The 144179-nt window shown below is 36.6% G+C and overlaps 2 protein-coding genes and 1 non-coding gene across 5 annotated transcripts; 1 reads left to right on the forward strand and 2 right to left on the reverse strand.

Annotated features, from left to right (window-relative positions):
* Positions 1-7451: 7451 nt before the first annotated feature.
* On the forward strand, positions 7452-45303 carry Sdcbp (syndecan binding protein). 2 transcript variants are annotated; one of them, XM_026390796.2, is made up of 9 exons: positions 7452-7577; positions 30099-30164; positions 34618-34696; positions 36532-36641; positions 38914-39072; positions 40006-40181; positions 41658-41829; positions 42585-42676; positions 44106-45303. In XM_026390796.2, the coding sequence occupies exons 2-9, from the start codon at positions 30114-30116 to the stop codon at positions 44158-44160; spliced, it is 894 nt and encodes a 297-aa protein (XP_026246581.1). In that variant the 5' UTR covers positions 7452-7577; positions 30099-30113; the 3' UTR covers positions 44161-45303. The 2 variants fall into 2 exon arrangements, with proteins under 2 accessions (XP_026246581.1, XP_026246580.1); XM_026390795.2 differs by having other exon boundaries at positions 7453-7577; positions 38911-39072; positions 44106-45301.
* A 604-nt stretch (positions 45304-45907) lies between these two features.
* Nsmaf (neutral sphingomyelinase activation associated factor) lies at positions 45908-99168 on the reverse strand. Of its 2 annotated transcripts, none has more exons than XM_026390798.2 (31): positions 98845-99168; positions 81758-81847; positions 77562-77640; positions 77400-77467; positions 77283-77319; positions 75022-75072; positions 72612-72683; positions 72258-72305; positions 72106-72158; positions 69088-69217; positions 67516-67587; positions 65448-65556; positions 63230-63406; positions 62103-62182; positions 61511-61601; positions 61355-61418; positions 59845-59896; positions 59631-59751; positions 59111-59242; positions 58047-58089; positions 57580-57743; positions 55732-55831; positions 54137-54195; positions 51839-51906; positions 51021-51088; positions 50532-50655; positions 49539-49622; positions 48460-48610; positions 47936-48038; positions 47702-47811; positions 45908-46571 (listed from the first exon to the last, which is right to left on the reverse strand). In XM_026390798.2, the coding sequence occupies exons 1-31, from the start codon at positions 98901-98903 to the stop codon at positions 46477-46479; spliced, it is 2754 nt and encodes a 917-aa protein (XP_026246583.1). In that variant the 5' UTR covers positions 98904-99168; the 3' UTR covers positions 45908-46476. The 2 variants fall into 2 exon arrangements, with proteins under 2 accessions (XP_026246583.1, XP_026246582.1); XM_026390797.2 differs by having other exon boundaries at positions 55732-55840; positions 98845-99167.
* Positions 99169-112371: 13203 nt separating this feature from the next.
* Positions 112372-112478, reverse strand: LOC113184200 (U6 spliceosomal RNA). Its single transcript, XR_013344069.1, has one exon. It is a non-coding gene; the product is annotated as a U6 spliceosomal RNA (small nuclear RNA).
* Between the last annotated feature and the right edge of the window lie 31701 nt (positions 112479-144179).

The raw sequence follows: 144179 nt of genomic DNA on the forward strand, positions 1-144179 counted from the left end.
AGGGGAGGGGCTCAGAAGTTCACAGTCTGCAGAAGTTCACATAAAAGCAGCTTTTTCTTTCACTATTCTGGGCAAGTTAACTCTTCAAGGACAACACCTGAGAAGGGGAGAGCTTCTTCTCCCCTTTCTTTCCTCCCCCTGCCAGCTGTTACCATGGAGCCCAATTGTAACTTATCTTAAAAATGTAGACATCTCTGTGAAGCCCAGCTCAAGGCCAGAGGCCTTGTTTGCATACTTTTTCAAAGTACTATACTTGATATGTTTGTGAAAACTAGTAAGGGGGTGTCCAGCAACTGGAGTGCTGGTATTTTCTCGGCCAGTGGCCAAGTAAACAGGGTGACACGAAAATAGGAAGTTTATCTACATTGGTCTCTTTTGCAGAGACTCCTTTGCTGACAGCCCCAAAATCAGCCATGGTGAAGAGGGCTTTTCTGTGGAGAAAGGGGGTGCCCACTTCAGGACGACTGACACTTTCTCCAGACATTGGTTTTTCACCATAACATTTTTTTTTTTTTTAAGAGAGGAGAGGGGGGAGAGAGAGAGAGAGAGAGAGAGAGAGAGAGAGAGAGAGAGAGAGAGAGAGAGAATTTATTTATTTATTTAAGTTCTCGGTGGACACAACATCTTTGTTTGTATGTGGTGCTGAGGGTCGAACCCGGGCCGCACGCATGCCAGGCAATTTTATTTCACAACCAGTCTGGTTTTGCCATCACGATAACACTCCTACTCCCCCAGCTTCAATTTAAGCCACATCTTCTCCTCACAGGTCTTCCAGCCACAATGGCCTTTCAGCTCTTGGAATGAACCAAGGGTCAATTCAACACCCTTGCTTAGGCCTTTGCTGTTTTCTTTGCCTGGAGCACTTTTCCACCAACACTTGGCTAATTCTACTCTTCAACTTAAAAGCTACATCTTCCGGGAAGCATTCTTTGATCTGCTAGAATAATTTTGATTCCATTATAATGTCTTTTCATAGTTCCCTAATGTAGCTTTTAAGCTGAAGAGTAGAATTAGCCAAGGGATGGATGGAGGAAAAATGCCCCAGGCAAAGAGAACAGCAAAAGTAAAAGCACTGGAGTTGAATTGACCCTTGGTGCATTCCACGAGCTGAAAGGCCATTGTAGCTAGAAGACCTGGGAGGAGAAGGAGTGGCTTAAATTGAAGCTGGGAAAGTAGGGGGAGGGGACTGTATTGAAGCTACTGAAAAAAAGAGTAACATGATTAGATTTGCATTTAGAATTATTACTCTGGTTACTACCTAGAGGATGGATTGGATATGAAGACAAGTCTATGTCATGGTTTGGATGCCTTGATCCTTAAGTGTGTTGATATTAAGAGGTGGTAGAACCTTTAAAAGGAGACGGCTGGGTGAAGGTGGTTAGGTCATTGATGGCACTTCCATCAGAAGATACTCATATTGTTTTTATAGAATTCATGAGTTCTCGCAAGAGCAAGGTGATATAAAAGAGCAAGCCTCTCATTCTCTGGCTTTATGTCTCACCTGTGATCTCCCCACTTCAATCGTGGTTCCTTTTCTATTTTTACACCATTCTTACAGCCCAGGCAAAGGAAGTCTCCCCAGAGGCTTAGCAAGTGCAGCCTTCTGCTTTGGACTTTAACCTTTAATTCAAATATCCACTACTTTGTTTAATTGCCTCATCTTCTTTTAGTCATTTCTCCCCCTACCCCCCACCCCCTCGCGCTTTTTATTTCTTTTTTCTTATAGTACTGGGAACTGGACCCAGAGGTGCTTTGCCACTGAGCTACATCCCCAACTCTTTTCATTTTTTATTTTGAGACAGGGTCTCAGTAAGTTGCCTTCAGTCTTGCTAAATTGCTGAGGCTATCCTGGAACTTGGGATCTGCTTGCTTCAGCCTCTGGAGCCACAGGGATTATAGGCATTTTCTACGAGGACCCCTTAATTATTTCTTCTTTTTTTTAGTTGTCAATGGGTCTTTATTTTATTTATTTATTTGCAGTGCTGAGAATTGAACCCAGTGCCTCACACATGCCAGATAAGCACTCTGCCACTGAGCCACAACCCGAGCCCTAATTACTTCTTTTAAATGTTTATTATCTTTATTTTTAAAAATAGCTTTAGGTTGAACTTGAAGGAGGGTTTTAAGAACCTTCAAATTTATAGTCAAGTAGAACCACGGTGTGGACAGCATGAGGATGCCACTTGCAGCTGGAAGTGAGGACAATTTTATTAGGGACTTAGATTTAGATTTACAGAAAAGTTGATCATATAGTACGATGAATTTCCATACACTCCCTGTACTCAACACGATTTCTCCTATTATAAGTATATATTAATGAGGTACATTTGTTATAATTGATGAACTAATATTTATATAATACTTAATAAAGCTCGTAGTTTACATCATAATTCAGTCTGTTTTTTTTTTAATTTTTTTTATTCTTTTTTTTTAAGAGAGAGTGAGAAAGGAGAGAGAGAGAGAGAGAGAGAGAGAGAGAGAGAGAGAGAGAGAATTTTTTAATATTTATTTTTCAGTTTTCTGCGGACACAACATCTTTGTTAGTATGTGGTGCTAAGGATCAAACCCAGGCCGCATGCATGCCAGGAGAGCGCGCTACCGCTTGAGCCACATCCCCAGCCCCGTCAGTCTGTGTTTTGTACAGTGTGTTCTATTCTGTGAACAACTCTCTGACACCAACTGAGTGTCCTAGAATTCAATTTAATCCTGACACTGACTACCAAGAGTTCACATCAGATCCCACAAGATAGAAGAAGGTCTCCCACAAAACTGCCCTCTCTTCTAGCTACAAGGGGGCGGTCCTCGTGCTGCCCACACTGCAATCCAATTTGGCTACAAATTTGAAGGTTCCCACAACCCCCATTTTCAAGTTCAACAGTTAGCTTAAATGACTCACTGATTCTACTGAAAGCATATACATATGATTACAGTTTTATTGTAAAGGAAACAAATAGATGAAAAGGTACCTAGGCAATGGTTTGAAAAGTTCTATCACTCTCTTTAAAATATACTGTTACATCCACCAACCAGAAAGTTCCCTCGAGCTTTGGCATCCAGATTTTTTTTTTTTTTTTGGTGAGGTTTCCTTAGAGGGGCATGATTGATTGAATCATTTTCCAAGTATATAAACTCAAAGATAAAAAACTCAGAGATATATAAAACTCAAAGTATATAAACTCAGAGATCTCCCCTTCCAGAAATCAGCAATGGTGCTAAGAGTTTTAGCCCTAATCACATACTGGAGACTGGCTTCCACCTTGATGCTTTCTAGAGCTCCTCTACCTTAATTGCCTGCCATGAAAAAGCTCATTCATATAGCATTCTTATCACTCAGGAAACTGCAATAGTTTTTGAAGGTCTGTGCTAGAAATTGGGGACAAAGACCAAATAAACACACACACACACACACACACACACACACACGTATGTATTCCCAACACTCTCTTTGGTTTTGACAAATGTACAATGTCATAAAACCACCATTTATAGTATCATACAGAATAGCCAAGAGTCCGCGATGTGTCACCTACTTATTCCTTTCTACTTCCCACAAGCTCCTGGCAACTACTGATCATAACTTCATCATAATTTCGTCCTTTCTGAAATTCATAATGTTGGAATCATACAGCATGTAGCCAGACTGCCTTCTTTCACTTGGTAAAATGCATTTAGAATTCTCTTACACATTTTTGTGTCTTTTAAAGACATTTTTATTGCTGAATCCATTGTATGGATGTACCACAGTTTGTTATTCCATTTACCTATCGAAAGACATCTTAGTTGTTTCCAATTTTTTGGCAATTATGTTTACTCATATAGCAGCGTTATTGCTGCTGTAAATATTCATGCACAGTCTTTGTGAGGATATAACTTATCAACTAATTTGAATAAATGCCCTGGAACATGATTAATGATTCAAATGACAAAATTATGTTTAGCTTTTAAGAAACTTCCAAATTGTCTTCCAAAGTGGCCAGACCATTTTGCATCCCAACCAGCAATGAATGGGTTTCTGCTGCTCCACACCATAGTTGGCACTTGGTATTGTCATTGTTTTGGATTTTAACCATTCTGATAGGTATGTAGTATGCTTTCATTATTTTAATTTGCAATTACCTAATGTTGTACAATATTGAATTTCTTCTTTTATCCAAACAAAAGTTATTTTAATACAGATTCAACATATTTCATACTTTTAAACTATATCAATTTTAAAAATAGAAATTTTATGTGATAAATGTATCTGGAGGGTACCTTCCCAAAAGTAAATCTCTTAATATTCTTCAGGAATTCTCAACATTGCTGACAATTCAAGAGGTTTATAGTATGTTTGCAATTATCCACATAGTTCTTTTTATTTTTACCTTTTTGGGATAACACATTCTTTTATTTATAAAAGACTGATTACCTTGCAACTTGAAGCAGAGATGCTTACATTTATGCCTGTTTAGAGTTCTGAATTTCTTTTCATGTATTTTTTTGCCATCCACATCTTCTTTGGTGAGCTATTTGTTCAAGTCTTTTGTACAATTTTTAATTGTCTTGTTTTCTTATTGAGTTTAACTGTGATATGTGTATTTTGAATATAAATCCTTTATCGGATATTTTTTTGCAAATATTTTCTTTTGGTCTGTAGCTTATCTTCTCTTAACAATGTCTTTCACAGAGCAAGTTTTTCATTTTAATGATGTCCAACTTGATATTTTCTTCCATAGATTACTTTTGCTGTATCTAAAACCTCTTGACCAAACCCAAAGTCAACTAAATTTTCTCCTTTGTTATCTTCTAGATAGTTTTACATTTTAAATCTAGGTGTATGATCCATTTCAAAGTAACTTTTATAAAGGATTTTGGTCTGTGTCTAGATTTATTTATTTATTTTTAAAGGCAGAAATCTAGTTGTTTAAGCACCATTTGTTGAGGAAATTTTTCCTTTTCTTTCCCTTTGGGCCTTCCTGGGGTGCTGGGGGTCAAATACAGGGTCCCATGCCTGCTAAGCATGTTCTTTCTCTTTGAGCTACATCCCCAGCAAGACTTTTCTTTTTCCTTTGAATGCTTTTGCTCCTTTGTCCAAGACCCACTGAATGTATTTGTTGGGTCTGTTTCTGGGCTTTGTATTGTGCTCCATTGATGTATTTGTATTTTCTTTTGCCAAAATTACTTTCTCTTGATTATTACAGCTTTATAGTGAGTTTTGAAGTTGAGTACTACCATGGACAGAATGTTTATGTCCCTCTCCCTAAATTCATATGTTGAAGACTATTACAAAGTGGGATGGTATTTGGAGCTGGGTCCTTTGGGAGATAATTAGGTCAAGAGGTGGAGCACTAATGGCAACACTAGTGCCTTTATAAGAATAAACAGCAGAGAAGATACTTTCTCTTTTCCTGTTCTCAGCCACTGAGGATACAATGCAAGGTGGCTATCTTCAAACCAGGAAGTGGACCCTCACCAGACCCCAGATCCTCAGGCACAAGGATCTTGAACCTCCCAGCTTCCAGAACTGTAAGATATATACATCTATATATCTTTATTTTTTAAGCCATCTAGTCCTTGGTAATTTGTTATAGCAGCCAAACTAAAACAGTACTGTCAGGTTTCATACTTTCTTGTTTTTTGGTATTGTGTTAGCTCTTGGTTCTTTCATTTTTCCATAATTCACAAAATGATTTGTTGGCATTTTGCCTGAAATTGAGTCAGATATATAGATCAAGTTGGGAGGAACTGAAATCTTAACAATATTCAGTCTTCCTATCCATGAACATGGAATATCTTTCCATTTATTTAAATTTATTTTTCAGTAGAACTTTGTACTTTTCCTTGTACAGACCTTCTGTACATTTCATTAAATTTATAGCTAAGTATTTAATGTTATTTTGGTGCTAAGGTAATTGGCATTGTGTTTTAATTCCAATTTCCAATTGTCCATCTCCAGTACATAAGAAAACAATTGCCAGGTGTGGTGGTTCATGCCTGTAATCTCTGTGACTCAGGAGGCTGAGGGAGGAAGATGGCAAGTTCAAGGCCAACCTTAGTAACCTAGTGAGGACCCAAAAGAGAAAGGGCTGGGGATGTAGCTCAGTGGAAAAGCGCCCCAGGAGTTTCAACCCCCAGTACAAAACCAAAACAAAAAACTAAACAATTGACTTTTGTTATCAACCTTGTATTCTACAATCTTGCTATAATTACTGATTAGTTTTATTACTTTGCCAATTCTCAAGAATTTTATACATAGACAATTATGTCATCTGAGAACAAAAGTTTTATTTCTTCCTTTTCAATTCATTTCATATATATATATATATATATATATATATATATATATATATATATTTTTTTTTTTTTTTTTTTGTGTGTTTGTTTGTTTGTTCTGGGGATTGAACCCAGGGACACTTTATAACCCCATCCCTTAATTTTTTTTTTTTAAATTTTGAGACAGGGCCTTGCTAAGTTCCTAAGGTTTTTGCTAAATTGCTGAGGTTGGCCTCCAACTGGCAATCCTCCTGCCTTAGTCTCTACAGTCATTAGGATTACAGGCATGCACCACCATGCCCTGCTACAGTGTTATTGTTTTTAAATGTTTATTTCATCAGCTAAGGCATGATTTCCCTGGGGGCAGAGTTTTTATTTTATCTGCCATGTCTTTTATGCTCAGATTTTTATTAGTTTTACCACAGATTAGGTTATTGTAACACTAAACAATTTAGCTATAAATAGACTGCTTGTATGTTAATGCTATTTTCTCAAGGACACTACAGTATTCCATGATAAGGTAATATTCAGTTTCTTTGTAATGGTGGGTTGTATCTATCTTACAGATTACCGTAAAGACTAGCTCTTACAATTTCTGGCACATCATTAACACTCATGAAATCATAGATTTTATGTCTTTATATTAGGATACAGCTATCATTTTTGCAAAACACCACACATAACCCTCAACAGGCAATGAACATTAGCTCAGGTGAACAAAGAGTAATAAAAGCCTTAAAAAAAAATTGTAGGAGAAAAATAGGATTGGAACTGAGAAAAAAATAGAAAAAAATGTTTCTGAGCTCCAGTTGGAGAAGTCAAGCAAGAGGACAGTCACAGGACAGCAGGGTGGAAGGGGAAGGCTGGGTGAAGAAACCTCTGAAGAGGAAGCGCGGGTGGTAGGGATCTCTTTGTGTTGAAGGTGACGGGAACTGTCATCGCACGCGGAAACAGCACCGGGAGCCAGAGACACGCGATCCTAAGGCACGAACCGTCGGGAGGCGGAGAAGGTCCTGAGCGTAACCGAGAAGCTGCGCGGCGTCGGATACAGCCAGCAGAGAGGAGAGCGCAGACCCAGACCCCCGGGCGGCCGCCAGGACCCCGCGCCCCTCCCCATCCTCGCCGCCCGTTACCAGGGCGACGGGAGCGCCCGGCGCCGCGCGCGTGCGCGGGCGGAAGGCGGGGGCGGCGCCGTGACGCTCCTGGAGGGCGGTCTCGGGCGCGCGCCGCTCTCCTTCCCCGGGTCTCGGAAGTCGGTGCCAGTGACCGGAGGCGGCGGCGAGCGGGTGTTGGTGTCCTAGGTGAGCTGCTGCGACGGAAAGCAGGTACGTCCCGGGCGCAGGAACAAAGCGTCGAGTCTTGGGGACCCCCGGGTCCCGAGCTACTTAACGGAGTCCATACCGGTCATCACGGTGTTCGGGTGGCCACGGCCGTGGGCGCGACGCCCCTCCTGGGGGGGGGGGTTCTGCGCCCCTCCTGGCGCCCAGCCGGACCTGGGGGGAAGTTTTCCCGAGCAGCAGCCCTGCCAGCCCCCGAGTCCCCAGCACAGGGTCCCGCTCGGGCTGCGGGTGGGGGGTGGGGTGGGCGGGGGGCCTGGAGGCCCGGCCTGGGGCGGAGCCAGCAGCCCCCGCCACCGCCCGGCGACTTCTCGGGGACGGGTCTCTCGGTCCTCCTGGTCCCTCCGGGTAAGGTCTCCAGAGGTGGGTAGAAAAACAGCTGCTGGCCTCGGTGCGCCCCTGGGATCCGTCCTCGATCACCTTCCTCGGCGGCGCAGGTGGCACGTCCGGGATCTGGACGGGGACGGGGTGTTTGTTTAGTGGGCGAAGCCTGGGTTCCTGAAGGCGGTGGGGGAGAGGTTGTTTGCTGGGCGCTTATTTGGGAAGAAGTTGGAGCCAAAGGAGAAACGTTGTTCCTGTAGGGTGTGTTCACAAGGAAATCTCTCTGGAGATGTGGTGACTCAGAGCTTTCACGTCAGGGTTTCCTTCTAATAATGGGAAAGTGGAGGCGTACGGATATGGAAAGTTTTCAGGTTTATCAAAGCACAATTATTGAATCATCGAATATTCTAATATGTCAGTTTTCGAAAGGCATTTTCTAGGGTTTTTGAGTCCATATAGAGTATCTGCACACACATGTACTGTTTGTACCCCCCCTTCTGTTCATGATTTAGAAAGTACACTTGCGTTACCAAATTCTTATCCACTTATTTAAGAGAACAATTGCTTAGAAACGAAAGTTACTTTGACAACAGCTGCAGGCCTTGTAAGTTATGAGTTTTAAATGAAAACATGATTGGTTAAATTACTCGAATTTATTCATTGTTTATATTTTCTTGTTTGAGGTGGAGGGCAACTGTAAAAAGTATTTTTTTTTTAATTTTTCTGTTACCAACCAAGGTCTATCAACTTTTGTGCCTTTAATGGTACCGAAATATTATAGATTAATTGGTCTCGGCCACAAAATTAAAATAAGTGGAATGATTTAAGAGTTTTGGTAAATAGTCACTCCATAATAAAGTAGTAAATTAAATGCCAAGAGATTTCAAAAAGACTCCCCTAAATAACTTTAAAATGTTAGTAATAGTTATATTGGCATTTATTAATTTCTTAGCAAGTGTTGCCAGTGCATTTTGGAAACGTAGTGTTTGAGGCATAAGCTCAAAATGTAAGCAATAGTAAATGCATACAGCATATAATCCTCCATCTGCTAGACACATTATAAAACCTTCCTTTGTGTGTTCTAGCCAACCATATTCCTTTTGGTAAGCAGCCAACTGTTTTAAGCTTCCTAGGTGCCCATTCAGGGATATTTTGTATCTATCCAGGCAGATGTATAAATATATTTCCATCCTTCCCTTTAACACAAATGTTATGCTTTATATGTTACTCTACAGTGCTTTTATTTAGTGACAATATTTTGGAGCTGTTTTAATATCAATATATATATAGAACTTTTAGATCTTTTGCTATTGTAATCAGTGGAGCAGTGAGTAAAATTTTCATGTTCTTTCCCCTGTGCAAAAGTATATTTGTAATGCTAATATTAAAAAATTATATTTGTAAACTTAAGATCTGAAGTAATGTTGCTGGGTCACAGAGTATTTTAATTTATAATTTTGGCAGATACTGTAAGCTCATTTTCTACCTGAATTGTGCTGGTTTACACTCCTACTAGTAATGTGTAGATGTTTCTTAAAGTCATGCTGTCAGAGTGTTGTTAGACTTTGTTTTTTTGTTGGTTCAGTAAGAAAGAAATATAATCCCATTGGCAAGAAAAAATTATGGAGTTGACTTCATATTGCTACATTTTTCAATGGCTGATCTTCAAATTCTCCCTGGATATTTATTAAAAAGAATAGTTTCAAAGACCTTTCATGAAATCTGTGTCAGCCTGGGGAACTATTTTTAACTGGTGCCCCAGGTAATTCTGATTTGATGATTAGTTGAGTTTGAGACAGTGCTCTGGAAAACTGTTTAAAGGACTTTATCAAAAGTGTGTTCCTTGACACTTATAGGAACAACCCATAATGCTTATTAGTCCTTACTTTATTAGAAATCTTGGTTGTCATTTTACCATGTGAGTTTAGTGGACACTTTTATTGTTTACATTTTATGAATAATTTACAAAATGAAAATTAAGAGAGAAACAATTTTACTAGAAATTTTAAGAACATTTTCAGCACAACCCACATTATTCCAAATTTTCCTGCTTTTGAAAATATATATTGCTGAAATGAGCAAATCTTTGAATTGAACTAATTGCACATAATGAATGAAAGTATCTTATAAAGATGATTTCAGATTTCAAATTCATCTCCAGTATGTCCTAGCATATCATTGCTTTTGGTTCTTCTTGCACTTGTGTGGTCAAAACATAATATGGATTCCAGATTTGAAATATATTTCTATAAGAGGCCATCATTATTATTTGGTAATTTTTGCACTTTTTCGATCATAAAATGCAGTACTTTTGAAAATATTAATGGACCATGATTTTGAAGAGAGGCTGACCACGTTTGCTCTTTACTTTTAAAGAATTTTCACATGTGTGTTTATAAATACCAGCGAGAATAATCTGTGCAATGAATTTTTTAAATTTTTACATTACTGTTTCCACCCAGTTCACCTTTGTTTATATACCTATCTTCATTTGACCTCTTAGAAATCATGCCAAGCAAATTTTGGTTTGCAGATGGAAAAGATGAAAGAAGATTATGCGATCCTTTTAGTAAAACAGGATGGTTCAGTGCTTACTTCAAAGTATTGCATGATAATGTCCTTCCTGCAGAATAACTGAATGAAAAGTATTTATTTTATTAATTAGAAATATATTGTTTGCTTATTGATTCTTAGGTTTGAGGAATTTCAATTAAAATATCATAATCTAAAAACTGATAATCTGAGATCTTGTTTATGGTCAGTTTTCTTATTAAGATTCTAAAATGTAGCTATTTGTCTTTTTGCATGCATTTTCTAATTTGTTCAGTAAATTTCTTCATCTTCCTCTCTTTAGCTTTTTTTCTGACATGTGGATGAAAATGAAAAAAAAAGCTTTAATTTTCTATTGGGTTCACTGAAGGCTTTAAAACATAAAGAGACTACAAAAGTGCTATTTCTAGACCTTATACTTTGTAAAGGTTGTTTTCTCTGGGCAATACAAACTGAAAGATGACTAATGTAATAATTTATTTCACTGTTCCACCATCATGCAACAATTCTATTTTTGTTGTCATTTTAGTATAGCATAGTTTGGAATAACCAATGAATAATGATAAATTTCTAGATTGATAAAATAGCAAAAAATGTTTCAAGATATAGGAAAAAATAAGTTCACTAAGATTTCATCTTGTATAGATTTTTAGACTTATAAAAATTTCTAGCAAACCTTGATGGTATTTGTAAGATAATGATTTTATTTTATTGAAAAAAAATTTCCTTTTTTCTTTGAAAAAATTGCTAAGGAAAAGTAAAAGTCATAGAATAATACTGCTCAAATAAGGAGGTCCATTAGACCCTGATTGTATACAAAGAATTCAAGTTCAAATTCCTGGACCCTACCTGTTTCCCAGTTTTGTGCCTACTGTTTCAGTTTCTGCTGCATGGAGTTAGAAATCTGTTATTAAGATTTCCAGATTATTCTTATGCACTGTAAAGTTGAAGAACCACTGTTTCAGGACCTTAAATTCTGTTTTACTTTGATACCATATGATAGTACTTTAGGCTACTGCTTTGTGTGTTGTAGTTTTCTGGGTCAATGTAAAAGATTTTGTATTATTTTTCATTTCACAATAATTGAAGCTAATTAAGCTACTTTTTTGTTTAAATAAGGAAATAGTTTGATATGTTGCATCCATCTGAAAATAATTTATGGGACTAGAATGTTCAAACCTTTTGTGGTTAAAGTTAAGGGGAATAGAGCTTGTAGGTAGTAGACAGTAGTAGAAAGTAGACTTTCTGCCTCAGATAAAATTTTATTTGTTGTTGATTAAATGTATTATACATTAAGACAAGACCCTGGAAAGCAGCTTAAGTTGATGGCCGACCTGGGATTAGAACTCAGATCTTTGGAGTCTTGACACTGTATTTTTTCTTTTTTTTATGGTTAGTGATTCTGCAGTCCTGAATTTGCATTGTCACAAATATTTTAAAATAGCCTCAGATTAAAACAAATAAGCATGACTGATGTGACTCTACAACATGTATAAACAGAAAAATGAGAAATTATACCCCTTTTATGTACGATATATCAAGGTGCATAAATGCATTCTACTGACATGTTTAATTAAAATAAATTTAAAAAATTGTTTAAAAAGTTCAGGATGAAGAGCCTATATACAAAATCAATATATTAACAATAAAATAATTGAAAAAAGAATCTTAACAAAACCAATACTTTTGAAAATAACAAGTACATATAAATTACTTAGGTAACAAAAATGCATGTAATACCTGTGCACTGAAAACTGTAAAACGACATTGACAAAAACCAAAGAGGATGTTTATAAATAAAGAAATATACCATGAAAAAGCAAAAAACAAAAACAAATATTATTTAACCCAGTCACTTAATTTTTACAGGAAACCAGTTGTAGTGGTTGGTTCAAGGAGTGAAGTCAGTCAGTATTGCCATTCCAGGTGGTATCATTTGGAAATTTACCAATGTGTTTGCAGATAGAAAGGAAATTAACTTGATGTACCAAAATACCATATACATTGTTTAAGTTATGGAGGCCTTTTCTCTGTGCACATGTTTAAAAATTCTACACTAACCTGGGTGGGGAGGTTGAGGGACAAATCAGAAACTTCATACTCTTAACAAAAAAGGTACTTTAGATGTCTTGAAAATACCTTGATACTACCCCAATCCCTGAGAAATCTCTGAATAGATACTAATTTGGGGATTATTTTCCAAGGCCCAGGGAAAGACTGGGTTTAGCAGTCTTTCATAAAGCATGAAGAGTGTCAAGAAGGTTGCATAGAGTATAAGAGTGGGCCAAACTTGGCTTAAGAATAGTATGAGAGCACCAGTTCTTTCCAGAGAATTAGGACAGAGAAAAATAGCTTTTATGATTGGGAGAGCTGTGATCAAACTTTGGTAGAGTAGATAGCCACTGTGACTCTTGCCTGCTGATTTCAGGCAAAGTAGAAGTTATATTGATTGGTCAGCTGAAACAAAGGCCTAGGAACAAAATTCTGTAGTTTAGGCCTTGCAGTAATGCTGCTTGATAGGAGGGTGAGGTAAAATGAGAATTCTTCCCTGATGTAATAGTTATTTTCAGAATCCTCTTAAATCTCAGTGGTCGTTTTGACATTCCAGTCATAATTGAAAGGATTTCCCAAGGGTAGCTTTGTGGTTCTTCAAAAAGGGCCACATATTTCTGATACTTTGACTTAGTGTCAGATTATATTTAATTATTTAAATATAATTTATAGGCTCTGTTTCAGCCTCTGTAATATACAAGTACTTGGGAGATCTGTAGGAAGCTGGGAAATGGCTTGACAGGATAACTCTGTTCTGTATCCTGTTTTAATCCTAATTCCCATGGGATGAGACGAGATTCACATGTGACCCGTTATTTAATAAATGATTTGTTATCATGGAAATATTAATTAAATGACATGTTTATTGTTGAAAGGGTTAGACACTTGCTTTGAGGTATGAGAGATAAATGCCTTACAGTTTTCTTCCTAGAACATACTTAATTTGAGTGGTTTTTCAAATATGAATTTCTCATTTAAACCTAAATGAATAACTTTGGGAGGCAGAAATACTGAGCCCTGTAACTCAAAATTTATCTTGAGCTTGCAAAAGGATGTTGTTGAAGGTTTGGTTATTTCTTCCTGGCTAGCCTCCCCTGCAAGCTAAGTATGCTAGCATGCTCACACTGGCCATGGAAGGAGTTTTTACAAGGAAAACACTGGAAAGGTAGGTATGCACCGGTAGATGTGGTTGGAATTGTAACGGAAGGAAAAAATGTTATCCTTTCTGAGAGGGTAATTGTTTTAGACTGTCAAAACAAATGCAGATTTAGGTAAGAAGTGGCTTTATTGTAAAGGAGTATTCCAAGAGGGGAGAGTACCAAGTCTAAAATCTGCAAGCATCTGGGCAGAAAAGGGGTGCCTTTCATAGGAAGGAGCAGATTAGAAAAGGAAGTTTTGGGGGAAGGGCAGGATGGAGAGTGGCAAGTCAGATCTCCGGTCAGATAATGTTTTACCATGAAGTCAGCCTGATCTTAGGAGGTATAATAGGGACTATATGTTGGCTTAGGCTGAGGGTAGATCAAAGTTAAGTGTCTTGAAGGAAAGAGAAGTACAAGCAAAGTTTAGGTTATGAATATTTTTTGAACACTGAGGTGAAAACTGTTCAGCTAACTATGGCAAGAAATGGGAATTGTGAATTCATTGTCTGGCTTTGTCATAAGTAAAAAAGGGAACATTATCTAAGTCATAATGGGAGAAGTTCTTCAGTCTAAACTAGAAAAACAAAAGGATGAGGGAGGGGAGAAGATTTCTTTAATTATAGCTGTTTATCAGGATTATTTATATATCCCATCACCTCCTGCTCCTTCCCTTGATTTATATATATGTGTTCCATTTGGCTGTTCCTGAGTTATATTCTTTTTATAAACTGGTAAGTGTAAGTAAAATTTTGTTGAATTCTGTGAGGAGTTCTGTTAAATTATTGATTTGAGGGGATTATTAATTGTATTTTTTTTTTGAATTTTTAATATTTATTTTTTAGTTTTTGGCGGACACAACATCTTTGTTTGTATGTGGTGCTGAGGATCGAACCCGGGCCGCACGCATGCCAGGCGAGTGCGCTACCGCTTGAGCCACATCCCCAGCCCTTGAGGGGATTATAGGATCCCTTAGTTTATAGGTGCTTATGACTGGCACCTGTGAAGTGGGGCCATTGTTATGGGACAGAGCCCTGAACTTGTGGAGTCTGTGCTAATTGTGTCTGGTATCAAAGTTGAATTGTTAAATACTAAGTTCTTGTTGGATAGTTGGTTGATGTTCAGCAGACTCCACACATTTGGTGTTAGAAATGGTTTCACAAAAAAGACATCATAGGTCAGGAATGGAATACTGACTCCAGGTGAATCTTTGATTGTTGATGAGAATTGAGAGCCTGAAGGTGAGAGCGTTTCCTCACTGTGAGGAGGCAGTAGAGGCTTATAGCTTCCAAAATTAAATTTCCCAGCTGCTTAGGTTTCTCTCACTGCCTTCCTGGGAGTAAGTCACCTTGGGCTACATCTCCTCAGTGAGAGTGATCCCCAAGCTTGGTGAATGTGTTTAACCTACTGAGTGGAGGATTCCTTGTGAACTCTGTGGGTGAACAGGCTGCCTACCTGAGCTCTTTCCCTTCTGTTTCCTTTTAAAGTCTTGCTGCCATATGATTCCAGCTTGCCCAAGTATTTAATAGTTGTATTACATGATTTAAGAATAAGATTTTTATTTGCTTAGTTGAAAATCTGAGTGGATTAGTGATACAGTGTGAAGAAGCAAAGATAATTTTTGAAATTGTTTTATGCTAAATTTAAATAACAAGAATCTAAATGCCTCTCCAAATGAATGAATAGGCACTGGGCAATTCTGATGTGTCTTCCTGACCTCATCTACCTGATGCACTCAGAAGTGACCATAGTCCTGATATTTATTCTTATAGATTACTGTCTATTTCTCACAAGCAGATTTTGCTTTTTTTAAAAAATTTTCAGTAACTTAATGTTACAATTAACATACCACAAATATTATGCTGGAAAGTTTGATTTTTGTGGTTTTATGCCTCTGTCTATTCCATACCGGCTTTGTTCTCGAGTGTGTGGTTTACCCAGCTTACTCAAATACCACTGCTTATGGGACTGAAGTTGTTTTAAATTTACTTTGTGATGTTGAAAATGTTCTTGTTTTTGTCCCTGAGTGCTGACCCTTCAGAAATTTTTACACATTGGGGAAAAAAAATTACAGGATTAGAGATTAAAATTTTCTATGAAATGCCAATGTAGTATATTAATTAATCGTCCGATCATTCATATGTATTTGTCTTTATTTTCATGTAATTATATATTGCTTTTTATTGGTTACCATTGTCATGAGCATGTTTTTTTATGTGATCATCTTATGTGAAATAGTTTTTAGTTGTTTCCTTATATTTAATTCTTATGAATGTTTAATTTTAAATCTCTTCCCCCTTTTCCCACCATACTCAGCCCACTAACTCCTTTCCACTTGTAAGAACTGAAAATAATTTCTCCCCTGTCGTGTTTTCTCTTTGTCACTCCATTCCTACAGTTTGATGAACACTACTCAATTTTAATATAAGTTGAATTTATCAATATTTTAAGACTATCTAAATACAGTATACCATATGAGTTAATAGAACCCTTTAGAAAAAATAATACAAACATTTATTATTCCCTTGCAAGGTTTTTTTGCAATTAGATTCAAAATTATAGACTTGCTTTTATAGTATTTTGATCTTTTCAATAAATATTTAAAGATATATTGTTTACTGATAATAGTAAACATTTGATGTCTTTGAGGATAAAGTATTTATGCTACATAAATAAGAAATTGTGGGTTCTACCCTTAAGTATTGGAGGTAAATGTGTACTAGCTGTAGCAAAAGGAAAGTAAAACTGCTGGGTTGAGAGGAACAAATAATGTTAGATTGAGGTCATCAAAGACTAAAAAAGTGGCACTTGAGCTAAGCCTCAAAGTTGACTAGGATTTTTAAAATTTGTTTTAATTAGTTATATTGACAGTAGAATGCATTTATGCACTTTGATATATTGTAGATAGATGGGATATATTTTCTCATTTTTTAAGTGTACATGTTGTAGAATCACATTGGTCATGCAATTACATATATACATAAAGTAATAATGTCTGTTTTGTTCTACTATCCTTCCTATCCCCACATCCCCTCCCCTCTCCATCCCTCCCTTCACCTCCCTCTACCTAATCTAAGGTAACTCTGTTCTTCTCTAGTGCCTTTATTGGGAAATAGTGTCTTCATATTAGATGAAATGTTCAGCCTTTGGTTTCTGGGGATTGGCTTATTTTGCTTGGCATGATATTCTCCAGCTCCATCCATTTATTGGCAGATGCCATAATTTCATTCTTTTTCGAAGCTGAGTAATAGTCCATTGAATAGATATACCACATTTTCTTTATCCATTCCCCTATTGAAGGACATCTAGGTTATTTCCATAGTTTAGCTGTTGTGAATTGAGCTGCTATTAACATTGACGAGGCTGCATTACTGTAGTATACTAAGTTCTTTGAGTATAAACTGAGGAGTGGGATACCTGGGTCAAATGGTGGTTCCATTCCAAGTTTTCTGAATAATCTCCATACTGCTTTCCATAGTGGTTGTACCAATTTGCAGTTCCACCAGCAATGTGTACCTTTTTCTCCACATTCTCACCAACATTTATTGTTGCCTGTATTCGTGATGATTGCCATTCTGACTGTAGTGAGGTAAATCTTAGTGTACTTTTGATTTGCATTTCTCTAATTGCCAGAGATGTTGAATACTTTTTCATATGTTTGTTGATGGATTGTATTTCTTGTTCTGTGAAGTGTTTGTTCAGTTCCTTAGCCCACTTATTGATTGGGTTATTTATTTATTTTTTGGTTGTTAATATATCCTAGAGATTAATGCTTTGTGGGAGGTGCATATGGTAGATTTTCTCCCAATCTGTAGTCTCTTTCCTCACATTATTGTTTTCTTTGCTGAGAAGAAGCTTTTTAATTTGAATTCATTCCATTTATTGATGCTTGATTTTACTTCTTGTGCTTTAGAGGTCTTGTTAAGGAAATCCGATCCTTAGCCTACATGGTGAAGATTTGGGCCTACTTTTTCTTCTATTAGGTGCAGGGTCTCTGTTCTAGTTTGATCCATTTTGAGTTGAGTTTTTGTGCAGGGTGAGACACAGAGGTTTAATTTCATTTTGCTACATAAGAATTTCCAGTTTTGCCAGCACCATTTGTTGAATGTTTTTGGTGCCTTGATTTTGATAGGTGGGAAGTCATGGAAGGATAATTAAAAGAAGATACCTTTTCGAAAAATATGAAGGCACAGAAACATATAACCTGGCTGGCAAATAACAAGTGGATTGTGGTTAGAACATTTTAATGCTTGGAAAGAAATTGGATGAAATGAGGCCAAGAAAGTAAAATCATGGAGGAATACTTTGTTTCTTAATATAATGGTGAAAGTTAAAATCAACACATTTAAAGAAAACCTGTATCTAAGTGTTTTTGTGTTTTTTTTTTTGTTTGTTTTGTTTTTCGGTGTGTGTGTGGCTGGGGAACCAGTGATTGAACTGAGGGGCACTAGGCCACTGAGCCACATCACCAGTTTTATTTTATATTTTATTTAGAGACGGCTCTGAAACTAAGTTTTTACAAAAGTAAAAAATTTGGTCATAGCTTAAAAAATTTTTGAAGCCCATTTCTTTTCTAGACTTGAGTTGTTCAGTATTAGTAACCATAGAGTTGTTCATAATACTTAAATTTGTTTGAAGAGATACTTTTATGGAGGAGAAAAGTTAGAAAACTACTCATTAAGTTGGTCCAATTTCTTTTTCTTTTTTTTTAAAAAATATTTATTTATTTTTTTAAGTTTTCGGTGGACACAACATCTTTGTTTGTATGTGGTGCTGAGGATCGAACTCCGGCCGCACGCATGCCAGGCGAGCGCGCTACGGCTTGAGCCACATCCCCAGCCCCTCAATTTATTTTTCATGAAGACAGTCAGATCTTATACTTAGCAGTGGTAGAACCAAAAATAGAAATAGTTCTAGACTCCCAAATTACATTCTTTTCAGTGTAGTTGTTGATACTACAGCTTGCTTTATATTTTATTTATATCATGTACTTTGTTTTATTGATAAAATGGCTGAAAGTTTAAAGTAAAAAAATTTGTTTATATGCTGGGTGCTGTGGCACATACCTGTAATCCCTAAGCAGCTCGGGAGGTTGAGGCAGGAGGATTGTGAGTTCAAAGTCAGCCTCAGCAAAGGTGAGGCACTAAGCAACTCTGTGAGACCCTGTCTCTAAATAAAACACAAAATAGGGCTGGGGATGTGGCTCAATGGTTGAGTGCCCCTGAGTTCAATCCTCAGTACCCCGATCCTGCCAAAAAAAAATTGTGTTCAGGAGAAAGTCTGCTAGGGGAACTCATGTTTGAACACAGAGAAAAGGTATTTGATTTCTTTCTTCTGGATTAATATGATTAAGTAGTATTTGTGCTCTCTCAAGAATTTGTATTTTATTCAAAAACCTAAATCTTACTTTTCCCTTAAGAATTGTGTCATATTATTTCTTTTCAGCATTTTATTGGGGGTTGTAGTCAGGGAATATAGCTAGGCAGAAAAATGAAGTTGGGTGCTAGGCACTTCCTTCTCATGGAGATACTGACTCAACAATTCATGCATAAATTCTCTTTGTGAGAATTGCAGAAAATAGTTGAGAGGCTCCTAGACCCTGAGCAATCATTAAAGTAGCTGCCTGGACAATGGAAGGAAAACTAATGGCATTTGCTCATTATAGACCATTCCCTAGCTTGGCATGGTGTGGAGAGGAAACCCTGCTCCTGGTTTCTTCCTGAGGAGGGAAAGAGAAAACTGAAATATATGCAACATTCAGGATTTGCAAGGGTCTGCCCAAGGATCTGGTATCTATTGTAACAGAATATAGGCACTTATAGAAGAGGTTACTAGGTTGAAACATTGACAGTTTAGACGTGTATGTGTCATAGTCCCTTCACCTGGCTCAGCATGGAATGAGTAGGAAAAAAACCATACCAATTTCCATCTTCCCCTTAGAGAAATCCAGGTTGGGAGTGTATCCAGTATTTTGATTTTTCACCTGGCTGCCCAAAGGTTTGGTTTCTGTCTTTCCCCTGTGTTGGAACATGTGACAGGAGTCAGCATACTGTCTAGTGTTTTAACCTCTCAGTGTACTGCCAAGGGACTAGTTTCTGTCATGCTGTTCTCAGACCTGTAATGGGAGCCAGCATACTCTAGATGTATGGGAACCACTGAGAGCAAAGAAGAGCTGAATGACATGCTTCTGTTCTAAAAGGCCTGTGGTTGATCAAACAGTAACTGATAAGTTTGTCTTCCTCTACCTAGTGTCAGAGGCAAAGGGGTAGACTAGAATGATTTCAGCTCTTTGGAGAGCTGCTCAAAGGATGTTCTGGCTAGTGCTTCTTGAGCTGGGTAGCTTGCAGCAGCTCCAGAGAACTTGAGGTACCACAGAGAGATACCAGAAAGAGCAAAAGATTATAAGATCTATAAAAATGGAAATCTACAAATTCTTCTAAGAATTTACACATAAAAGTCTAGAGAAGTTGCATCCACAGAAAAAGTTCAGTGAGTACCCAGAATCTAATCAGGATGATTAGTGGAGATTTTTCTCTATATAGCATCATTATAGAAAGCCTGGTAGACGTGGCTCTTTCTCTCTGAATGTCATGTTTTAATCCCCAAACAAAGTTATGAGGCACGTAAGGAATCAGGACAACATGGCAAAATCAAAGGAACAGACTATTCAGGAACCAGTCTTTAAAAAGTGGAGTTACACAAATTGCTTCACAAAGAATTCAGACCTACCATCATAAAGGTGCCTCAGGAAAAATGATAATATCAACAAAGAACCAAACACATTTTGGAGCTAAGAATGTGGTAACTGAATCAAGAGATATGCTAGGGATTTCAGCAGCAGAGCAAGGAGTCAGCAAAACTCAAAGTCAGGTGATTTTTTTAAAAAAATTACAATTCTTATTATACATATAGAGCACAATTTTTCATATCTCTGGTTGTATACAAAGTATATTCACACCAATTCGTGTCTTCATACATGTACTTTGGATAATAATGATCATCACATTCCACCATCATTTCTATCCCCATGCCCCATGTCATTTCTTTTTTTCTTTTTTTTTTTTTTAAAGAGAGAGAGAGAGAGAGAATTTTTAATATTTATTTTTTAGTTCTCCGCGGACACAACATCTTTGTTGGTATGTGGTGCTGGGGATCGAACCCGGGCCGCACGCATGCCAGGCGAGCGCGCTACCGCTTGAGCCACATCCCCAGCCCTGCCCCATGTCATTTCATCAGGAATAAAGAATAGTTACATATGCATCCAGTCTCAGATCACTGAAACATGAAGCAAATATTAACAGAACCAGTAGGATAAATAAGAGGATAATAGTAGGAGATTTCAATATCACATTTTCAATAATGGATAAGCTATCCAGACAGAATATTAGTAAGGAAAACAGCCATGTGTGGTGATGCGCACCTGTAATCCCAGCACTTTGAGAAGCTTGGGAGGCTGAGGCAGGAGGATTGCAAGTGCAAGGCCAGCTTCTGCTATTTAGCAAGGCCTTAAGCAATTTACAATAAAAATATAAAGGGCTGGGAATGTGACTTGGTGGTTAAACAACCCTGGGTGCAATCCCTGGTATACACACCAAAAAACAAAACAAAACAAAACAAAACATAGGACTTAAACAGTATTGTACTCCATATAAATGGACTACAGTACTGTTTAAAGACATTGAAAGAACATTTCTTCCAGCACAGCAGAATTATCAGATTTGAGTGTATTGAAATCATATGAAGCATCCTTTTTTTTTTAAAGAGAGAGAGAGAGAGGGAAAAATTTTTAAAAATATTTATTTATTTATTTTTTTAGTTTTCTGTGGACACAATATCTTTGTTTGTATGTGGTGCTGAGGATTGAACCCTGGCCGCACGCATGCCAGGCGAGCGCACTACCACTTGAGCCACATCCCCAGCCCAAAGCATCCTTTCTGATCACAATGAAATGAAACTAGAAGTCAGCAGAGGGAAATTGGAAAATTCACAAATGTGTGGAGATTAAGCACATTCCTGAACAAATTTTTTGGATTACAAAAAGGGGAACCAAAGATCTTGGGTTCAAACCCTAACACCACAGGTTGGGGACAAAGAGAAAATAACCAGAAAGAAAAGCAAATTATGTTTATTTGGTTTAAAGTTGACTTAAGGAATGAATTTTTAAAGTAAATCATCAATTTACTAGATTAGAGAAGAAACGAGTAAAATAGAAAATAGAAGAAAAATTTACAAAACTGAGGTTTTTTTTTCCCCTAAAAATCAACAAATAAATAAACTTTTAGCTAGACTAAGAAGAAAGAGAGGACGCAAAATCAGAAATGAAAAAAGACATTCCAAGTGATGCTACGGAATTAACAGCACTTAAAAGAGGCTGTTAGGTGTTGACTCATTGAATACCTAGTAGTAGATAAGTTGCTAAGAACACAGACCACTTGCCAAGACTGAATCATAAAGAAATATAAAATCCGAAGAACCTTGCAGTGGTTTGAATGGGGTCTGTCCTAAAAGATTTATGTGTTGGAGACTTGTTTCTCAGTCTGGTGGTGTTAAAGAGGTGGTGGGATCTTTCAGAGTTGGGGCTCAGTCATTATTAGCCCCTGTATGTTGCTGGCTTCCCATCTTGCCATAAGAGCTCTTTGCTGTCAAGTGCTTTCCTATCATGATACCATCAGGTGTGAGGTGAGCTCAACTAAGGTGAATCTGTGCCTGCCATCCCCCATCCTGGACTTTGAACATCTGAGACTGTGAGCTAAAATGGCTATTCTTTATTTAGCCTCAGATGTTTTCTTATAATAGGAAACAGACTAATGAAGAGCAATATGAATAAGAAAATTGAATCTGTAAAATCCTCTTGACAAATAAAAGTCCAGAACCAAATTCTTTTTTTTTAAAGAGAGAGAGAGAGAGAGAGAGAGAGAGAGAGAGAGAGAGAGAGAGAGGGAGGGAGGGAGGGAGGAGAGAGAGAGAGAGAGAATCTTTAATATTTATTTTAGTTTTTCGGCGGACACAACATCTTTGTTTTGTATGTGGTGCTGGGGATTGAACCCGGGCTGCACGCATGCCAGGCGAGCGCGTTACCGCTTGAGCCACATCCCCAGCCCCAGAACCAAATTCTTCAGTAGAGAAATCTAATGCCATTTAAAGAAGTGATATCAGTCCAGACACTCTTCAAAAAATGAAGAGGAGGCCAGCAATATTTCTATATTCGTTTTATAAGAGTGGCATTACCCTGATACCAAACTCAAATAACAACATCACAAGAAAAGAAAACTGCAGGTCATATAATTGTCAGTCATAGATGCAAAAATCTCCAACAAAATACTAGCTAACCAAGTTAGTATACCGAAAGGATTCTACACCATGATGAAATGGGATTTATTCAAAATAATTGAAAGCATAAGTCAGAGGTGGATAAACTCTGCATAATTCTGCTCACATGAATTTTTAAAGTAGTTAATAGAAACAGGAAGTAGAATGGTGATTGTTACAGATGGGGGAGGGGAAATAGGGATTTGTTCTGTATGTGTAGTTAGTCATGCAAGATGCACTCATTCTAGAAAACTACACATTATGAATATAATTGTCAATGCTAAACACTTAAAAACTGTTAAAAGAGTGGATATTTTGTTATGTATATTTTGCTTCTACTATAAAAGAACAAGAAAAAGGCCATCTGGATGGGATAGGAATAAGAGGAAAAGTGATCTCATTTCAAAACTACTTGATCTTATATATAGAACATCCTAATAAAATCCACCCCCATAAAGAGTACTAGAGCTAATATTACGTTCAGCACAGTTGTGTACAAGGTCAGTGTACAAAGGTAGATTTATTTCTTGCACTAGAAATGAACAGTCTAAAAATGAACTTAGGGCTGGAAGGATAGTTCAGTGGTGGAGTGCTTATCTGCATGTGTGAGGCCCTAGGTTCAATCTCTAGCACTACCAAAAAAAAAAAAAAAAAGATTAAGAAATCAAATTCATTAATAAGTATATATAGGAGGAAGCAGTTTTACCAAAGAGAGTATAAGCAAAAGCAAATTAAAAGAGTATAAAGAAGATGTAAATACATAGGAAAACTTATTCATGGACATAAAACTTCTACAAAGTTAAGGAAATCCATGTGAAAATTTCTTTTTCCTTGTGAAAGTGGACATAGAGATCCTCATTCATAATGAATTGAAAGGACCCAAAATAACCAGAACAATATTGAAAAAGAATAAAATAGTAGGAGTCATACTTCCTAATTTCAAAACTTAAATACAAATGTACAGTAATCGAGACTGTGTGATATTGTTAAAAGGATAGACATATAGCTCAATGGGACAGAATTTAGAGTCCAGAAATAATAATATATTTATAGGACTGGGGCTGTAGCTCAATGGCGGAGTGCTTACCTTGTATGTGTGAGGCATTGGGTTCTAACTTCAGCACCACAATAAATAAATAAATAAATAAATAAATAAATAAATAGAAGTAAAGACATTCTGTCCATCTTTTTTTTTTTTTTTAAAGGAGTAAAACTTATTCTTGGATAGTATCATTAATATTACAAGAGTCATTAACATATTTAGATTATCCTTTCAAAATATCTTCTATGCAGTTTTGCATATATTTACAAAAATAGACTATACTGATATAATAGACTATACTGAGAGCTAGAAGATCCTGGAATAACATATTTCAAACACTGAAAGAAAATGGGTTCCAACCAAGAATTGTGTATCCAGCGAAATTAAGCTTCAGGATGGAAGATGAAATTAAAACCTTCCACGATAAACAAAAGTTAAAAGAATTTGCAGCTAGAAAACCATCTCTTCAAAACATCCTTGGCAAAACATTTCAGGAAGAGGAAATGGAAAATAACAATGAAAACCAACAGTGGGAGGTAGGACAGTAAAGGGGGGAAAATAATCAAAGAGAAAAACAAACCATGTTTAGTAACATAAACAAATATGGCTGGAAGAACAAACCATATCTCAATAATAACCCTAAATGTTAATGGCTTAAACTCACCAATTAAGAGACACAGGCTAGTAGAATAGATCACAAAACAAGACCCAACAATATGCTGCCTACAGGAGACGCATTTGATAGGAAAAGATATACATAGACTGAAGGTGAAAGGTTGGGAAAAATCATATCACTCATATGGACTTCGGAAACAAGCAGGAGTGTCCATACTCATATCCAATAAAATAGATTTCAAGCCAAAGTTAATCAAAAGGGATACAGAGGGACACTACATACTGCTCAAGGGAACCATACACCAACAAGACATAACAATCATAAATATATATGCCCCAAACAACGGTGTAGCTATGTTCATCAAGCAAACTCTTCTCAAGTTCAAGAGTCTAATAGACCACCATACAATAATCATGGGAGACTTCAACACACCTCTCTCACCACTGGACAGATCTTCCAAACAAAAGTTGAATAAGGAAACTATAGAACTCAATAACACAATTAATAACCTAGACTTAATTGACATATATAGAATATACCACCCAACATCAAGCAGTTACACTTTTTTCTCAGCAGCACATGGATCCTTCTCAAAAATAGATCATATATTATGTCACAGGGCAACTCTTAGACAATATAAAGGAGTAGAGATAATACCATGCATCTTATCTGATCATAATGGAATGAAACTGAAAATCAACCATAAAAGAAGGAAGGAAAAATCATGCATCACTTGGAGAATGAACAATAGGTTACTGAATGATCAATGGGTTATAGAAGACATCAAGGAGGAAATTAAAAAATTCTTAGAGATAAATGAAAACACAGACACAACATATCGGAATCTATGGGACACATTGAAAGCAGTTCTAAGAGGAAAATTCATTGCTTGGAGTTCATTCTTTAAAAAAAGAAAAAACCAACAAATAAATGATCTCATACTTCATCTCAAAATCCTAGAAAAAGAAGAGCAAAACAACAGCAAAAGAAGTAGAAGGCAAGAAATAATTAAAATCAGAGCTGAAATTAATGAAATCGAAACAAAAGAAACAATTGAAAAAATTGACAAAACTAAAAGTTGGTTCTTTGAAAAAATAAATAAAATCGACAGACCCTTAGCCATGCTAACAAAGAGAAGAAGAGAGAGAACTCAAATTACTAGCATACGGGATGAAAAAGGCAACATCACAACAGACACTTCAGAAATACAGAAGATAATCAGAAATTATTTTGAATCCTTATACTCCAATAAAATAGAAGATAGTGAAGGCATTGATAAATTTCTTAAGTCATATGATCTACCCAGATTGAGTCAGGAGGATATAGACAACCTAAACAGACCAATATCAATTGTGGAAATAGAAGAAACCATCAAAAGACTACCAACTAAGAAAAGCCCAGGACCGGATGGGTATACAGCAGAGTTTTACAAAACCTTTAAAGAGGAACTAATACCAATACTTTTCAAGCTATTTCAGGAAATAGAAAAAGAGGGAGAACTTCCAAATTCATTCTACGAGGCCAACATCACCCTGATTCCGAAACCAGACAAAGACACTTCAAAGAAAGAAAACTACAGACCAATATCTCTAATGAACCTAGATGCAAAAATCCTCAATAAAATTCTGGCGAATCGGATTAAAAAACATATCAAAAAAATTGTGCACCATGATCAAGTAGGATTCATCCCTTGGATGCAAGGCTGGTTCAACATTCGGAAATCAATAAATGTTATTCACCACATCAATAGACTTAAAATTAAGAACCATATGATCATCTCGATAGATGCAGAAAAAGCATTTGACAAAGTACAGCATCCCTTTATGTTCAAAACTCTAGAAAAACTAGGGATAACAGGAACATACCTCAACATTGTAAAAGCAATCTATGCTAAGCCTCAGACTAGCATCATTCTGAATGGAGGAAAATTGAAGGCATTCCCTCTAAAATCTGGAACAAGACAGGGATGCCCTCTCTCACCACTTCTGTTCAACATAGTTCTCGAAACACTGGCCAGAGCAATTAGACGAAAGAAATTAAAGGCATAAAAATAGGAAAAGAAGAACTTAAATTATCACTATTTGCAGATGACATGATTCTATACCTAGCAGACCCAAAAGGGTCTACAAAGAAACTATTAGAGCTAATAAATGAATTTAGCAAAGTGGAAGGATATAAAATCAACACCCATAAATCAAAGGCATTCCTGTATATCAGCGACAAATCCTCTGAAATGGAAATGAGGAAAAACACTCCATTCACAATGTCCTCAAAGAAAATAAAATACTTGGGAATCAACCTAACAAAAGAGGTGAAAGACTTATACAATGAAAACTACAGAACCCTAAAGAGAGAAATAGAAGAAGATCTTAGAAGATGGAAAAATATACCCTGTTCATGGATAGGCAGAACTAACATCATCAAAATGGCGATATTACCAAAAGTTCTCTATAGGTTTAATGCAATGCCAATCAAAATCCCAATGGCATTTCTTGTAGAAATAGATAAAGCAATCATGAAATTCATATGGAAAAATAAAAGACCCAGAATAGCAAAAACAATGCTAAGCAGGAAGTGTGAATCAGGCGGTATACCAATACCAGACTTCAAACTATACTACAGAGCAATAGTAACAAAAACAGCATGGTACTGGTACCAAAACAGGCGGGTGGACCAATGGTACAGAATAGAGGACACAGAAACCAATCCACAGACTACAACTATCTAATATTTGATAAAGGGGCTAAAAGCATGCAATGGAGGAAGGATAGCATCTTCAACAAATGGTGCTGGGAAAACTGGAAATCCATATGCATCAAAATGAAACTGAATCCCTTTCTGTCGCCGTGCACAAAAGTTAACTCAAAATGGATCAAGGAGCTTGATATCAAATCAGAGACACAGCGTCTGATAGAAGAAAAAGTTGGTTACGATCTACATACTGTGGGGTCGGGCTCCAAATTCCTCAATAGGACACCCATAGCACTAGAGTTAATAACTAGAATCAACAAATGGGACTTACTCAAACTAAAAAGTTTTTTCTCAGCAAAAGAAACAATAAGAGAGGTAGATAGGGAGCCTACATCCTGGGAACAAATCTTTACTCCTCACACTTCAGATAGAGCCCTAATATCCAGAGTATACAAAGAACTCAAAAAATTAGACAATAAGATAACAAATAACCCAATCAACAAATGGGCCAAGGACCTGAACAGACACTTCTCAGAGGAGGACATACAATCAATCAACAAGTACATGAAAAAATGTTCAACATCGCTAGCAGTCAGAAATGCAAATCAAAACCACCTTAAGATACCATCTCACTCCAGTAAGATTGGCAGCCATGATGAAGTCAAACAACAACAAGTGCTGGCGAGGATGTGGGGAAAAGGGTACACTTGTTCATTGTTGGTAGGACTGCAAATTGGTGCAACCAATTTGGAAAGCAGTATGGAGATTTCTTGGAAAGCTGGGAATGGAACCACCATTTGACCCAGCTATTCCCTAAAGACCTAAAAAGAGCATGCTACAGGGACACTGCTACATCGATGTTCATAGCAGCACAATTCACAATAGCAAGACTGTGGAACCAACCTAGATGCCCTTCAATAGATGAATGGATAAAAAAAATGTGGCATTTATACACAATGGAGTATTATTCTGCATTAAAAAATGACAAAATCATAGAATTTGGAGGGAAATGGATGGCATTAGAGCAGATTATGCTAAGTGAAGCCAGCCAATCCCTAAAAAACAAATGCCAAATGTCTTCTTTGATATAAGGAGAGTAACTAAGAACAGAGTAGGGATGAAGAGCATGAGAAGAAGATTAACATTAAACAGGGATGAGAGATGGGAGGGAAAGGGAGAGAGAAGGGAAATTGCATGGAAATGGAAGGAGACCCTCAGGGTTATACAAAATTACATACAAGAGGAAGTGAGGGGAAAGGGAAAAATAATACAAGGGGGAGGAATGAATTACAGTAGAGGGTGTAGAGAGAGAAGAGGGGAGGGGAGGGGAGGGGAGGGGAGGGATATAGTAGAGGATAGGAAAGGCAGCAGAATACAACAGACACTAGTATGGCAACATGTAAATCAATGGAAGTGTAACTGATGTGATTCTGCAATCTATACGGGGTAAAAATGGGAGTTCATAACCCACTTGAATCAAAGTGTGAAATATGATATGTCAAGAACTATGTAATGTTTTGAACAACCAACAATAAAAAAATTAAAAAAAGGAGTAAAACTTATTCTTGGATAGTATCATTAATATTATAAGAGTCATTAACATATTTAGATTATCCTTTCAAAATATTTTCTATGCAATTTTGCATATATTTACAAAAATAGACTATACTGATATAGAATCATTTCAATCTATCAATTCAGTATTTTCTTTTTTAAATTTTTCATTCTAGTTTGTTATATATGACAGTGGAATGCATTACAATTCATTACATATTTAGATCCTTTAAAAAATTAGGCATTTGATTTTAAACAAGTGTGCCAAAAAAAGTTTTCAAAAAATGGTGCTGGGACACTTAGAAAAGAAATTGGGTACCTATTTCACACAATGTACAAAAATTAGTGAAAATAGATCAAAGACTTAATTGTAAGAATTAAAGCTATCAGATTCTTAGGAGAAGAAAACAAATGTAAGTCTTAATGACCTTGAGTTAGGCAATAGTTTCTTAATTAATTCATTTGAAGCCTATAGTAACCAAAAAGAAATATACATTTGACTTTTATCAAAGTTTAAAACTTTTCAAGAAAGTTAAAAAACAGTCTGCAGGAAGAAAGTATTTACAGATCCTATCTGATAGGGTTCTGTGATATAGTCAGAATGTTAATCTTGCTTACCCAGCCCCCAGCTCATCTATTGCATCCCATAATGACCAAGGTGAAGGTGGAAACTTTGGGGGAGTGATGATCTTGTGTGGGTTCTGCTTTCATGAATAGGATCAGTGCCCTTATGAAAAAGACAGTGTAGAACTGCCTTGTCCTTCCCACTCTGTGCAAATTATGTGGGAAATGGGGCCTCACCAGACACCAGATCTGTGGGCATCTTGTCCTTGGACTTCATTATTCATAACTATGAGAAATAAATTTCTGTTTATAAGTAACCTCATGCATAGTTTGTTGTTTTTGTAGTCTGAAGGGATTAGGAGTAATGACTAGAATATAGGCAAAACTGTTAACTACTTAAAAAAAAAAAGAAAAAGAAAAAGAATCCTGTTTAAAACCCAGAGGTAGTGGGGTTTAAATAAACATTTATGTATAGATAGAAGTTGCAGAGATAGATATTAAGAATGCAAGTGGCCAGGCACATAAAAAGATAATCAGCATCATTAGTCATTAGGGAAAATAAAAAATTCAGATGTTTTTATTGTGTTAAACAGTTGTACATGTTTACATGTCTGTTGCTGGCTGTGCAGTGGTGTATTCTGTGACACTTGAAAAATAATTTTTTTTTTCTTTAGGAAAATTCTACAAAAATGTCTCTCTATCCGTCTCTTGAAGATTTGAAGGTGGACAAAGTAATTCAGGTATGTTTAAATACTTCTTAATTTTTTTTTCTATACTGTAACATACATTCTACTTATTTGTGAAGCAAAGCTAGAAACATAACTAGTTGATGTATTTGTATATATTTTTATAATTCATAAAATTTTTTGTTCATTCCTGTTAATGGTAGACAGAAATGTCACAGAGAAACTAGTAATTCTTTTTCATTCCACTGTGAATTAATAGGTGTGGGATGTTATTTCTTTAAAATTTGACTTAAATTTTTCAAAGACATCTTCTTTTTCAGACTATTTAAACTACTACAACAAATTTAAGTTGATAAAATGTATTCCAGCCTTTACATAATTACAGTTTTGTGTAAAATTGGTACATTTTTCTTTTGGGATCTTTAGGTATGACCAATCTTTGTAATAATTCTAACCCTCCTATTTGAAATTAAAAAATATAGAAATAGTGAAGCACATGCTACTTTTAAAAGAGCAGTATTGTAAAAGTACAAGGGCATAGTGATTTCTTTCCTTCATGTATTAGCTTTGAATATAAATGCTTCTACTTATAAAGAAAATGTGGAGTTGGGATCAGTTCTTGGTATTTTGGAAATATTTGATAATCTTTTTAGCTGGAAACCATTTTGAACTCATCTGTTTATAGTTGGCTTTCTATTTGATCTCTTATAAACTCAGACTCTGTTCAGCTATGGTTTGTTATTTTAACTTGACAAGATAAACCACACTGTATTTATTACCCACATTGTATTTATTAATACTCTAAATGATCTTTGTTTGGGGGGTACTGAGGATTGAACTCAAGGGCACTAGACCACTGAGCTTCATCCCCAGCCCTGTTTTGTATTTTATTTATAGACAGGTTCTCACTGAGTTGCTTAGTGCCTTGGTTTTTACTGAGGCTGGCGTTGAACTCACGATCCTCCTGCCTCAGCCTCCCAAGCTGCTGGAATTATAGGTGTGCACCACTGCACCCTGCTAAATAATTTTTTTAATATGATAATTATGAGGGGTTTCTTTTTGAATTTTTCACTGTTTGCAAACCTCTTATGCTACACTCATTTTACTTAAGTACTGACATTTTACTCTAAAATGAGATTTATCTTAATGATTGAATAATGATCAGAAAAAGTTTATTATGAAGATGTGAAAAGTCTTAAGCAAGCTGAAGAATGTAATCATTTTAGGTAAAAAATTGGCCTTACTGGGGTAAAAGGAAAAAAGCAGAAGCAGTAACGTGTGACTAGAATTATTAACTTTGTGGGAATGGCTGAATTACAGGAACAGCATCACTAGCAGTTATTTTCTATCTTAAATCAAGGGTGGTTATTAAAGTGTGGTTTGTAAAACTTACAGTTCATCTGCCAGAGCTTTGATGCTTCTGAGTTTTAGGTGGCTTATTCAGTCATCTTAAATGTTGTATCACTTCTTTAGTATTTTGGCAATTTTTTTAATGTAGTTTTTATTTCTACAAAGTTCACCTGAACAGTACTTTTTCTTTTAGAAAGCTTTTATATGTGAAATACTTCACTTTCCAGAATAACCACTAAGCCATTAATTAATGTGACATCAGTACATTATCTGATAAGGATTTGTAGGCAGATTTGAGACTAATCTTTGTTTTCACTCTTTTTTTTTTTTTGGTTAGCTTTTTATGGAACTTACAATTGGTTCTGAACAGAGGCTTTTGATTTTGAAAACAGCAGAAAAAGTCATTGATAATTGACAAGTATTGGATTGAAAAATAAAGAGGGATATAGTCTACATCAGGCTGATTTCTTTAAGGAGAAACAGGTTGCATGAGTAATTCTGTTACAGGACTTTTTGTTAGATCAGAAAAATATTTGCTAAGTGATGGAGCCATGAGTAAGGAGGGAAACACGGTTCTTTTCTTCCCCCTGGATTAAAAAGTATTACTAATTTAGCCATTACAATCTTGGGCTGTGTTTTGGGGTTTTTTTTTTTTTTTTGCTTCATTTTCTAATATGGATTTGTTCTATTCTTGATAGTCCTGAAAGGGTATTGTAGAGGAGTGCAGTATTCATTTTCTCATCTCCTGGCCTTTTATATCACAGCAAAACTCAATCATAGCAGTGAACTGGCAGTTCATATTTTATAAACTATTTTACAATAGCCATTAGGCTGTGGCTTTCAACATTGTATAAATCCTAACAGGAGCTTGTGGTTCCTCATCCTATAAAAAATTAAGCTTTTAAGAAACAATGATGTAGAGAACCAGTGCTTTCATTTCCTGTTAATGGTGAGCAGAAGAGACTCCACAAGTATGGATTCTATCTACATGCTTTCTGTAAATGACAGAAAGAGCAGGCCCTGGCAGTAATTGCTTGGGGCACTGTCCCTTATGCACCCCAGGTTTTTTTTTTTTTTTTTTCAGGTTTGAAGGTAAGTTTGAAATAATTTGCTACATTTAATGATTTCCTGTTTTTATTCCCTTGTTTTATTTTTACTACAAATTACATGACTAAGTAATTTTATTTGCAGAGAACTTTCTATAAATTCTTAAGTGTTCTTTGGCTAAGAAAAAATAATGAAAGAATAAAAAATAGTATAAAGAAAAGCAATATTTTTTAAATCCATAAACTATATTTTCGAGCAGTTTCAGGTTCCCATCAAAGTGGAACAAATGGCACAGTACATCCCTTGCTCCCACAAGTGTGCAATCTCTGTCACTCTGGACATGTGCTCTTGAGTGGTACATTTTTAACAGTTGATGAATCTCTACCATTATCACCCAAACTCCATATTTTACTTTAGGGTTAATTCTTTTTATCTGCCATTTTCAATGGGCTTTGAAGAGTATATAAAGACATTGTCATATACAGAATAGTTTCACTGCTCTGAAAATCTGTATTCTGCTTCTTCATCCCTCTTCACAACCTTTAGCAACAACTAATCCTTTTACTTTCTGCCCAATTTTGCCTTTTTCAGAATGTCATATAGTTGACATAATGCAATATCTAGCCTTTTCACATTGGTTTCTTTCACTTAGTAATATATGTTTAAGTTTCTTCCCTGTCTTTTTTTTTCCAGTTTGATAGTTCATTTCTTTTTAGCAATGAGCAGTATTTTTTATTTCCTTACAGATGATTCAAGAAAATGGCTACTTGACTACTTTTAGTTGAAAGTTGGTAAAAGAACTTTAAGAATTCACTTTGAATTTGTGAATTGTTATAAGTAAAAGACTTTCATGCTGCATTTTGTTTCAATTTAGAATGTGTAATAAATTATAAAACATACTATAGGATGACTCAGTTATCTAAGTACAATATATGAGAACATTCACAATTTAGATGAATTTAGTACCATTCAAAGCATTGATTGACTGTTCTTACTTACAGTTCCATCTCTCTTAGCACCTTGAGACTACTTTTGGCATTGATTGCACATCTGGGTTGAGATAGTATAAACTTCATTTCTTATTTTGACACATTTTGAGCTAAATAGTAAGGGATAATTAGATTGGTCATACAACTTATTGCCAAACTTGTCTCTAAATGACATGATTATTGCAGAGAAAGTTCTTTCTCTAAAGGACAAAGTACTTCTATCTGTGGAATGTACTTTGTACTTATGACATAGGCTATGAATCCCTGAGACAGCATATTTGAGCATGAGTAGCATGGATAAATATCTGTTTAGTGAAAATAATTCTGTGAGTATTTTTAACATCATTCTTTTATGTTAGTAATAAAGTATGTTTTAGGCATTCCTATACTTGCTAAGTATAGATTATTTCAGTGAGACATACTAAAGTGGTAGAATAAATAAATATTAGAAACATAATATGAAAATTTTAGTTGTTTTCTGATATGTGACTTATATGAATATGATAGAGCTTTTTTCCCTTATGCAGATAATTTAAATGATTTTATTTGGACTAATTAGTGAAAGAATGATAAAAATGTAAAATGGTTTGTCATCCATTTTGGATTACTTTTTGAAAATAGCAATTTATTAATTAATTTGTTGAAGCACTATGAAGTACTTTGTTATCAAGATATGTAGAATAGCCAGGGATGATAGTGAGCAGCTATGATTCCAGATACTTGGGAAGCTAAGGCAGAAGGATCTTACTTTCCAGACTGGACATCTTAGGGAGATCCTGTCTCAAAAAATAAAGTGCTGGGGAGGTTCTTCATTGGTAGTGCATTTGCCTTGTATGTATGAGGCCCTGTATTCAATCTTAGTACTGAGGTGGTGGGACTCAGAAATAGATGTAAAATGATGCATATTCAATGTTTATGATAACCTTAAAATATTCAGAGTATGAAATATGTTCTTGATTCAGATTTCCTTTGAAAAAATTTATTGCTGAAGTGTTTGAAATGAAATTTACTTAAAAACTTAAGATTTTAGTTTCTTTTTGGAAGTACTGGATTAAATAAATTAAGAATGTTAAGTAAGAATTTATGATGTGGTACTAGAATTTTCTTCTTTTCTTTTTCAGGCTCAAACTGCCTTTTCTGCAAACCCTGCCAACCCAGCAATTTTGTCAGAAGCTTCTGCTCCCATCTGTCAAGATGGAAGTAGGTTTATACTTTGGGTTTATTCTTTCAGCACAGAAATACTTGTTAAGTGTAATCCAAGATTCATTTTTTTTTTCTTTTTGGATAGACTGTATGAAATTGGTGGTTAAAGTTCTAGTAGAAATAAAAATATTTATTAAAAAATAGCCCTTTATCTAATTAAGAGAATAAACTGTGACTCTGAAGATTTGTTTTATGACTTAAGTAAACTGATTTTAGTGTGACTCATAAGTCTCTAATAAGATTAATTTATGAAAAAACCTTACATGGGAACTATGGTTTTCTTCACTGCTGCTCTTGAACCTCATCAACCGTCTCCTGTCTTTGCTAGGGGAACTTATAAAATTTCCAGCTACCTACATTTTGGAATATTTCACAGATTCAGGAGTATTTTAAATCTCCATATCCCGTCTTCTCCTTTTCCTTCACATTTTAGAGGGATTCAGGACAGAGTCTCTAAATAAGAGTACTTAAGATGCAAATCCAATATTATATAAGTTCTTTGTGTACTGTCATCTTGTTTTATAGCTATTTATAACATTTTTACTTTAGAATCCATTTTAAGTTACAAATAGATCATTTTAAAAAGAGCTTTTGAAAATAGTACACAACTACTAAAAACTTTTAATATTAATCTAAAAATACTGTTTTTAGGGGCTGGAGTTATGGCTCAGCAGTAGAGTGCTTGCCTAGCATGTGCAAGACTCTGAGTTTGATCCTTAGCGCCACATAAAAATAAATAAATAAAATAAAGGTAGCGTGTCCAACTAAAAAATAAATATTTAAAAAAAATACGGTTTCTAGGATTTCATTGGAATGTGATTAACATTCTTAAAATGATATGGGACACTTTGAATTTTCTTTCTTAGTGTTGTTAGTTGAGAAGATTCATTCCATAGCCATGTTTAGTGAATGAGTCACAGAGTAGCTGGCTTGACAATAGACATTTTGATCATTTCTGAATTGGAGAAATCAGCCATACCCTTATACAATTTCTAATGAAATAGGTTTAAGAAACAGAAAAGGGAATATAATTTATTTGGAAAAATTGTTTTTACTCTTGAGTAGTCAGTCCTCTGTATCCTTGGGTTTTGTATCCACAGATTTATTCAGCCACACATTGAAAATAGAATTGCCAGTTGTGCATGTTATAATTCCAGCAACTTGGGAGGCTGAGACAGGAGGACTGCAAGTATTCAGGGCCAGACTCAGCAACTTAGCAAGGCCCTGTGTCAAAAAAATAAAAAGGACTAGGGACATTGCCCAGTGACAAAGTGACCCTGGGTTCAATCTCCAGTACTAAAAATAAATAATAAAAAGTAAAAATTATATATACCGAACATGTACAAAATTATTTTCTTGTCATTATTCTCTAATATAATCAGTAACTATTTATGTAGCATTGCATTATATTAACTAATACAAGTAATCTAGTGGTGATTTAAAGTATATGAGAGGATATGCATAGATTATATGTAAATATTACACCATTTTATATGAGGAACTTGAGGATCTACACATTTGGTTTTCTGTGCTGGGTCCTGAAACCAATCCCCCATGGATACTAAGGGATAACTGTCTTAGTAATCAAAGATTGATTCAGTTCAGATGTATTCATATTTTATGACTTCTATCTTACACATTTTTTATATTTTTCATTTTGAATCACAAAGATGGGGAAGTCCCCCTCCAAATTGCTACTTTATATTCTAGATTTTCTAACTTAAATATCATTTTTTAAATACAGGTAGAAGTCCTATGTAAATGGTAGTTTTAATTTTGAGTATTCTTTCAGTGCCTTTTCCTTCCTTCCTTCATTCTTCTGTTTATATTAGATCTCTATCCTAAACTGTATCCAGAGCTCTCCCAATACATGGGCCTGAGTTTAAATGATGAAGAAATACGTACAAATATGGCCATGGTCCCTGGAGCATCATTTCAGGGGGTATGTATAATATAATTAATTTTGAATTTTGTGTCATAATTTTATACATAGATTTAAGCTCTACTTTTTGTAACTAACTCACAAATTTGTAACGTTTAAGCATTGACCAAGTCTCTTAAATTTTACATTTCCTTGTGGATATTACTTTTTGCATTATCTGCTTCCTATTGTGCTGTTACCACTGTTTGGATTTATTAGGACTTAAAAATTCAGATGTTTGGAAAAAAATTCATATGCTTGGGGCTGGGGATGTAGTTCAGCGGTAGACTCTGTGCTTGCCTAGCACATGCAAGGCCCTGGGTTCTCCTTGGCACCACATAAAAATAAACAAAATAAAGGTATTGTGTCCAATTAAAAATAAGTAAATAAAATACAATTAAAATAAATAAAAAAAATTCAGATGCTTTTTACTAGTTCTTTGTCTTCTGCATTTATTCAGTTACTGAAACCTAGATTCTGTCTCTCATATTTCTTGTGCTCATTTTATCCATTCCAGTTCTCCTATAACAATATTCAGGGTTTCTGGACTTCTAACTAGACTATTACAGTAATATCTTACATTTCCTGTAGTAACTTCTTATTTCAAACAATATTAAGGTGCTGTTAGGTCAATTAATCTGAAGTACACATCTGTCATATTTCTTTGCTCATAATCTCTTAATAGTCCTATACAATCCCAAACTCCATATAATTAGGCCCCAGATTCTGGGCTTCAACATATCTGGTGGTTATAAATATAGTAAAAAGATCATGACAGAATCCATGTCTGTCTTGTTGCCATAACCCTGGTGCTTAATACAGTACCTTGCATTTATTTAGCAAATATTTATTGAAAACTTGCTTGTGTTAGTCAGGGTCCAGTTGTAAAAATAAATTGTAGTAAGTTTTTATCAGAGATAATTTAAGAAATGAAGAATTGAAAAAGCAAAAATTGAATATAGGTGTAACTGCAGAAAGTTAGCTGCTTCTCTCAGGAATGAGTAACATAGGGAAGAAGTTGGAGTAAACAGAAGCTTAGGCAGAGAGCTCCACAGAGCTAGACTCAGATCTTAGAAGAGAGAACCCTGCTGAAGTATCATGCCTTCTGAAGGGTTGAAATGAGGCTGGTTCTGAGTGACAGTAATAGATAGATACTGGAAATAGCTGTGTAGGTTAAGGGCCATGCTCAGGCAGTGCTGATAAAAATCAAAAGCAAACAGAAAATAGGCACTTTTCCCTCCAGTCTCTAGAGCCTCATGTGATGAAAGGGAACCCAAAACATTCTGATAAAGGAAAATGTAACTTCAACAATTCAGGCCCCAGCACCACCAAATAAAGAATAGAAGAGTGTATTTGGAGCTTTTTGACAGTAGCTTAATACCAGGGTATATTCACATACTTGTAGAAATATTTGAACTTTATATGACAATAACGACGTTATCTTTTATTCTTAAAAGGTGCAGTTCACCTTCATAAAACCAAGATTCAGCAAAGTTTTTTTTCCATAAAGTGTCCCATAATCATCTTAGTCTTTAATAATCACTTATGACCTGTCACATATTTTGTATTTTATTTAGAGTCAGGGTCTCAGTTGCTTAGCACCTTGCTCTTACGGAGGCTGGCTTTGAACTCAATCCTCCTGTCTCAGTCTTCCGAGCTGCTGGGACTGCTGGGATTACAGGTGTGCGCCACTGTGCCCAGCTTGTTTACAACTTTTAAAAATATAAAAATCATTCTTAACTCTGGATTATGTAAAAATCAACCAGGTACCTCTGATAAAAATGAAGTGGCTTCCACATAAAAATACCTTCTGAAAAATGTCTCTCAAAAGCATAGCATGGCCTTTAAGTTTGAGGAAAATATATTTGAAATGAAGACAAATAAAAATAGAGTTGCTTTTTGAGAGGGATACATTCTAAGAAATGATTTGTTAGTTGATTTCATCATTGTGAAGATGTGGAGTGTACTTGCACAAACTGAGATGGCCATGTAATCAATAGGCCATAACTTATGAGAGTATTTTCATTGGTGGTCTGTTGTTGAGTTAAATGTCAGTATGCAGCAAATGATGGTATGCATGAAATAAGTGCCAGTGAATTTGAAAAGGCACAAAAAAGGGAATTAGTAAGTAAATACTAGTGTCATTTTTTGCAGAAGTCAGACTTTATCTGAAAGAAATTATTTATGGATTAATTTTTGGAAAAGCACAACTGAGTTACTTTCCAGGTATTTTAATTTTTTTTCAGGACATTGTTTCTCAATATTGACACATTCTATATGTTTTTGTCAGCAGTTGGTAGCAAGACCTTCCAGTATGAATTACATGGTGGCTCCTGTAACGGGTAATGATGTTGGAATTCGTAGAGCAGAGATTAAGCAAGGGATTCGTGAAGTCATTTTGTGTAAGGATCAAGATGGAAAAATTGGGCTTAGGCTTAAATCAATAGATAATGTAAGTACTTTAATATCTATTTTAGTTTATCTGAATAGCTTATAAAATATTAAGTGATTAATATTAAAATAATTTGAAATAGAAATGTTTTAGTTGTAATGATGCATCTATAACTGAAAATATTATAAATATTAACTTGTTTAATTGGAGATGCCCTATTTTGAGAAGGCAGACTAGGAACTTGCAAGAATATTACTTTGAATGATGTTTTTTTTTTTTCTTAGTACTCACCAGACTACTTATTATAAACTATTAAACTATGTTACGTATGTATAACATAATAGAAGAACATTCTGGGATTGAAATAGGGTGACATATATGAAAGTTAAGAAAAAAACTGATTTGTGAGAATCAACATACATTCATTTTTTAAAAAACATTTTTAAAGTAAATGATGATGTGAGATGATTTTGCAGGTTTGTTATTTCTGCCCTTGAAATTCAAATTTAATAGGTCATTTTCTGAGCATGTTTCCAATTAGGGCAATCACTATTTTAATAAAGTAGTAATAAAACAATTATTTCTCACCATACTGAAGACATGAAACAGGGTTACTCTCTGAGGAACATTTTAGAATTTGTTAAGGACATATTGGGTCTTTATCCTGATTTATAGTTTTGGCCATTACTTTATTGGATTTAGTGTCAGTTTTAAGTCTCATCAGCTCGCTAAATCCAGCTTTTGCACATACAAAAATAAGGCTAACCTTGGCAGGAAACCCCATTCCTGCCTGAAAATCCAGAGGGTTGAGGGTATTTGATTTCTTCATGCTCATAGCTCATTGAAGACCTGTCAGTGTGCTTGATTTAAAGGAGTTAACATGGCACATTATACTCATAGTTTTTCTTTTCTTGTTTTCCGTTTTCTTGGTTTTGATGGGAGATTTCTAACCAGCACTTTCAAATCATGACCACTTATTTTCTTATTGTTTAGGGTATATTTATTCAGCTAGTCCAGGCTAATTCTCCAGCCTCATTAGTTGGTCTGAGATTTGGGGACCAGGTGCTGCAGATCAATGGTGAAAACTGTGCAGGCTGGAGCTCTGATAAAGCACACAAGGTGCTCAAACAGGCTTTTGGAGAGAAGATTACTATGACCATTCGTGATAGGTAAGCTATTGATAAACAGTTCAAATGGAAATTCAGGACTAGTTTTCCATTTTTTGGGGCTTTCAGGATTCTGTAAATATAGTGTTGGAGAAAATAATCAAATGTTATTGATAAGCCTTAGGATCTTGAAGTTGTTTGGTGCAGATTTTTCTTACATAGTTTGATTTTTTAAAAGTAAAATTCTGATTTTGCATCATATACACCTTATTTCAGAGTTTATAGGTGTCACAGGGTCGGAGTCTACTTAGAACTCCAAAAGTTTATGAGTTTTGAAAATCACATCTGGCCTTTTAGGTGATTATGAAGCTCTAGTTGTCAAGAGGATAAAACATTTGGTAGTGCTTAGTTCAGTTATAACTCTTAAATATTAAGCACATGATACTGAGCCTCCCTTTATCTTATTTGCCAGTCCCCACAAGTGTGAAGGGTGGAGCTATATCACATTGTTACAATAAATTTGTGAATTTTTGTTTATCTCAGTTTAACTTCTATTTTCTCTATAATTGTTTCTAATTTCTAATATATTTTAGGTATTTGGTAAGCATTTTTATAGATGAAGGTCATTTTTTCTGTATATCTAAACATAGTTTTACCAACAGGAAGATGTGACTTTTGAATTTTATAATGTAAGCACAGGTTGATTTATGATAGCAGGGTTTTTGAGATGTGAGCAAGTATAACTGATATGACAGCTTCTAAGAGCACACACTGACTGTGTATACAGCTGTGTGCCTTCTTTCCCAAATGGGGCTTGAGGAAATCTTACTGCTTTTGTAGGTCTTCTAAAATAGAGCAAAATAAAGCAACAACAAAAACACCCATTTTTCTATAAAATTTTCAAACTTAAGATGTGAGAAATACTATAAAAGGTTTTAAATTTTTTTAATGTTTCTTAAGAGTTAGGTAGGCTTTAATAAATAGTAAAATAAAAGGAAAAATTCAATTTTAGCTCTTGATTCAGGTTAAAAAATTCAAGCTTCATTGCTAATGCAAAAGTATTATGAATTTTAAAGGGAAAAGCTATTGTTGAACTGCAAGAAGCATTTTGTTCACTTGTCTTTGATACTAGTCAGGATTTCCTTCTTCAGATAAACCAAATCATAATGAAGATATTTTTGAAAGCATTTTACACAAATTACAGTGCATGTACAACATCAGAGCCATAATTAGTTTTTTTATGGAAACACTTAATATTTATTATAACTAACTATCCAATAGAATAGAATTTATGGTTATATGAATTCTATTAAATGTTTACCTTAGTATTAAATTTTTTTATTGATTTTTTAAAAAAAATAGACAGTGGAATGCATTGCAATTCTTATTACATGCATACAGCACAATTTTTCATATCTCTGGTTGTAATATAAAGTATGTTGACACCAATTCATGTCTTCATACATGTACTTTGAATAATGATGTCTATCACAGTCCATCAGTATAAAATTTTAATTGAAATTGTCCATTTTGTTGCAGGCCCTTTGAACGCACAATTACTATGCACAAGGATAGTACTGGACATGTTGGTTTTATCTTTAAAAATGGAAAAATAACATCCATAGTGAAAGATAGTTCTGCAGCCAGAAATGGTCTTCTCACTGAACATAACATCTGTGAAATCAATGGGCAGAATGTCATTGGCTTGAAGGTGAGGAATAGTCCTTCTGTGTGTTCCTGCTGCAGTTTTATTTTAGAAGACTTCTTTTTCCTTTGATCATTTAGGTGGTGCTGTTTTATATTGACCTCCAAAATACAGAAACTTGGGAGGTGCAAGGTGTAGGACCTGGGGCTGTGGTCTGGCCTGGACCCAGCCTAGCTGTGTTTACAAAAATTCTCTGAAATGTTACCTAGAATCTTCTTTCCTGTGTACAGAAGGGGTTGGACTAGATGATCCCTGAAGTTATTTGAGTTAAAATTCTGTTGAGACTTGGGCAGTGAAAATTTTGACAACATTTAAATGATTGGTTTAGCCACCTTTTCAATCCAAGAATTTAGGAAATGAGTAATAATTTTCATCCATATTAGGACCTTTTTTTTAAAAAAAGTTTTTCTACAAATCTTCTATCTTAAGTTGTAAAGGTTTTAAGACCTCATTTCATAAATTATAGAATACACAGTTAACAGGATATTGTGTTATATATGGAAAAATTATTCATTTATAAATAATAAAAAGATGTTCTTATTCAGTATATTCAGCTCAGTTAACTGATTTTGTTACCAGCTGTAAAATTGTGTTGTATAGAATTAAACTTGGCAAGGAAAGCGTAAAAAGTTTAGAAATACCAAGGGTCAGGATTTGGGAGATACTAGTAAAACACAACACAATGTATATTATGTATTTCTTTATCAAGAATATTAAATAAAGTTCTAGTGAAATTAACTTTCATTATGTATTTTCTTCAGGACTCTCAAATTGCAGACATACTGTCAACATCAGGAACTGTGGTTACCATCACAATCATGCCTGCTTTTATCTTTGAGCACATTATTAAAAGGTAAGTACACAAATTCTTCAGCTTAACATATATAGATGTGTGACTTTATACAAGTACCATATTTTAATTTCCAAACCTTTGGTTCTTTTACCTTAAAGATGACCTTGGTATTTATTTAGAAATTTGAAATACATTACTTAAATCAGAGGAACTGTTTGGTAAGGCCCCTTGCAACTTCCCAAGTATGAAATAAAATTCACTGTACCCTTGATAAATTTTTAACAGTGCCTAATAAAGGGTTTTCAAAAAGAGGTAACTTGCTTTCAATTTGTAGTATAAATGACTACAGTAGCACTATGTCTATAGTTCCTTTGCTCAGTAGAAATCTAGTCATGTTGGTTTGTTGTGGTGAGTTCTTACTTTTATTGGTTGTTAAGAATAATAGTTTCAGCTAGGCATGGTGTGATGCCTATAATCCCAGCTACTTGGAAGCTGAGGCAGGAAAATCAAGTTAAGAAGCCAGTCTCAGCAACCCAGGAGACTGAGACCCTTTCTCAAAAATAAAATTTAAAAGGAGCGGGTAGTGTAGCTCAGAGGTTGAGTGCTTGCCTAGCATGTGCAAGGCCCTGGATTCAGTCCCCAGTACTGCATACAAAAATTACAGAGTAACTGTTCTCTCTAGCATCTCAAGTAGAGGTGTGTGGTTCTGCTATCTGTCCTTGGGACAGGATTAGGAAGCTCAGTGTAAAAAATTGAATAGGGCTACTTTCACTAGCACTTTTCAAATCTGAGCTTCTATCATAACTGTTTTTGCCAAGCCAACTTCAGAATTTCTATCATGCATGTGGAAATGAGATTTTACAAATTCATTAACATGACCTTTGTAATGAAAATTTTTATGTGGTTCTGGGTAGACGCACAGCTTCCCTATCTTTGAGAAGAATTACTTTCAAGACTAATTTTTCTAGAGTTCTCTTTGTTCTTTTTTTGTTGGGGGTAGGATACTGAGGATTGACCTCAGGGCAATTGGACCACTGAGCCACAACCCCGGCGTATTTTATTGAGAGACAGGGTCTTCCTGAGTTGCCTTGCTTTTGCTGAGGCTGGCGATCCTCCTGTCTTAGCCTCCTGAGATGCTGGGATTATAGGCATGTGCCACTGAGCCTGCCTAGAGCTCTTTTTCTTAAACTATTTCTTCCCCACTTCCTCTCCAACTAGTTATGACCTTATCTTTTTAAAAATCATCATCCTTAGCATTACAAGGACTTACTTACATCTCAATTTGTCTAGCCAAGGTAGATAGCCTTTCATGCTGTTTTCCGTCAACAAAATTATCAAGAGACTTAGATCTGAGCTCATTTGGAAGAACTTTCCCAATTTCCTCATCTAATGATAATTGGAGCTCAATTTTAATTGGGGTTTTCTTGAATTTAACATAGCATTAAAAAAAAAAAAAGCTCCATGTATAATGAAAGTGACTCTTTTGTAGGATGGCGCCAAGCATCGTGAAAAGCCTGATGGATCACACCATTCCTGAGGTTTAAGTCACAGCACAGTGTAAACACAGCTGAACTTCTCCAGTTTCCTTCTTCGGCAACTTCTGCATTATGCACATGAAGCTTTCCCGGAGCCAGGGAGCATATGCTGCATGAGGACCTTTCTATACATCATGGCTGGGAACCTTACTGTTGCATCTGATACTTTCTTCAGATTTCAAGATAGTTGTAGCCTTATCCTGGTTTTACAGATGTGAAACTTTCAAAGATTTATTGACTTTCCTAGAATAGTTTCTCTACTGGAAACCTGATGCTTTTATAAGCCATTGTGATTAGGATGACTGATATAAGTTTAGTGTTGTGTGAGCAGCAGTCACTTTTCTTCTAGATAATGCATAGTGCTGTTCATGTTTCTTTAGTTGTATGGTGTATTTACATTATTAACATGTTACCATAGTATATTTAGGATGATTGCCTTTGATAGTTTAAGTTCTATGTGTGTGTGTGTGTGTGTGACCAATTAAGTAACACTGATTTCATTCCATGTAAGCATTACAGTGTATGTAGGTTGCAAGAGATTATGATGATTGTTATTAAATTTTAACTACCTTCACTTAATAATGCTTGAACTGTCGCCTTAACTGTGTTAAGCATCTAGAATAAAAGCCAAAATATAATTATTGCTGCCTTTCGAAAACCCCAAACGTAGTTGTATATTAAACTGAAATGTACACTAGCCCATAACAGTTTAATGGTACTTACTGAGCTATGGCATAACTGCTTAGCTGTATTTGAGATTTTCTAGTCATTGCATAATGGAAATTTCTTTCTTCTAAAATTTGCCAGTATCACTTTCTGAAAAACAAATCGCTATATATTTAATGTAAAAAATTCTTAATGCTAAACAGGATAAACTTTGGACTCCTTTTTTTCATTTGTGGATTAAGTAAGATAATACTTAATTTTGGCATTTGAATCTTAATTTTATGTAACCTAGCTACTTCAGAATGTTTTCCTAATAATTTCTTGTCCCCTGACTCCTTCCTGAAAACAAAATGGCAGTGACACTTATCCTTTTTTTCTTTTTGATTTATATCTATCCTGTTTTAAATAAATATGCATAAAGTTAAACTTTAGTCTGTTATTGCATCATCTGGAACTTTTGTCAGTTGTCACACTTGTGCATGGCCTTGATGGGCACATGAAATCTGCTTCCAACTGTGGAAGGCAGGGCACTGCTCTCCATGAGCAGCTGACATCCAGGAGTGTTGAGAACCCCTCAGATCTGAAAGGCTGTGAATGTTGAAGCTCCTGCCGTAGTTTGCAGTCTGAGGGACGGGTTCGAGCTGTACAGCAGGAACTTGATGAGGCTGTTGATGCTCCCTACCAACACCACAAATCGTGTGTGTGTGTGTGTGTGAATTTGATATTTGTTACCTTGGTTGATTCACAATTTTTCTCCTTATGCTGCACTCCTGTAAGATATGACAGTGTTTTCTAAAGAGTGTGGAAAATTTATAATCATATGATTATAGTGGTTCAGAAGTTGAACCTGAAAGAAAATCAGTGCTATTGCTACATAGGTTACCATGTTTGAAATTTAGTACATTTCCCAGTTTGATTATCTGTTTGGCCTGGACTTGAGTCTGAAGACAGTGATATGAAGAGTTCTGTGACTTCTGAAACTAGTGTTTTCTAAGAAGATCAATACTTGTGATTTGTAAAAGCTACTAGTGTTTATAATCAATTTAAGTAAGAAAATGAAAACTGTTCTCATTACAGAAAAATATTTTTAATGTAGAAAAGATGAGCATTTAATAGCTTAATGAAATACAAACCATTCCTATACACAGTAAACTTACTGCTATAAGAACTGCTAATCCTTTCCCAGGTTCTTAGAAGCTGGGGACAGCATCATAGAAAGTAACCACTCCATGAAACACATTCGTAAAAACCCAGTGTCAGCAATTGATAGATCAGGAAGACAAAACAGAGTGACTCAGAAGTAGCAGACAATAACTGCACATTTTTGTGGGGAATTCTAAACTGTTGAGTGCTTTCTGATGTTTCCCCAACCCAGTTTAGTATCTCTTGGCTTCTCTCTGCCACCCAACCCAGTCTTCTACCCATCATCACACTGGGATGTAATATTTTCTCCCTAACAGTCATAATTCTATCTGCCTTAGTGGATGGCAACTAATGGCTTTCAAAAACGAAATCACCATGATTTAGAAAGTTTAAAACCACAAATTTTCCATGTGGTGACACTGCTAATTACTACCATTGCACATTCACCAGTTCTTTTAAAAGTTTTGTTTAAAAATACTTTAAATAGAATTTAATGTTCAAGAGAGGAAAAGGCACTTAATACTGCAATTTCCAGAACATAATTTGTCTGTCTTCCCCTCCTGTGATGATGCTGCTACACTGTTCATTCATCCATATGCAAGTCACAGCACCTGAAAGGAAGACACATTAGGTAGGAAGGTGACCAGGAGGTAGCCAAAGATACACTCTACTGTAATGCTCACTCTTTGCTTGCTATTCATTTACAAAGAAGAAAAGTAAGTACTACTTGTCTTTTTCTCTAACAAAATCCTTGTAATAAATTAAAAAACAAGTGCTTGGTACAAAGAACTTATGAGGAATAAAAAAGAAACCATTTCAATGTATATCTAAAGCCCAAAGAACAGGAATTATTCAGGAAATGGATTGGAAGGGATCAAATGTCAATTAGAACTACTGTAGGAATAAAATGCATAATTTTTAAGATACACATTTAATAAAAAATAATCATGAAACAGGGGCACAGGAGAGGATAAAAGTGGGAAAATCACAGCAGGAAGTCAATAGCTACTAGAATTAAAAACTCAGTCCTTCAAACAATGAGGAGAAAAGCATGCAAGTTTATATAAACATGACGGTGAATCTCCAAGAGATGATACTACTAGATGGAAAAAGAGAGCAGAATAGTTTTATATTACACTTCATGTATCCTACAGTTTTAGGCACATACACCTTCTCATTAAAGAGGATGTACATACACAGCATATGCTGATGAATGTCCTCCCAGGAGGCCTGGGACACAGGAGTCAGCAGTGTGACAGCAAAAGGAGGAAGCCTAAGTTTTAAAATTTTAATTCGTTACCTTTGTATTATTTCTGTCTTCTTAAAAACTTCACTGTATATTATCTTTAAAAACATTATATAACTCTACTATGGTTTTTAATTCTCCATGTGAAAGTTAACATTAAGACTTCCTTTTTGGAGTTAAATATCTGTCAGCATGAAACCAAATCCTGGGCTGGAGCTGGAGCTTGGTGGCAGAGCACTTGCCTAGCATGTGTGAGGCACTGGGTTCGATCTTTAGCACCACATAAAAATAAATAATGACATTCTGTCCATCTACAACTACAAAAAAATTAAACAAATCCTCAGCTATCTAAGAGATGAGGATCACAGGCCAACCAGGGAGATATACAGAGCATGAACATGTGGGGTGTTTTCTGCCTGAGATGTGTTCCCTGATGGAAGAGGTGGGCTGAGTGTCTTAGAAGTGACGATCAGGACAGGTTCAGTAACTGCTTACCTGTGTGGCCCTGTATTCTCTCACTGATTTTTGCTCCAAGGAGATCCCAAACGAGCAGCTCGCCAGACTGACTTCCAGATAAAACGGAATTTCCATCCCAGATAAAGCACCTGCAAGTGATTTGGAAATGATCATTCTGTCATCATGAAGGAAGGGTAGGTTACATTGACCAAACACCCAAATGAAATGATTGTGTGTTTGCAAATGTCTTCATCGCCTGCTTGGGAACTGTACCTCTGGGGCTCGTCTGACGTCAGGGAGGAGATGAGCATCCCTGTCTGCACATCTATTACATTCAGACAGCCATCTGCTCCTGTGCTGAGGACATGGCGACTATCTGCAACACAAAATAAGATACAGAGGGATGACTTCAAACTACTGGTTAGCTTATTCTGAAATTTAACTTCTGAATCCAGTGGCCTACTATCCACTATTGCTCCCCTTGAACTTATGTTTAAGCAATAACTATACTGTCCTTGAAATGTTTTTATCTAAGACACAGGGATGAGATAACTCTTTGCTGTGAGTTCATTTATATCTTACACATTAATTTCCCTAATAAGCTGAGAAATTAAGAAAAACATCCAATCCTTTTCTAATAGGTACCAGTGACACAGGTATACTGTATATCATACCCTGGCCTTAGCTATAGGCAAACTCTTTCCAGCAAATAGTATTTTCCATTTAAATTTTTACCATTCATTTCAGAATTTTAATATACATGGTATATAACCTGTATTACAAAGGATAATACCTACCTGGGCTAAAAGCGGCATCACAAACAGTCCCTGAATGGCATGGAATCTGGTGCAATAGGGTGGCCGTAGCAAGGTCCCAAATATTCACCGTGCCTTCCTTGGTGCCTGAAACCAACAGTGTGCTTGCAGCATTTAAACTGATTGTATCCACCTACAGAAGAAAACAGGAATACATATTCCATTTGGAAGAATGATCATTAGCTACATTTTCCCAGGCTGATTCAATTATATGGTCAAAAAATATAAAGTGTCACACAGTGTGCTGGTGTTGCTAATCCAAGTGTATTTCAACAGCATCCTACTGAATGATAATTTATTTTAAAATGAAGTAGAATTACTCATATGCTACCAAATACAAGCAGAAATGAAAATAAAATATTGCAAGGGCAATTGTAATGCGATTTTCAATAGCCTAACACTGATAGTCTCAGGCTGATCCATGACTATTTGAGGGATTTATAAGGAGTGGAGACTCGATCCACAAAATTACACTTGCATACCATCTTGAATTACATACTCAATATTTTTTAACTTCAGTTGTTCTGAAGACCATGAATATTAGATATCAATTAACAGCCTTAGGAGAAAGGCAGTGCTACTATTATAGACTAAGGTATAGCACTGAGACCCATGAAAACAATGTGCAAGAACTAAGATCCCTTTTGGTTCTGCTACCAGGCTGTGTACAATTGGCCATCCTAAATGGCAGGTAACTGTTCTCAACTGTGAGATGAGTGTCTCCTAAACAGATGGGTCCCATCTACCTTCCAGGTCAGAAGACATGGTCTCATCTTGGGTTGACAGGCCCCAGCTTGCTGCCCCAAAGAATTTGAGGCTTAGAAATTGATATTTTAGAAGTCGAGAGGTATAGAAGCTAATTCTCAGAAAAATGTGGAAAGATGCACATTGGAGGAAAAAGAGACTTAGAAATATGCAGTTAACTTGAAAAACAGTTATCCTATAATTTCCAATAAGCAAAATACAACAATGCCAATGAATTAATACAAATATAACCAGGAACCGCCTCCCCACCCACCCCTGGACCCTCAGCTTTCTGCAGTTCTGTTGCTGGTACTCACACTGACTTCATGTTCCAGCTCAGCCAACAAGTCAAACTGGTGTTTTTTGGTGCCTGGCATCTCTGCAGGAACACCAGACCACACCTAGGGGGGAACATATTACAGGAGGTATTTTTAAACTTTACCTATAAAATCATTTCCACCTGTTTGGAAAAACTGTCTTGACCTACTTCATTTGATATACTTGCTGATGAATCTAAGCTGATTACAATCCAGCTCCTCCTCCCTGGGGCCTGCACTTCCCCCACGGCCCCCCATCAGCACGTGCTTGTTTACAGGTGACTGTGCCTGTGTCTGTCCTTGTCAGTTGCTGCTATAATTATGTGCTTTAAGTATTTTGTGAATAACGAAATATGAATGCAGCAGTATAGTGTCATTAATGTTTGAAAATTTTACTAAAATTAGGTACAGGCAAATAATCATATCAAATAGAGAGGAAAAAATTCCTGAAAAATTCCTGAGGGAATTCTAATGGCTTTAAGGGTCTTGCTTTCTTTTACATAAATATAAACTGAAAACTTAAGATAAACACTGATGTGGTTTTTGTGGGAATGTTGTGTAGGATTCCAAAGAAAAAGGCTTGCGGAGTCTGACCTAAAAAGAATGGTAAATGAAAATGAAGCATCTGTATGTTTTAGATTTTAAATATATCTTTTAATTATTGTTCCCTTTAACTTGACATTTCCTGATTAACTGATCACTACTAGTTCCAGGCAGGTTAGATAAGAGGGGCTACCTCTGTACTTTTTTTTTCTGTACAACTTTTAATGAATAGTAGGCTGTTCAGCCACCAGTTGAATACACAATACAGAAATCACTGTAAATTTCTTAATATATTAGGTGCATAAATTTTTTTTAAAAAGGCAATAATATTCAGCATCCTTATTTATATACTTTGTTAAACAGTGGAGTGATGAACATATTCAAAACAGATAGTTGAACAGTCTGAATTTTTTTATGTCCAAACATTTCAGATAAAAGTCACATATAAACCTTCACTGTCGAGTCCCACGATGCAGAATACAGCCTGTCGTTATGCCAACAGATCTTACTAACAGCATCATCATGTCCCATCAATGTGTCCTGGCGTCTTCCAAATGCTATGGAATAAAAATAGCTAAAAGATAATGAGAGGTATTAAAACAGTGTTCCATCTTAATTTTAAGACTCAAACACATATTTAAAAAACATATTATTCAATGCTACTATTTACTAAGGCCTAAAAAATTACAAATTTCTTATTCTGATTGTTATCAAACCAGAATTCAAAATTTGAATTTAAAACTAGAAATTTCTCAGTCTGGCTCATTTGTTTTTACACTCACTTAAAACAGAAGAAAACAGGTTCCAGTGGAGAAATTTTTAGACTCGATATTTTCCTCATCTATAATATTTGTTCTCTTTAGAAACATAGTGTTCTGGTAGTGGAAGGTCCTGCTACTCTGCATGGAGAATTACAAAGGAGTGTACACTGATACATACACATTATTATCCCAAGAAGAGCTTATGACAGTGGCATCTCCTGGTAAAAGTAAACAAGACGATAAAGCCTGAAATACAAATGATCTGAATTAACAATATGAAGTGACTAGTAAATCCTTAACATGGTCAATAAGTTCCTTCCAAAATAAATGCTCAAATTCTCTTTATGGAGTCTCTCTTCATGACCAGGTTTTCTGAAGTGGCCAATTCCAGATGTAAGGATTCCTCCCAATGTCCAATGTGTCAAGGGTATTATGATCTAGGACTCTCAGGCCCTGGTGGCCCTCACTGCCTTGGGCTACAGGAGGTCTGTTAACACTCTGGAGTAAATATAGGGTGGATGATATAGGCCAGGATAATTCTCAACAACAAAAATGTCCTCTCCAGATTATACATTTAAGTAAATGAGAAAAACTTCCAAAATTCTTCAGGGAATTCCAAAATGTTTTGGATAATTTACATTAAAAACGTGTTCTAATTTTAGAAGAACTGTTCTTGTTGCATTGGGTATCCTACCAATTCAGAAATACATAAGTAGCACATAAACATTTACTCTGGCAGTTAAAAATAAAAGATTTATTAGTAAAGCAAATTCTACCGAGTCTTTTTTCAAGACTTTTAGCCTGAAAAGGAAATCACAATAGTAGGAGAAAGAGACAACCTGAAAAAAAATTTAAATTGAAGCCAACCAAGGTATTCTGTGGATGCCACACAGGAATAAACTCAGTTGTTTTGATCGAGATTATATGTCATTATGTGTGTGTATAAAGCAAACTACTACATGAATTTCCATCATAAAACTGATAAGATGAACTCACCATATTTGAAAATGATATACTTCTTTGAAGCATTTTGGATTCTTTAGAAAACATCTTCAAGGTGGAATCTAAGGTAATAATGAGAAAGCAGCCATATAAGAAAGATTTCCTACTCGCTACAGGTGGCCAATGAGTGCTGCCTTTCTTATTCCTGAAGGCCAAAGAGTATGTAATTCCAAGGGACTGGGTGTAGACAGGGCTGGATGACCTAAGGCCTCATCCACATGAAGATTCTACAGTCTAGAACTCCATGATGAGGAAACCAACTTAAATCCCAGAAACCAGTAAAACATAGTATATACTGTTGACATTTCAGCACGACGCAGGCAAGAAAGCCTGGCAACTGAGGCGAGCTAAAGTTGAAGAGAAGGCGACAGGGATCTTAACATTAAAATAATAAGACATTCTTCAGCATTAACTTGAAAATGAAAACAAAAGAACGAACACACTACTGCTTGAACTTTTCCTTGGGAGGTATATTCAATGCTGATAAATCTTCCCGACTTTGCTTTTGATCCTATTAGGCAGCTGTGAATGTTCACCACAAATTATTGAACAAAGCAAATTTGGCACATCCTACAGAATACCCTAAGCCAGTCGGGAGTATAAAGATGTTTTTGAACAGATTTGTTTCCTGTACCAGAGATGATCAGGTTAAAGCCTGCATTAAGAGCTGATCTCAGGTTGTAACTCTGAATACCCACATACCAAAACATACTGCATAGCTAAGGAAGCAATGTAAAGTTGGGGTGACCACCAGAATGCATACAAATCAGTACCACACATCATGAAAGCTTAAACATGATAAGAAACAACAACAACAACAAAACTTAAAAACTCTTGCTTTATTAGGCAAATCCATAAAGAAGTGATATAATGCTTGATAAGCCTGAGATTTGAAGGCTGATACTCTTTATAAAACCAGGGTTCACAGGGTCATGCAAGTACAGTGAGCTGAAGAATTTAACAAACCATGCCAGACAGAACCAGATGACAGCACAGGTTCAGGAAGAGAGCCTTCTCTCCAGTGCTACAATGTTGGCAAATTCAGCAGGTGGAAACGCTGGCAAATCATGGACTGCTTCCCTCTACCAGAGCACCATCTCAGGACCCTGATGTGGCCAGTGTGGGTCCTGCATGTGATGGTCCCTAGGCTCTACAGTATCAATATTTTCCATGTTTTGTAGGAAATTCTGTATAATAAAATCTGAGACTATATTTAGAGAGAAGGTAATGAAATGTTATAGATGATAAAGCATGGAAACAGAATCTGGGAGTACTGAGAGTACTGATGTACCTAGAAGTGTTTAGTTGGATATCATTTTTTTTTTTTGGTGGTGGTGCTGGGGATTGAACCCAGGGCCTTGTGCATGTGTAGCAAGGACTCTACCAACTGAGCTATATCCTCACCCTGGATATCATTTGTTAATGGATGAAAAACATAATCTATTATTAATAAAGAACAAGTGGCCTCATTAAAAATACCTAGTGAATTTTTCAGAATTGGTTTTCTTATCACTGAAGAAGAACAGCTGAAGCATCACCCCTTTTACCTCCATATTTTCCAGAGTGCCAATTCAGGCTCTGAACATAAGTGGGACAGGACACCCTTTGATTGATTATATAATTACACAGACTACCAGGGAAACAAAGAAATGCACAGCAAGAAATTCATTTTGTTATTTAAGATCAAGATGGCCAAATTCTAATGTATTGTTGAAACACAGCTGTAAATCTTATCAAGTAATCATGTCAGGGGTTTTCAGAATTCTGACATGATACAGTCACATTAGCAATACATGGATTCAATTTCAAGCTAAATCCTACAATAAAAAGAGAGAGAGAGAGAGAGAGAGAGAGAGAGAGAGAGAGAGAGAGAGAGAGAGAGAAATCCTGAATGACAAGACTGAGAAATGAAACAGAAAAGCTGAGCTGCACATGCTAGCGCACATGCATCTGGCACAGCTCTTGAGAAGTCTTTGCCATCCCACTCTGGGTTCACACACAGCCAGCAAGCAGACCCGACACGTTGCCATGGCAGGTGGTAAAGATCTCAACCAGACATGGGTAAGAAACTCTGGCCTATATCTTTATGCCGGGAAACCTTATCAGCAACAGAAAGGTACTTTACTTTGTGTTTGGCAAATTACAATGACATTTTACATAATATATTACAAACAAATTGCTCTAATGTATTTTATGGGGAGGCAGTGTTCGCAAGTAAAGTACTCAACTAGGAGATAAAAAATGTAGATGCTCTGAGTCAACTTAAACCTCTTTTGGGGCAGGAAAACTTACCTTGTGATGTTGTAAAGACTGAAGACCCATTGCATGAGACCGCTATCCCCGTGACTGCCCTATTTAAAAACAAAGTTTTATAAATTACTATCAGCCATGTACTCAGACATCTGCTGTGCTCCAAGTCCTTAACTTTCACTTAGTTACTTAATTTTTTCTTTGTACTTTGTCTGCTGGATCTGTCTAGCATATAACTGCCATTAACAGATCACAGTTTGGCAATGTCTGCCTTTGCTTTGATGATTCCTTGTGGCCAGAAAACATTCCCACTCTCAGCTTTCCACATAGCCAGGGTCAATGCTGAATGTGCGTCTGACAATTTTTGACAACTGGAAAATGCTTTTCCTTCAATCCTACCTTATTTGACCATCACCAAGATAACTGAACCTCCTTTTTATAACCACCTCACTTGTGTCATTTCCAAATCCAATTTCTTTGGCATCTGGTCTGTCAAACATGACACAATTATCTGGTTCTAGCATGTCCTCCTAGAGGACATTCAAGAGTCATTAAACATCACATGAATGAACACTATGGGTTTATTCATGTCTTTGTTGTCCTGGATTACAAGGTCCCTTTCTACATACATGCTATTTGGAGAAGGTGAGAAAAGACACACCATTGTTAAAACAACGGACAGGGTAGAACTAGTTATTTCTTTTCAGAATGCTGTACTCTGGTTTAGAGTCATGCACCTTAAGCCAGGCATACAGCATGTCCAGGTCCACCCATGAGCAATGGCATATGCAATCATGAAACTGTCAGGCTGTTGGTGGCCATGTAGCAGGACCCTGGGCTCCTGTAATCGAGTTGGCCAGGCTAGGTCAGTGCTTCTCAAGCCTTCCTACAGAAGGACAAGGAACATCCTTTACAGACAGGAGAGGGAACACACACATCTCCCCTGTATCCAAAGCAAGCCCAGTTTCTTTGAAGTACAGGTATGATTTAAAAACTTCATGTGATCTTTGCAATGTTCTCTGTGTACACACTAATATTTATCATATTTTTAAAAGATGCATTTCCCCCATATTATCAGTAAACTCAATACTTGAGGAAGATCATGCTTCTCCCAGTATTTCACCATATAATCATGGTCACACATTAACACATATTTGCATCCTAATCCTATGTCAAAGACAGGATTTTAAGGAATACCAGCATAATAATCATAATAAAAAATTCACATAATGGGTGGCATCCCACTTTTTTTTGCAAAAAACATTTCACGACTGTGCAGTGAAATATAGTTATCTTCAGACCATCAATGATTATAGGGGTGGTGTGTTCAATCTGAGAGGTAGAAGACCATTTCTTGTCTGCAGAACTGAATTCATGTTATAGAAGGACAGATGGCAGCAATGGCAGCAGGAGTCGAGTGGGTCAACATGTCATTTTGTGCCAAACTTTTCACTTGCTACATTGACTTTAGGTGACAGATCACTGTAGACATGGGGGGGGGGATAAAAAGCAATCAAGACAACATTGAAAGAAAACTCCCCCCACCCCGCCCCAACTCAGCTTAAAACAGCTCAATCCTAAGAAAGTTTTAACTTTTGCAAAAACCATAGGCTACAGAGAAGCATAGATATCCTTACTCTTTGTGGATTTTATACTGCTCATGTAACTGCAGTTTGGTGATGTTATTCCAGGCCAGTGTTTTGCTTTCTTCGGTCAGATCTTCAAAAGACTCTTCACCTGGAGAGACTACATTAAATCATTGCTGAGTCAACTAAATTACCGACAGACAACTTCATCCTATCTGTGTTATTATCTATGAAAATTAAACAACCAAGAAAACAAAACACCCCCCCCCCCCAAATTGTAACTGCTGTCAAATGTACTTGTTAGATATTAGGCCATGTTAGATGAGGAAAGAAATTATGTAGAGAAAAATCTGAATACTATAGTATTCCTAAAGTTTGCAAAGCTTTTACTTGCCTACTGACTCACGAATTTCAGGAAATATAAGACTGAACAACCATTTCCTTATCAGCAATCTTTGCAAAAACCTGGCCACTGCCTAAGAATGCCGAAGTTTCGTTTTGTTTTTGAAGTGGAAGAGGAGGGAAGAAATCAATACAAAAGATGGGGTAAAAGAAATGCTTTCACTTCTGCTTTAAGAAATGCTGGCACTTAAAGCAATCACATGACTGTGGTTGTAGCTGGTGACCTAGCAGAGCACAGGATGAAACAGCATCAAAAGATAATCCTATGGTCTTTTATGACTTAACCTCGTGAAGCATACAGTATGTCTTAAGGAAGTGCACTGAGCTACCCCTGGGTCAAGTAACTTCTATAAGCTGTTCCTCCAGGCTTGAGACCATGAGCCTGAAAAGCCTGGATTTGCTTGGGATAGACAGAATTGGGGATAAAAAGATATGCAGTGAATCTGCTGCCACGGTGCCATATGGTGCCACACAGCTAGCTCTTCCTTTGGGGCTATAGGATGAGGTTCTCTGATATCAGATAAAAAAACACATAACTGAGTAAAGGTACAGTGGGTGGTTCCTTCCTTTCCAAATATCAAGTGTGAAAAATGGGTCAAGTTCATTTTAGCACCTAGCATCTGGATAGAATACTCTGTAACTGTTTGTCAAAAGTTAAATAAGAAAAAAGGAAGAAAACAGAACAGTTTGAATTTAAGGTTTATATGTAGGTTTGGTAAAGAATTGGAGATGGAGGAAGCCATTTTGGGGAAAGAGCAAGGTGGACAGTGACTGCTACAGCAGCCAGGGCCTGGGTTCTAAGTATGAATATGTGAATTGGGCTGGGGTTATGGCTCAGTGGTAGAGCACTTGCCTAGCATGCAAGAGGCACTGGGTTTGATCCCAGCACTACATAAAAAATAAACAAAATAAAGATATTGTGTTCATCTACAACTAAAATTATATATATATATATATATATATATATATATATATATATACATATATATATAAGATATACATTATATATATAAATATAGAAGCATAATATAATAATAAAAATATATAAATATGTACAAAAAACAAAATAAAGGTGTTGTGTACATCTACAACTATATACTAATATATATGTATATATATATATATTAAGATACATGAATTGCTCAGCACTAAACCCTAACTTGTAAAACAAGAAAAGAAAGGGACCCACAGCACAAAATACAGCCAAGTCTCACTCAAAGTACCAGAAAACAAAAGTGTTTATCTCAAAGTTAACAGTTAAAAACAAAGCAAAACAAAAAAAACAGGAGAGAAGAAAAACATCTCCTTCTCCCTCTTCCTCTCAGTATTGAGGATTAAACCCAGGCCTTCCATGCTGAGCAAATGCTCTACCACTGAGCTGCACCTCCAGCCCCTGAGAAACATCTCTAAGCAGTTCATCTCCTCTTTAGAATCTTCAGAAACATCTCAAACACAAGGAGAAACAGAAGGTGCTCACGTTCTTTTTATAAAACTTACCTGGGGAATCTACTATAGGAGCATTATAACTGGAGGTCTGGGACAAACTTTTAAACTTGGGGGTGATCCTTCGAGGATGTGGTGTCACAAACAGTTGTTTTGGTGTCTGCCCAAATTCCAAGATTTGGGTTAACATGGCTACTTTCTCATCAGGATCCTCAATGCTTTAGGACAGAACACAAATAATGCAGTAAACCACCAGGTTCAAGTTCCCTGAAAGCACATGTTTCAAATAATGTAGATCAACAGGAGAGATTAACCCTCAAATAATAATAGCAACTATGGACCAGGACTATCTAAGCCTCATTGCAGACTTTTAGATTATTTTATAACTAATGTAATAGTGAAGACAAGATAGAGTTTATTTTAAAATTTCCACATCTTAACACTCTCAAATAACTACATTAGTAATTCAGATAGAGATATTTTATAATTCATATAGAAATGCTTTATAGATATTTAAGTACCTGTTCAAGTCAACACCTCCTTCATAGGTCAGGGGATGAAATACTGAAAGAGAGATGTAAACACTATTGAAAGTTGTACTACTTAGGTATCATATTCACCCTGTTCAGAATATAAACAACCAACCTAACAATTTAAAACTATATTCAAAGACATTGAATTTTCACTTTGCAAAACATACTACTATAAACTGAGTAAATATTAACTAGAATTATTATCTGTTGATGAACAAAAATCGAATTGGCTGATTAGTTGATTGGTTATCTCGGTGGACCTTGGTCAGCATTATTTTCTCCTTAAGGGAAGCTTGAGTCAGAGTATTGGTCTGACTCTGCACTGCCATGAGCAATGAGGTCTGAATTTCTAGCTTTATTTTTTTATTACTGCCCAGAAAAGTGGAGGCAGATCAGCACAGAAGCTGAAGAGGAGGTATACTGTCCACTATTTTTTTCTTTTTCTGTTTAATTAAAAAGAAACTCTGGGGCCTTTCATAAGAATTGAGGTCACTGTTCTATCCAATTTTTAGAAATTTTTAAATGGGATGGAGAGTACAGTCAGCCCTCTATATCTGTGGATTTCACATCTGTGCATTCAACCAACTGCATATATTTGAAAAAAAGAACTGCATCTATACAAAACAGGTACAAATTTTTTCTTTCATTATTCTCTAAACAATACAGTATAACAGCTATTTACACAGCATTTACATTGTATTTGGTGTTATAAGTAATCTGGAGGTGATTTAAATATGCAGGAAGATGTATGTAGGTTATATGCAAACACAACACCATTTTACATACGGGACTCTTGAGCATTCACCGGTTTTGGTAATCACAAGGGGTCCTGAAACACTGAGACCATGGGGCAGCAGTTGTTATTTAGGCAAAAGCCCTGTATCCTTGGTTATTCTGTATCTAACCCATGGTCACGGAGCCAGTGAGCAGTATTTTCTGATAGGAAGATGCTTCTACTAAAGAAATGTTTGATTGCTCTAACCTTATTTTTCTTTGTTTGCTTTCCTCCTCACTAAACTCTAATTGAAAGTTCAATGAACGTAAATACATACCATTATGGGCCCCAACAGCATCACTCCCTTTTTGCTTGTAGCCAAATATTAGATCAATCCATTCATGGAGATGCTCTGATACATAATTGCTTTCCAGTGCCTCCTTGCTCTTCTGGAGAAAGTCCTCGGGACCTAGCAAATCAGACTCAATCAAAACCTGACACAGACTCCATTATATTCACTCTCATTTCTTTTGTCTGTCCCTATGCAGATTAAGCTTTTAGGATACCTAAGAAGTGCATATTTCTTAATGAGATTTTCCCTCCACATGAAATGTACATTTTTTGGGGGGTGGGGAATGGTAAGAATCGTTTTTCCAATCTTATGTCTCTCAAATACATATGAATGTTTTTATATCATAGACTCAGAATACTTCTGATTTGGAACAGACTAATGATATTGACTTATTTATAGAATAATATCGTTATTTTTAAAAATTTCAACAAGAAAACAATGACGCTGAAATTGTACTATCCAGTAAAAAATGTACATAACACAGTATGTGCATGAAGGTACTCACTTGAGGCCCACAGGGGAAGTTCTACATCATCAACCATCTGTCCTCCTTGTCTCTTCCCCAAATCCAACTTCAGACTATTGACTAAAAAGCTGACATCATCACCATAGAATTCTGGGATCAACTGAAAGTTCCAGGGGAAGAAAAGAAAACAGTAACATTTTTAAAAACAGTTAGAAACCACAAGCCCTGAGAATACTCAGTATTAACTGCTTACCTCTTTAAAATCTGTTGCACCATCCAAACAGTTTTTCCAGGTTTCTGCAATACTAAATATGGAAAAAAAATCTCATGTTAAATCTAAGCTACAGAAATACCAACAGCAGTCCTTCCTATGCACCCACCTATGCAACCACTACTGTTGTACTCTTTACCTATACTAACTCATTTTTCTCATTCACTCAGAGTTCTTAATATTCACATAGTGAGTATTCCCCTTCAATGAAAGAGACAAATGGGGCTCAGGGGCTCATGTAACTTCTTTGGGGGTCACAAAGGGATGAGTGTAGAGTTCAAGTCTACATCATTAGACGCACACACACACATGGCCTCATTCAAGGTGCCCAGACATTAAAATATCAGCATACTGTTTTAATAGCTCATTTAAAAGTATGTGTATTGGCTTGGGGCTGTAGCTCAGTGGCAGAACGCTTGCCTAGCCTGTGTGAGGCACTGAGTTTGATCCTTAGCACCCCATAAAAAACTAAACATATAAACGTATGCTGACCATCTACAACTATAAAAAAAAAAAACAGAAAAAAAGTATGTGTATAGATATAAACTAAAATATTAACAATGATGATGATTATCTCATCTCAGTGTGGTGGGATTCTAAGAAAACTTTACTTCCTTTTTCTTTTTTTCTTTTTTTGGTGATACTGGGTATTTCCATCTTTATCTTTTGATTTATTTAAAGGAAATATTACCGAATATATATGTGTACACACACATACACCACACACACACACACACACACACACACACATTCTCTCTCTCTCTCATTAAGTTATAATCAATTTATAGTAGAATTAAGAATAATAAAATGTTGGAAATGATCGAAATGCCCAACAGAGAAAGACAGTTGAAATAATTTATGACATGTTAGAATGTGATATAATAATTTTAAAAATCAGTGTTTTGAAGAATACCTAATGATGGGCAAAATGTCAAGATATAATATTAGGCTACAAAAGGCAGGAGAAAAATCTATATTTAAAATATGCACTTCATTTATACACACATTCATGCACACATATATATGTTTTGAAAAAGCCTAAAAGGAAAAGCTACAAGTAGTGGTTTTTTATATTTACATTTTTGTTTATATCTACTATTTTTTTTTAAAGAGAGAGAGAGAGAGAGAGAGAGAGAGAGAGTGTTTTAATATTTATTTATTTATTTTTAGTTTTCGGTGGACACAACATCTTTGTATGTGGTGCTGAGGATCAAACCTGGGCCGCATGCACGCCAGGCGAGCTTGCTACCGCTTGAGCCACATCCCCAGCCCCATATCTACTATTTTTTAAAATATTTTTTTAGACATTGATGGACCTTTATTTTATTTATTTATTTATATGTGGTGCTGAGAATTGAATCTAGTGCCTCACATATGCTAGGCAAGTGCTCTACCACTCAGCCATAACCCCAGCCCTATTTAGAATTTTAAAGGAAACATACTGTGTTTTTGTACTCAAAGTGCTAAAGATGGGGAGGCATTGATATCAAACCTGTTGAACATTCTATCTGCATTATCAAATCTTCCATTCTGTAGGCATAGCATATATTCTGGTGCTAGAGAAAAAAAAATCAGGTTAAGTCGGATCATAGAATCATTTCATAAAGAAAAATAAGATGTAACTGAGGATATTGCTAAAGATTCTTACCAATTCTAACAAGATAAAAGAGCACATAACCTGGGGAAGAGTAGTGACTTCCATACATGAACTTTGGCTCAGGCATTTCCTCATAGCGTATCTATGATATAGGGGAAAAAATAGTGCTTAGTGTTGGCTACAAAGTAGTAACTGACTCAGGTAAAAGCTTAAGACATCATGGGCGTGGATACACTACATTCCTTAATTTCCCTCTAAGGATAAACAGAAGAGGGAAGGTTCAATGTGACCAATGGCATTCCTGTCACAAGAATTTTGGTTTTCTTGGCTTTGTGGTAACAGCGTTGAGGCTAGATGAAACACAACTGATTGCACGCATCCCTTGTGCCATTTACTGTTGAATGCCTTCATGAAAATATTTGGTAAACCTTAAACAGGTCACCCTCCTACTTCCTGAATTATAGATCAAAAATACAAATGGTGAGCACTCGTGGTGGGGAGGAGGTGAGAAAACCTATTACACAGGGTCAGTGAGTCTCCTGGTACACCTCCCAAAGACTGGGAGAATGAATTTCAGTGACTGTGGAAACACAGGCTGTGGCTCATGATATCTCTTAGAAACCAAGCATCCCCCATCCAGTACCAACAGTCTCTCCAGCCGTTCCTTATTCAAGGCTCCCACTGGCTTACTAAGATCCCGAAAGGTTGCTGGATTTGACAAATCTGTAGACAAAAATAAATAACTTCAGCGTATGCCATTATACTACTGAACTGATTCAAATTCAGTTTTATTTCTATAATAGTTTTTAAAAACAGTTGATATAAATCCCTAAATTTATTTTTTTATTTGTATAATTATAATGAAAAGGATAGCAATATCCACATAAGAGTAATAGTTTTAATTTGACAAAAATCAATGAAATTGAATTTTTAAAAAAAGATTTCTGGTTAAAAACAAAAGAACTGTACTCCAATTTAAGACAAGAAAAAAATTAAAGTAACTTAAAAAGTAATTCTTTTACCAAGACTTATTTTCTATGTTTAGATGACAGTGAATATTATTATTCTGTGATATTAACATAATTTGAAAACTAGGGACCTGAATATTATGAGAGAGATAAATTCTCATATTCCTAGAAAATCTATTATTTCCTTCAATCACAAAAGTTCAATTCAGTGAACTGTCAAAAGGAATTAATTGTTCACAATATATAATTATAAATATTACATAATAAAATTATAATATGATCACATTTTTAATAATTTGAGGGAGCAAAAGAAAAGTACATAGACCACAAAGTTAAAATGGTTATCTCTCAGTAATACAAGTATAGATGATTTTTATTTCCTTCTTTGATTAAATATTCTATGATGAATAGTTAAATTTCTTTTGGTAATCACCATGGTCAAAATGAATTTTAAAATAATTTGATAAACTGAGTCATGATTTTCAATGAGAAGCTTAAATATTTCAAAACTTGGTATTTACAGAAAACAATATAAAACCAGATAAAAATTATGCGCATTATTTTCTGTGTCTCCTTCAAGAGGTTTGGTGGAGAAAACATAGAAACATTTATATGATTTATGGAACACTTATCCAGTATCTTGGAACAGAAACTGATGATGTTTAGTAATAAAATCGTAATGAGCTCTAATTTGCTCATGTATGATATCAGGATTCTAAAGCAGAATTAATTCTCTCCTTTAAAAACTATTAAGATGACCACTTCCAACTCAGCTCCGTCAAAACCCATTCACGGCATTTACCTAATTCTGAGCTGTAATAATCACTTATTACCCATGGAAACACGGGATACTGGGAGAGGTCATTGCAGCTGCGGTCAGCCAGGTTGTTGAGATGGAGGAGGTACTGGTAGTTGGAAAGGTGCCCCCGCTGCCACTGCAACATGTAGCTCTCAGCAGTGTGCTCTGCAACGTGGTGCTCTGAAGAAGGAGAAGGCCGGGAGCCGTCACAAACTCTGCAAATGGCTGGCTAGCGTTTACTTAGTATGTAAAAACTAGATGCTTAAAACGTAAGACCCTTCCACAAAGTTGTGAAACATATGTATTCTTTTGTGGTGCTGGGGATTGAACCCAGGGTCTTGTGCATGCAAGGCAAGCACTCTACCAACTGAGCCATATCCCCAGCCCCTGAAATGTATGTTTTGAGAAAAGAAAAGTAGGCTGTTGATGTGTTTTCACAATGTAGCAGCTCAACTAAATATGGATACCTCTAAGATCCAGGAGAGCAAATTATTAAATATATTGAACTACTATCTAACCACCAAAATACAACGTGATCTAAACAAATACAAAATTACAGAGCAAATATATGAATATTACATAACAACAGATATTTATAAATAAATTTTAAAAAATCATTCCAAATGTGCTTAGTTCTAGTGCATTTTTAAAACTAATGGTCATTTGTGAAGGTTTATTATCTTCACTTTTATGGAATTAGAACAAAACTATCCTTTAGTTTTCTTTTAGCTCTGGAAGAGGTATACTAATGTTAATTTGTCAACAATTACATATCATGCACGTGAGGACTAAGAAAAATAAAAGAAACTGTTAAAGAAGAAAAAAATTGTTTGGCAAGAGGACCAATTCTCAAACTGGAAGAACCAGAGAGGCCCCCTGACTGCAAAACTGGAGTCACAGGCAACACATACCAAGAAGAACTTTACTCTCAGAGTGTGGACTGAACCAATTGTCCTTCAAGTAGTTTTTATTTTGTTCAGAAAATTCTGCTTTCAATTTTTTACTGGATGCATCAAGCAACTGAATACATGTTAATTCAATATTCATATTTGTTTTTTTAACAAATATCTTTTCCAATCAGCTACTAAGAATGGGCTTCAAAAATCAAACTCTCTCCCTTCCCTTTTGCCAATCCTGAAAAAGTACAATCTTAGGAAAAAAACTCAAAGGAACTGACAGCTTGAAAGAAATCAGATGTTTTAGATCAGGGTAAGGTTTTTGACTTGAGATTTTAGGACTCACCAGGGAAGCTGAGTTTTTTGTTGTAATTTTATTACAATTAGAAAAATATATCAGAAACAAAAAGATAAAAGCAAATTTGTAGCAAAGCTATAGACATGTATTAATTTCACTTAAAGAGTTCAATAAATGAAAAATATAACTATAAACTTAATGTAAAGTAATATATATTCCTTTTTGTATGTAAACTATCACTCCTTGAGGGAAAAATTTAATTTGTAAGGGAAAATGTACTTTACTACATATCTCATAAATGGGTACACTATACACTAGAAGAACAAACAAAATAAGATAATATTAGTCAAACTCCAACATTCATTTTTAAAAATCATTCCATTATGTTAATCTGGCAACTTTGTAAATAAGAATAGTTTAATTCAGTCAAGCAATTTATTTAAAAAAAAAAGCATACGCTCAACAAGAAAAATACAGGTATTCTCTCTGGCAAAGGTAGGAAAATTCAATAAAGATTGACCAATTGTTATTAATAAAAAAAGTGATTTCTAGTCCAACGGTGCTATATCAGAAGATTTATGTGATCCTTCTGTGTAGTTTTACAGCTTGTGATTAAGATCAAATCAGTGATCACAGTCATACAACTGGATACCTCACTGTCTCATATTAAGAAATTCAGTCCTGGTGTTCATAAACTACCATTAGACACGACTGAATACAAAAATACTTCGGTGGATTCATTATAATCTATTCAAGTTGGAGGTCATTAAAATAGTAAAAACATTTAAATATATTTATCAAGATTTTTTAAAAAATACAAGTGGAATGAACTATTACCAAAATGAATGCATATGTCCCTCAGTTTTAAGATACTATTTTGACAACTATAGTTACTGATGAGAAGTAAGTAGCACCATGGAGAGGTGGTTCTAGACAGAGCATCTTTCTCCTCCTCGGTGCTATCCCAGCTCCTGAGGAGTTAAACCACTTCTGCATGAACAGACACAATGAAGGGTGAACAGCAAACCTAGGTATGTGGCAATGTAAAAATAGAGGTCATCTCGATCTTGAGACTCATAGAATTTCAGGTAGATGTCAGAACACAGATTGTCTTCTGTGCAAAATACTTCCAGGCCCTGTAATTCAGAACAAAAAGAGTTGAACAAATGGCACCATGCTCATCTTGCAATCCCAGAGTAAGTGCCTAATTATAAAAACTGTTCAGTTACATATCTGTATTCTTGATTTTTATGGCTTGCATTCCTGTTTTCCACCTATAATCTGACTCAAGAATATAGCTATGTCTTTATATTTGTTTATGATGTATTTATAAACTTCCTGGGAACAGCATATGCATTTCAAGTAAACCATAAAATCCTCTTTGGTGTTGAATGTTTGCATGGATAATACCTTTTGTGAACTTATTACTTTGAAATTCAAAATTAGCCTATCCATCCATTCAAGATCTTTTCAGACATGTATGTTTAGCTTTCTCTTATAAATTAAATAATTATGTATATCTAACAAAGTGGTAATTGAGTAACCCATTCAATTAATAAATAATTTTCAGAAAACTATGAGCTTCATAAATATTGTGCTGGCAAGGTGATTTAGGGTAGGAATTCTCGATTTACTAGCTAGGAAGTTAGAAAGTTAACTCTTTAATAAGTCTCAATTTCTTTATTTATAAAATATGAGATCATCCACCTCACAGAGATTATCATGGCAAATGGCAAAGAAAGCATTTAATGTTTATTTCTTTTCTATCTGACTAATCCTCTATACTCAAAGAAGTAGATTTTTAACAGTATCTGTTTCCCCAATTCTCTATTAGCACTGGAAATGCAGAGTATTCAGTATGTAAAGCGGCAGGAAGATGATTATATTTCACAATTTGAAAACAAAATCTGAGAGTAAAAATTCCACAAATACTTTTGTAATCAAGTCATTGGTTAATCTTCCAAGGAGGAAAAAAATAACTGTATATTGATGTAATATCAAAAACCTTCAGTAAAGACTGGTTTCTAAGGTAAATAAGATAAACAGAAATATGGACATTTGTTTATTCAGGGGAATGCTGGGAAGAACAGCCCATATGATTTATTTTCTTTTTTCTTTTTTTAAAATTTATTCGAATTCATTATATATGACAGCAGAATGGCATTTCAATTCATATTATACATATAAAGCACAATTTTTCATCTCTGGTTGTACACAATGTACAGTCATACCATTTGTGTCTTCATACATGTACTTAGGATAATGATGTCCACATCATCTCATTCCAATGCCTTTCTTACCCCCTTACCCCCTCCCTTCCCTTTGCCCTATCTAGAGTTCATCTATTCATCCCATGCTGCCCCCTATCCCCATTGTGAATCAGCATCCTTATATCAGAGAAAACATTTGACCTTTGGTTTTCTGGGATTGGCTTACTTCATTTAGCATTATATTCTCCAACTCCATCCATTTACCTGCAAATGCCATGACTCTATTCTCTTTTAATGATGAGTAATATACCATTGTGTATATATACCACATTTTCTTTATCCACTCATATAATGAAGGGCATCTAGGTTGGTTCCACAGTTCAGCCTGTATGATTCAAATGGTTATTTTGTCTATTTCTGTCACCAAGCCCAAAGGTTGAGGTGATATAAGTTAACTATGACTATACCACAGTTCTACTGAAGAGTTACCCTCATAATATCTTCCAAATTCTGCTTTGAGAATGAGCTGCAGTAAATAGGGAGGAAGGAGAAGTGCTGGGTTAGGTCTGCATCCATTATTTTAGCCTGAGCCCAGAAACTCTGAGAACTCAGGGGTGAGAAAATTAAGGGCACTCTTAGCCCTCCAGATCTTGGAACAAAAGAAACATTTCTGTAAGGGAACCTCTTGTTTACAGAAAGGAGCTATTCTTTTGTTGATTTCTAGCTTATCCAAAAGAAAGAGTATCAAGAATTAGAGTCCTTGCTTACAACATAACATGCTTGCACTTTTTAGTCATTCTCTAGGGACTGTAAGTCAATAAGCCACCAGCTAAACTGAAGGTCTGACAATCATCCACCAAGAAACAGAATTACACTCAAACTCACCAAAGGCATGAGGCCATGCCTTCTTTTGTAAATGCGGCGGACGTCTTGCAGTGTTATCTGGACCACAGGTTTCTTTAAAAAGTAGAAAGACAATTTCAAACATTACCATTCGAACACAATTAGAAGTTAGGGTTAGTTCTTTAGTATCAGGAAAGGGTGGGAAAAATAAAAACAAAAACCAAATCCTGCTTCTCCAATGTGTTGCAAGTGAACCTGGAACAAGTTTATCTCATTTTACATTCTGTTCTGCTATTTTTCACTATCTTCATGACCTTGGCCATGTCAGTAACCCCAAGTAACAATGTAGTCAGCTATTTTTAAGGTAATTGCAAAACTGTTGGATGATATAGGATATTAAAGGACAAGTATAGATAACAACTCAGGAATTTTGCTATCTTTTCGCAGATATACTGACATACATTTTTTTAAAGAATCCTGTTTGATATCTCTTTAACAATTATAGTGTATTAAATTACTACAATATGTATATATTACAATAGAGTCAAATGCCTCAAAGATCCCAAGTCAGGTAAAGGATCCTAGACCACATATTTATAAAGGAGTAAGGGCTCATACTACAGATTCTGAAACTGTGGCACATATTTAGACACTTTTCTGTCAGCAAGCCAACTCATTTCATATTAAGAGAATGCCACTCCAGCCATGTGCACCATCTACTGGAGAACCAGGCAAGTGTGCCCCACCACCTAGTGGATGAAGTTGGTATAGCACTATCCTTGACTAAAACAGTAGGAACTGTTTTAGTGTCCTGTCATAATCAGTCTGGAGGATTTTCATGGTGTTGGTTTCTATGGCAGAAAACATTCTCAGTTCTTTAAATTGCACTGCCAGAGAGTGTTAGGGTTTCTTTGTTTTTCTAATGAACCATTCCAAAAAGAAGATAGTTCTACGGAAATAACAACTCTACTTATTCGTTTATTTGTTTGTTTGTTAGAAACAATAACTCTTTACAGATTTTAGTGAAGAAATCTAGTTTCCTTTCTGGCCTAGTGAGTCTAATGTCCTTGTGAAAGAGAAGATTGTTTCAAAGATCACAGAAGGAGCCCCCAAAGCAGCATCTCAATATGCCCCTCCACACTAGCCAAGAGAGCAGGTTCATAGTGCTTCTTTAAGAAACATTCAGATCTGCTGTGTTTGTGATTAAGAAGAAACAAGAAATACCCTCATATTCATATACATAAGTGAATATATAGGAAACACCCATTTCTCATTAATGACAGTGTAACTCCTTGGTCTCTTCCGGCAGTGCTTTCTAATAGAAAGGTAGAAATCTCCATTGACCCTAAAATCAGGAGGGGAAAGGTTTCTTTCTACAACACTAAAATCAAGAGACTCTAGAATGACTGAAAATAGATTGAAGGAGCTTAAACTTTGGTGACTGTGTTCCAGGACTACATGGGGAACTTATAAAATAGGTGCTGGTAGGGGTGATAGGCAGGTGATTTTGACCCTCACCAAAATGTGAGGACACTGTAATTGTGAAGTCAAACTCCCCAAAAGTCAAGTTTAAAAATAGAGGCAGCTCTGTACCTAACCCCGTGGTCTACATACCGGGTACCCGTTGAGAGGCTGAAAATACAGGTTGGTGTCTGTGATGCACACATGTCCAGGATTCGTCACCAGAGGTGTCACCATTTCTGCTTTGCATTCCATGTGTAGCTTTTCAGAAACACTTTGGAATCTGAAAAGTTAAAAAAAAAAGTCAGAAATTGATCAATGTTCTAGGTATATCTACAGCATGACTTTGTATGACATTTGTCTAACCATTACATTTAACATAAGAAAGTGATAATATAAATTGGCTACTAAAATAAAGTTGACATTCTTTTACATGATATAATGAAAGCTTGATTTCTTAAAAACAAAAGAGATTATAGGTCTGGAGTTGTGGCTCAGTGATAGAGCACTTGCCTAGCATGTGTGAGGCACTGGGTTCAAACTTCAGCACCACATTAAAAATAAATAAATAAAATTATTACAACTAAAAATATTTTAAAAAGATATTATGTGTCACAGAAAAGAGTTGGATAAATAACGCCACCTTTAGATGAACCCTTACTCTTCCCAAAATAAACTGGTCTCGAAACTATTCTTACCTTCATATAATTTTCTATTTTATGTGGTTCAGACCTATTTTTATAGTCAAAAAACATTTTGACACAAATGACATTTACTCACGCTATACTTTAACAGGCTATGACCACATAATTATACTTACTTCAATGTTATTTCAAGTATATTTGTGTTTGGATCTATCTTAATAAAGAAAGTAAAAAATGACCTCTCTACTACCCACTGCTAAAATATATAATCAAAAAATGTCTAATACACTCTACTGTCATAAATCTAAAAAGAACTAATATTAAGAAAAATTCTACTCTTCGCTTTATGAATTTAAATTTAGTATGAAAACAACCAAATTTGCCATATTTTAGGGCACTGTTTAAAAAATCTGGGTTGAAAATAAATCTCCTGGGGCTGGAAGGTCTAGCTCAGTGACAGAGCATATACTTAGAATGCATATGCCCTGGGTTCAATCCCCAGCACCAAAATAAGTAAATTTCTTTATAAGTAATGGAATATAATTTAGAGGGACAGAATTGCAGTCTAAATCACTACTTAGAAAAATGACATACTAAGTAGGTCAGGGGAAGGTGATTCTTATTATTATTCCTTTCCTTTCTAAAATGAAAACTATTCTTCCTTTGGCAATCCAGTTACCTAATAGATCCTGCCACCACAAAAGTGAAAAGAAAATTAATACTGTAGAGCATAAAGGAAAAAGAAGCAAACATAAACATGAAAATAGGACTGCTGCCCAGATAGCTTTACTGGCAAGTTCTTTAACACATTAAAATGCAGGGGCAAAGGTGAGGATCATTCTGATTCCCAAATTTCACAAAGACAGCAGCATAATAGAATATTACAAACTAATCTCATTTATAAACATGGGCTTCTAGCAAAAGCCTAGAACATAATAATCCCATAAATCAATCTGTTTCACCAACACTTTCTCCTCTGTCCAAAGAATGAATGCTTACAAATGCAAAAGTCTAAAATAAAAATGCTAATGGAGACTACAAGAAATTCATAGATAACATTTTATACATATAAAGAATCTACAGTTAATGAAACTGATTGTGGAGTTTAGCAGGGTTGATGAAAAGATGAACACACAAAAATCTATTGCATCCCACCTATCAACAACAGGAAATGAAAATTTTAATAACATAACCATTTATAATACCATCAAAAGTCTGAAATTTTTGGAATAAATGTAACAACAGACAGGAAAGATTATAGAGAAGATTTTATTTATTTAATTTTTTGTGGCCATGCTGGGGATTGAACCCAGGGCCTTCTGCACGCAAGGCAAGCACTCTACCAACTGAGCTGTATCCCCAGCCCCTAGAGAAGATTTTAAAGAAGACTTAGTAGAAGACAATAGATTCTCTGCAGTCACAAGCAGAAGTCCAAAGCTTTCTTTTATGGAAAGTGACAAGCTGATTTTAAATTTATACCAAAGTGAATAAGATTAAGACTAGTGAAGACATAAGTTAAACTGGGAAAACAGGATATGGGGTCTTATATCACCAGGTAGGTGTTAATAGTTACCATGAGTCTAGAGTAATTGACACAGTGGATTCAGAGAGGAATATATAGACATAAAGCTCAAATTTACTTAATATAAGGCAAGAAACAAGGAAGAAAACAGGATAATACAAAAGTGTCATTTCTTACTGAAATACATTTTTTAATTAATAAAGCTAAGAAAATCAATGAAAAAACTAATGGAACTGTAAGAGTGTATGTACTCTCTCTAGGTCCCCATGGGATACTACAAAAAAGTACTTAAAGTAACTTGAGGGGTCAAGAAAGACTTTCTAGAAGAACCGATATCTAAGCTGAAATCAGAAAGGAAAGACAGCTATGTGCAAAAGAGGAGTGTGTATGTTCTAAGCAAGGGCTCGGAGGTAAGAATCCACAGGACCACAGGAACCGCACGTAATACAAACAGCTCGGGCACAGAACGCAAGAGCAATCAGCTACTAGGAGCAGGAAAAAAACTGGCCCTTAAAGATTGTGCCCACAATGAGGTGTTCAGATTCATCCTGAAGGCCTGGAGAGTCTTACAGAACTAACTCTAAGCAGGCAGGTTGTATGATTAAACAAGTGCTTCAGAAACAGCATTGTTTAAAAGGACGTTAGGTCCAGGGAAGAGGACATATGGAAGAGGAAAGACTTGAGTCAGGCAGATGGATTAGGAGCTGTGGTGGTGCTGGGGTGGTAGTCAGGGTGGCCTGAACTGGGGCAATCATAGGATGAAAACAGTGGACGTACTGGAGAGATCAGGGGGCATAAATGAAGACAGCTAACTGACAGGTTAAGTGTGAAGAGTGGAGGGAGCCCCCAAATTCCTCCTCATCTGAGGCTGGTGCATCCCCTTGGGTGGGCAGGTTTGGGGTGAGATGACGATGACAACATCAGTCTTGGACATACTCAGTGAGGCCTACAGAAGACGATGCCCACTGCTTTTCTAATCAGGAAACAAAATCATTAAAAACATACCTGTTTTTGTCAAATGATGTCCTAGCCAAACGTGACTGCAAGATAGCAGTTATCTACGAGAAGAGATCCATTAAAAATTATGAATGTTAAGTAGTTATGAGAAAACATGTCAACACAAGGTAATTCACAAAGATACCAATAAGAACACTTACCATGGCAGTTTGGTCACCCAGTTTGTCAAGGCAGGATGCTCTGTGAAGCTACAATATCATAAATACACATGATCATTTTTTTTTCTCAGATGGGATGGAGAATTTCTTTAGAAGCAACAAAAAACACGAATTATTCTGTCACTTGGTGATAGCTCAGATTATTTTGTGTGTATATATGGCTACTTCCTAATAGACAGTTTGCAAATCCTACTTATTCAAGTAAATCTGCCAGGTAGATAGAAAAGAGATTACAGTTCAGATCATAGGAAAACATGAAATGTTTTTTAAAAAAGGTTTCTGCCTCAGTTTGCTTCGGAGTTCTCCTTCCAGGGAGTGGTTAAGTCACTGGCTTACCTGAAGCAGTGTCTCCACCACATCTTCCACTTTCCCTGAAACATCCAACTCAAAGACATATTCCATTTTGCCCTAACAAAAAGAGGAGGATATCAAAACAATAGAGAAGGAGGAGCATGTCATCCCTGTGACATTAAGATCATTTGTGCAACACCAGCTAAGTTCCACCTGTTTCTGCCTCGCCCAGGATTCACTGCTATTTTATTGCTTCCTGCCTTCTGCTGACTTTGGGTTTACTCTGCCCTTCTTGTTCTAATTCCTTGATGTGTAGTTAGGATTTTCATTCTGAGATCTGGCTTCTTTTTTAATGCAGGCATTTATCTTTATGAACTTCCCTCTGAATACTGCTTTGCTCCCATACATTGTTGTGTATGTTGTGTTTTTGTTCTTATTTGTCTTGAGATACTTTCTAATTTCTCTTTTCTTATTTGACTCGCTGGTTGCTTGGTTGCATGTTGTTGAATTGCCATATATCTGTGAACTTCCCAGCTTTCTGCTGTTATTTCTAGTTTCAATCCATTGTGGTTGGAAAATAAATGATATTTCATCATCTTAAATTTGTTAAGACTTGTTTTGTGATCTCACATGTGATCTGTCCTGGGAATGTCCCATGAACTTGAGAAGAATGTGTGTTCTGCTGCTGTGGGTGAATGCTGTGTGTGTGTTTGCCAGGTCCATTTGGTCTGCAGTGTTTCTTGTCTTCTGTTTCCTCACCGATGTTCTATCTGGATGTTCTACCCATTGTTGAAATTGGGTACTGACATTTATTATTAATCTGTTGACTAATTCACACACTTAGATGCTCTGAGACTAGGTATGTATGCATTGTGATAGTTAATTTTGTGTGTCAACTAGATTAGGCCACGGGGTGCCAAAATACTTGATTAAACATTATATTTGGATGTCTCTCAGAAGATGTTTTTGAATGTGATTAACATTTGAATCAGTAAACTTAGTAAAGTAGATTGCCCTCTCCAATGTGGGCAGGCCTCCTCTGATTTATTGAGAACCTGAATAAAATAAAAAGCTAAGTAGAAAAAAATATTCTTTCTCTCTGTGTTCAAGCTGGGATTTGGGTCTTGACTTGCCTTGAGACTAGGGCTCAGACTCAAAGTAGAACTTACATGGATGGCTCTCCTGTTTCTGTGCCTTTCAATCTTTATAATAACAAGGGTCAATTTCTGATAATAATCTCAACCCCCACCCCTCCCACACACTATGCATGCATGTATGTACTCATGCACATGCATATACATACACACATCCTACTGGTTCTATTTCTTTAGAAAACCCTAATACATGTATACATATATATAACTGTGCAGCTTGCATTTGAGGTGAGTCTCGAGAAAGCCTTTAAGAGAGACAGCATCCCAGGGAGGGGTTCTCGACTTGGGGGTAGGGCATTCTACTTCCCTGGAGGCTTTTGTCAATGTGTGTAGGTGCTGTGTAAACAACAAGGGGGCAGTGTGAAAAAGGCATTCAGCAGTAAGAGACTGTAAGGAGGGACAGCCACATACAATGAAGAATTGTCCTCCCCAAAATGCCAGTAATACCTTCTAAGAGTAATTAAATACTCAATATTTGTATTTGTGGAGTAATCAGGGTATGCAAATGTTTATCTGTAAAACTCAGAGGCATATACAGTTGTGCATTTCATAGACTGCTGGTTAAGAAACTGCAGGCTGGCCTGCTATCTGGACTGAGATTCAGGCTGGAGGATGTATCTACCCAGGGAAGGGATTTTCCTAACTCACAGAGGTGCCAGGAATAAGGAGCACTGGCCCTGTTCCTAACTCCTTTAAAAACTCTCTTTTAGCTGGAGTTATCTCTTTACCATGCATTAAGCTGAAGTATAAAGAATTAAAATATAGGAGTTCAATGAAATACCTAAGCTCATTTGAAAATTCCTGATGAACCAGACACTGTATTCAAGTCTACTCAGCTTCCACCCAATTAAGAGTAGTTATAACTGAGTTTTCAAAGAAGATTACTTTATAACATACAAATAAATATTTCTCAGATATTTAAAAATATTTTTTAGTAATATATTAGCAAAGAAATTCTCAGTAAAATCCAGCAAATACTTTTATAAATGATCCATATTCTGAATTCAATTTCTTTTTTTTCTGATTTCGATTTCTAATCTAATCATTTAAGCTTTCATTCTTTAGGCTAATCTGTTTGTTTGTTTGTTTATTTATTTATTTGTTTATTTATTTTGAGGTTAACTGAATTCTCTTGGACTAAAGTCTGTGTCTCCCTTGGGTAATTTTGTTATAACTGGCAATAAGCTTTTAAGTATACCCAATATTATTATATTTGACTAAAGATGTTAATCAAGTCACAAAATCTTAATATTCAAAATCACTACATAAATTATTGGGAATACATGAAGAACTTTACTTACCCTTTCTATTTTATATGGTGCAACAATATTATGTTCTTTAATAAAATATACCTGAGGAAGACAAGTCAATACTTTTGAAATAATAACCAAAATTTTTCACCATAAAGAATAACTATAAACTAGGATATTATGAACTGAATATTTTAAATCATTGTTACATAATCTCCATTGGTGAAACTATTGCACTAATTAATTATTAATTTGTATGGTCTTAAAAGTTCAAATATTAACATAATAAATATTAAATTAAAAAGAGAATTATCAAGATAACAAGGAAGCAACACCAAAAAACTGGAAGCAAAACTCTCTAAATCTAAAGCACCATAACCTATTTCTGAGACCTTATGACTTACTAAGTAATCAGAAAACAGAAAGTTGCCTGGTTGTGTACTTAACACGGAAAGCTTAATACTCAAAAGAGTAGCTTTGTGTCCAGGCATCCCTTGATGTTAAACTGATTTCAGGTTAGTTTGAGATCACTTTTGGAAACTATTAAAAGTATGTAACAGATTTGGGGACTTCATTTCTAAGTCCAAAGCTAGTAAAATTTTGCTAAAACAACTAAGAAATCAAAGTTTTATCATGAAATTACTAGTTTTAACTGAGAGAGTACCACTTCTTTCCCAAATATAGATGTTCAAAAATAAGGTCATAAAAGTAGTAAGATAAATGGATAGGAGAACACAGGGGCAGACCAGAATTAATAGCAGCCTCTCAAAATGGTAGATGGCTGTAACTGTATCCACCTCTGCCAGTAAAGCAACATGAAGTTGCCAGCAGGGGGTGCAGGTCTATAGTCCCAGCCACTCAGGAGGCTCAAGTGTGAGGACAGCAAGTTCCTCATTTGAGATCCTATCTCAAAATAAAAATAAAAAGGACTGGGGAAGTAGCTCAGTAGTAGAATTCCCCAGGTTCAATCCCTAGTACTGCAAAATAAATAACTAAAAGAATAAGTCAAGAAGCTCACAAAATGTTTTCTTTCTTAAAATTAATAGACTCATGGAGGGCTGGGGTTGTAGCTCAGTGGTAGAGCGCTTGATTAGCAAGCATGAGGCACTGGATTTGATCCTCAGCACCACATAAAAAATAAATAGATAAAAAAATAAAGGTATCATGTCCATCTACAATTTTAAAAAAAATTTTAAAAAAATAGACTCATGGAAGAGAGAAATAGAAAATCATCTAATCTGAAATCTCCTAGCTCTTGTAAAATAAATTTTAACACACAATAAACAGTGTTCCATAAACCAAAGGGCTCAGTGACCCAGGGAGTGCAGGGGCCACTCTCCTTCTGACTCCTATGAGACTCTGCGCACTGCCATAGGTAAACCTTTGAGTGGAGTCCTGAAACAAAGAATCTGTCTTTGTTTGGCTTTTCTGACACTCACTTGATTATAGAATGATCTTTCTCTGAACACTTCCACACCTCAAAGAACTAGAGCTTTGCAGAATTGAGTTGAGGCAACACAGCTAATGCTTCATTTTAAGGTGAAGAAGAAATCCAGAACCCAAAGAAAGTGGTAGATCTCATTTAAAGTTTTAAAGACAATCTACACACTAATCACATGACATCAATACAAAACATATACAGGTTTTAATCTCTTGTAATGCCAGTACTGTACTGAGCACCTATATTGAGCACAGCATTGGGCACATAAATGAAAACAGAATAAATTGGGAATCAACAAAAGACCATGACCCCAAGGGTCAGGATGATACCAGAAGGGCCCTCTTGAGTCATGCCTGGGAGCCGTGAGTCAGCCTGAGTTCATGCATGTGGCCTGCGCTTGCTTGCCTTTCACCTTCTAAATGGCCACAAGGTTCAGGAGGAACTGCCACCTCTTCTCCCAACCCACCCACACTGACGAGCACCTGAGGACAAAACCCTAAACCACAGATACAGCACACTTAATAAATACCAAGGGGGCTGGGGGTGTGGCTCAGTGGTAGAGTGCTTGCCTAGCATGTGTGAGGCCCTGGGTACGATTGTCAGCACCACGTAAAGTTAAATAAATAAAGGTATTGTGTCCATCTACAACTAAAAAATATTTTAAAAAATCAAGGATCCTACTGGAAAACATATCTTTAAAAAGTTTTTTTTTTCAATGAATACATTTTAAAGGCACTTAAACATATATTCCAATGATCTCCATTTGAGATTCCTACAGAAAAATAATTTCATATTGTGAAAAGAAATCATACAAATACATATATAAGTGTGCATAAAAGTTCGAAAAAAATATTTACTAGGTGCTTCTTACCTGACTGAAAATGAGTGAAATACCACCAGATTTTGCCCTAAAATACAGATAAAAGTCATCAGAGATATAATACTTTTGATTGAGCTAGAAGATAAATAGTTAGTGAAGAGCACATACTTTGCAAAGTGTTGATTGGCTCCATTTTCTCCATGTTTTCCTATCTTTATACAATCTCTCAAAGGAATCTAGATAAAATTGAGAAAAAATATTATAAAAATAAGCAAAGGTAAAATATATAAAAAATAGGAATGTTTTTGTTCACACTTAGAATGTGTTTACCTTAATGATAGGTTGGGATATTGCATCTGGTTCAAAAATCACTGATTTTGAACATATTTTTAAGGAGCCTCTGATTTTCCTGGGAATTAGAAGAGATTACTTAATGAATATAATAATAGTCACATGGTACATTTTTAACTAGAAAATAGGTTTCTAAGTCATCAGCTAAGAAAAGCTCAACAACACAATTAGAGAAGATACGACAAGCTGGAAAAAATAAAATAATTTCCCTTTTCTCCACCTCCTTAGATGTTACAGAAATCTGCACATTTTAAAATTATGGTTTCATCTGTTGAGCACTGTACCATACCTTCTATTTTTATTGCCTTATTTTGTCCTCACAGCTATTCTATAAGAGAAACTAAAGACCAGAAAGGTTAATATATATTGACTCTATCATATCATCAATAAATTCTCTATAATCAAAAGAACAATTCAGAAGGCAATATTAAATGTCTAAAATTGATTAGATAAAGATATTTTTAATTTAAAATCATACAAAGAATATAGAGTTTAAATTGAGCACATAAAATGCATTTAACAGTGATTTTGGGGTATGGAGGAGTTCAGGAAAAAAATCTGTTCCACGATAATAAATGCCTTTAAAAGTCTATCCATCTACTACTTTAATACCAAGTAAATCAGTTATGGATTTTACCATTTTCATCTTTTCTTAAGCCATTTATGTGTCTTCAATAAGTTGTAGAAGAACATTCTCAAGCATTTTAGAGTCAGATGTTAGTTTTGGCTAATGAGCATCAACTTGCTGAAAGCTAATAAAAAACTATAAAGTTTATTTTCATTTGTGGATTGGATGAGTTATCAATGACCAAACCAAGACAACAGTTTATTATGTAGTCAGAATATAGATCAGGAGACACTGGAATACTAATATAAATAAATCATCTTTTTTTAATGATTTGTTGTATTTAGTTATTTTGCATTACAATTCTTAATACACTATTATACAATAATTTATTATATCTCTGATTATATATAAGGTATGTTGACACCAAATTCACATCTTCATACATGTATTTTTTATAATTATGAGGGTCTCCTTTCACCATCCATGCTATTCCCCTTCTCCCTCCCTTTCCCTCCACCCCTATTCCCTATCTACAGGTAATCTTCCTCCCTAGAAATCATCTTAAGATCAGTTTCCAGTAGTACATTTTGTCTACAAGTAGAATTTTTAAAATCTCAGGTTCTTTAAAATCACTTCCATTACATTTGGAATTTTTCTCTGGCCATTTCTTGGTCTTGTTCAATTCTCTTGCTTGGTCCATTCCAGGGCTCTCTCAAATCTCCCTGCCTTAATGGAAGCAATTTTTGTAGGCTCTCCATATCTGAGGTTCTGAATCCACATGTTTAATAAATCTTGGATAAAAATAAAATTTTAATAATTCTAGAAAGTACCAAAGGATCAACATGAATTTGCCATACACTTAGAGCTACACTGAATCCATGAAAATGAAGTGATGTGTCAGCATTGTTCTTAGGTTATTATAAGTAACCTAGAGATGATTTAAAGCATGTGGGAGGACATCCAAAGATTTTGGCATCTGTAGGAGTCCAGGAAAAATTAAACCCTTGTAGATACAGGGATCTACAAGACGAACTGGGTTCAAAAGAGCTAGCTGCAAGACTAAGCTAAAAAAAACAGTGAGAAAGCACAGGACACAGAAGTAATTTTCATATTGAGGGTAGAATGGCTCTGTGACTTAAGGGTCAGCTTCTACGCTGGAAGGCACCTGGAATCTCTTTATTTGTATAGCAGGGGTGGCGGGGTCGGACATACAAAGGAGTTTTGATCAGAGGTTTCAAAGGGGGTTTGCCCAATCCCATTGGGTAATGCTCAAGTCCAGAGCTGAAGCAAGCTTCTTTGCCAAGCAAGGGTGAAGGCCACTTGCCTCGAATAGTTCGAGGTATGCCATGCCAGACCAACACCCCCTTTACTCAAGGCTGAGAAGGGAGGCTTAGCTCTTGGGCAGGGTGGCCTCCCACACTAGGGAACAAACTATATATCCAAATTTCTATATAAGGACCTCTTAAGCAAAGAAACCAATCACATAGAGAAACAAGGCTTCCAGTCTGACAATTCCTCTTCCCCATAGCACCACCACAGTAACACTCCTGTTTTTCTGTAGGAAGGAAGTATTTATTTAGCTTTCTCTCTTCAGTGCTTAATACAAATTCATTGAATGGATGAGAAGACCCATCACACGGATGGTCATGGTTCTTTACAATATTCTTCTTCAAGGGATTCGTAAATTTTATATCATTTTTTCACACTGTTACATGCATTTACTTTTTATGACCAAATTTGCCCAATTGTAACTTAAAAAAAAAAACTTTTGAAATTTCTAAACATATATGAATAGACTGGAGTGTCATGTTTGGATAATTGTTCTCAGAAGACCATGTGCTAAAGGCTTGGTCCCCCAGATAGACACTACTGGGAGGTGGCAGAAGCTTAGAGGTAGGGTTAGTGGGAAGTTTTCAAGTCACTGGGACACATCCTTGACGGGGATAATGACACCCCAGCTCCTTTCCCTTTCTTACTTTGGCTTCTTGGTCATGAGATGAACAGGTTTGCATGTTCCTGCCCTCATGTGCCATCACAGGCTTGAAAACAATAGGGCAAGATGGTCATGGACTGAAACCTTCAAAACTGTGAACAATCTTGTCTCTTTCTAAGCCGATATCTCAAGTGTTTGTTAAATGAGTGGAAAGCTGACTAAACACACAGACTACTGAGAAAATTCTAGACATCATCACTTCATCCACAAATACTTTAGTAGGAATCACATGAGAAACACTCTTAATAAAAATTAGGACTGAGAGCACAGCTCATGGTGGAGTACATGCTACACAGGTATGCAAAGCCCAGGGTCCCATTCCCAAGCACTAATAACAATTCTTTCATTTCATCAAGTATATAGTCAGTGTTCATATTTTTGTATTTTATAATAGAAAACAGTTTTTTCAATTATATAAATGTCTTCACAGTTAGTTTGCTCAAATAAAAATCCAAATAAGTCCATATTACATTTAGCTGATATGTCCATTACCATCTCTTAATCTAAGCTAATTTTCTCACACTACGAATTTTGCTGAATACATCTCTGTCATTTTCCTATACCCACATACTCCCTTTAAATTATTGGTAAGATTAAAAGACTTGATCAGACTCTGATTTGATCTTCTGACGACAAGACTTCAGAGGAGGGGCACAGGTATTGCCTTTGCTTTAGTAGGCACTGGGAGCCTCAAGTGATAATATTTATTATAAGACTTCTCCAAAATGTCTTACCTAATGGTTTCAGCAGCTACTGAAGATTAATGTCTAGATCAGAGGTTGGCAAACTTTTGTGAAGAGCCAGATAGTAAGTATCTCTAGCTTTGGAAGCTAGAAAGTCTCCATCACAACTATTCACCTCTAGCGTTGCAGAGGAGGTCAGATACGTTCAAATACAAACAAACGGGTGGGCCTGTGTCCCAGTAAAATTTTACTTAAAGATGTGGGTCAGATTTTGCCAATAGGCTATAGTTTGCTGACCCCCTAGTGTGATCCATATTTCATACGGATTGAAATGTTATCATTCCTCCTATATTTATTAGCTAGAATTTGTTAGCAAAGAACTTACTGGCAATTTAGTGATACTGAAGTACAACTTGTACAAGGAAAATAAACAAAAAACTTCATTATACTCTTTTATAGAAAGCTTTCAAAAGGTAAGATCGAATAAGCAGAATCTTTTAAAAGTCATAACCAGTAGTTACTAAAATATGGAGAAATCAGATTTTTGCTTCTAGTTCAAACTACATAATTACCTATTCAATTTGAAAGAGTTGATTTTATACCAGTTTCACTGTTGATGAACATTGCTTTATAGCACTGTAACCACAATATCAAGAGCACTACATTAACTCTAAGGAAAAAAAATAATGGGTAGATTCAGAATCCTGTCCATCATCTTCGGAGAAATTAGAAGGATTCACCTTTAAATGAATGTTTGAATGTTTTAAATGAAAAACATTTAAAATTATGACAGCAACTTATAAATCTACTTTCCTTGTTAACTTCTATCTAACAAGAAGAGAGAAAAATCCTATGTGATCCTACATTTACTTTTAAAAAAACAGGCATGGGAAAGGTATGTTAGTGTACAAACCTCTAAGAGCTCTCCTACCTTTCTTCCTGGCTACCATTGTGCTGAACATGATTAGCTGTGTGCTGTTCAAAGTAGTATTCCTCCAAGTTAAGTAGCAACAAGGAAAACCTAAATTTGGGAGAGGAAAGAGAATTCTTTTATATTTAGTTTTTAGAAAGTATGAGCAAGCAGTAAATGTAACATGTCTTCCTTCAAGTGCTTCTTCTCATTCCTTAATTTAAAAGCACTTATGGAGCATTTCTTGCATGCCAAGCACTCTTCCCTAGCTACACAATGGCAGGGAGAAACACACAGACCAGCCTGCCTCGTGGGTCAAATGACCACTGTGTCAAAAATAAAATCACTCATCAAGCAAATGAGGGATTCACTTATAGAAATCTCAAGTTTTCATGAAATTAAACTTTTCTGACCTGAAGAAGCTTGGTTCTCTCAGACCTATGGAATTTTTAGTTTCCACTGAAGGAACATGCCAGGCTTCCCCACTTCTTCCCTACCAATGTTACAGCGAGATCGCAATAAATCACTGAGTCAATCTTTTTTTTTTTAACATGAATATTTATTGTGCAGATTATACATACACATTCACTGAAAAGGAGGGTAGGCAACTTTTTAATTTATTTTTTAGCTGTAGTTGGACACAATATCTTTGTTTTATTTTTATGTGGTGCTAAGGATCGAACTCAGGGCCTCACACTTGCTAGGCGAGTACTCTACCACTAAGCCACAATCCCAGCTCACTGAGTCAATCTTAAAGCAGGAGACGGAACCTTCTTTATTCACTACCTAGGGGGTCCAGATTCACCAGCTGGGGGTCCAAGGGGCAGGCTGCAAGTCTACACTCTTCAACCCCCTCTAGGGATTAGAATATACCTTTTATATTATAAGTAAAGCATGTCAGTACATTAATCATAAATGGCTATTGCTATGATTCAAAACCATAAACAAATATAATGAGATCTAAAATCATAAGCAGACAGGGAAGTGGGGCAAAATGACCCTAGCTGAGTAAAAGTTAAAGAATGGTTACTAACATCTAGACAAACACTGACATTTTATGCTGTTAGAGTACATTGCCCAAGAAAAATGGAAACCCAAAAGAGAACAATTTTACACTGTATAAAAACTGCCATTTTGTGCAAATCAAAACTACTCTAAGATATCATCTCACTCCAGTCAGAATGGCAGCTATTATGAAGACAAACAACAATAAGTGTTGGCGAGTATGTGGGGAAAAAGGTGCACTCATACACTGCTGGTGGGACTGCAAATTGGTGCAGCCAATATGTAAAGAAGTATGGAGATTCCTTAGAAAACTGGGAATGGAACCACCATTTGACCCAGCTATCCCTCTCATCAGTCTATACCCAAAGGACTTAAAAACAGCATACTACAGGGACACAGCCACATCAATGTTTACAGCAGCACATTCACAATAGCTAAACTGTGGAACCAACCTAGATGTCCTTCAGTAGATGAATGGATAAAAAAATGTGGCATATATACACAATGGAATATTACTCAGCAATAAAAGAGAATAAAATCATGGCATTTGCAGGTAAATGGATGGCGCTGGAGAAGATAATGCTAAGTAAATTTAAGCCAATCCCCCCAAAACAAATGCTGAATGTTTTCTTTGATATAAGGTGACTGATTCATAGTGGAGTAGGGAGGGGTAGCATGGGAGGAATAGACAAACTCTAGATAGAGGAGAGGGATGGGAAAAGAAGGGAGGGGGCAGAGGAATAGCAAGGATGGTGGAATGTGATAGACATCATTATCCCAAGTATGAAGACATAAATCAGTGTGAACGAACTTTATATACAACCAGAGATATGAAAAATTGTGCTCTATGTGCGTAACAAGAATTATAATGCATTCCACTGTCATTTATTGAAAAAAAAAAAAGAATTGCTGTTTTGTGTTGCCAAACATGCTATGCTAAGCAACTGTTAATAGGTACAGAGGGAGAAACATTTCTTACATGAAATGTCTCAGGGTAAAATGGAGTCTGTTTGGTCATTGTCCACATAGCTGGCCCATAACACCAACATCATATCTCATAGTGATTTGAGTTCTTCTTATTACTCCGACAGTACCACGTGCCTCTAGGACACAGGTCCTGGTAGCACCTGTCATAACCAATCTAATGCTTTGTACACAATGGTATTTAATATGTAAGTAAACTGAAAGGAATGAGGTTGAATTATAATTCTTTAAATTTTAAATGCTTTAAACTTCTAAAAATAAGATAGGAAGATTAAAAAAAAATTGAGTTGCACGGCCACAGAAAAAATCTATGGCAAAGAAGTAAAAATAAGCATTATTTGTTTTGGTAAGGACCAGGAAACATAACAGCATCTAGAGTTACGGGCAAAAGTGGTCATGAGAAGTGTGGAGTTGTGGTGTGTTAGCTAAAGATATTCAGATTAAATGCAGCGGATTAGGCATACATGCTTCTTTTGCTTCCTTCTGAAATCAGACTAAAATTTGATACCTCAGAAAAATCACCACTCAGGAGAAAACCAAGCAGGTCCCGGGACTTCCCAAAAGTCCAGAAATGGTAGGTATCAAGTTCCAAGACAGCACCTAAATACAAACGGCGATCCCAGGATCACCAGTCCCTAATGTGAAAGAACAAGATCAAAGCAAGCAGGAAGAACGCAGCTTGAGGGACTAGAGACAACGCAGAGAAGACAAGGTCCAGAGACCATAATTAATATCCTTACAAGCAGGAAATTATATTCATGACCCAAGAAAATATTGCTCATTTTAAAAAAATAATCTGAATGACCAGATGTGGTAGTGCACACTTGTAATTCCTGCTCCTGGGGAGGCTGAGACAGGAGGATCCAGATTCAAAGCCAGCCTCTGCAAAAGTGAGTTGCTAAACAACTCAGACCCTGTCTCTAAATAAAATACAAAACAGGGCTGGGGATGTGGCTCAATGGCCTTGTGCCCCTGAGTTCAATCCCTGGTACCACCCCTACCCTCCAACAAAAATAAATTCTAAATCAAAACAAGAGTGACTTATAAAATTAATGACAGTAGAAACCAGTTTTATTATCCTACTAGGTAACTTTTATTGACCTGTCATTCCATTTTTAAATCCATGAACAAAAATCAGTCATAAACTTGGTTTGATTCCCAGTAAGTATGTATATATGAGTATGTCTTAGGCATATAAATATGTCATAGGTGTGTGTGTGTCAGAGAGGGAGGGTGGAGGGAGAGAGGAGGAGGCTAAACTACCAGAGCACAATATGAAATGCTCAATACTTAATCTGAATTCCAACATAATCACAAGATTTAGGATGGCTATGTTATGGTCTGAGCCTAATCAATATAGATCACAGATTATAGATTATGAGATATTAGTAAGTAGGATAATAGGATTATATGATAAGTGATATAGAATAAATAATGTTAAGCTATCTCTAAGATATTAAAAATTGTTCTTCTGTACTTCATGTGCCCACAAATGTGCTTGAACCCAGGCTGTGATTGTCTGCTTTCGCTCTGCTAACTGCTTTCTCAGCCCTTGTATCTTGCTTGCTGGCCTGCACCTACAATTTGGAGGATGTGTTTTTTTTCCCCTTATAAACCCCTTAGAACTCGGACCAGGCGATGTTTCTGGCAGAGATAATTTGGTTCTGCAGGGAACAGTCCCAGCTGGCTAAACAACAACAACAACAACAAACCTCTCTAATATGGACAAAGTTAGGACTGAAAGTATTTTCTGAGTGATCAACCCCCAACAGTTAGAAACAGCCCTTTGATGTATCCGATGATTTCCAGGAAGGTTTTAGACCAGGGAGATTTTAATTACTTTGTCCCTTGTTTCTACCTTATGTTTCAATGTCTGGAAACCCTCTGCTTAGGCTGGAGCTGTGCACTTCTTTATTCTCTCTTCTGATCTCCCTAGTTCCTCCTCTTATAGAGAGGGAAAAATAAATAAATAAGACAATGACATCATTTTATAACTATGAAGCACAAGCCACCTTCAGAGACAACCAGTGCTTCCACATAGTTACTAAACATGTTCATATCAGCCAGGCATGGTGGTGCATGCCTATAATTCCAACAACTCAGGAGGCTGAGGCAGGAAGATCACAGGTCCAGGACAGCCTCAGCAACTTTGTAAAACCCTGTCTCAAAAAAAAAAAAAAAAAAAAAAAATTTAAAAAGAGGCTGGGGTAGCTCAGTGGTAAAGCACCCCTGAGTTCAATCCCTAAAAAAGTTTATATTAAATTTTATTTCAGAACTGAAGTCATCATTTTAGCAAATACATTAATATACCCACCTCAATTTATCTATATGCATATTTTGCATTAAATGTAAAACACCTGGAGCAGGTATATAATTAAATCATATTGTTCAAACTTAATAAGGAACTTTTCCCCTATTTACTAGAGTATATAGTTAAATCTTCTTTAAAATTTTTCTACTTAAAAAAATTATTACAATTAAGTTTCATGGATTTTACAGTAACTTTCAAGCTCTATTCTAATTTTGTTAAAAAAAATTCCCATACTTTAAACAAAATTAAAATGGGGCTGGGATTGTGGCTCAGCAGTAGAGCGCTTGCCTGGCACGGTCGAGATGCTGGTTTTAATCCTCAGAAAGGATTAAAATTTTTTTCTTTCAGAAGGAAGGAAGGAAGGAAGGAAGGAAAGAAAGAAAGGAAGGAAGGAAGGAAGGAAGGAAGGAAGGAAGGAAGGAAGGAAGGAAGGAAAGAAAGAAAGAAAGGAATTGTGTCCAACTACAACTAAAAAATAAAAATAAAAAACCCCCACTGTTTTGTAGTTGTATGATCTAAATCATTAGTATTATATCAGACTGTAAGTTATTTCTTTAGGAGACTGTGACACTGCATGTTCCTAGTTTAACCCACTTTTATAGAGTATGAGGTCATTCTCTTTAGACACATTTCCTTATTGAGCAAGTCAACTTTATTAAAAAAATGTTGTCATATCCTTGTGTCACCTGAATTTTTGTTGTTGTTTTTTTATACTGTGAGTTGAACCCAGGAATGCTCTACTATTGAGCTACTGCCCCAGCCTCTCCCCATCTTTATAATGGTTTTATATATTCTTTATTCTGTTTTTTTTTTTTTTTTCCTTTTTGGTACCAGGGAATGAACTCAAGGACACTCGACCACTGAGCCACATCCCCAACCCTATTTTGCATTTTATTTAAAGCCAGGGTCTCTGAGTTGCTTAGGGCCTCGTGAAATTGCTGAGGTTGGCTTTGAACTCACGATACTCTTGTCTCAGCCTCCAGAGTCGCAGGATTACAGGAGTGTGCCACCACACCCGACTAGCCCCAGCCCCCCCCTTTTTTTTTTAATATTTTTTAGTTGTAGATGAACACAATATCTTTATTTTATTTATCTATCTTTATGTGGTGCTGAGGATCAAACCCAGCACCTCACACATGTGAGGCAAGCGTTCCACCACTGAGCTACAAACCCAGCCCTAGCCCCAGCCCTTTTTATGTTTTATTTTGAGACAGGTTTCACTAAGTTGCTGAGGCTGGCCTCAAACCTGTGATCCTCCTCCCTCAGTCTCTCTAGTCACTGGGATTACAGGTCATGTGCTGCTGTGCCCGGCAATGTCACCTGAATTTTAAAGCATACTTACATGTTTAACACTTAGCCAAGAACATAAAATAGTTCCACTCCAGCCCTTAGGGATAGCTCTGCATCCACAGCCACTTGAGAATTATTCGACATTCTGTTGATGAACAGTACTGACAGTTTTATAAGTCAATCCTGTCTCCAAATTATAGATGTAAGAGAAGCTTCACTGTGAGAAGTTGTGATGTGAGCTCAATGGGAGAAAGTACTGTGACGTCCACATGGGCCTGGAGAGCCTAGGGGCATCATGTGTTTGCCATCTATACTCTGAATACCTCATATCCTTGCATTTAACTGACAATAGTGAGCTTAACAAGGGAGTTGGTTTAACCAAACTGGAATTTTTAAATAGTTTCTGAAATAAATAAAAAATTAAGAAAACTGGTAGAAAGGGCAAGATTGCAGTCCTGTGACCTGCACTCTCCCCACAGGAGATGCCCCCAATAATCTACTTGACAGCAATATCTGAAGAGCACTGTAGGGGCAGGAGCTGTGACACCTCTCCCCACCCACCATAAGTGGGTGAGCTGACACTTGGATAACAATAGACAAGTTAATAGAGGAAAGCAAGACCAATGTAGTTAACCAGTTTAACATGATATGGAAACTTTCAGTAATAAAAACTCTAAGACACGGGGAAACTGCCTATTATTGTGCTTAGGTTTGATGGACAATGGACATCTGTGAAGACAATGACTGGACAAAAGGGTCACAGACTGAGGGGTAACTCAGCAAGGCCTGTCTGTCCAGATTCTTAGCGGCCCCATTGGGCAGTATTCCTTCTTCTAGGGTATGGGAAGGACCCCTCTGAAATGAAGGTCCTCAGAAAAGAAGGAAGAAAGGTGATTGACCTTCCTTGGTTTTATGACTTCCTTTGGGGGTGAAGTGTTCTAGTTTCTATGACCCACTTTGAGGAAGAGGAATTCTGGTTTCTATGACTTATTTGAAGGGAGAAAGAGGCCAGAAGAGAGAAGGCTAGAGACTAGACTTTGGTTCTGAGGCCACTGGTAAGGCTTTCCAAGCTCTAGTTTAAAGTATTCAACATGCCAAAGTGCCTTACGTTAGTGTATTATTTTCTTTTGTGTTGTTGTTAAATATTTTTTTAATTGTAGATGGACACAATACCTTTATTTTTATTTATTTATTATTATGTGGTGCTGAAGATTGAACCCAGTGCCTCACATGTGCATGGCGAGCGCTCTGCCACTAAGCCACAATCCCAGCCCTGGTGTATCAATTTCTGAACCCTAAGATAGTCATTCAGACAATATTATTTCAACTAACTATACCAGTCTTGATTTCCACTTTAATTCTGCTACTAAGATATCACAAAAACAAACCTTATCTTTTGCCGAAATTCAGATGATCTAAATCTACTGTATTTTCTGGGCCTATAAGTCAGAACTCTATTAAGAGAGAATAGATAATATGACTTGACTTTGTAATGAATTCATGCTGGAGATTGGTGACAACTTCCTCTTCTAGTGGTTTCTAAACCATCTGTCTTATCTCCAATTAGCACTAAACCTATTTATGTGCATGTTCTTTGCATTCAAAGTTCCTAGATCAATGAAACAGATCTGCTTCTACTCTCAAACTCTCCTAGGATGTTACCCCAGGAGCCATGAGCACATGGGTATCCTCTGCATCTTCGAAAAGTTGATCCTGTGTCTTTAGTCAGATGATCAGTGTCAGGCACAGAGTACAGAATAAGAACCCCTTTCTCTGTCATAAATCAATGTTTCGACCAGACTGGGCCCTAGGCCAAAGCCAGTACTTCCTCATTTCAAATACAACTTTAGAACATTTGCTTTGCTTTTGTTTTTTTAATCTATAGCATTTTTTAAAGCCTCTACTCATGTGGGATTTAACCTTTTGAAAGCATTAGTATTTAACCTTCTTGATTCATATTTAGAAAATATTGTACAGTTGGAGGAACACTAACTGTATAATCACTCTATCTTCTTGCCTCATCTATAACTCTGCAGGAAAGATCATTTCAATAGGAAGTTCAAAATTATAATTTTGAAGATTCCAGAACTGTCAACTAAGACCTATCATTTTGTTTCTTGAAACTTTCAATATCTGTTTTCTTAAATCTATAGTTTCAGTAATAAGTAACATGATATGACTGCTTTTTCTAGCAGCTTCTTCATTGCTATCTGGTTAATTAATTGTTTAATGTTCAGAATTAAATAAAGTTCCCAAGCTCTCTGCATTAGGATTAATTAAAACTTCAACAAGGAAGTTAAAGAACTGTAATTAGATCTAAGCCTTCAGCAGGTATCAGGATGGCCACTTCCTGTTTTCTGATCTACACAGGTACCCATCTGCCATTTCTTTCCACCCACTAACTTGACCTATAACAAATGAATACAATTATGTTATCTTTGTTCCTCTTTCCAATGTGTTCTCTGGGCTTTTTCCTTCTGGTCATGAATTCCTGTAAAGATGTATCATATCTTCCTTTCACTCAGAGATCACTGTCTCTCCTGCTAAAAGGTCTTTCCTTTTACGTAAATACATAGTTTTTTAGTACTTGAGTCTGGTCCTACCAAGTTTCAGCAATATCTAACACACATACTAATCCTCCTCATTTTATTAGTCATATTCTACATATTTGTATAGGAACCTCTGAGTGATTAAGTAGTTTTTTTTTCATGGAAATTACTAGCCACTCCTTCCCTAGAGAAGTACTTCATCTCAGAGGTACTATCCTCCAACATCCAAATTCACTGTTTCACCTATCCTTTTTAGACCTCCTTCAGTAGTAAGTTTAAGCCCTATCATCCAGTCAGACTCTAGGAAAATGATATTCCCCTCTGACTTGTGTGGATGCCAAGACAGTTCTTATAATGACTTTCATTGACACCACCAAAAAACCAGTTGTTTCTTTCTAATCCCAATATTCAGCAATCTTGAGAGAAAGCTAAACAACATTTATCTATGCTCTCAAAGTCTTTCAATTTTCGCAAGGGTCATAACCCAAGACAGGATGTTTCACAAGCCTTATCTACACCATGAAAATAAAGAAGGAACTATGGTTGAAGGACAAACAAGTAAACCAAAACAAAACAAACCCAGGGTGAATGCACACTTGCTGTTATATAGAACAGTGCTTCTCATACTTGTAGTCCTCTGGGCATCTTGTTAAATGCAGATACTAATGCAGATCTGGGGGAGTGGTGGCTGAGATTCATAAGTCTAACAAGTTCTAGGTATGTTCCTGCTGCTTGCCAGGAGACAAAGATTCCAATACCCACGTAAACCAGACTTCAACCATTCTAGAATCATTCTAAACTGGGAAACCATGAAAATAAGCACAGGCCTCATATTTAAAACAGAATATGTTACACTGGAAAAGGGGCTGACCTTAGATGAGAGAATATTAGTGCTGGCCTTAGCTCAGCCAGGACGTAGCTGTTTGACCTTGGTCAAATCACTTATGTAGGCCTTATGTTCCACAACATAAAACTGAGGGGAGATACAAACTAGATTCTCTACTTAACCAGCGAAACTATGGATTTGCTAAATAAACCTGAGCTTAACAAAGTCAGTAGGAATTTTATTTCAGGTAAGATAGCAGTTCAAATGTCTAAAGAAACAATCTCACTATAGATGTTCTGAAATTGCTAGAAAAATTATTATAAAAATCTTTTTGAATCCTTGGCTGAGCGGATGAACAAGTAAGGGAGAGTCCTGGAAGTACAAAATAAACTCAAGTAGATATCCTGTAAAGTCAGCTCACATTGGGAAAGTCTTTTTTTCACCTGGGGCTTTGCCTAACCCTTCAAGAAACAGCCTAAATTTATCAGAAGCAAATCCAAAGGGCACCGTAAAATAAAACCCAAGAGAAATGAATGGGCTCCCTCTCCCTTCCCAGACAAAAACACATGCAAACTTTCTGGAAAAAATACACTTTATACTTAGGCCTGGGAGACTTCTTGAGGAAATATTTCCAAGGAACAAAAAGCCACGATGAAAAATTATAAAACATATTACTAATTAAGAGTCAAGGAAGCAACAAATTACTTAATTAAACCTGTAAAGGCCACAAAATAGTCCATAATCTGCAGCTGGTTATTCTATAGTTATGTTTAAAAAGATAAAATAACCAGGCAGTTATTAAAATGAAAGAAAAAGAATTAGAAATTTAAAAGTAACTGAAATTAAAATTTTAAATAATGGGTTAAACACCAAATTAGGCAGTTTCAGAGAAAAATTAGTCAAATGTAAAATGGGTTTAAATAATCCATAATGCACAAAAGAAAAATAATGATGACAAATATTAAAGAGGCATATAGAACCATAAAAGAATAAAGGAAAAGCAATACTCCTAGAGGCCTAGCCCCCAATTTTCCAAAACTATTTCAGCTTTAGGAACCCTAAGCAATTATAAATAAAGAAATCTGTATCTAGACAAACAGCAAAACACTACAAAGATGAGATCTTAACAGTAGCTAGAGAAAAGACAGATTACTTAGAAAGAGCAGACTTGAGTAGTACTGTTGCAAGCTACTGTCCCAGAAGCAAAGGTGACCTCTTGAAAAGCTTCACTGAATCCTGATCCTGCTGTGGCTGTGGGTTTAAGGCAGTCACAAAACTTGGACCCTAGGGCCCTAATCATGCCAGGCAAAGTACCAGTTCTTCCCCACCAAACCATGAACACTGATGCCACAAATCGTGTTCCTACCCTGTGACATCATACTGACTTGGCCCCCAACAAGCTGGCGAGGGGACAAGGACAGCCCACAGTCACAAATGCAGAGCTGGTCAGTTGAACCAAGGCTTCCCCACAGTATAGCCCTACTGCTTCCTAGTCCTTGGCCTGTCCTGGAGTCTCTGAGAGCCTGAGATTGGCCCAGCCAGGTAGCTGTGTGCTGTCCCAGGAGGACACAAAACACGCTGCTGCTGAATTTGTTTTTAGTTTGTCCCTGATTCCTTTCTTTAAAACGCTGCTCCAGCAAGTCTGGGGCAATATTCTCTGGTCATTTGCCTTTACACTGTCTTCAAAATGCTGAGAAAATGATAAATCTAACAAAACTGATACAAAGAAGGGCAAAATAAGAATATGTTCAGACAGACAAAAACAGAAGCAGTTTACATCATAGGACCCTGATTTCAGGAACTTCTGAAAGATAGTCTTTAGGAAAGAATAAATAATTTCATAAGAAAGACATGACATATAAGAAGGAATGCTGAACAAAGAGAAGGGTAAATAAGTATGCAAAACTACAGAAGCATTAGCTGGACAATCAGAAAGCTTAATGTATAGATTTTAAGTAAAAATAAAAAATACCAAACATCAGTTTAAAATTTGGAACAGGAAAACAGAAATTAGGTACCCAAGATCCTTATACTGTTAGGAGGGTAAATTATCAGGTAAGCCCTAGAAAAACAGAAATACATGTTCCGAGAGCCTTATACTGTCAGGAAGAAAGCCCTAGACAACTAGAAATAAAATTTATACCTTCCATACTCTTCAGGGAAAAATGAAAGAGAGCAAGGGTACTTTATTTAATTCAAAGAAGAAAAAGGGGAAAAAAGATACAAGAGTAAAATTAAAAGCAGAAATGAGTCAAAATATATTTGTAATAATAATACATACAACTGGACTAATTTAAGATAAAATTATCAAAATTAGAAAAAAAATTATTGTCAAAATGTATTTTTTAAATAAAGTATTTTTATAATAAAATAATAAAAGGATCACTGTATTCAGGCATTACAGAAAAGCATGAAAATGCCAAACTGCATTCTGTAATTTCTTTTTCAATTCACACCGCCATCAGCAGTGAATGAGTGTCTTTCTTGTCAAAGCATTATTGACATTACACACTCTCACTTTGAACAATCTTTTCAGATTTGTTCTATAACAAATCCTATTTTATGATGGTAAATTGTCTCTCTCTGATTAGCAGTGAGGTTGGAAAATAAGTTTTTATATTAATAAGTGATAGTTTCTTTCCATTTCCTGTTTGTTGTTTTCTGCCATTTTTCTGTTGATGTCTTCATCTTTTTAAGTGATTTAGAAGAGTTCTTCATATATTGAATGTTATAACATTCTGGTATATTTGCTATATGCCTTTAAATTATCTTTATCTGAAAAGTTTTGCATTATAAAGTATATTAAAAATTTTAAAAGCTTCAAAAAAGAGTTTAAGTGTAAGCCATTTATTTTAAAAAAATGCCTAATTAAGGGCACAGAAATGTTAAAAAAACGGAAAATTCTATCTAATACAAATAACCTGCAAGAAACCTGACATAGATAGATTAATATAAGACAAAATAAAAAAATCATTAATTGATGCAAAGAGGTCATTGTATGTTCATAAAAGATTTATTTCACCAAGAAAATAACATTTCTAAGCTATTCATGAGATACAAGTTAAAAAAACACAAAGGCTAGGGGGTGTAGATCACTGGTAAGGAGTTTGCCTAGCATGCTGGAATTCGTGGGTTCTATCTCCTTTGCCATAATCAATCAATCATGCATAAGTAATAACCAAGAAATTTTTGAAATCTATGAGTTGGAAATTTTACGATGCATTTCTAAATATCTGACAGGTAAAAGATGAAATCACAATGGTATTTAGAAGAAACCAAGCACTGAATCCTTACATGGCCATTTATATATTTTTAAAGACATTTTTAAATGCAAATCATACAGCAAACACACTCAAAATCTATTTATGGGTCAATTCTTGTGCCTTCTCAATAATAGCCATTTTGGAAGAAGTTAATGTGGGAGAATAAAAAATAAGGGTATATAGCTAATATTCATTTGGGGTAAGGTTAATGGAAATTCTCAGTTACAATATATGTAATATTTATGTCTCTCCTGTGGTTTTTTTTTTAATGTGAGAAAAAAATGAACCCTATTTCTTTAAGTTAGGCAGATTTCTTAAAACTGATCAGCCTTCCTAACTAACCGTTGATTCTGCAATTTTCCTTTTCAATAGCTGTCATATCCCATGAAGAAATATTAAAGGACTGGGGTGACCCACCAGAAATGAAAGATTAAACAGGAGTATAATAAATCATTTTGTCTTTACAAGTGTTTTTATTTATTTATATTGCAGTATGGGGATTGAATCCAGGGCCTCAAACATACTAGGCAAATACTCTACCTCTGAGCTGCATTCCCAAACTTTTCTTTAGTTCTTTTGTTTGGAGTCAGGGTCTAGCCAAATTGCCAAGGCTGAACTAGAACTTGGTGATCCTTCTACCCCAGCCCTGCCCCCAGCAGCTGGAATTATAGGCCTGTGTGGCTACACCTGGCTCAACGTATTTGTAATATAATGAATACAGGCCCAATTGATTAAACAAACATGTTGAGTAAAAGAACTTAATATCAGCATAATCAAGATAATTATATACCCATGCAATGTCTAAAGCAAAGTCTTAGAAATGCCTGTAAAACTATGAATGTAATTACGTAGGTATCCAACAGAGAATTAAGATCACTAATGTTTTCTCCTAAAATGACTATATACAAACCACAACTAATTTATTCTGTAACATTATGGAGATAAAACTATGACTGTGTCTCAGAGGACTATACCCCAGTTACCTAAAATTCTGCATAACTTAATATGAAAATCAGTGTAGTCCCACCACCACAGCTAGACATGAAGACAAAAAAAAAAAAGAATTAATCTAATACTCAATCTTAAAATAGAAATATTTAAATAGTAGCATTTTCAAAATATCCTCATCTGCTAACCCAATGACCACATCTGCTATTCCTAACAATTCCAAAGAAATCATGTGAATTGTAATTTAATTTTTTTTCATTTATCTTCATCAACACTGTACAGGACATTTTAACAACTAGTAAACTAATATGGCTCCTGCCATCTAAACCTTAACCAGGATTCTAGTGCACTTAATATGAATGGCCAAGTGTCTTGTTTCCTAATTCAGAAAATTATCAAAGCATTTCTTTACAAACATCACTAACAAATGGCCCAATTGTGTAGTTATTCTCTTGAGAAGTCTAAGGGTGGGATTACCATGTTTAGCAAATAAAAATACACAATGCCCAGTTAAATTTGAATTTCAAATAAACAACATACTTACACAAAAAAAATTATAGTAAAATATTTTACTATACGTATATCCCAAATCTTGCATGGGATATATTTATACTAAAAAAATAATAAATAATTACATACCTGAAATATGATTTAGCTGAGTATCTTGTATTTTATCTAATATTCCTAACTGGGATTCTTCCTCTGTCATCTTTTAGATGCAATATACCACACTGAACCTGTCTATTCTACTTCCTATAAACATCCAGAATCATTCCAATATTCTCCATTCCTTCTGTTACCACCAATGAAAGAATCTCCAAAACAATCTCTCTGCTTCTGCTTTTATAAAAACTATCACCTCCTCTAAATTTGGCAGCATCAACGTAAGAAAAAAAAATACTAACTTTAAATTTCTTTTTTTGTTCAGGGTCATAATTTGTTAGCTGTAGAAATCTAAAATCCCTAACTTAGCATGAGATAAGCCAATGAGCTCATAAAGAAGAGATGAGGCCATTCATGGATAACCTCAAATTTCCCAGGGAAAGTAACAAGTATCCTAGATGTGCCCAAGCCAATGGTCTACATGAATCTTGCTAATGTGTGTTTACTGTTGCAAAAGAATAAGAAAAAACTTTGCAGAAATGGTAAATTTGGGGCTTCATAAATGTTTAAAATTCTCTTGCTTTTCAGATGAATTCAAGGACTTATAAAAGAGACTGCTTGATTCCAGTCTATACCTCATTATCAGCAGTTCCTATAGTTCAAATCAATATTCTATGAATAACACCCTACTCTGGAGTATATCCATCAGTCCAAGGATGCAAAGCCATTAAGCAGAGCTTTAAGAAATTTGAGTGGTAAGTAGAATCCAAATAAATATAAAACATGTTCCACAAAGTTTTCAAATTACTGACACTCAGGGATGGTTGATGCATCCTGATTGATAAATATTTTGGTTGTGAGAACTCTTAACTCCCAAGATTGCTAGCTGTAATGTTTTCTGATCACTGGACATCAACAAAACTGCCTATACATGGAAACAGCAAGTGCAGAAGATTTTTGTAAAACTGCAGAGCTGTATAAACTAACCAAAGTAAACAAATTATTTCCATCAAAATAAGAGGCAGAACTAAAGAAAACAAGTTTTCCTATATATCAAAGAAGCCATACAATTATTATATATGACCCTCAGGACATAAAACATGACAGTAATTCAAGTGTTTCCAAGTTCTGACAATGTTCATTTGGATTTTCATCTATTTAATACAGAGTACCAGCAAGTCTTGATATTGTTGATATTAACCTTTCTATAAGAAACAGGCCTTACAAATACAGAGTGTGAGTTATTTTAGTTATGGCCCAATTGTTATTTAACAGACAAATATTCTGTGACTAAAACCTCATCAACTCCCCCGCCCCCCCCCCAAAAAAAAAGCTTTTGAGAGCCAAATCCAGTGTTTTCTGTTTATCTTCTCCACAGGACAGAAATGAAATTTCACACTAAGTAATCTGGAGAGACCAACATTACAGATTAGAGAGGTACGAATATTTGGATGGAAGGGATGAGTCAACACCTACAGATGTACAGGTACAGATTCTACAAAAATTGTACATATTCAGCTGTACTTATACTTGCATGTATAATCTGCTTTCTTGGTATCCGCTCTGAGACAACTTGACAGACTGGCAGCACTAGGAGATAACTGTAATTCTCACAACCAAAACTGTGTTTGCAAAATGATTTACCAAGAGTTTCTTTTGGCACTTGGCTAGGACCACAGACCTGAGAAATCAGAAGAGCTGTTTTGGTCACCAGCAAGCATTAGGAAGAGCCAAAGTGAACTTTATTTTACTTTTTAAAATTAATTAATTAATTAGTTCTATCAGTTATACATGACAGTAGAAAGCTCTTGGATTCACTGTATACAATGGAGCAGAATTTTTCAATTCTCTGGTTGTGCATGAAGTAAAGTCACACCATTCCTGCAAACATACATGTACCTAGGGTAATGACGTCTGTCTCATTCCATCCTATCCCTTTGCCCCATCCAAATTTCCTCTACTTATCCCATGCACTGCCTTGCCCTCCCCATATGAACTAGCATCCACTTATCAGAGAAAACATTCATAAGCCATAATGTTATTCTCTTTTAATGCTGAGTAATATTCCATTGTGTATATATACCGCAGTTTCTTTATTCACTCATCTATTGAAGGGCATCTAGGTTGCTTCCACAGTTAAGCAATTGTGAATTGTGCTGCTATACACATTGATGTGGCTGCATTACTGTAGTATGTTGTTTTTAAGTCTTTAGGGTATAGACCAAGGAGTTGGGATAGCTGGGTCAAATGGTGGTTCCATTTCAAGTTTTCTCAAGATTTCCCATACTGCTTTCCATAGTAGTTGAACCAATTTGCAGTTCATACACACCAGCAATGTATGAGTGTGCCTTTTCCCCACATCCTTGCCAACACTTAACAGACATCTCTCAGAAGAACAAATAGAATCAATTAACAAATATGTGAAAAAATGTTCAACATCTCTAGTAATTACAGAAATGCAAATCAAATTACCCTAAGATTTCATCTCATTAAGTGAACTTTCTTCAAAGAGAGTTCTGTGGATGGGATAAGAAACTCAGAAACTGCACTGCTGTAATACCCTAAATCCTTAGGGGAACGCGGGTGAAAAGCACTCGGCCCGCGCTTGCGAACGGAGAGCCCCAGAACAACTAGCCCACTGCTGGGGAGAGGTCTGCGGAGCAGGCGGTGGCAGGGAGGACTCGGCTTTTCTCAGAATGAGGCCTTTCGGGCAGCCCTCCCTTCGGCTCACTATGGCAGGGAGCTGGGCTTGCATTTGTTTGGTTCGGGGAAACAGGAGCGGTGCCTTGGGAAGTCAGCGTCACCCCAGTGCAGGCGGGAACGGTCGCCAGGCTGCGAGGCGCCCAGTGCTCGCACCGGCTCCAGACAAGGACGTTTCGGGATATGAGGAAGAGGGGAAGTGAGCCCAGCCGGCTTAACTGCGCTCCCCGGCGAACGCCAGGCTCCCGGGATCGCGGAGGGACGCGCGCCGACTCAGCGCCGCCTTCCGGGTGAGCCGGCCCACGCTGCCCGGCCGGCTTCGCCCAGGACCGCTCTGGGCCCGGGCTCGGTTTCCCGCCCCGACACCCGGCAGGCGCCACCCCGACCAAGACTGGGGCCTAAGACACGCTCCTCGCCGGGCCTCTGCCCGGTCCCCACGCCGGCTCCCGTCCCCACGGCTCTGGCCGGCGCCCGCTCCCTACTCGGGCCTCTGGTCCCAGTGCCGGGCTCGGACACACTCCCGGTTTCCGCTCCGGCCACTCAGGTCCCCACTCCCGGTCCCGACCCGGCCCTCAGCCCAGCGCCCTCCCCGCAGCAGGCGGCCCGGCCCTCCCACCCAGGGCGCGCACCTCTCCTTGGAGTAGAGCTGCAGCTGCTGCTCCTGCTGCTTCTTCCGGATAAACGCCATGGAGGGCAGGCGCGGGCAGGCGCGGAGCGCACGGCAGGCCCCGCCGCCGCCCGCCGAGGAAGTCCCGAGCAGCCGCGGGGAAGGCGGACGGGGCGGCCGTCCTGAAGCGTGCAGCTGCGGGCCTGGCTTCCCGAGCGGCGCCGCTGGGCGGCCGAGAGCCCGACTCTGCGCCCCAGGGGCCCCGCGGCGTCCGGCCGCGCTCACCGCAGCATCCTCGCGTGGGGACTCCGGCGGCGCAGTGACTCAGGCCCGGAGGAGGGGCGCGCGGTGACCCGAGGCGTCCCACACTCGGGCCGTCCCAGGAGTCCGCCAAGGGCCTGAGGCCAGAAGAGGCTCGGTTCTTACACACGAAACGTTGCGCCACTTTACCAATCTTCACAGTGGGCCATTTAAATATTTTACGAATGAAAATGGATGCTTGCCCATAAACCACCAATTTGTTGGCTGTGGGGACTTGAAATAACAACGTTTTGGAGTTTTAGATCCCAAATTTCAATTGTTGAAATAATTGATCCTATGACTTTTGTCATTTTAATAACAACTTGATTGAGATATAACTGACATATCAAAGAATTCACCCGTTTAAAGTGTACCACTCAGTGGTTTTTAGTATATTCATAGACATGTACAATTATCCTCACAGTTTTAGAGCCTTTTCATCACCTCAGAGAAACCTATAGCCTTGACCTATCACTCCCCCAAACCACCCCTCCCAAAGCCTCTGACATAGCAAACACTAATCAGCTTTGTCTCCGAATTTGCCTGATGTGGACATTTCAAATAATGCAGCCATACAATATGTAGTCTATGCTGTAAAGATTTATCGGTGCTGTGGCACAAATCAGTACTTGATTTTTATTGCTGGAATGAGTTCCATTGTATGAATATACTATATTAATTTCTATATTCATCAATTGATGGACATATTGGTCCATCAATTGGTGATTAAGAATAATGCTGGCGTAAACATTCATGCATCAGTTTTTCTGTGAACTTGGGCCTTCCTTTGTGTTGGGTGAAACTGAAATCCAGGAGTGGAATTGCTGGGGCATATGTAACTCCATCTCCAAACTTTGAAAAATAACCAGACTGTTTTCTGAAGTGGCTACCCCCATGTAACACTCCCACCATTAGCAGTGTAGATGTGTTCTAATTTCTCCACATCTTCTCCAATACTTGTTATTATCTTTTTGATTAGGGCTATCCTAGTGGGTATGCCTGCTATTCCACAGTGGTTATGACTTCCTAAAATACTCTGAGTATCAACTTATGATTGTTTACCATTGAGGGATGCTTGAATAACATGCTTTTAAATTATATGATTACTCAAACACATCTAATATTAAGAACCAGTTTCTTCAGATTTAGATTTTAAAGTCTCAGAGTGAATGCATCTCAGCTCTCTGGTAAGTGGCAGGACTCTGGTGGGGAAGGCAGGAGAACCAAGAACAAAATCTGGGACTGGGCATTTTGAATTTAATTCCTCTCAACAACAGTGGACAAAATGCAATATATACAATGGACACACATTAATATTTTTTGGAAGAATTCAAAGTACCCGAGTTCTATGTGCTTTGATTCCCTTCTATTTATCCAAGTAGTACACAGAACCTATTACTGGTAAACAGATATCAGAGACCTTGGGTCATTATTTCTTAGTATATTGTGATCTTGTAGCCAAGATGAAAATACATGAACAGGTACATGATGAAATGAGACGATGAGATTTGCCAAGAGGTACCACATGAACCCATTTTCTATGTGAGAAGTACTGCAATAGATACTATGAATTCAGAGAAGAGAAATTAAGTAAGCTGGAAAAAAGGTGAGAAATAAAGCAACAAATCAGACTATAAGTTTTCTTCTTTTGGTTAAATATTAAATAAAGAAGTAAAACTGGTAGGTGGAGAGAGACAAAGATTCTCTATTTGATCAAAATCTAGCCAGTTTCCTCTGAACCCTCCTAATTAGGCCCTGACCATGGCCTATAAAAACTAGATTCAGCTCAGATAATTTTGTCTTCTTCCTCTTCCACTTTGAAAGAGTTAAACAAGCACTGACATAGTTTCTAATAGTTCCCTAAGATAACCCTAACCCCCTGAAAGTTACTGCTCAAGGCTGCCCAAAGAATTTACTGTTCATTCCAGTCTACAATTGACATAGGTCCCTTATCACTCTTTCTCACATTTGCTAAAATGGGCTTACATTTTTAATCACTAAAAAGAGTGATCATTCAAAAGTCCCTTTGAGATATGTGTGCCTCCTACAACTCAGAAGTATCTTTCTCAAGGCCCCAAAAGCTGTTCCTTTGAAATATAATCATCAGGAAGTATAGGGCCTCTATCTTTCAGTCTCCCTGAAAAGATAGGCTCCCTATTCAATAATTGCCAGCTAAGGGCTGGGGATGTACTTCAATGGTAGGATGCTTGTCTGGCATGCAGAAGGTCCTTGGTTCAATCACCAGCACTGAAAAAAGAAAAGATAATAATTGCCAACTAGCAGATATAGCTGTGTAATCACATTTACAAGGTCCTTTATAGTTCCTCATTGCCCTAACTCTACTGAGCCACCCATTGCCCTACTCCTTCCTTCCCCATTCACCCTTCAAATTTTCTAGTTCACCTCTGCACAAATCAAAGCTGAGTTCAGTTCATGCTGAGCCTACTTCCCTACTGCAAACATATATTACTGATTAAAAACTATCACTTTAACTAGCTTCTGGCTTTGTATATTAGAAAAAGGGAAAGAAACATTCAAAAGGATTTTCTTGAATAATAATTCAGAATAGAGATGCTTCTGCTGTAACAGAATCCATGAAGAATTAGGAGAGAACTGCAACAGGTACTTCTTCTTCTTCCCACCACCAAGTCTCCACCCCACTAGCTCTGTTCCCTTATGCTTTGTCTTTGTTCCTGCTAATTTAAGGTGTAGCTGTTTCTATCAAAGGCCAACTTCTCTTTTTATCCCAACAATTTAGCTTTTGAAATACCCTTTCTGTTTCTTTCTTGCTTTGTCTATTTCTCATTATTGAATCATCCCCATCTAAATATAAATAACAGTTTTCAAAAAACTTTCCCTTCATCCCACATCTCCCTCCAGCTCCTCTTAGGAGAACTTCCTAAAACATCTTCCTACGCGTGCTGCCTCAATTTTTTTCACAGTGCAACCTCTTCAGTGCATTTGGATTGAACTTCCATTTTCACCACTTCACTGCAGTGGTTCTTATCAAATCATCACATTCGTTGGTCACTTTTCTAGCTTCATCTTATCTGAACTCTCAACAGAACCCAGTGTGGCTGAACACAGCATTCAGTATGGCTCCTTATTGGAATACTTTTCTGCCTCTTAATTCCAAAGACCCAGTTTCCTTGCTTTTTTCTTACCCTTGTTTGATTTTTCCTCCTGCTAAACTTTTTTTTCTTTTTTCATTCAGTCACAGGGATCCAACCCAGGGCCTTGTGCATACTTGGCAAGCACTTCACCACTGGGCTATACCCCCAGCCCTCCTGCTTAATTTTAAGTTTGTTGTTGTTTTGGTACCAGGAGTTGAACCCAGAGTGCTTAACCACTGAGCCACATCCCCAGTCCTCTTATATTTGATTTTAAGACAGGATCTCCCTAAGTTGCTTAGGGCCTGGATAAGTTCCTGAGGCTTGCCTCAAACTTGTGATCCTCCTGCCTCAGTATCCCAAGCACTGGAATTACAGGTGTGCACTACAGCACCAGCTGTGCTTAAGTTCTCAATGTTGATTATCTCTACTCACTGACTTGGTAATTTCAACCAGTTTCATGTAAGAGGGGACAAAGGGCTGTGGAGGAAAGAAAGGTCTGATAGTTTTAAGTTGTTTGCATTTGGCTCAGGGTAAACATCTCATCAACTTTGTCATAGGTGAAGTCTTCTGTTTGGGAGTTAGTGTGTGTGTGTGTGTGTGTGTGTGTGTGTGTGTGTGTATTAAACTGATTTGCTTTACTTTCCAAAGTTCTACCATGTGGGTACCTACCAGTAAAGACAGGAAGAAAAGTCTCAAGATTTAAAGCAACGTAATAGTATTCAGTAGAGGATGAGTGAGAGATTAACTTTGAAATATATGTCCCTTAGGAAACAGGAGTTTTGTAGACAATATTGGACTTTCAATAAGGCTAAATAGAGGCTTAAACCAATCTTACCTTAATCTTTAATGGTTGACCTCTCTAGTTTGAGGCACTATTACCTCAAATGGTGGTGACTGCACATCTCAGGGGATGTGATGAACTCAGGGAGAGGATTCATTCACTTATCTTTTTTATTTTTATTATTTTTTTGGTAATGGAGATTGAACCTGGCCGCACTCTACTGCTGACCTATACTCTAGCCCTTTCTCTCTCTTTCTTTTCTTTTTTTTTTTTTTTTTTTAATTTTGAGACAGGGTCTTGCTTAGTTGCCCAGGTTGCCCTTGAACTTGTGTCCTTCTGCCTCAAGAGTTGCTGGGATGACAGGTGTGCATCAACCACACCCAGCTATTCCCGTCTCCTCACAGATCTCAGAGCTGTATTATTCTGAAACTGTTCTTATTCTGAGAGACTTTAAATTCATAAAACTCATCTTTGAGCTTTTTGTAATGTTTTGACTTCATAGGCTAAGCTCTAAAACCTTTTCTAAGAACCTTGCACATATTTTTAAAAATGACCATTGTAACTGGGCCTGATGCAGTCCCAGCCAGGAAGTTTGTTTAAGCCCAAGAATTCTAGGAGAGCCTAGGCAACATAGCAAGATGCATCTTTAAAAAACAAAATTGCACTTGGTTGCAGAAAAGAAGGATCTGTAAATTTATGTTGCTCTTATTTGCAAAGCGTTCATCATCAGAGTAAACACCAACATTATCTTTACCTTTATTTTGTTCATAAAACAACAATAACAGTCTTTCACTGGTGAATATTTCTGAAGAATGCCTAAGGAAGTTATTTTTTAAAATTTGTGAAGGCACAAACATTTAATAATCACCATTTTGAAGTTTAGAAGTAGTAGACATTTTTTACCTAAAGAAAATAAGTAATCAGCATTCCTTTATGTATGTTATGACTTCTTTTATGCCTTTAAACTTCTTTGTCTTTGCCTAAAATGACTTTCTATCTTTTTCCCACATTTCTCCAATATGCCCTTTAAGTTCTCAGTCAAGTTTTCCTTTTAGTCTTCTCTAACAAACCACAATGGAATTAATCTCATATTCACTCACTCAGCATACATATATTTCACACTAATATATATATATCAGGCATTGAGGTGTGCACTGGGTAGGTGCCTTCATGAAGTTCACAGTCAGAAGAAAATTCAAACAGTGATTTCATCCTACCTTACGTTAATCTACTTCTCTATTTAGGTTAGAAACTTCTCAGGGAGAGAAACTGTGACTTGGTCTTTATATCCACAACACAATGTCTTTCTTATTCTTAGTGGTTGCCCCAAAATATTTGTTGGATTGAAGACTACACTGTCTTTTGTCACCACTTGTGTCCTATTATGATTTGTCATACTGTAAGGAACAAAAAGCTCAGCCAACAATCAGAGTTCATTTTCTCATCACTGGCATAGATTGAACAACTCAATAGTGTTAAGTCTGGCATTTCTCTTAGTCCTGCAACCTTACAGTCATAAGATCACTGCTTCATCATGATGATCATACCTCACTTCTAAGCAGAATAAGGACAAAGAGCAGAGTCTGTCTTGTGTGTTCCTTTTACAAGGAAACAGAAAGGGTCGTACAATCTTTCACTGGCCTTTCCCTGTTGCATAGCAGCTGTGGAGGCTAGGAAAATATGTTCTAACTCATGAAACTCCAATCATGAAAAGCAACCAGGTAGAGAGAGGTTAGGGTGAGTCACCCAACCAGCAGGGGTACCCCATTACTAAAATGAAAACTAGACAAGAATATTCATGGATAGTTCTTAAGGAAGAAAGCTCCTGAGACTTTTAGTTTCTTCTTTTTATGTTCTTGATAAACAGTTATCACCTTTTATACCCCAGGAAGTGTTCTAGGTGCTAGAGACAGTGTCATGAATAAAAGTCCCTGCCCTTATGAACTTATATTTTGGAAAGACCAACAGATATAAAAAGTGAAAAATATAAATTTTGGCAGGGATAAGTACCATGAAGGAAAACAGAACATTGGGTAGAGTATTGTATGAATGGGGTAGAAACTCCTTTACATAAAGAGTTTTAAAAAGGCCCTCTGAGGGTTGATAGTTGAGCTGGTAACTACATGAAGTTCTTAAGAAAAAGCATTCCAAGCAGGAGGGACAGCAAATGCAGCAGCCCTGAGACAGACTTACTGGCACAGCACACTAGGATAAGGGGTGCTAAGGCAGCAGAGTCAAGAGGGTGCGAGGCCAGGGAGAGCACTTGCTTGTCATTAGCATTATTGTTGTTATTAATATGCAATGGAAGCCATTGCAGGTTTAAGAGCAGGCGCACGACATGACTGGATTTAAATTTTTAAGTCTGACCATTGTGTAACTAGCCTAATGGAAGCTTAGAACTTACACGAACAGCATAAAACATTAGAAAGGTAGGAAGAATGGCCCTTTCCTCTTTGCCTTTTGTTTAAATAAAAAAGAGAATTAGTTTGGTTTCTCTAGATTATGGATGATGTACATCCTATTAGTTACTCAGATATTATATACTAGACTATATATTAATATTATATGTTGGCTATTAAATATACATATATGTATATATGCATATATGTATATATAGACATTAATATTATATAATCAACCCGAGAAGGAGAGGAACAGCACTTACAATGCAGATAACAATACTAAAGGCCTAACAATTAGAGAAAAACTGTTGACTTTGAAGGAATTCTTTAGACACTGATTCAACAAACCCTGAAGCACCTTTTAACTCTGATTTCCAGGTAACTGAGCTAACAATTTCTGCAATGGCTGATTTTATGCATCAACTTTCCTGGGCCACAGGGTTACCAGATACTTGTTTAAACATTATTCTGTGTGTGTCTATGAGGGTGTTTCTGTTTAAGATTAACATTTAAGTTGGTAGACTTAATAAAGCAGATTGTTGTTCCCATTGTGGGTAAGCCTCATCCAATCTATTGGAGGCCTGCATAGATCAAAAGTGGAGTAAGAGAAAATTCTTTCTCTTTGGCTGTCTTTGTGCTGAGAAACTGGCTTTCTCCTGCTTTCAGATTCAAACTGAAACTGAAGCTTATTCACTTGTTCTCAAGTCCTCAGAAGCAGACTGGAATGAATGTGTGTGTGTGTGTGTGTGTGTGTGTGTGTGTGTATGCATACACATATACACATTTAAAATGTATATATACATATTTAAAGTGTGTATTTAAAATGCTCTTAAACCTGCAATGGCTATTATCACACATACATTTAAAATCCTGTTTCTAATGGAGATTTAATTACCTACAGAAATAACTAATATGTTTGTGAAAATCATGAAGTAATGTTTTATGTAACTCCAATATATTTAAAGGTACTAGAAAAATACAGTAAGTGTTCATAGTAGTTATCTTTGAATGAAGAGTATAAGGATGATTTTTTGTTTCTTCTCTATATTTCTATCAATGTTCTAAAGAATATATATTATTTCTGGAATTAGAAAGCAAACTGCATATATTACTCATTTTCTTTTTTTAAAATTTTTATTATTTATTTATTTATTTATTCTAGTTTTCAGCGGACACAACATCTTTGTTTGTATGTGGTGCTGAGGATCAAACCCAGGCCGCACGCATGCCAGACGAGTGCGCTACTGCTTGAGCCACATCCCCAGCCCTATTACTCATTTTCTTATGCAGAAAATAGCACATAAACAGAGAGAATCCAAAGTATTTTCTTTTTTTCATTTTTTTCTAGGCAATTTCTAAACTAGGAAAACACCAAAGTTGTGTTTTTAAAAATTTTTTACTTCTACTCAAGATTTCAAGTAATCCACTATAAAAGATCCACTCTTGGCCCAGAATCATTTCCCCAGCCCAGGCCTGTCCCTGGGTCTCTGATTGCTCTTTTTGCCATGGTCTTGACATTTCAGTTTGGATTCCTTTCTCCTGTGACTTCTATCATATACTGTAGCCCTTTGTTTTTCCTTAAGTTTGACCTTACAGAAAACCAAGTTCTTTTCTTTACCTACTTTCCTCCAAACACACTGATGTGTGTGTGTGTGTGTGTGTGTGTGTGTGTGTGTGTGTGTGTTTCTGTCAAAGCCTGGAGACTAGGAAGTTCAAGGGCAAGGCTTCAGCACCTGGCAGGGGCTTCATGCTGCATCATAACAGTGGAGGGAAGCAAGCATGGGAGAAAAAGAGAACTGGGCCAGACTCATCCCTTTTATCAGGAATCCGCTCCCATACAACTTAACGCCCCCATTAACCCATTACTGTGTAAAGGTCCCACCTTTAGTTTTAATAACTATTTAATAACTATTGAAATGGCAATTAATTAAATTTCAATCTAAGTTCTGGAGGGGACATTAACAGGAAGTGAATTACACATATTTGAAATGTATGTTAAGTGCTTGAGTAAAACGTGAGCCCCCAAGTTGTGTGTATTGATTGATACTAAAGTATCAACCAAAGGGCATGAAACTGCTCTTTTTGAGGTCTGGAAAGGAATTTGTTATTCTATTTTTTTTTTTAATATTTATTTTTTAGTTTTTCGGCGGACACAACATCTTTGTTTGTATGTGGTGCTGAGGATCGAACCTGGGCCATGCCAGGCGAGTGCGCTACCGCTTGAACTACATCCCCAGCCCCAGAATTTGTTATTCTAAAGTAGTATTTATTTTTTTCTTTTAAAAAGCTTTTTTTTTTCCTTTCTTTTTTTTTTTTTTTTTTTTGTGTGTGTGTGTATGCTGCTGGCAATCTAACCTAGGGCCTTGTGCATGCTAGGCAAGTGCTGTACAACTGAACTACAGTCCCAGCCCCAAAGTAATATTTCTAGCTTTTTTTTTTTAAGGAGAGAGAGAGAGAGAGAGAGAGAGAGAGAGAGAGAGAGAGAGAGAGAAAGTTTTTTTAATATTTATTTTTTAGTTCTTGGCGGACACAACATCTTTGTTTGTATGTGGTGCTGAGGATCGAACCCGGGTCGCATGCATGCCAGGCGAGCGCACTACTGCTTGAGCCACATCCCCAGCCCCTTTCTAGCTTTTTTTTTTCTTAGATGTTGATGAACCTTTGTTTTATTCATTTATTTATATACGGTGCTGAGAATCGAACTCAGTGCCTCACACGTGCCAGGCAAGTGCTCTGCCACTGAGCCACAACCCCAGCCCCAAAGTAGTATTTCTTAAAACTCAGTCTCAAGACCACCATGGACATTACCAGGGAGCTTTATAAAAATGCAGATCCTCAGATCCTACTTCAGAAGCAAATCAAAAACTCTGAGAGTGGCCCCAGAAATTTGTGTTTTTAACAAGTCTTCCAGATAACCTTGAGGCTCACTAAAGTTTGAGCTGCTCTTGACAAGAAAAGTAGAGGAGGTAAGGAAAGAGGAGAGAAGAGAAGAAAGTGTGAAGATGTGAGCCTGTACCCCTTATGGAAGGACAATGTGAGAAGAGAAGTCCTCAGTAGTAGACTTAAAATCCTAAGTGGGAGACTAAGGAATAGTTTATATATTTTTCTTTTATTTATTCATTCACTTTAGATATACATGACAGCAGAGTGTAACTTGTTCCAATTAGAATCCTACGATAGTGGTTGTATATGATACGGAGTTATCCTGGTAATATATTCATATATAAGGCTAGGAAAGATATATGTCAATTCATTGTACTGTCTTTTCTATTCCTTTCTTCCCTCCCTTCTCTTAAGTACCTTTTGTCCAGTCTAGTGAACATCTAATCTTCATCATTAACATAAACATATCAGAGAGAACAATCTGCCTTTGTGTGTGTGTGTGGGGGGGACCTGACTTATTTCACTTAGTATGTATTTTTTGACTATTTGAATTTTTTCTCTTCTGTGGAGTGCCTGTTCAGTTCTTTAGCCTACTTATTGATTGGGTTATTTGTGTGTGTGTGTGTCTCTGTGTGTTGTTTTTTGAGTTCTTTGTATATCCTGGAGGTTAATGTTCTATCTGAGGTGCTGGTAGTAAAAATTTTCTCCCATTCTGTAGGCTCTTATTCCCCTTCTTTTTTTGTTGTTGCTGTTAGAACAACTCAGCAAAATAAAATTCGAGTTTATTGCTGGGCAACATTATTTCATACATACATCAATAGGCCAAAAATAAATACATAAATAAACAGCAACATCATAGACAAAAAATCGGGGAGGGGAAGCCAGGCATGGTGGCACGTGCCTGTAATCCCAGAGGCTTGGGAGGCTGAGGCAGGAGGATTGCGAGTTCAAACCCAGCCTCAGCAAAAGTGATGTGCTAAGGAACTCAGCGCGAGACTCTGTCTCTAAAAAAAAAAAAAAAAAGAGAAAGAAAGAAAAAACTTTTTATCTTTGGCCTCCTACAAACCAACTACTTACAGCACAGCACAGCTGAAGCACATACACAAAAAAGTTACTGGAATGCTCAGAATAGGTTTTTTGTTGTTGTTGTTTTGCATTTTTTTAAACAAGTTTTTTTTTTTTCCTCCTTTGAGATTATAATGAACACTACAAGTAAATTCAAAAGTGGGACAGAGAATGCTCCCAAGGCTGGTTTGGTCATCTGAAATTATTAAAAATGGCTGACCTCTAACAATATGTACAAAAATATAAAATGTAAATAAAAAATACAAATTTTCCTTTTTTAAAGTACTTTCAAGAAAAAAAGCATGGTCTTAGAAGTTTCGGTTCTTTTTTTCCTCCCCTGTTGCAAATTCACCTTGTAGTTTTGGTTGGGTGGTGGAGAGCCCGTGTCATCTGAGGGTGGTACTGTCTGGGGTGGGCTGGTGGGTGGGCAGGTGGGTAGCCTCTTTACTGGAAGGTAACCACGAGACGGGAAGTGGAGGGTGAAGAGGTCACAACGGCCTTTTATTTTTAGTTTAACTTTTCCTTTTTGGATGTCTAGTCATTCTCATTGGTCTTTTGCTTCTTGGTATCAACATCATCCTCTTCATCTTCAGTTGCCTCCTCATCTTTATCTCCCTCCACTTCCTCACCATCACCTTCCTCCCCCACCCTCCTCCTCATCTACCTCATTGTCAGCTTCCTGCTTCCCATTTTCCTCATTAGCATTCCCAATAGCAGGGGTGTCTCTTACATTCTCTGCCTCCTCCACAACTTCCTTCTTCTCCTTTAAGTCCTTAGTGGTGGTGGTGATGTTGGAGCTAGTGTCCACAGCTGTGTCTGACATGCTGGGGAAGGCCCGTGATGGATGCAGTGGGTTAAAAAGGAAACTAGAGTTCAGGGACTCTGGAGATAAAGCTGTTGGAGTCCATGGTGGAGATGGTTGTGGGGAGAGCCGTGGAGAGCTGGACCCAGGAACAATGCAAAGATGGAATTTCAAAGCAGCCAGTGGAGCTCTGTTCACAGTCTTGATTGTTTCCTTTGCTGTGAAGAAGCTTTATAGTTTGATACAATCCCATTTATTGATTCTTGATTTTACTTCTTGCAGTTTAGGAGTCTTATTGAGGAAGCCAGTTCCTAAACCAACATGGTGGAGAGTTGAACCTACTTTTTCTTCTAGTAGGCACAGAATCTTTGGTCTAATGCATAGATCCTTGATCCACTTTGAGTTGAGTTTTGTACAGAGTGAGAGATAGGGGTTCAATTTCATTCTACTATATATATATTTCCAATTTTCCCAGCACCATTTGTTGAAGAGGCTGTCTTTTCTCCAATGCATGTTTATGGTACCTTTGTCTAGTGTGAGATAACTATATTTATGTGGGTGTGACTGTGTCTTCCTATTTTTTTTTTTAATTTTTTTATTGGTTGTTCACAACATTACAAAGCTCTTGACATATAATATTTCATACATTAGATTGAAGTGGGTTATGAACTCCCAATTTTACCCCAAATGCAGATTGCAGAATCACGTTGGTTACACATCCACAATTTTACATAATGCCCTATTAGTAATTGTTGTATTCTGCTACCTTTCCTATCCCCTACTATCCCCCCTCCCCTTCCCTCACATCTTCTCTCACTACCCCATCTACTGTAATTCATTTCTCTCCTTGTTTATTTTCCCATTCCCCTCACAACCTCTTATATGTAATTTTGTAGAGCAATGAGGGTCTCCCTTCATTTCCATGCAATTTCCCTTTTCTCTCCCTTTCCCTCCCATCTCATGTCTCTGTTTAATGTTAATCTTTTCGTCCTGCTCTTCCTCCCTGCTCTGTTCATAGTTGCTCTCATTATATCAAAGAAGACATTTGGTATTTGTTTTTTAGGGATTGGCTAGCTTCACTAAGCATAATCTGCTCTAGTGCCATCCATTTCCCTGCAAATTCCATGATTTTGTCATTTTTTAGTGCTTCGTAATACTCCATGGTGTATAAATGTCACATTTTTTTATCCATTCATCTATTGAAGGGCATCTGGGTTGGTTCCACAGTCTAGCTATTGTGAATTGTGCTGCTATGAACATCGATGTGGCAGTATCCCTGTAGCATGCTCTTTTAAGGTCTTCAGGGAATAGTCCGAGAAGGGCAATAGCAGGGTCAAATGGTGGTTCCATTCCCAGCTTTCCCAGGAATCTCCATACTGCTTTCCAAATTGGCCGCACCAATTTGCAGTCCCACCAGCAATGTACAAGTGTACCCTTTTCTCCACATCCTCGCCAGCACTTGTTGTTGTTTGACTTCATAGTGCCTCCCAATCTTACTGGAGTGAGATGGTATCTTAGGATGGTTTTGATTTGCATTTCTCTGACTGCTAGAGATGGTGAGCATTTTTTCATGTACTTGTTGATTGATTGTATATCCTCCTCTGAGAAGTGTCTGTTCAGGTCCTTGGCCCATTTGTTGATTGGGTTATTTGTTATCTTATTGTCTAATTTTTTTAGTTCTTTGTATACTCTGGATATTAGGGCTCTATCTGAAGTGTGAGGAGTAAAAATTTGTTCCCAGGATGTAGGCTCCCTATTTACCTCTCTTATTGTTTCTCTTGCTGAGAAAAAACTTTTTAGTTTAAGTAAGTCCCATTTGTTGATTCTTGTTATTAACTCTTGTGCTATGGGTGTCCTATTAAGGAATTTGGAGCCTGACCCCACAATATGTAGATCGGAGCCAACTTTTTCTTCTATCAGACGCAGAGTCTCTGATTTGATATCAAGCTCCTTGATCCATTTTGAGTTAACTTTTGTGCATGGCGAGAGAAAGGGATTCAGTTTCATTTTGTTGCATATGGATTTCCAGTTTTCCCAACACCATTTGTTGAAGATGCTATCCTTCCTCCATTGCATGCTTTTAGCCCCTTTATCAAATATAAGATAGTTGTAACTTTGTGGATTAGTCTCTGTGTCCTCTATTCTATACCATTGGTCCACCCGCCTGTTTTGGTACCAGTACCATGCTGTTTTTGTCACTATTAAAAATATGGAACGCTTCATGAATTTGCGTGTCATCCTTGCGCAGGGGCCATGCTAATCTTCTCTGTATCGTTCCAATTTTAGTATATGTGCTGCTGAAGCGAGCACTGTGTCTTCCTCTTTTGTTCCATTGATCTTCATGTCTGTTTTTGTGCCAATACCATGCTGTTTTTGTTACTATACCTCTGTGGTATAACTTAAGTTCTGGTATTTTGATGCCTCCTGCTTCACTTTTCTCACTGAGGATTGCTTTGGCTCTTCTAGGTCTCTTATTTTTCTGAATGAATTTCATGACTGCTTTTTCTATTTCTATGAAAAATGAGATTGGAACCTTAATAGCAACTGCATTAAATCTGTCTAGCACTTTCGGTAGTATGGCCATTTTGACAATGTTAGTTCTACCTATCCAGAAACAAGGGAGATCATTCCATATTCTAAGGTCTTCTTCAATTTCTTTTTTTAGTTTTCATTGTAGATGTGTTTCACCTCTTTTGTTAGATTCATTCCCAAATATTTGTTTTGTAGTTATTGTGAATGGGATAATTTTTCTGATTTCTCTTTCAGCTGATTTGTCATTGGTGAATAGGAATGCAACTGATTTATGGGTGTTAATTTTATCCTGCTGCTTTGCTGCATCCATTTATGAGTTCTAAAAACTTTCTGATGGAGTTTTTTTTTTTTGGGTCTTCTAAATATAGAATCATGTCACCAGCAAATAGTGATAGTTTGACTTCTTCTTTCCCTATTCATATCCCTTTAATTTCTTTCTTTTTTCTAATTACTGTGGCTAGGATTTCAAGGACTGTGTTAAAGAGGGGCGATGAAAGAGGGCATCCCTGTCTTGTTCTAGATTTAGAGAAAATGTTTTTAATTTTTCTCCATTTAGAATGATGTTGGCCTTGAGATTAGCATATAGAGCTTTTAAAGTGTTGAGGTGTGTTTCTACTATCCCTGGTTTTTCTATTGTTTTGATCATGAATGGATGCTGGATTTTGTTAAATGTTTTTTTCTGCATCTATTGAGATAATTATGAGATTCTTGTCTTTAAGTCTATTGATGTAATGAATTATATTTATTGATTTCCTTATGTTGAACCAGGTTTGCATTCCTGGAATGAACCCCACTAGATCCTGGTACACGAACTTTTTAGTATTTCTTTGTAAGTGATTTGCCAGGATTTATTGAGAATTTTTACATCTATGTTCATCAGGGTTATTGGTCCAAAGTTTTCTTTCCTTGTCTGGTTTTGGTAACAGGGTGATTCTAGCTTCATAGAATAAGTTTGGAAGAGTTCCCTCCTTTTCTATTTCATGGAATAAAGAGGAATATTGGTTTAAGTTCTTCTTTAAAATTCTGGTAGAACTTTGCTGAGAAACTATCTCTGGTTTGGGCTTTTCTTATTTGGTAGTTTTTTGATGTCATCTCCAATTTCATTGCTGGAAATTGATTTGTTTAAATTTTCTTGTCCTCCTGATTCAATTTGGGTAGGTCACATATCTCTAAAAATTTAATATTTTATATCAATGTATTCATGCTTTTCTATTTTATTAGAGTATAGATTTTTGAAGGTAGTTTCTGATTATCATCTGTATTTCAGTGTTGTCTGTGGTGATATTTTGTTAGATTCATTCCCAAATACTTTTTTTGTAGTTATTGTGAATGGGATAATTTTTCTGATTTATCTTTCTGATTTCTCTTTCTTCAAAGTGTCCTAGAAATTTTGATAAATTATGTCATGATTCTCCTTTGCCTCTAAGTATTTTTTTTATTTCATCACTGATTTGTTCTTCTCTATCCATTTGTCATTCAATAGTGTATTATTTAGTCTCCAGGTGTTAAGAGGTAGCTTCTGTTTTTATTTTATTGTTTTTTTTTCTTTTTCTCTTTAGAGAGAGAGAGAGAGAGAGAGAGAGAGAGAGAGAGAGAGAGAATTTTCAATATCTATCTTTTTATTTTCTTGGCGGACACAACATCTTTGTTGGTATGTGGTGCTGAGGATCGAACCCGGGCCACACGCATGCCAGGCAAGCGTGCTACCGCTTGAGCCACATCCCCAGCCCCCGATTTTATTGTTGATTTCTAATTTAATTCCTTCTTTGATCTGACAGAATGCAAAGTATTATCTCTATTTTTTTTTATATTTGCTAAGGGTTGCTTTTTGGCCTAAAATATTGTCTGTTTTAGAGAAGGAACTGTGTGCTTCTGAGAAGAAAGTGTGTTCAATCATTGATGGATGAAATATTCTATATATTTCTGGTAAGTCTAAATTATTAATTGTATCTTTTAATTCTGAAGCTTATTTAGTTTTTTGTTTCAAAGACCTATCAGGTGGTAAAAGAGTCATATTAAAGTCACTGGTGTTATTGTGTCGTGGTCTATTTGATTTGTGAATTTATGAAGGGTTTATTTGATGTATGTAGATGCTCCATTATTTGGGGCATGAATTTTTAATTGTTATGTCTTATTGATGTATAGTTCCCTTGAGCAGAATGAAATGGCCTTCTTTGTACCTTATGATTAATTTTGACTTGAAGTTCACTTTATCTGATAAGAGGATAGAAACCCCTACTTATTTATGAGATTCATGTAAATGATAATTTTTTCTCATCCCTTTACCTTCAGTTGTAGGTGTACTTGTCTTGGATACAGCATATTGTTGGGTCTTGCTTTTAAATTCAGTCTGTCAGTCTATGTCTTTTTATTGATGAGTTTAAGCCATTTACATTCAATGTTACTATTGAGAAATGATTTTTATTCCCTGTCATTTTGGTTTATTTCTGGTTTTTAATTTGAATTAGTTTTTCCTTTGATTGAGTATCCGTTTAGCATTATTCCTCTCTTTACTGGTTTTCTCTTTTATTTTTCATTTCTTCTTCATGGAATATTTTGCTGAGAATGTTCTGTACCACAGGCTTTCTAATTGTGAATTCTTTTAACTTTTGTTTATCATGGAAAGTTTTTATTTCATCATCAATTCTGAAGCTTAATTTTTCAGGTATAGTGTTCTTGGTTGACATCCATTTTCTTGCAGAGCTTGGAATATGTTATTTCATGACCTCCTAGCTTTAAGGCTCTGGTTTGAGAAATCAGCTGATATTCAAATTGGTTTCCATCTATTAGTAACCTGTCATTTTTTCTCTGGCAACCTTTTAAATTCTGTTCTTATACTGTATGTTAGGCATTTTCATGACAATGTGCCTTTGTGCAGGTCTCTTAAATTTTGTATATATGGGGTCCTATATATGCCTCCTGTATTTAATTTTCCATTTCTTTTTTTTAATATTTATTTTTTAGTTTTCAGCGGACACAACATCTTTGTTTGTATGTGGTGCTCAGCATCGAACCCGGGCCGCACGCATGCCAGGCGAGCATGCTACCGCTGGAGCCACATCCCCAGCCCCTTAATTTTCCATTTCATTCTTAAGGTTTGGAACATTTTCAGATATTGTTTCATTGAAAAGATTGTTCATTCTTTTGGTTTGTATCTCCAAGATTTTCTTTTTCCTAATAAATCTTAAGCTTGGTCTTTTCATGTTATCCCATATTTCTTGGAAGTTTTGTTCATTGTCTCTTAACATCTTTTCTCCATGGGTAACTTTATTCTCTAGATTGTATATTTTGTCTTCTTTGCCTAAAACATTGTTTTCCAATTGGTCTAGTCTGCTCGTGATGCCTTCCAATGAATTTTTAATTTAGTTTATTGATTCCTTCATTTAGAGGATTTCTGTTTCTTTCTTTCTTTTTTTCAGAATCTGTTTTTATTGAAATGATCTTTTGCTTCCAGTATTTTCTCCTTTATATCATCTTTTACCTCATGAATCAATTTCACCATGAACATTCTAAACTCCTTTGTCATTTTTTTCCACTGTGGTGTTGATGGATTCTGTTATTGAATTATATTATTTAGTTTATTTGAGGCAATTTGTTCCCTTGATTTTTTCATGTTGTTTGTGTGTCTGCCCATTTGAAAATATGGTTTTGAGGCACTAGAGATTCTACCCTGTGAACTTAGAGGTACTCTAAAGTTTTCCAGTACCTTATGGTTTAGGGGGCGACAGATAATAACAACTAATTTACAGCATCAAATCAAATAGCTCCTGCTTTGGCATCTACTATGTTAATTGTCACAATAAATAGAGATGATGTGATCAGTTGCCAATGGTCAAAATAGTAAGTTTACGTAAGGTTTTATAATTTTCAGTTTTGAGCAGGGATAGAAAAGAAGTAACATAGGATGTGTTGTTCGTGTGGGAAGAGGAGAGAAGTAGAAGTAGAAAATAGAGGATGAGTGATAGATTAATAAAGGTTGGCTGTTAGAGGAAAAGAGAGAATGAGAAACTGTGTGTCTGAATTTTTGGCTACGTGCCATGGAGTGACCAGGAAAGCAATCTTCTCTAACCCACCATTTTGAAGGGTCTCCTGTTATTGTTTTTAAAGCAGTTTTCACAGATGTTTCTCCATCCTGGGCCAGCTGTCTTGTGAAGACTGCAACACTGCAGGACTCGGAGGAGGTATACAAATAAAGGGCCAACATATGGTGAAAACACAGATCATATGTTAAAAAGTAGGACTAAAAGGACAGAAGAAGCTATGAAAATGGAAACCTTCAGAGAAATGAGGAACATTTGGAAAGGGCTTTGAATCATGTGCTTTACTGTCAATTTTATTTACAAGGCAGGGTGCTAGGGCAGAAGGCCCCAACTCACACATGTGTGTCTCCAGAAGGAATTCCAACTTTGTTGTTTGACACATGATGTCTTTTTTAGGGGGGGGGGTAGGGGGGATACTAGGAATTGAACTCAGGGGCACTCAACCACTGAGCCACATGTCCAGCCCTATATTGTATTTTATTTAGAGACAGGGTCTCACTAAATTGCTTAGTGCCTTGCTTTTTCTGAGTCTGGCTTTGAACTTGAGATCTGCCTGACTCAGCCACCTGAGCTGTTGGGATTAGAGGCACGTGCCACCATGCCTGGCGTGATGAGTCTTAATAGCCTTCCTTTGCTACTTTCCACACCTTATCTGTAAATATTTTCCCACACAAAGTTGGTTGTCCATTTATCATTAATTTAACATCTGTGAATAATGCTAAGATGTTGAGAGCCACAGCAGAAGGGGCCCCAGCAAACTTCCAGCTGCCAGAAAATTTCCAGCTGCCAGCAAACTTCCAGCTGCCAGTTGATGATTGGCTCACAGCGGCCCAGCAAACTTCTAGCTGCCAACTGATTGGCTCCTCTGCGGTGATGCTCATTGGGCTGTTTCCCTGCCCTTTCAGACCACGGAGCTGCTCATTGGGGGACTTTTTTTGGCTCTGCCCACGAGACCCAGCCAATCAGCCTCAAGAGCAGGAGGAGTGGGGGAGGTGGAGAGGCTTGTGGGAAGCTGGTGGTGGCAGTTGGGCTCTGAAGGTTTTTCCTGAGGAGCTGTTTTTTTTTGGCATGTGTGGTTCTAAAAATAAAGTTTGTTTCTGTTGACAAGTGGCTCCTGAATTGTGCCCAGCCAGACTGCGGCACTAAAAACTGGAAATAAGCATAAATAAGGCAGATATGGATCCAGTTCTTACAAATTTTCTAGTGGGCAAAACTGAGTATAATAAAATAAAATGATGATAATCATGATAAGTGCTAAGAAGAAATTAAATAACAACTGAGATGACATTAACAAACTGTGGTGCTATGGACTAACCTCTGCTGCAAATTCACAAATTAAAGCCCTAATCACCAATATGTTTGTATCTGTAGATAGACTCTTTAGGTGCTAATTATGACTAAATTCTGTCATGAGGGTAAACACTATTTTGTAGGACTGGGGTCTTAATGAAGAGAAAGTGATATTTCATTCTCTCACTCTCTTTCTGCTGTGTGAGAACATAGTAAGAAGGTGACCAAATGCAAATCAGGAAAAGACACCTTCTCAGAAACAAATCATCTGGCATCTTGATCTTGTGTTTCCTAGCCTCCAATACTGTGAGAAAATGAATTTATATTGTTTAAATCACTCCATCTATGGTATTTGGTTATGATACCCCAAGCTGACTAAGACGTGTCGTCAGAGGTGAGAAGGGTAAAGAACCAATAGGCCAGGATGTGGAATGGTCAGCCATATAGGTGTGAATGACTTCAAGGACAATGATGGGATCAAAAGGAGAGGAACTCAGTTAGCCAGAGCCAAAGCCTTTCCATTAATAAGGTGGATTTCCTAAGACGTCAATAGAGCATAAGAACAAACAAAAATATTAGATGATATAGCCTGCTGTCATGAACTTCTAAGGAAATCTGAGTTTTGAAGGAAGAAGAATGCAGCATAATGAATCAAAGAAGATATAATACTATAAAACTCTTAGAAAAGAAGTGGCCAAAACTTCATGACACTTATTTGGCAATGATTTCTTATAAATAATATGAGAGATACAGGCAACAAGAGAAAAAATAGGCACATTTGTCTTCATGAAAATTTGAAATTTTCTTGCATCAAAAAAACACTATCAATAGAATGAAAAGGCATACCATACATTAGAAGAAAATAGTTGTAAATCATATAAGGTGATAATATCCAGAATATATAAAGAACTCCTGAAAGTAAAAAGCAACAACAAAACAACCTGACTAAAAAATGTGCAAAGGTGGGGCTGGGGTTGTAGCTCCATGATAAAATGCTTGCCTGGCACTCATGAGGCACTGGGTTTGATCCTCAGCATCACATAAAATAAATAAATTAATTAAATAAAGGTATTAACAAAAAATGTGCAAAGATCTTGAGATTTATCTTTAAAAAGTTTGATAAATAACCAATAAGCTTATGAGAAAGTGTTCAATATCATTAATCATTAGGGAAATGCAAATTGAAACTACAGTGAGATACCACTCTATACCCAATTAAAATGTTGGTGAGGATGTGGAGAAATCGGAACCTTTTGCACTGTTGATGGGAATAAAAATGATGTAGCTACATCTGCAGTGGAATACAGGTAACAGTTCCTCAAAAATATCAAAATAAAATTACCATACAATCCAGCAATTCCACTTCTGGAAGCAGGGCCTTGAGGAAATATTTGTACACAGTAGTATTGTTCACAAAGGTAAATATGATAGTACTCATTGATGGATGAATAAATAAACAAAATGGGGTATATTCATATAATAGAATAGTATTCATCTTTAAAATGGAAGGAAATTCTGACATGCTGCAACATATAAAACTTGAGAAAAACCATGCTAAATAAATTAAACCAGTCACACAAGGACAAACATTGTGTGATTCTACATATGTAAGATATATAGAGTATCAAAATCATATAGGCAATTTGGGAGGCTGAGACAGGAGTTTCACAATTCAAAGTCAGCCTCAGTGATTTAGCAAGGCCCTAAGCAACTTCTTGAGACCCTGTCTCAAAATAGAAAATAAAAAGGACTTGGGATGTAGCCCAATGGTAGAGCACTCCAGCATTCAATCCCTAGCCCCCCGCCCCTACCAAATCATATAGACCAAAGATAGAGTGTTGTTACTAGGGGCTGAAGGGAGGGAAAGGTGGGAAGTTCTCTTTGAATGGGGTTTGAATTTAAATTTTAGTAGATGAAAAGAGTTCTAGAGATGGATGGTCATAAAGGTGGCACAAGATTATAAATGTATTTAATCGTACTGAATAAAGATGGTTAAGATGGTAAATTTTATAATGAGTATTTGACCCCCAACTAAAAAATGTTGGGGAAAAATGGTGTTTGTTTTATCCCATTTCTTAATCTGTTCACCAGTGTTTAAGATCAATTTGGAAAATGGACTTGAAACAGCCTTGGCTGCCACTGTGGGAGAAAGTTGAAAAATTCTCTGCATACATCTCAATATTCAAGAGATGTTAGTCACACAGTAAACTGGGTTTTTTTTTTTTTGATTACTGATGATAGCCATGTTTAAATGTGTTAATTTATTTAAAGGGTATTGACCAGTGACAGAGATATGTAATCTATTTCTAAATTTGTTAGGAGTGAAATTAGAACATAAGCCTTTAAATAATCATATTGAGGACAAAACAAAACATACAAATCTACTTCTGCTCTGATTCATGAATAATATAATCTAGTGAAGACTGTGCAAGCATTATTACTTTTTAAATTATACAAATTGCTTTTGAGAGTAGTGAAACTGGTTCAGAATAATTGTGCAGGGCAGAATAATAGCTCCTCAAAAAATGTCCACACCTGAATTCTCAAAGCCTGTGTTAACCTTACATGGACAAAAGACTTTGAAAGGAATTTGAAATTCTGAAATAACTGTATGTAACTGTATGTAACTATATGTGCTCAGTCAAATCATGCAGGTCCTCTCCTGGCTGTGGTCACAGGCAGACACCATTGTGGAGAGAGAAAGCAAGAGGGATGGTGGTGTGAAAAAGAATTTAATCTGCCTGTGTTGGCTTTGATGCCAGGGAAAAGAGGCCACGAGCCAAGGGATGCAGGCAGCCTCTGCAGCTGTATAAGGTGAAAAATCAGATTCCCACCTGGAGAGTCCAGGAAGGAAGGCAACCCCACCACCACCTTGCTCAGTGAGACCCTGAACCAGAGTGAAATTCTGAAATAACTGTATGTGCATTGTTTTAAGCCCCTGCGTTTAATGGTAATTTGATACAGAAGCCATTGGAAATCATTTCAGGACAGTATGAAAGAGGTAATGGAACTTCTTCCAAGAAAGAAAAATAAAAATGGAAACCTGGCTTAGAGTTGTAATCGAGATGGAAAATGTGAAAATGACACATGCATTATCTTTGATTATTCTGTTTCTGGGAAGGACTACTGACTACTTAAAAGAGAGAAAGAGAACACTGTATGCCTTAAAATGTTCAGTGTTACCTTTGTTATAGGATTATGGATTGTTCATTTATTATTTATTGTTTTTCTGATTTTTTGATGGTGAGCATATATCACTTTTATGTCATGAAAAATTTATGAAGAACTGAGAATGAGCAAAATAAGAAACAATTTATCTGTAGAAAGGTCTGGTTCAAAGGTCGTTTATACCAGGAATCAAGAATCAAAACCCAGGTAAATACTCTTTCTAAATGCTCTGAGGTAGCATTCTCTGAAAACACACACACACACACACACACACACACACACACACACACACACCACTTTAAGCAAAAATTAAAATTTTCAAAAAATCTGTATTTCATAATTGTGGGGTTATTTTTGACAGATTCCTAAAATAAAATAAAATATAAAGCCAGCCTCAGCAATTTAGTGAGCCCCTGTCTCAAAATAAAAAAATAAAAAATAAAAAGGGCTGGGTATGTAGCTCAGTGGTAGAACACCCCTGGGTCCAATCCCCAGTTCTAGAGGGGTGGGAGTGGAGGGTTAGTGTGTAGGTCTCCTGTAGCAAGGCCACAGAAGCAATAGCTTGGATACAGGTTGGGAGGAAAACAAAAAAAGTTCTAATACTATAGGGTCTAGTTTTAGAAAGTAGAAAGGATAAATTAAAGACAAGTAGGAAACTGAACTGCATCAGTATGATAATTTTTGGATATGTATGTATGTCTTATGAAACATGAAACATAACAGATTATATCAGTTGTTGAATATCTTTTATTTGTGGGTATAAATTGTTGAATGATACAAAACAAACTTTATGATACAAATGAATATTTCTAACAATAAAATGAGGTTAACTATTGAAAAAAAATCTGTATTTCTTATCATAAGCTTGCCAGTTTCCTACGGAAAACAATGTTGATGGGATTAATGGGATATTAGCAAGTGTGATTTTTGACATTGTTATAATAAAATCTGTCAACATTTAAAAGTTACAAAATCACACATGGATTAAAGATCCAATTAAAATCTGAAGGGGAGGGCTGGGGATATAGCTCAGTTGGTAGAGTGCTTGACTCACATGTAAAAGTCCCTGGGTTCAATTCCCAGCACCACACACAAATACAAAAAGTATGCTTACAATTTATTTATTAGGGGAGCTGAGATTGTGGCTCAGTGGTAGAGCACTTGCCTAGTATGTGTGAGGTCTAACTAGGTTTGATTCTCATTACCACATATAAATTAAAAAATAAATAAAGATCCATCAACAACTAAAAAGTTAAAAAAAAATGTGAAGGAGCCTGATGGATTTTAATGCAACCAAAGAAGGAAAATTCCCTGACACAATTCAGTTTCCCCACTGTAACCGCCATTTAAGAAGTTGCCACTGGCCGAGTTTCAATGTTGACCAAAGAACAGCCGATTGTGTAACAAGGTTAATAAATATTCTCCTTTCCTCTAACTATATATCCACATGAGCCTGGATTTTCTTCATAGACTTCAACCAAAATGATACATATCAGAAGCTGATTATGAAAACCCACCTTTCTTCTATTAAGCCAGTCACTTAAAAAAAATCCAAAATATAAAATAATGCTTGACATTCTCCTAATCCATTTTACTTTAGAAACATGTTTTTAACGTGAATGTTATTTATCTTAATCCATGACAGTTTTAGAAGAGATTAAATATTTAAAAAACATCTATTTATGATAACTATTAATAGATATAACCTATAAAGAGAAAAGTACTAGCTGGGTACTGTGGAGCATGCCTGTAATTTCAGTGGCTTGGGAGACTGGAGCAGGAGGATCTCAAGTTTGAGGCCAGCTTCAGCAACTTTGCAAAACCCTCAGCAACTTAGTGGGACCCTGTCTGTAAAAAGAACAAAACAAACAAATGAAAATGACTGGGGATGTAACTTAGTGGTAACAAAAACAGTAACAAAACCCCTGAGTTCAGTCCCCAGTACCAAGGGGGAGAAAGCAGGGTTGGAGAGGATAAAAAAGTTCACACTAAAATTTAGGACTGCCAGCAGCTTGGGAGGCAGGAGGATCACGAGTTCAAAGCCAGCCTCAGCAAAATCAAGGCACTAAAATCAAGGCACTAAACAATTCAGTGAGACCCTGTCTCTAAATAAAATACAAAATAGGGCTGGAGATGTGGCTCAGTGGTTGAGTGCCCCTGAGTTCAACCCCCATTACCTGTTTCCCCTCCACCCCCAGCAAAACTTAGGACTGTAATGGATTCAAGAGAGCAAAAGTTTGAAAATTGCTAAGTAAACAAAAAACCTGAGGAAGTTCTAGAATTCAGTAGCTTCAGATGAAGGGCTTTCAAAAAATATTAGTCTCTATGTCTCATTTGACTCACCTGTCAATTTAGGGTGGGCTAAAAATATCACAGTCCCTAAAACATTTCTAGCTATTCACATGACTGTTCAGATTCTTGGTTTATAGGACAACCTGAATTGGAAATGTGTTGCTTTAATAGAAAAGGTTTTTTTTTTTTTTCCCTCCCCTAAAAGTAATAAATGATGTAAAAGCACTAAAGACATTTTGGCCCTTTGCCAAAAGAGATAATGGTACCTCATAAAAAGAAGAAAGAAAAATGAGACAATAAAGAGTTTTGAAGACAACCTAGAGAACATGGCCACCTAGAAACTTGGTGATGAACGAGATTGTAGATCAAGGAAAGGCTGGACTGTCTACAACGCCTGAAGGGACGTTTGAAACAAGAGGAATAATATGGCAGCTAAAATAAACCTTTCACTTTAAGAAACATTCTTTCCTCCTGTTATTTTTATAAAATACACAACATAAATAACCAGGAATATATATTTTAAATCCATATGATTTTCAACTGCCACATCCAAACCAAGTGGGTCATAGGCATGACTGTGGTGACAAATAACAACTCTTGAATTGACAATTATCATGTAGATAGTTCACATATGGAGAATTGGAAATTTATTTTATCTAATTTGATTTTCCTTATCTACCCAGCAAGGAAAATGTCTCAGATATTTTGTGAGCTAAACGGTCATGTTCCCTAGTTATGACTTTAGAGGTACAGAATTTTAATGCTAGTTAATTGAGTCAATGCCTCTCTCAACACTAGGCTCCAGGAGCCAGACGCAGGGGCTAAATGGGCTGTAACACAGCACTGGCCCCAAAGGGCTGCTGCGGTTCTCTGTTGCTGTACACCATCCTGCCACAACAGTAAGGATTTGATGATGGTCCAGATGGATGGTGATGGCTTGATACCGCTGTACTCCTGGCCATTTGTTACACTATTTATTCACCAAGTCCTGTCATAGCACATGAGTGTCACATAAGTTAGTAGCTTAGGAGAAAAAAAGTTAATTTGTTGAATGAAGGGTCTATTGTCTGTGAGTGAGAGACTACAGATTAAAATAATATGATTCAGTAATGATTGCATTGTAAGAGTTGTTATATCATTGAGTTACAGTGGATTTTAGGACATGACTGGAGAGGATGCTGGTGGTTTTCTGACATCTCATCGTTTAATGCCTTTCTCATAAAATGCTAATTTCCTTTTGAGGACTGTTTGTATCTCTCGCTGGATTTAATCTGGTGGAACTGTTTCTTGGCCAAATATGCTTGCTTCAGCAAGCTGATGGCTGGACATATAACCCAAGGCCAGCCAACTGATGCTCCATGTAGTCAGCTTTTTGTTATTACAACACAACACTTGGCACAAGATAATTGTTGAGAAAAGAAGGTTTATTTAGTTGAAAGTTTTGTAGGTCTAAGGGAATGACGCCGCACTGGTTCAGTTTTGGTGAGGACTTCATATCAAATGACAGATGGCAGGGTGGGAGTTCATGTCAGGGCAATCTGTCACATCTCAAGCTAGAAAGAAGAGGGAGGTCAGGTGGGGCCAGGTTTGCTCCTTTTATAACAACCTTCTCATGAAAACTCAAGGGGTCACATGAGAACTTCCAAGAGGTTGTGTAAAAATTTTTGTGCAAATGACCTCATACCCCAATGAACTAAGTCCCTCCCATTGAGGCTGTGTTAGTCAGCTTTCTGTTACTGTGACACAATAGTTGATACAATCAACTGAAAAAAAGGAAAGTTTGGAGTGTATGGTGAGGCAGTATATAATGATAGGGCACTTGTGGCAAAGGAAGCTACTTACCCATGGCAACTGGGAAGCAAAGAAGGAGAGGCTGGGGTTCCAATATCCCCTTCAAGACATCCCCAATGACCTAACTTCTTTCCACTATGCTGTACCTACCAAAAGTTCCAGCAACTTCCAATAGTGCTACAGGCTAGGGACCAGGTCCTTAGCATCTGAGCTTTTGAAAGACATTTATGGTCCAAACTATAGCAAGGTACCACCTTCCAGAGCTTCCACCACTTCCCAATAGCACAGCCTTACAGTTCAAGCCTTCAAGCACAATGGAAACTTAGTGGACACTCAAACTCTACCTAAGCCGTAGCACATACTTTCCATGAAATTTACATTTTGACTGTAGTGACACAGATTCAGAATGGCTGCATTGATTTATTCTAGTGATTCTGCCCAGGCAAAGCTATTCTTGCTACCACATAATTCCTGCTATTCTTCTTCACTAATCCCTGTAGCCACCTTGATTGCTGCCTATTCAGACCCTGCTTCTGAACTTACTCAATGATTTTGTATACTCCTGATATCTTTCCAGGTAATTTCCTTTTTGCTTAAGTTATCCAGAGCCCAAATACCCAGTGTTGAGCTTGCAATCAAAGAACCCAATGTAAGCAAGTGTCTGTATATGTGTTATTATATTTACGCTTGCTAAAAGTCTTTGCAATTGTGTGTTAGGTAAAGAAAATTAGCTTTGACAGCATGCAAGAGAGTGGTTGCATAGTACCCCAAAGCTCCTTCCATTCAACACTGGAAGTATCTGAAACAAACTAATTAATCAAAAATCATGTGTCGATTCCTTAATCTGCACTCCATGTTGTGCTAAGCTTTATGTTGGACATTGGATATTTGAAGATAAGAATAAAATAGTTGCTTGCTTTTAAAGAACTTATAGACTTAATAGGTTATGCACACATATACAATTAAATATAAACCGTGTAATAAGTGCTACTTGGCCAAGGGTTGTGGAAACGCAGAAGCAGCAGCAACTTCATTCTCTCGAGTAGTCCCAGGAGTTAGTCCTTAAATTTCTCCAGCTTGGGACGGAAAAGAAGTTATCTTAGGTAGAGGGAACATAGAGAGATTAAAAAGGCAGATTCATGAAAGGCTGTGGCCTGTTTGGGAAAGAGTGAAAAATTTGTGGTAGTTTAACATAGAAAACAGGAGACTGGAGTGTGAGATGGACCTAACTGATCAGGACTTACTCATCCTGAGTTGCACCCTGTTCTCCCCTTTCTTATATAACATACACTCCAAACCAACATTTTCTGTCTCAAATCAAGCAGAGCCAGGTACCAGGCAACTATGGGCAGCCCCTGTGTCCTAGAACCTGCCAGAAGTATTCAAACGAACTAATCCTAAATTGGTTATTTTTTTATCTCCAATTTTGCCTTTATTTGTTTATTCTTATTAGTTATACATGACAGTAGAATGTATTTTGACATATTATACAAATATGGGGTATAACTTTCCATTTTTGGGTTGCACATAATGGGGAGTTACACTGGTTGTATAATCATATATGTACATAGAAAAGTAATATCTGATTCATTCTACTATCTCCCCAACTCCCATTCCCCAACCCTTCCTTCATTCCCCTTTGTATAATCCAAAGTACTTCTATATTCCCCCGACCCGCAGCCTATTGTGACTTAGCATCAGAGAGAGCATTCAGCCTTTTTTTGGGGGGGCGGGGAATTGGCTTAGTTCACTTAGATCAATAGTCTCCAGTTCTTTCCATTTACTTGCAAATGCCATAATTTCATTATTCTTTATGGCTGAGTTATATTCCATTATAAATATGTACCACATTTTCTTTACCTATTTATCAGTTGAAAGGCACCTGCTTGGTTCCATAACTTAGCTATAGTGAACTGAGCTGCTAAAAACATTGATGTGGCTGCATCAACTGAAGTATGTTGATTTTAAGTCCTGAGATACACAATTTCAAAGGAAGAAATGTCTATTTTGGCTCCCAGTTTCAGAGGTTTCAGACCATGGATGTTTGGCCCCCATTGCTTTGGGCCTGTGGTAGCACAGTACATCATGGGGGAAGAGCGTGGTGGAGAAAAGCTGCTCACCTCATGTCAGGAAGCAAAAAGAGACGTTGGGAGGGGCCAGGCTTTCCATATCCTCTTCAAGGGCAAACCCCCAATGACCTAACTTCCTCCCACTAGGCCCCACCTCCTAAAGGCTCGCCTCCTAGTAGTGCTGCAGGCCTTTAACAATTGGGCCTTTGTGGGTCATTCAAGAGTGAACAATTGCAGATACTAGATGACTTTGTTTAATGATGGAATTTCCAGAAGGTTTTGTGGATAAAACTTTACAGCAGCTGTTTTGATGGTGATATTTTCTTTCTCACTCTGTTCCTCATAACTGTCTGTTATTTTAATAAATGATCATGTGTGGATAACTATATATAACACAGATATATCAAACTTAGGGGTTTTGTGGAGATTATTTTTTAGTAAATGGAAGTAAATGTATCTTGACATTCACAGAAGAGAGTCTCAGAGGATGGAGGATGAAGTCCTGAACAGCAACATTTGCCTTAGATTCACCTCTTTATTGACTCAAGTATAATTTCTACGTGCACACAGTACTTCTGGGGAGAGAAGGATGAATAAGACAGAAGAGGTCCATATTGGTGGGTAGCCAATACTCTCCAGAAGAAGCAAGAATTTTTAAGTGACAAATTGCACAGTGAATTATTTACTTACATTTATGGTCACTCTACAGGGCATGACGAGATTGTGTTAGGTGTGGAAATAGTTTTTGTGTGTGACAAACTCAGATTCCTCCTCCCAGGGGAAATGATTGGGCATGAGTGGGGGTGGGGGAATCCTTCTCTAAGGAAATGAGGCTAGAATTGAGGCCTGAAAAGTTGAGTAATTGTCAGGTGTGATGAGGCAAGAGCCTGAGCAGGAAGGAGGCTGGCAAAGTGAAGAGAGAGAAAGCAGAAGTCTCCCCGGGCACTGATTGACTGGCTGTGAGCTGCTTAGGGATGTGGTGCAAAGGCCTGGCCTCAAGTTTGTCACAGCCTCAAACTTAGACTCTTTTTAAAAAAATCTCTTCTTTTTAATTATATATGACAACAGAATCCATTTTGATATAATTATGCAAGCACAGAATATATCTTTTTTTTTTTTCTGGTACTTGCGATCAAACTCAGGGGCACTCCACCACTGAGCCACATCCCCAGCCCAATTTTGTATTTTATTTAGAGACAGGGTCTCACTGAGTTGCTTAGCACCTTGCCATTGCTGAGGCTGGCTTTGAACTTTCGATCCTCCTGCCTCAACCTCCTGAGCCACTGGGATTACAGGCCTGTGTCACCATGCCTGGCAGCACAGAATATATCTTAATCCAGTTAGAGTCCCATTCTGTTTTTGTTTTTGCCATATAGTTTATCAGAAGAAAAAAATATTATGCAGGTAAAATGTGTGCTTTTTTTTTTAGTTCCATTCTTATGGATACACATGGTGGTGGGACTCATTGTGTTGTTTTCACACACACACAGACACACACACACACACACATATACACACAGGAAAACTATGTCATTCCACTCTCTTTCCTTTGCTTATTCCCCCTCCCTTCCCTCTATCCCCCATTCTCTTATCTACTGTTCTTCTATTCCTCACTACCACGCCCTTATTGTGGGTTAGTTTCCACCTATCAGAAAAAATTTCAACCTTTGGTTTTTAGGGACTGGCTTACTTCACTTAGCATGATAGTCCCCAGATCCATCCATTTGCTGGCATATAGCCAAAGGAGTTAAAACCAGCATACTACAGAGCTGCAGCGTCATTAATGTTTATAGCAGCCCAACTCACAATAGCTAAGCTATAGAACCAACCTAGATGTCCTTCAATAGATGAATAGATAAAGAAAATGTGTTACATAACACCATGAAATTACTCAGCCACGAAGAATGGTTTTATGACATTTGCAGGTAAATGGATGGATCTAGAAACGTAAGACTCCTGAGCTATCTCCAGCTGAGTCTGTACACAGAGAAGACCCACATTATCTGCAGAGGATATGCTCCAATCTCCCCCAGTGTATGCCTGTAGCCACAGATACCACTGAACCCTAGGCATACTATGATATTTCCCCTATGCATATACACCTATGATAAAGTTTAATTTATAAGCTAGGCATAGTAAGAGATTAACAATAGTTAATAATAAATAGAACAATTATAACAGCATGCTAAAAAAAAGTTATTCGAATACGGGTCTATCTCAAAACACTGTATTTTCTGTACTCTGCTATATTTTCAGTAACAAACCTCAAAATGAAGACAGAGGGGGCTGGGGTTATGGCTTGGCGGTAAGAGCACTCACCTAGCACATGCGAGGCCCTGAGTTCGATCCTCAGCACCACATAAAAACAAACAAATCAAATAAAGGTTGTGTCCAACTACAACTAAAAAATAAGTATTAAACAAAGAAAGAAAACAGAGAGAAGGGGGGACTTCTGTGTAGTTGAAGTATATGTGACTGTTTAAAGCATTGATCTATTAAACATTTAACCCCATACAATAGTTATTCATTTCCTGTTTTGGCATTTATGCATTAGCTAGTGTTCTGTGGGAGGCATCAGAAGTTGGATGCACTTCAGGACCCTCTCACCTGGAAAGGGTCTGCTGGTGAGAGACGGATCAGATCACACAGGGTCCTGTTGCCCACAAGGAAGATTTAGATGGCTGTCTCCAGGTGGAGGAGCCCTAGAAGGGCTCCAGTTCATATCTGAGAAACACTGTATCCATTTGTCCCCAGTAGTCACTTCCTTGGACTCTTGCCCCTGCCTGGTGAGGAAAATATTTTTAGCTGCATTTTACAAGTAGAGGAATCAAGGTGAAGAGTCTAAATAACTGCTGCAAGTGGTCAAGGTAGCATTTTAATACAGGGCAAATTCCCAGCTCAGACCTCCCCTACCTCCTCATAGCCACCTGTCTGCTCTGCAGAATTTTAAGGCATATGAAACAACAAGCCAGAAGAGGGGTGTTATGGGCTGATAGTTTCCCCCAAATGCGTGTCGAAACCCTAACCCACAGTACCTCAGAGTATGCCTGTATTTGAAGATGGGGTCTTTAGGAAGTAAGGTAAACTGAGGTTATTACAGTGGGCCCTAAGCCAATATAACTAGTGTTTTCATAAGAGATTAGGACACATACACACAACGGAAAAGAACACATGAAGACACAAGGAGAAGACAGCTGTCTACATGCCAAGGAGAAGGAACTCAGAAGAGATAACCCTGCTGACTCTTTATCATGGACTTCCAGCCTCCAGAACTGTGAGCAAGCACATTTCTGTTGTTTAAATCACTCAGTCTGTGGTATCTTGTTATGGTAGCCAGAGATACTAAGCACAGAATTGGTTATGTTCTTTTTGTGCTTTTTCATAGTTACTTTATGGTTGATGCTATTCTTCCATATGTGCCCACATCCCTGGCAGGTTCCCCAATACAGACAGTGCTTCATACACCTTGTCTCCTACTGCAACTAAACTTATCACCATTGGAATCCTCAAAGCCTTGCCTTCCTATTCTATGATGATGATGCATAGTAAAGGATTATGCCATTTAAACTAAATTTTCCTAATAATCAAGTCACTCACCCAGGCATTAACAATGTTAAGAGTGCCAAGTTAAGTGGAACATGCCTGTATTCTCAGCTCTTGGAGAGGTTGAGGCAGGAGATTGAAAGTTTCAGGCCAGCCTGGGCAACTGTCTCATTATAAAATAAAGGGGGGAAAAGAGGGGGAGGGGTTACAAATGTAGCTCAATGGTAAAAACACTTGCTTAGTATGTATAAGGCTCTGAGTTCAATCCCTAGTATCAGGGGAGAAAAATTAAGACACAATTAAAATTCTTAAGGTAGAATGTAAATCTTAAGAATTTCAGGTACCAGAAAGAAGCAGAGGAGAGATTTCATATTAAGGGAAACCTGGGGCATCTTTTGAATTATCCTCCAATGCTCAGGCACAGGGCTGCCTCCACTAGAAGGCATATTTTGGCAGATAGAAGGTCTGAGAAGCTCTGTGTAAATTCATTCTCATTTACAATCCCATGGTTTGTTTGGCTTTGCTAATTGAATCAATATTTCTTGTGTATTTTTTTCCCTTAAAAAAAATAAAAACAGCACTAACATAATGACTTTAGGCGTTTGTATTTTGTCTTTGGAAGACTTTTTAGTGTTATAATTCCCCTAGCCACTCTGTAATTCTTTATTAAGTTTTAATGTGGTTTAAACTCTCCATCTGTAGGCAATATATCACATTCCTGTCTCTGCCAGCCGGGCCAATACTTCCCCGTGGTCTGTTTTAGAGCTCCTTCTGGTGGTGTAAAACTATTATGACACATCCATCTGCAGCATCTGCATCCATTCAGTCTCAGAGTGATTGCAAAGACCTGGTCATCCAAGCAAAATAATAGTTGTGTTTGAAACACAAAACAAAAGAATGATGCTCAGCTTTACAAATTAAGAATAGTTACTCAACTTGTGTCTGTTAGAAAAGGGACAAGGGAATTCAGGGGAGGCAGATGATAATCATTCTAGTAGATGATTATTCTTCTGCCTGCAATATAAAGGATGGATTTTATATTTCTATTGTTGGATGATTTGAACTAATTATTAATATAAGAGTGAAGGTGGAGAAAGGTCTTTGGTTTTGTGTTACATTTTGCTTATATTAATATACTTTTTGAGAACAGGTATGATAGAGTAGGGCAATATGACTATTAGCTCCCTTGAAGGGTGTTGCTACCAAGTGATGAAATGTTCAAATTCTGGAGGTAGTAAGACAGCCATCCCACAAAATTTACCATCTTAGTCATTTTTACGTGTGTAGTTCAGTATCTGTGCCTTTCAAATTTTGCATCTTTTTATATCTATCCTACTGTGCCTTCCTCTTTGTCACATCATATAAATTACAAAGTAAAATTTAAGTACTTTTGAGTATGGTGGTGCATGTCCTTAATCCCAGTGATTCAGGAGTTTGAGGCAGGAAGAGTTCAAGTTCAAGACCAACCTGTGCAATCTAGTGAGACCTATCTCAAGAAAAAAAAAAAAGGTGGGGGGCTGTGGAAGTAGCTCAATACCCAGTACCACCCTCAAATAAATAAATAAACAAATAAAAACTTACTTGAGCTATAGTTGAAATATTTGTGTTCCCCAAAATTTGTATATTGAAACCCAATCCTGAAGGTGATTATATTAGGAGGTACAGTCTTTGAGAAGTGATTAGGTTTTGGGGGCAAAGCTCTCATGATGGGGCTTGTGTCCTCATAAAAGAAGGTGGAGAGAGTTATCTCTCTCTCCTATTAGATAAGGATACAGAAGGAAGGCACCATCTATGAATCTGAAAGAGTACCTTACCTGAATCTCCTGGTACCTTGACCTGGGACCTCCCAGCATCCAAAACCATTTGAAATAAATTTCAGTTGTTTATAGGCCACCCAGACTATGGCATTTTGTTGTAGCAACCTAAATGGACCAAGACTGTACAGATGTTGAAATGAAATAAAACATCACAGATTACAATCATGTGTTGCTCTGCACTAGAAAATGTGACCAGAAAACCATGTGAATATATTAAAAAGAAACTGAGATGAGTGTTTTCTATTTTAAAGTCACAACAATGGAAAATTAAACACTTAATAGAAAGATTTTTATCTAAAATTGTGCCTTTGCCTCCGGAGAATATAGACTAATTAGTTATACTAGTTGTGTGACAAAATAATCCATCTTCTAAAGTAGAATTGATTTTTTGGAGAGAGACAGGAAATACGGTTAATAAAACAGAGAAACAGTAATATATGCTTTGGGCCGACTACTAATTAATGAGATGTCTTTCCCTACATAATGAATAAATGAATTTTCCAGGTAACTCCAAAAGAATAAATGAAGAAATGTCATGGGAAATAGAAGCATTTTTTTGAAATAAAGAAAAAATAAAAACATATTTATTTGGAGGTTACAAAAAATTTCAACTTACATTGTCTCAACTTATTTCCAAAACAAACTAGGAGAATAGATGAAGTAGACATTGTTATTAACTATTGTTCCAGCAGATGAGTGAGAAAATAGAGAATTAGAGAATTGAGAAAGTATAGTGATTCCTTCAACAGCTGTTTTTGTTTATTTGTTTGTTTTTTGAGCAATAAATCTGGGCATAAGGCAGTAAATCCCATGTCCCTTCTGTTCAACCATAGCCCTTCAGTGAATAGCTGTTAGGGGAACATTCTTTGAGATATAGTCTGTGGCTTTTCTGTCTTCTAAAAAAAAATCAGATAGCTCTTGTCATAAGCCCATAAATCTTGTAATATTCAAAAATTAACTGACAGGAAGACACACTGGAAGAATATTTCCTTAAAAATGCTAAGTCAAACGGTTACATGATTTTATTTTCTTCTTAAAACAATGAGAGTACATTTATTGATAATCAGAGAAATTAATTGTCTGTAAAATACATTTTAAAAGACTTAATTGCTGGGTTCATAATTTGCATTTGATTAAATAAAATTTTAGAATATTAGGATTGAGTTTTTTACTTCAAGAGCTATAGGTATTATTCAGGACTTTTTAAGGTACTGGTAAATTCTTGAGAATGTATATTGTAAGTAATTATTTTTAACTTTTTAACAGAATAAGAAAGTGCCCCTTAAAGGGTCCATCCCCAATCACCCAATGTCCTTCCATGAGGCCCCACCTCCTATAGGTCTCACCACTGCCAATAGCAAAATAGGCTGGTTACCAAGTCTTTAGCATATGGGCTTTAAGGGAAATTTCAGATCCAAACCATAACAGTGGGGTTGAACTTTTTCAGGGGTCACTAATGTCTTTTAATTTTTTTTTTGGTAGGTGGACACAATACATTTATTTATTTATTTATTTATTTATTTATTTATTTATTTATTTATTTATATTCGATGCTGAGGATCAACGCAGTGCCTCATACATGCCAGGCAAGCACTTTACCACTGAGCTACAATCTCAGCCCCATTAGCATTTTTGAAGTGAAAACAACCACACCAACATATTGTGCTGAAGGAATATTATGCCAAACCAAAATTCTATAATTTTCAGACTTCTATGGTCTTAAAGGAACCTTAGTGTTTATAAAGTCTAGGGTCTCAACCCATAAAAAAATTCAACTCTTAGCAATTATAACATTAAATTTTAAGAATTCTTGTATTCTAGAATACCAACTTTTTTTGAAGTAATAGCTTTTTAAAAAACTATTTTTTTAGTTGTTCATACATCTTTATTTTATTTATTTATATGTGGTGCTGGGAATCGAACTCACTGCCTCACACATGCTAGGCAAGTACACTACTACCACTAAACCCCAGCCCCAGCCCAAATAATAGTTTTTTTTTTGAGATATAATTCATATACCATATAATTCTCCCGTTAAAAGTGTGCATTTCAGAGCTGGGACTGTATCTTAGTTGGCAGAGTAACAGCCTAGCACGTATGAGGCACTGGATTTGATCCTCAGCACCACATAAAAATAAAATAAAAGTATTGTGTTCATCTACTATAAAAATATTGAAAAAGTGTGCAATTCAATGGTTTTAGTATATTCACAGAGATGCACAACCATTGCAATCTAATTTTAGAATAAGTCTACCCTCAAAAGTAACCTACACCCTTCAACTATCATCTTCCAAATTTCCCATGATCACCAGTCCCAGGCAACTACTAATCTGCATTCTTTCTCAATGGATTTGCCTATGCTGAACCTTTTGAATAAATAGAATCATACAATATGTGGCTTTTGTGTTCTTTCACTTAAATCATTTTTTAAAGTCTCTATGTGTTCAGTGCAGATGCATTTTTTTTAGTTGTTGGTAGACTTTCATCTTTTTTTTCATTTTATTTATTTATTTATTTTTATGTGGTGCTGAGGATCGAACCCAGTGCCTCCACATGCAAAGCAAGTGCTCTACCACTGAGCTACAGCCCCAGTCCCCCAAGAGAAATGTATGTGCTTTCAAAATTTTACCTATAGTTTCAGAGTTATCTGACTGCCACCCACAGGCCATAAGTTACCTATTCTTTTCCTCTCAAAACTTTGTTTATTTAACTACAAAAGTTTATTTATGTTTTCATGTATTAGAGTTATAGCATCATAACTGGTGGGTTTAAAGCAATAAATTTTTTTATAACTACAAAATCTCCATATTAACATAAAAAGATTACTTAATAATTACTTAATCTTAATAATTACTTAATAATTACTTAATCTTTTTAAGTAATTTCCTGAATTTGCTAAGATGTTCTGAAGAAAAACTTACTCAATTTGTCTACTAAATATCCTCCCTTTTCTCTTCCCATGTCCCTTCCCTCTGTATCTTTTCAATAAAAGTTTAAGGCAGTTTAAAAGAAGTTCATTAGATAACACAAAGCAAAAGTAAAGATAATTAAGCAAAATTTGGGAAGAGAGAGGTTAACTATAAGGAAAATAAAATAAAATAATGTCTGCCTTGAGTGTATAGAAAAGGACCCCCTGAGACAATGCAGAGAAGGAAATGTGATATTTTAGGTGAGTCAATGAGGATAAGCACTAAAACATTCTTAGAAGAAGTACATTTTTTTCTGGTATTAAGTCCAGAGAAAATGTTTTTCTATAAGTTCTCATTAGTAGGGTAGACGGAAGGATTAAACAATGTCTCTATACCCAGACAGTAAATTTAACAGTGTGTTTCTTGGGGCTACTTCTTGTACTGTTGCTCAATAGGGATCTGTAGCATGATGCTTAACTACAGGCTGTGGGCTGGATGTGGATGGTTTAACTGTGTCCCTCAACAAGGTTAATGTGCTGGAACTTTGTTCTCAGTGTTACAATGTGAGCGGTTGTGACACCTTTAAAAAATGGGCTTAGTGGAAGATAATTAGGTCATTGGGAGTACTCCCCTCAGAGGGACTGATGATGATCTTGTAGAGTGAGTTAATTCTCAAGAAAGAGAATTATTAAAAGAGCGAGACTGGCCATTTCTTGCAATCTGCCTTCCTGTCTCACTATGTGGTCTCTTCCTCTTTCCTGTACTCCTGCCATGATGGCATCCATCATGAGGCCCTTACCAGAGGCCAAATCAATTGGATCACGGATCTTTGGCTTTCAATCTCCAAAACTGTAAGACAAATAAATCTCTTTTCTTTATTAAGTATTCAGATTCATTCATGTAGCTATAGCAATAGAAAATGCACTAATAAACTACAGTTAAATAAAAGCTACTTCCTGAGCAATATGGCCCTTGGATCAACACAAAGCTGGCTTTAGGTCAAGAAAACATAGAAAAAGGTTTAGCCTATATTTCCTTTAATCAATCTTTTACAAATATATTTTTTTCATGAATATTTTTTTAACGTTCAAGTAACACATGCATATGGCAAAGTATCAAAAAGCACAGAATGGCTTTGACACAACAAACATTCTTTTCTAGTCCTCACTCTCTAGACTCACTCATTGGAAGAAATAATTATGCTGTGCTTAGTTCTTTCTAGTGATTATTTCATAACACTAAGTAAAATGCTATTTCTTGATTTATAACTTTTAAATAACATCTAAATTTTAATTTTATTTAAAATTTAATTTCAGATTTAGCTGTTCCATTTCTATGATCAATAACACTTTAGTTATGCAATAAAATTCTTTCCTATTTCATCAGATATAATTCCTCTCTAAGCTGAAGATATTATCACATCTATATTTCCTCCCTGACCATTTTATAGCGATCTAACAGCATACCCAAGACTGAGCAATTTATAAAGAACAGAAATGTATTGGTTCTTGGTTCTAGAAGGGCAAAGAGGGGAGAGAGAGAGAGAGAGAGAGAGAGAGAGAGAGAGAGAGAAAGAGAGAGAGAGAGAGAGAAGAGAAGAGAAGAGAGAAGGGGAGGGGAGGGGAGGGGAGGAGAGAAGAGAGTTTGGTCCTCTTTTAATTTTTTAAGATTATAAAAACTCCTTTAATAAGTTTTTAATAAATAATTTTAGTTGTAGATGTGCATAATACTTTTATTTTGTTGACTTAGTTTTTTTTTTTTTTTATGTGGTGCTGGGGATCAAACCCAGTGCCTCATGTACGCTAGGCAAGTGCTCTACCTCTGAGCCACAATCCCAGACCTTTAATAAGTATTTTTAAAAAAATATTGCCCCTTATTTTTTATTTGTTCTAATCAGTTATACATGACAGCAGAATGCTCTTCAATTCATTTTACACAAATAGAACACAATTTTTCACTTCTCTGGACACAAAGTAAGGCCACACCATTCCTGCAATCACACACGAATGGGTAATGATGTCCATCTCATTCCACCATCTTTCCTACCCCCATACCCCCTACCCTCCACTCCCTCCCCTTTGCCCAATCAAAAGTTCCTCCACTCATCCCATGCACCCCCCATTATGGATTAGCATCCACTTATCAGAGGATGTTAATGGTCCTTTATAAGAAATCCACTCCTGCAATAAAAAACCCCACTCCTATGATAAGAGTATTAATCCATATTAATCTATTCACTTTCTGGCTTGCTCAACTCTCATTAGGTCTCACCTCCCAACACTGTTGCACTGAGGATTAAGTTTCCAATATATACCTTCAGGAGGACAGATTCAAACCATAGGGCTCTCCTTTTCTCCCTTCTTTTATAAATCACACTTTTTATTTGTACATTGCAAATATTGCTAAAGGTTGCTATCATTGTATTGAATTCTCCAAACTTACTTTTTTTGTATGATAACTTACTTGAATGTCTATAAGCATTTACCTTATTATGGTTATTGAATTTCCATTCACTTTCAGATCAAATAATATGCTAAGATTGTATTTTCTTCTCAGCAGGTCACCGACCATGAGTTGTTTCAGGGAAAATGCTCTCAACATCAAGTTCAACTATATTTCCAAGCACTTAAAAAGTCACAAAATATTTGAATTTGCTAAAATGGATCACGATTTTCCCTTAACAGCTTTTGATTTTTGTTGAGGGTTTGTAACTTTAAGTTCTTATTTATAAAATAATAGCATTAATTCTCCTCAACTTTTCACATTCTTGCAGTTGTGCTACCTGTTGCTTTGGGTTCTTTCATGTGGGGTCCTGTTTCCTAATGGGGAGGTCTCCCCATTCCTTGATCTTCTGCTGCCATCTGGCCCATGTGTCTTTAGAGTGAGCATACTGTTTCATTTCTGTATTTATCTTTATTGCTCAAGTTCTTGATGGTTTACTATGCCTTGTGTCTTTTTCTTTGATCTTCATGTGATGGTCCTAAGAAAGAGTATGAAGGGGTTAAAATTTATATGTGTTTGTGTGTATCTCAACTTATCTTTAGTCTGTTCTCACACTCGATTAGTATTGGTAATTAAGCTGAGTACAAAACTTTACATCAAACCACTAAAGTCTTGACTTCATTGTCCAGGGTTGTGAATAAGCCTGGCATCAGGCAATTCTTGACTTTCCATAGGTAACCTGTTCATGTTGTTTGGAAGGTTTACAATATTATCTTTTATGTGGAAGTATGTAGATATGTCCCCATTCATTCCATGTTATTTTCTATTGGTAAATCTTATTTGACTGTACCCATTATTCAGGCATTGGACCTGGAAAAGTGATTACTTATATTCTCTTATTTTCTGTTCTTTTTAAATTTCACTTTCTGGGATATTTCCTGAACTTTATCTTCCCACATCTATATTATAGTGGCCTTTTGTTCTTTCCCTCCTCATCTATGTTTTGTAAGTGTTATGGTTTAGATATGAGGTATCCTCCAAAAACTCATGTGTGAGACAATGCGAGCATGTTCAGAGGTGAAATGATCAGATTATGAGAGCTTTAACCTAATCAGTGGATTAATCTATTGATATGGATTAACTGGGAGGTATCTGTAAGCGGGTAGGATGTGGCTGGTTGCTAGGGCCATGAAATTGGGCTTTATATTTTGTCTTTGGTGAGCAGAGCTCACTCTGCTTCCTGGTTTCCAGGTTCTGAGCTGCACTTTTCCACCATGAAGCTCTGCCTCACTTTGGGTTCAGAGCAGTGGAACTGACCTATGGACTGAGCTCTCTGAAACAGCCCAAATAAAACTTTCCTCCATTGTTCTTGTCAGGTCTTTTGGTCACAGAAATGCAAAACTGGCTAAAACAGTAAGCTCTGCTTCTATTTTTAACTTTTACATTTTTCTTTCCTAAGTTCTTTTTCTTTGCTTTCTGATTATTCATTATCATAGCATACTTTTCTGTCTTTTGTAGTTGTAATATACAAAGTCTTCCTGAGCATGCCAGAAATATATTTAGAAATCCTTTTTTAAAGAATTTCTGTTTTCTCTTTCTTGGAATTTATCCTTTGTACTGCTATGTTTTCTCCTATTCCTTGTGATCTGTGATTGACATTCCTAATTTTTTTTAATTTATTCTAATTAGTTGTGATTTGGTACTTGTTAACCAACATACCTTTATCCCTCTAGTCTTCCCTCTCCACTTCCGTACTTTTCTCCATAAAGTTGTGATAATTTTTATTTCTACCAAGAGTGCATAAGACTTCCCTTTTTCCAACATAGTTTTCAGCATTTGTCATTGCTATGATTTGAATGTGAGGTGTCCCATAAAAGCTCACGTGTGAGACAATGCAAGAAAGTTCAGAGGAGAAATGATTGGGCTGTGAGAGTCTTAACCCAATCACTGAATTAATCTCCTGTTAGGTATTAGTTGAATGCTAACTGAAATGGTAGGGTGTGGCTGCAGGAGGTGGGAATTGGAGTTTGGCTTTGGGATATATATTTTGTATCTGGAGAATAGATTCTCTCTCTCTCTCTCTCTCTCTCTCTCTTCTGATCACCACGTGAACCACTTCCCTCTCCCTTTCTACCACGATGTTCTGCCTCACCTGCAGCCCTGAGGAATGGAGCTGGCCTTCTATGGACTAAAACTTCTGAAACCATGAGCCTCCAAAGAATCTTTTCCTCTTTTACAATTTGTTAGTTGGATTCTTTAGTCACAGCAGGGTAAAAGCTGACGGTCATATTTTGTCCTTTTGATCGTATCCATTCTAAATGAGGTAAGATAACCATCATGGTTTCTATTAGTATTTCCTTGATGGCTCATGATACTAGCAATCTTTTTTCCACATGTTTTTGACCATTTGTATTTCTTTTTTTGAAAAATATCTACCAAGATCATTCACCTATTTTTAATTGAACTATCTTGTTGATAAGCTTTTAAAACCCTCATGTATCCTGGATACTAATCCTTTGTTAAAGGAATACTTTGCAAATATTTTCTCCCATTCTGTAGGTTGTCTCTTTACTCTGCTATTTCCTTTACTGGCATAAAAGCAGCCAATGGAACAGAATAGAGATTCCAGAAATAAACCCACACATCTACAACAAACTGTTTCTTGACAAAAGCACCAAAATATACACTGGAGAAAGGACAGCCTTTTTAATAAATGATGCTGGGAAAACTGGATATCCACATGTAGGAGACTGAAACTTGACCTCCATCTCTTACTCTTCACAAAAGTCAACTTAAAATGGATCAAAGTCCTAAATGTAAGCTGTGAAACTACAAAACTGTGGAAGAAAACATCGGGAAACATTTCAAGGCATAGGTAGAGTCAATGATTTTTAGAAATTAATGGGCCCTAAAAGCACAGACAATAAAAGCAAAATGAGTCAAAAGGGATTATATCAAACTAAAAAGCTTAAGGATTATTTTTAAAAAATGTAATAGTTGGGGTTGGGGATGTGGCTCAAGCGGTAGCATGCTTGCCTGGCATGCGTGCGGCCCGGGTTCGATCCTCAGAACCACATACAAACAAAGATGTTGTGTCCACCGAGAACTAAAAAATAAATATTAAAATTCTCTCTCTCTCTCTTTAAAAAAATGTAATAGTAGAAAGAAATAATGATTCAATGGTAGAAATCTGTGCTTTTGGGTATCTTATAAAGTTTTTTTAAATAATAAAAAAAGAAAGAAAGAATGAATGGAGATATTAGTGTGCAGCGAGGCATTGGTGAAATTCCATTAATAATGTGAGGGATATCTTAAATATCAAAGCAGTCTATATTATTGTTTGACAATTATGTGGAAGATAGCTAGTAGAAGAATTATAACAGGAAACTTGTTATGATAACAGGAGTGTTTAAGCTATTAAAATTAAAATTTGTAATATGCAACGCTGGGATGACATTGCCATAAACATGATTCTCTAATGACTCCAAATTTAAATTTTGCCCCTGTTTTTTTTCTGGGAGGTATCCATTGTATGTATACACATGCCATTTAAAAAATGAAAATCTAAACCAAAAAAAAAAGATGAAGGCAAATTAAAACTTAATCTCAACAGGATGCATTTCTGGTGAATGGATAAACTCAGTATGTCATACTTGCACACTGGACTATTATTTGACCATAAAAAGGGAATGAAATACTTGTACAAGGTACAATGTGAATGAATCTTGAAAACCTAGAGAAGCCCCTTATGAAAGATCATGCATTGTATGATTCCATTCATATGAAATGTCTAGAACAGGGAACTCTATTAGAGAGAAAGTAGATTAATGATATCTATAACACATTGTAATCACTTTAAAATTTTTTTTGTAGGCAAATGTTTATTTATACTGGATGATGACAATTTGTTGAATAAAAAGGCAGTCTACAAAACAATAAGTGTGGTCCTATTTTTGCGTATATAGAAAAATTAAAAAATAAACATTAAACGTAGTCGTGTTGGTGGTGGGACTAAGGGTGTTTTAATTTTTCCCTTTCTACCTATCCATGTGGTTTGCAATAAATTGAGCCATTGATCTATTTACTTCATATTGAAAACAATATTTATAAATTATATTGCATAATCTAAAGAGTAATCAAAATCCAAAGAATATGATTATAGCACTTCATCTTGAAAATTCTTGAAGCAGTTTTAAACAAGCATCTACTATTTCATAAGGAAACAATTTCATCAAAAGACTCAGAGAATCCTTATCTTTGAACAACGTAATCTGGAATACTCTTCAAGATTAACTGGCTGGGAAATGTATATTCTGGTAAGTGGACTGGGAAGTCTAATAAATAGGTCAGTAAGGTTAAAGTCTATGAAATGTTAGGCAATATTTCTGAAAACAAAACGTGTTAAAATATTGAACATAGTGAACGCCAAACGGAAACAATAAGAACTTGGTATTTGTGTATGGGCACTTAGCTTTTCTCCTTTCTAAGTAAGAGTGTTACATAGAACAGTGGAGGAAGGAACGGTCACTTCATCTAAAATGCCAAAGCACTTTCAAACAAGCAAAAAAAAAAATACTGTATTTGTTACACCATAAGTAAAACTAAAATATATATGTAGGAATTGGGTGGTTGAAATACATATTTTTATATGATAAGATTTATTTATAATCTCTAAAACATGTATAGTTTCATTCAAATGCAGATATATTTGTCTAGAATATGGCTATGGCTTCCTAAAATTACCACTTGTATGTCAGTAATGTTTTCTTTTTTTTTTAACTGCCTATTCCAACCACAGAAAAATAGACCTTGTAACTAAAAGTGTTTTTTAAAAATTATATATGTGTGCTATTGTTCCCTTTCACTTCAATTGTGTCTGTAAGAATTTATATGGTCATTGCTATGGTGTGAAGGTTTGTGTCCTTCCTAAAATTTAAATGGGTGAACCTAATTATAAATGTGATGATATATGAAAGTGTCAGGAGGGTAGTAACCTCATGAATGGGATTAGGCATTAAAAGGAAATATGAGGAGGAGCTGCCTCACCCCTTTCACCTTGTGCAGACCTAGAGAAGGTGCCATCTATGAACCAGGAAGTAGGCTTTCACCAGCACTGAATCTCCTGGAACCCTATCTTGGGTTTCCTATCCTTCACAATTGTGAGGCATTTATGTTGTTCATAAGGTATCCTGTTCATGGCATTTTGTTATAGCAGCCTGAATAAATTAGGATAGTCAACCTACCTATAAGGGTATTATTTAGCGTCATATCATTTTATAGATTTCAAATGATTTTAGACATTTTTTAAAAGTGTACTCAATGTGGACCTTGTCAACACATGGAAATGTTAATGGGCGTACAGAGAATAGAAATCAAGAAGTTAACACAGAAGTCATAATGTTACAGTTAGCATTTATTAAACACCTCCCAAATATCAGGCACTATTAGTTACATTGCATGTATTATCTCTTAATCTACATGACAAGATAATGAAATAGGAATCTAAGGCTCAGAGAATTTCCATATGGTGGGTTGTTTTGTTTTGTTTGTTTGTTTTTTGGTATTAGAGATGGAACCTAGGGGTGCTCTACCACTGAGCTATACCCCCTGCCATTTTTATTTTTGAGTTTGAGACAGGGTCTCACTAACTTACCAAGACTGTCCTGGAACTGGTGATCCTTCTGAGTAGCTGGGATTACAGGCATGTGCCTCATATCTAGTTCTATATGGTGTTTAAAGTTATCAAATTAGTGACAGATTTAAACCAGGTGTGTCCATTTTCAAAAGTTAGGGGTTTTCCATACAACTCTACTGTTGAGAGCCATAGCCAAAGGGGCCCCAGCAAACTTCCAGCTGCCAGCAAACTTACAGCTGCCGGGCTGATAATTGGCTCACAGCGGCCCCAGCAACATCTAGCTGATTGGCTCCTCTGCGGTGATGCTCATTGGGCTGTATCCCTGCCCTTTCAGACCACGGAGCTGCTCATTGGGGGACTTCTTTGGCTCCGCCCACACGACCCAGCCAATCAGCCTCAAGAGCAGGAGGATTGTGGGAGGTGGAGAGGCTGGTGTTGGGGAGAGAGGCTTGTGGGAAGCCGGTGGTGACAGTTGGGCTCTGA

This window comes from Urocitellus parryii, chromosome 7 (assembly GCF_045843805.1).
Source record: "Urocitellus parryii isolate mUroPar1 chromosome 7, mUroPar1.hap1, whole genome shotgun sequence".
NCBI classification, from domain to species: domain Eukaryota; kingdom Metazoa; phylum Chordata; class Mammalia; order Rodentia; family Sciuridae; genus Urocitellus; species Urocitellus parryii.

Coding starts and splice junctions, on each gene's coding strand:
- Sdcbp (XM_026390795.2), top strand. CDS start 30,114: ATGTCTCTCTATCCGTCTCTTGAAGATTTGAAGGTGGACAAAGTAATT. Junction 34,697..36,531: donor TCCCATCTGTCAAGATGGAA/GTAGGTTTATAC, acceptor TGTTTATATTAG/ATCTCTATCCTAAACTGTAT. Junction 42,677..44,105: donor TTTGAGCACATTATTAAAAG/GTAAGTACACAA, acceptor ACTCTTTTGTAG/GATGGCGCCAAGCATCGTGA.
- Nsmaf (XM_026390797.2), bottom strand. CDS start 98,903: ATGGCGTTTATCCGGAAGAAGCAGCAGGAGCAGCAGCTGCAGCTCTAC. Junction 81,848..98,844: donor CAGCTCTACTCCAAGGAGAG/GTGCGCGCCCTG, acceptor TCCCAAATTTAG/GTTTTCCTTGTTGCTACTTA. Junction 48,039..48,459: donor TGATGCCGCTTTTAGCCCAG/GTAGGTATTATC, acceptor TTTGTGTTGCAG/ATAGTCGCCATGTCCTCAGC.